At 46.3% G+C, this 144,179-nt stretch overlaps 1 protein-coding gene across 1 annotated transcript; it reads right to left on the reverse strand.

The window, feature by feature from the left end:
* Positions 1–23,014: 23,014 nt before the first annotated feature.
* Positions 23,015–101,644, reverse strand: LOC143974912 (ficolin-2-like). Its single transcript, XM_077476712.1, has 10 exons — positions 101,518–101,644; positions 89,576–89,689; positions 86,765–86,809; positions 85,458–85,511; positions 84,282–84,317; positions 77,967–78,011; positions 76,186–76,313; positions 72,090–72,219; positions 68,454–68,588; positions 23,015–25,923 (listed from the first exon to the last, which is right to left on the reverse strand). Exons 1-10 carry the CDS (start codon positions 101,606–101,608, stop codon positions 25,661–25,663), a joined length of 1,041 nt encoding a protein of 346 aa, XP_077332838.1. The 5' UTR covers positions 101,609–101,644; the 3' UTR covers positions 23,015–25,660.
* Between the last annotated feature and the right edge of the window lie 42,535 nt (positions 101,645–144,179).

Genomic DNA, 144,179 nt, shown 5'->3' on the forward strand with positions numbered 1-144,179 from the left:
TATTGTGCCTCCTGCACAGTATACACCTGAAGTTACCCCCAATTGATAGTGTTGTTCTGTTCCTATACCACAGTTAGCTGCAGCAGTTAGAGTTGGTGTATTGTGCCTCCTGCACAGTATACACCTGAAGCTACCCCCAAATGCTGGTGTTGTTCTGTTTCTATACCACAGTTAGCTGCAGCAGTTAGAGTTGGTGTATTGTGCCTCCTGCACAGTATACACCTGAAGCTCCCCCAATTGCTGGTGTTGTTCTGTTTCTATACCACAGGCAGCTGCAGCAGTTAGAGTTGGTATATTGTGCCTCCTGCACAGTATACACCTGAAGCTACCCCCAATTGCTGGTGTTGTTCTGTTTCTATACCACAGGCATCTGCAGCAGTTACAGTGAGTGTATTGGGCCTCCTGCACCGTATGCACCTGAAGCTACCCCCAATTGCTGGCATTGTTCTGTTCCTATAACACAGGCAGCTGCAGCAGTTACAGTGGGTGTATTGGGACTCCTGCACCGTATACACCTGAAGCTACCCTCAATTGTTGGTGTTGTTCTGTTTCTATACCACAGGCAGCTGCCGCAGTTACAGTGGCTGTATTGGGCCTCCTGCACAGTATACACCTGAAGCTACCCCCAATTGCTGGTGTTCTTCTGTTTCTATACCACAGGCATCTGCAGCAGTTACAGTGGGTGTATTGTGCCTCCTGCACAGTATAAACCTGAAGCTACCCCCAGTTGCTAGTGTTGTTCTGTTCCTATACCACAGGCAGCTGCAACAGTTAGAGTTGGTGTATTGTGTCTCCTGCACAGTATACACCTGAAGCTACCCGAATTGCTGGTGTTGTCCTGTTTCTATACCTCAGGCATCTGCAGCAGTTACAGTGGGTGTATTGTGCCTCCTGCACCGTATACACCTGAAGCTACCCCCAATTGCTGGTGTTGTTCTGTTTCTATACCACAGGCATCTGCAGCAGTTACAGTGGGTGTATTGTGCCTCCTGCACCGTATACCTATGAAGCTACCCCCAATTGCTAGTGTTGTTCTGTTCCTATACCACAGGCAGCTGCAGCAGTAAGAGTTGGTGTATTGTGCCTCCTGCACCGTAAACACCTGAAGCTACCCCCAATTGCTGATGTTGTTCTGTTTCTATACCACAGGCAGCTGCAGCAGTTACAGTTGGTGTATTGTGCCTCCTGCACAGTATACACCTTAAGCTCCCCCAATTGCTGGTGTTGTTCTGTTTCTATACCACAGGCATCTGGAGCAGTTACAGTGGGTGTATTGTGCCTCCTGCACTGTATACACCTGAAGCTACCCCCAATTGCTAGTGTTGTTCTGTTCCTATACCACAGGCAGCTGCAGCAGTTAGAATTGGTGTATTGTGCCTCCTGCACAGTATACACCTGAAGCTACCCCCAATTGCTGGTGTTGTTCTGTTTCTATACCACAGGCAACTGCAGCAGTTACAGTGGATGTATTGGGCCTCCGGCTCTGTATACACCCGAAGCTACCCCCAATTGCTGGTGTTCTGTTTCTAAACCAGAGGCAGCTGCCGCAGTTACAGTGGCTGTATTGTGCCTCCTGCACAGTATTCACCTGAAGCTACCCCCAATTGCTGGTGTTGTTCTGTTTCTATACCACAGGCATCTGCAGCAGTTACAGTGGGTGTGTTGTGCCTCCTGCACAGTATAAACCTGAAGCTACCCCCAATTCCTAGTGTTGTCCTGTTCCTATACCACAGGCAGCTGCAGCAGTTCGAGTTGGTTTATTGTGTCTCCTGCACAGTATACACCTGAAGCTACCCCAATTGCTGGTGTTGTTCTGTTTCTATACCATATATTGATGGGGATGGAAGCGCTGTTACGCGGGGATTCCGGGGGGGCGGGGAGGCGAGAGGACACCCAGAGCGCGTCTACCTCATGGTGCTCCGCCCTCCCTCCAACCTGCTAGTGTTGTTCTGTTCCTATACCACAGGCATCTGCAGCAGTTACAGTGGGTGTATTGTGCCTCCTGCACCATATACACCTGAAGCTACCCCCAATTGCTGGTGTTGCTCTGTTTCTATACCACCGGCATCTGCAGCAGTTACAGTGGGTGTATTGTGCCTCCTGAACCGTATACACCTGAAGCTACCCCCAATTGCTAGTGTTGTTCTGTTTTATATATTCTTTATTTTTCCATTTTAAATAACATATACCAAATACAAATACAGATTATACAGATGATACATTGCCCCCGACTTGGGCATACAATTATATTTGTCAGACATTGAACAAACCCCCCCCCAAAAAAAAAAAAAAAAAAAAAAGGGGAAAACCCCCTCCCCTCCCTCTTCTCTATTCCTCTCCCTCTCTATCCCCCTTACCTTCCAACCTTTCAAGATATTCCTTATTCAAAAATTTTCCCCATTGTTGCCATTTCCTTTGGTATTTTTGCCCTGATTCCTCTAGTTTCTGTATAGACTCCTCTATTACCCTTATGTATTCTACTTTCCGCACCCATTCTGATATTGTCGGAACCTGCACGGATTTCCAGTGGCGTGGGATCAGAGATTTAGCTGTGTTCAACAGGTCTGGAGTTATTGTGCTTCGATATTGTGTGATCCCTTTCTCTGTATCGTGGAACAAATATTCCCATGGGGATTTTCCAATCCTTTCCCCTGTTACTAAAAATATAATTTCTATTATTTTCTCCCAGAAAGGGGCTATTTTGGGACAGTCCCACCATATGTGCTTAAAGGTCCCTGGTGCATTAAATTCCCTCCAGCAAGATACCCGGTTTTCTTCTCCAAACCTCTGTACTCTTTGGGGGGTCAAATACCACCTCGCTAATAATTTGTAAGACATTTCCATCGTTTGAACATCCCTTGGAAGTGAGTTTAATTATTTTTCCCCTATGCTCCTCATTTCTTAATGGGCCAATCTCCCCTTCCCATTTCCCCAAATAAGCTGGAAACTCAGAGTCTGCCTCTTGCCTTAATATTTTGTATATTTTGGAAACCCTTTTCTCTAAACATTGTGAGTCTTTAACCACCTCGCGCCCTCCCTATAGCCGAATGACGGCCGTAGAGCAGGCGCGTTCATTCGCTAGGCCGTCCCTGGATGTCCTATTGTTTACTTCCGCAATGCGCGCCGCCGCGGGCGCGCATCGCGGAAGTTCTGTGTTCGCCATGTCCCCCGGGGACAGGCAAACACAGATCGATGTAAACGGCCAATCACAGCGGCCGTTTACAGCGTGATCGGCGTGTCCAATGGGAGATGATCTGTAAACATATGAGATCATCTCTCAGCGCCGCTCTCCCTCCTCACACAGAGTGTGAGAGGGGAGAGATGAACGGCTGCAGCGGCAGCCATTCTGCTTCGCTTTGAAAAAAAAATAAAAAAAAAAGTAAAAAAAAAGTGCCATCCTCCCCCAGCAGTGCCATCCATCCTCCCCCAGCAGTGCCATCCATCCTCCCCCAGCAGTGCCACCCTGACCCAGTGCCATCCTGCCCCAGTGCCATCCGCCCCAGTGCCATCCACCCCAGTGCCATCCACCCCAGTGCTACCTGCCCCCAGTGCCATCCACCCCAGTGCTACCTGCCCCCAGTGCCATCCACCCCAGTGCTACCTGCCCCCAGTGCCACCTGCCCCCAGTGCCACCTGTTGTCAGTGCCATTTGTCACCAGTGCCATCTGTCATCAGTGCCACATATAAGTGCCATCTGTCATCAGTGCCACGTGTCATCAGTGCCACATAGTGCCATCTGTCATCAGTGCCACGTATTAGTGCCATCTGTCATCAGTGCCACATATCAGTGCCATTTGTCATCAGTGCCACCTGTCAGTGTCACGTGCCATCTGTTGTCAGTGTCACGTGTCATCAATGCCACTTATCAGTGCCATCTGTCATCAGTGTCACGCGTCATCGGTGCCATGTATTAGTGCCATCTGTCATCGGTGGCACGTATTAGTGCCACGTATTAGTGCCATCTGTCATCAGTGCCACGTATTAGTGCCACGTGTCTTCAGTGCCACGTATTAGTGCCACGTGTCATCAGTGCCCCGTATAAGTGCCACGTGTCATCAGTGCCACATATTAGTGCCATCTGTCATCAGTGCCACATATTAGTGCCATCTGTCATCAGTGTAACGTGTCATCAGTGCCACGTATAAGTGTCATCATTGCCACGTATCAGTGCCATCTGTCATCAGTGTCACGTGTCATTGTCCTGGTGCTTCAAAAGTGTAATAAATAGTCAACAAGTTGTGTAATTTATGTTCCTAGAACACATGATGGCGCTACCTGCATGTTGGGCCTCTCTATGTGGCCAGGCTGTGAAAAAGTCCCACACATGTGGTATTGTAATACTCAGGAGGAGTAGCAGAATTTTTTGGGGGGTGTCATTTGTGGTATACACATGCCATGTGAGAGAAATAACCTATTACAATGACAATTTTGTGGAGAAAAAAAAAAGAAAAATCTTAATTTTGCAAAGAATTGTGGGAAAAATATGACAACATCAAAAAGCTCACTATGCCTCTTACTAAATACCTTGGAATGTCTACTTTCCAAAAAGGGGTCATTTGGGGGGTATTTGTACTTTCCTGACTTGTTCGGGTCACAAGAAGCGAGATAGTCCACCAGTACATCAGATGTGATCAATTTTGTGCGATTCGCACCACAGCTTGTAGACTCTCTAACTTTCACAAAGACCAAATAATATCCACTAATTTGGGTTATTTTTACCAAAGATATGTAGCAGTATAAATTGTGGCCAAAATTTATGAAGAAAAATTAATAATTTGCATAATTCTGTCACAGAAACAAAGAAATATGCGTTTTTTTTCAAAATTTTCGGTCTTTTTTCATTTATAGCGCAAAAAATAAAAACCCCAGAGGTGATCAAATACCACCAAAAGAAAGCTCTATTTTTGGGAAAAAAAGGACAAAAAATTTGGGTACAGTTTTGCATGACTGAGTAATTTTCATTCAAAGTGTGAGAGCACTGAAAGCTGAAAATTGGTCTGGGCAGAAGGGTGTTTAAGTGCCCAGTAAGCAAGTGGTTAAATAGTTTCTCTAATGGTCTAAGTTGTGTCTTTCCTCTCAAAGGCTGTGGTAACCCTTGAGTAAAGTGTGCAATTTGAGTGTATCTCCATCTATCTAGTGGCTTCTGCCCCCATTCTTGTGTGATTTCCCTAAAAGTGCTTATCCTATTTCCTTTCATCACTTCGGCTAGTGTTATTTCCTCTCTCTTTGCCCACCTACTGAAGTATAAACGCTCCTCTTTCCCTGGAAGGAAATAATTTGTATCTAAAAGTGACATTAATGGTGAATTATAGTGGCAGTTGTGCCTCTTGTTAATTTTATCCCAAATTTTTAATGTGTGTCTTGTTAAAGTGCAAGTGCTACTCCCTAGGTCCCTATAATAAGGTGGTATCCATACGGTATCATCTTTACTAACTTCGTACTACTTAATGTGGCTTCTAACTATACCCAACTCTTATCTTGCTTATTGTGACTCCAATCAGCTACCCTTGAGATCACTATCGCTTCGTAATATTTTTTAAAGTCTGGCAATGCTACACCTCCTCTATCTTTCTCCTTCACTAGAACGTTGTAAGCTATACGTGGGTTTTTACGTGCCCATATGTACGACACTATCATCGATTTTAACTTTCTGAAGTAGCTTGGGGGAAGGGGAACTGGGATCATTTGAAACGTGTAGCTTATCAATGGTAATATGAATACTTTTGTTGCATTTATGCTCCCCATCCATGTAAGGGCTTTGTATCTCATTTTATTTATATTATCTTTAATTTTATTCAACAAGGGTAGGTAATTAGCAGCATATAGATTGGACGTTTGTGCCGTCAATTTTATACCCAGGTTGGTCAGTTCTCCTTTGCACCACTTAAATGGGAGGTGGGTGGCCAGTGCTGTCTGTTCTTCCTTTAATAAATTCAAGTTTAACATCTCCGACTTGGTCATGTTTATTTTGAAGTTGGACAATTGCCCATACTGCTCTAGCTCTTTGAGGAGGGATGGGATTGTTGTTCTTGGATTGACTATATACAGCAATACATCATCTGCAAATGCAGAAACCTTATATTCCCTCTCGCCCACCCTGATACCCCGGACATCCCGGTTCCTCCGGATTGCTACCAACAGAGGTTCCAAGGCGATCACGAACAGAATCGGCGAGAGGGGGCATCCCTGCCTCGTCCCGTTAAACAATTCCAGGGGGGCGAGACAGGGACCCATTTACTCTAATTACAACTGTCGGGTGTAAGTAAAGAGATTTAAGCCATCTCATCATCCTCTCGCCCAGTCCCATGTATTCTAACGTCTCGTATATGAACTCCCAATCAACTCTATCGAAAGCCTTTTCGGCATCTACCGATAACAGCACTGTAGGGATCTCTCTCCTAATAGCTTCCTGGATCAGAACTATGGACTTCAGGGAATTGTCTCTCCCCTCTCTCCCCTGAATAAACCCTACCTGGTCTGAATGGACCCATTTCGGGAGGAGTATTTTTAATCTGTCCGCTATTATTTTTGCAAATATCTTTATGTCCGTATTTAGTAGAGAGATCGGCCTATAGCTCTCTAGAGCTGCTGGGTCCTTGCCCTCCTTTAAAATCAATGCTATGTGGGCACAAAGGGCTTCATTCCGGAACGTCTCCCCTACTCCCACTGCATTAAAGAATTCGCAGAGTTTCGGTGCTAAATACCTCTGAAATTTTTTATAATACAGGATGGAGTATCCATCGGGGCCTGGACTACCCCCGAGGGCTGTGTTTTTAATTATTCTCTCCACTCCCTCTATTGTTATGGGAGCCTCTAGAGCCTCCCTCTCCTCCTTCTCCCCTCTTGGGAAGTCCAAGCTCCGCAGATACTCCTCTATTACTCCTTTCCTTTTTCCCTTGTCACCCCCTTTCCCCCTATATTATACAGCTCACTGTAATAGGCATGGGAGTTCTCTGCGATTTCTTGGATGGAAAACTGTATCTCCCCCCCTCTATCCCTAATCATTGGAATGTGGGTCCTGTTTTTATATTCTTTAACTCTGTTTGACATCCATTTACCGGACCTATTTCCCCATTGATATCTCTCTTTATTTATTTTATGGAATGCTGACCTCCTTTCTTGTTCTAGGGTTTCTTCCAGTTCTCTTTTTTTCTCTATTAACTCCTGCCTTTCACGCACTCCCTTTGGTCTTGTTTTCTGCTCTAGTACATTAATCTCCCTATATAGTTGGGCTTTTTGTTTTTCCCTCTCCCTCTTTTTCCCAGTTCCAATCCCGATCAGGATACCTTTTATTACTGCCTTGTGTGTTTCCCACAGGGTGGCTCTAGAAATATCTGGTGTATCGTTTAGCTCAAAAAAGCACGACAGCTCCTGTTCAATCTTGCCAATAACTTCCTGATCCTGTATAAGTGAATCATTTAATTTCCATGTTCTCCCTATTCCCCTATCTCCCTGCACCTCGAGCTGTATTACTACTGGGGCATGATCTGACAGGGTGATTGGTTTTATTTCTGCTTTTTTAAGATTTGTCACTAGTTGATGCTCTACCAGGATATAGTCCAGTCTTGCAAAGGAATTATGGGGCGGTGAGAAGTGAGTATAATCCCTCTCTTTTAAATGGCAGATTCTCCATGCATCCAGTAACTGCGCATTGGCCAAAGCTTTCTTTAGAACTCTATGCCTGCGCGCTGACGCCCGGGTACAGCCCCCCGAGTTGTCCAATTTGGGGTTTAGAGTCCAGTTCAAATCCCCTGCTACAATCAGTTTACCTACTCTGAATCCCTCCAGCTTCTCTAATACCTTCTTTAGAAATTTATCCAGGTTTCTGTTGGGAGCATATACGTTCACTATTGTACATTTCATATCAAACAGTTTGCCCTTTATAAATAAGTACCTACCTTCCGGGTCAGCCAAACGCTTCTCTATTTCAAATCTGGTTGATCTATCAAACCCCGTAGCCACCCCTCTTGAATGGGCTGATGGCGTATCCCCATAAAACCAAAGTGGGAATTGGAATGATGCCAATTTTGACATTAATACGTTAGAAATGTGTGTCTCTTGGAGGCATACTACGCTCCCTCCAAGGAATTGGAGTTCTTTATTTATTTTATACCTTTTTTCCTTCGTATTTAATCCCCTCACATTGTACGATAGTACATTAATTACGACCATCAGTTGCTATTACCAAGGATCGGAGCTTCACGTTGGCTGACCCAGAGGGGCACACTTTGTGGGATGGAGAGGAGCGGAGAGAGGGAGAGGAAAAAAAAAAAAGAAAACCCCCCCCCCACCCCAAAAAAATCTTCATAACACAACCCCTCCAACCCTTTCCCGCCCCCACTCCGCAACAATACCCCTAAAAAGGTTGGTCGGAGTCCCCCCTGTCTTTGTTGCTCATATGGGATGGACACATATCTCGTTGGTGTCCTCTTCTCCCCATATTTACCCCAGGGCTCACACCGTTGACTCTCTGAGGACCTCCTCTGTTATACTGGTGTTGCTTGCCATATACCGCTGAATACCCCCTGGGCTGGGTACCAGCGGCATATTTTTACCTGTTTTAGCTTTCCCTCTCATTCTTCCCTTTAGGTCCACCCAATTCTTTTCTACTCCTCACCCCCACGTCTTACCCTCTGTCTCCTCCTACCACCTCCCTCCTAACTTTCCTATCTTTGCGGTAGGGACCCAGAACTTCTCACTTCCTCCCTCCAGCCTCTCTCTCCCCTTCAGTCCACCAGGGGGGCTCGAGGGATATTGGGCCGACAGTGAGGGGGCCGTGGGCAAGGGCACACACCTCAGTCAACCCACTAACACACAGGGCCCTCCTCGGTTCACCGGCCCTCCCTCCCTCCTAGTGCTATCCTCTCTCAGACTCGACGAGGGAAACAGCAGAAGGGGGGGATACAGCAGGGGAGGCAAAAAGCTGGGGGGCATCCGATGCTCTGGTCAGCTTCTGCCAAGTTCTAACTACCCGCGTCTCTTCTTCACACTCCCACACCCCCGGACCCCTTACTTCAGTGTACTGCACAGGCCCTTTAGACAATACATAGATGTGCATAGACAAGATATATATTCAAACTATAAGTTATGACAGTTGTTCTGCAGTGTCTTTATCCGTTTATCTGTCTTCTGTCACGGGATTGTCCTTTGTCTTCCTCCTTCCTTAAGAACAACACTTCTCCGTATGTTACCACAATACCTACTGTGGTCTCTCTATTTCAGTTCTACTGTCCTCCTTCAGGGCACACTCAGGGTGGTAAAAATCTGGCCCCAAATATTGCAGAATAAAGCTGGAAGTGCATCCTTCTCTGGATTCGAGCTTTGGGCTAACCGTATACTTTTACAAAGTAGGTACTAGGTTGGACTCCCTTTCTCTGCTTCCGAGCCTCCACTTGCCCATTGCCGGGCACTCGGGGGTCCTGAGTTTAATAATGTCTCTATTGGTACCCCCTGCCCGGGTCCCTCCAATCCAGAGTCTATGTGATACAACAGGGCCTTGACTTGACAGTAACAGTCCCCCCCCTGACTCACAAGATTCCTTCCGTGGCTCCTCTAGGCAGACCCCCCCGCTCTGGGTTACACAGACAAAATAACAGTTTTAAAGCTTAAAGTTAGAGGGTCGAGGTAACCATCTGAAATATAATGGAGCTAGAGCGCCTTATTAAATTAACCCAGCTGCTTCTCCAAGGTACTGTCCATCACAGTGGGCGGCAAGCCAAAGACATAGACAGCGGTGTTATTGTGGCCTTGATAATACATGCAAGTCCCTTGAAAAAAGGAGAGTTTAGCGCTCTCTTGACGCCATTCTACCGCTGCTTTTAAACTTTTCCTTGTTGTGTGATCTTGCTTAAAAAGTCATTGAGCCTGCTTAAGAAAGGGTCCATTTTGTAGCAGCTATTATAATTACTAGACACCTCTACATGCGACACAGTTCACTGCTCAGATATCTCCCACACTGCTGCAGGTCCTCTAACAGACCAGATCTCCTCCATCCCAACATTAACTCAAGTTTTGTTGATTGAAGCCTCCAAGACCAGGGACTAGCAGCTTCGAGCGCCGGATCCTCTCCCTCTCTCACCAGGGATAGATGTCTGTCTCCTGGCTGTTTGTGGGGGTCCGATATGTTGTTCTACGCTATGCAAGTAGATCAAGCAGACCTGCAGCAAGATAGGACCGGGTTTCCACTCCTCTGTGCGCACGGAAGGCTCAACCCCCCGTCACCTGAGCCTTCGGATCGGCGTCCGGTCACAATGTCAGGGAAGCTCCCCCCCCGAACTAAGCGGTGTGCGATGTGCGGTGAGGGCGGAGAGAGCAATGCGAGTGGTGGCAGGCTCTCCTCCGCAGGGTGCTTCAGCGTGACTTAGCGTGGTTGATCCGATCTCCGCTCGTCATGTTCGGCGTGGCGGGGATGGAAGCGGTGGATTCCGGGGGGCGGGGAGGCGAGAGGACACCCAGAGCGCGTCTAACTCATGGTGCTCCGCCCTCCCTCCAACCTGCTAGTGTTGTTCTGTTCCTATACCACAGGCAGCTGCAGCAGTTAGAGTTGGTGTATTGTGCTTCCTGCAAAGTATACACCTGATGCTCCCCCAATTGCTGGTGTTGTTCTGTTTCTATACCACAGGCATCTGCAGCAGTTACAGTGGGTGTATTGTGCCTCCTGCACCATATACACCTGAAGTTACCCCCAATTGCTGGTGTTGTTCTGTTTCTATACCACAGGCATCTGCAGCAGTTACAGTGGGTGTATTGTGCCTCCTGCACCGTATACACCTGAAGCTACCCCCAATTGCTGGTGTTGTTCTGATTCTATACAGCAGGCAGCTGCCGCAGTTACAGTGGCTGTATTGTGCCTCCTGCACAGTATACACCTGAAGCTACCCCTAATTGCTGGTGTTGTTCTGTTTCTATACCACAGGCATCTGCAGCAGTTACAGTGGGTGTATTGTGCCTCCTGCACAGTATAAACCTGAAGCTACCCCCAATTGCTAGTGTTGTTCTGTTCCTATACCACAGGCAGCTGCAGCAGTTAGCGTTGGTGTATTGTGTCTCATGCACAGTATACACCTGAAGCTACCCCAATTGCTGGTGTTGTTCTGTTTCTATACCACAGGCATCTGCAGCAGTTACAGTGGGTGTATTGGGCCTTCTGCACCGTATACACCTGAAGCTACCCCCAATTGCTGTCATTGTTCTGTTTCTATACCACAGGCATCTGCAGCAGTTACAGTGGGTGTATTGTGCCTTCTGCACAGTATACACCTGAAGCTACCCCCAATTGCTAGTGTTGTTCTGTTCCTGTACCACAGGCAGCTGCAGCAGTTACAGTGGGTGTATTGGGCCTCCTGCACCGTATACACCTGAAGCTACCCGAATTGCTGGTGTTGGATACCGGAAGTGACGTTCGCATACACGAGCGGAATGCTCGTCCGTTTTTAAAGCTGTATTTTATCGTATGTTTGTGAGTACCTCTTTTTATATATCGTTATAATAAATTTTACGAACGTACTTCACCATCCGAGTGTACCTCTATCTTTCCTATGAGACCTCTGGGAGTTATACTGAAGCCAAAGATCTATATGGAAACTATCTGAGAGGAAAAATACCTACCTGAGGGGACCAATATCCACCTGCTAGGAATTGGGATAGAATCCCTGGACCCTTGTTTTTGCTGCTTGATTTGCTGTTTACCTTACAGCAGTAAGGTAAGGGGCCATTTTACCTAGTGTGCCGTGTATACTGGAGACACAGAAATTACAACACGATTGCTGGCACCTATTTTTCTTTTTGAGAAGCACTGAACAAGTCACTGAGCACCTATTTCAGCTTATATATAGACTGTCTTATATACATATTTAATAATTTTTTTTTTTATTTTATTAAGAAGATTACGGAACTAATTATCACTGGCACTTTATTTAATTTCACTAAAGACTGTATTTTACCAATTTTTTGTAATCATGCACTATGAATTGCACGTTTTAACATAAGACATTTGCACTTTATGGAATATTTTTCCCTTTTACTTAGTTACTTATGTTGATATATAAACACATGATTTCTGGAATTTAAGTTTTATAATACACTGGTTCCTCCATAGCACAAGGCACCTTAATTTCTATTTAAGATAGGCTAGTTGATTTATAGCTAGATTTTATTTCTTCCAGTATTAGGCTCTTTATATTTATATCTAGTTCAGGTAGCGCAACACCATCTGTTTGATTTTCATTTTTATTATCTGGGGGTTAGGGTTCATACCCCTGTCGGTAGTTTGCTGCAACCTATCCTTTTAAATAGTTTAGGCCCTTGACGACAGCGCGGGGATACCTTAACCCAAAATACACCTGAAGCTACCCCCAATTGCTGGTGTTGTTCTGTTTCTATACCACAGGCATCTGCAGCAGTTACAGTGGGTGTATTGTGCCTCCTGCACCGTATACCCCTGAAGCTACCCCCAATTGCTAGTGTTGTTCTGTTCCTATACCACAGGCAGCTGCCACAGTTACAGTGGGTGTATTGGGCCTCCTGCACCGTATACACCTTAAGCTTCCCCCAATTGCTGGTGTTGTTCTGTTTCTATACCACAGGCATCTGCAGCAGTTACAGTGGATGTTTTGTGCCACCTGCATATTATACACCTGAAGCTACCCCCAATTGCTAGTGTTGTTCTGTTCCTATACCACAGGCAGCTGCAGCAGTTAGAGTTGGTGTATTGTGCCTCCTGCACAGTATACACCTGAAGCTCCCCCAATTGCAGGTGTTGTTCTGTTTCTATACCACCGGCATCTGCAGCAGTTACAGTGGGTGTATTGTGCCTCCTGCACCGTATACACCTGAAGCTACCCTAAATTGCTAGTGTTGTTCTGTTCCTATACCACAGGCAGCTGCAGCAGTTAGAGTTGGTATATTGTGCCTCCTGCAGAGTATACACCTGAAGCTACCCCCAATTGCTGGCATTGTTCTGTTCCTATACCACAGGCAGCTGCAGCAGTTACAGTGGGTGTATTGGGCCTCCTGCACCGTATACTCCGCTACCCTCAATTGCTGGTGTTGTTCTGTTTCTATACCACAGGCATCTGCAGCAGTTACAGTGGGTGTATTGTGCCTCCTGCACCGTATACACCTGAAGCTACCCCCAATTGCTGTCGTTGTTCTGTTCCTATACCACAGGCAGCTGCAGCAGTTAGAGTTGGTGTATTGTGCCTCCTGCACAGTATACACCTGAAGCTACCCCAATTGCTGGTGTTGTTCTGTTTCTATACCACAGGCATCTGCAGAAGTTACAGTGGGTGTATTGGGCCTCCTGTTCTGTATACACCTGAAGCTACCCCCAATTGCTGGTGTTGTTCTGTTTCTATACCACAGGCAGCTGCCGCAGTTACAGTGGCTGTATTGGGCCTCCTGCACAGTATACACCTGAAGCTACCCCCAATTGCTGGTGTTCTGTTTCTATACCACAGGCATCTGCAGCAGTTACAGTGGGTGTATTGTGCCTCCTACACCGTATACACCTGAAGCTACCCCCAATTGCTAGTGTTGTTCTGTTCCTATACCACAGGCAGCTGCAGCAGTTAGAGTTGGTGTATTGTGCCTCCTGCACAGTATACACCTGAAGCTACCCCAATTGCTGGTGTTGTTCTGTTTCTATACCACAGGCATCTGCAGCAGTTACAGTGGGTGTATTGTGCCTCCTGCACAGTATACACCTGACGCTACCCCCAATTGCTAATGTTGTTTTCTTCCTATACCACAGGCAGCAGCAGCAGTTAGAGTTGGTTTATTGTTTCTCCTGCACAGTATACACCTGAAGCTACCCCAATTGCTGGTGTTGTTCTGTTTCTATACCACAGGCTTCTGCAGCAGTTAGAGTTGGTGTATTGTGCCTCCTGCACCGTAAACACCTGAAGCTACCCCCAATTGCTAGTGTTGTTCTGTTCCTATACCACAGGCAGCTGCCACAGTTACAGTGGGTGTATTGGGCCTCCTGCACCGTATACACCTTAAGCTTCCCCCAATTGCTGGTGTTGTTCTGTTTCTATACCACAGGCATCTGCAGCAGTTACAGTGGATGTTTTGTGCCACCTGCATATTATACACCTGAAGCTACCCCCAATTGCTAGTGTTGTTCTGTTCCTATACCACAGGCAGCTGCAGCAGTTAGAGTTGGTGTATTGTGCCTCCTGCACAGTATACACCTGAAGCTCCCCCAATTGCAGGTGTTGTTCTGTTTCTATACCACCGGCATCTGCAGCAGTTACAGTGGGTGTATTGTGCCTCCTGCACCGTATACACCTGAAGCTACCCCAAATTGCTAGTGTTGTTCTGTTCCTATACCACAGGCAGCTGCAGCAGTTAGAGTTGGTATATTGTGCCTCCTGCAGAGTATACACCTGAAGCTACCCCCAATTGCTGGCATTGTTCTGTTCCTATACCACAGGCAGCTGCAGCAGTTACAGTGGGTGTATTGGGCCTCCTGCACCGTATACTCCGCTACCCTCAATTGCTGGTGTTGTTCTGTTTCTATACCACAGGCATCTGCAGCAGTTACAGTGGGTGTATTGTGCCTCCTGCACCGTATACACCTGAAGCTACCCCCAATTGCTGTCGTTGTTCTGTTCCTATACCACAGGCAGCTGCAGCAGTTAGAGTTGGTGTATTGTGCCTCCTGCACAGTATACACCTGAAGCTACCCCAATTGCTGGTGTTGTTCTGTTTCTATACCACAGGCATCTGCAGAAGTTACAGTGGGTGTATTGGGCCTCCTGTTCTGTATACACCTGAAGCTACCCCCAATTGCTGGTGTTGTTCTGTTTCTATACCACAGGCAGCTGCCGCAGTTACAGTGGCTGTATTGGGCCTCCTGCACAGTATACACCTGAAGCTACCCCCAATTGCTGGTGTTCTGTTTCTATACCACAGGCATCTGCAGCAGTTACAGTGGGTGTATTGTGCCTCCTACACCGTATACACCTGAAGCTACCCCCAATTGCTAGTGTTGTTCTGTTCCTATACCACAGGCAGCTGCAGCAGTTAGAGTTGGTGTATTGTGCCTCCTGCACAGTATACACCTGAAGCTACCCCAATTGCTGGTGTTGTTCTGTTTCTATACCACAGGCATCTGCAGCAGTTACAGTGGGTGTATTGTGCCTCCTGCACAGTATACACCTGACGCTACCCCCAATTGCTAATGTTGTTTTCTTCCTATACCACAGGCAGCAGCAGCAGTTAGAGTTGGTTTATTGTTTCTCCTGCACAGTATACACCTGAAGCTACCCCAATTGCTGGTGTTGTTCTGTTTCTATACCACAGGCTTCTGCAGCAGTTAGAGTTGGTGTATTGTGCCTCCTGCACCGTAAACACCTGAAGCTACCCCAATTGCTGGTGTTGTTCTGTTTCTATACCACAGGCATTTGCAGCAGTTACAGTGGGTGTATTGTGCCTCCTGCACAGTATACACCTGAAGCTACCCCCAATTGCTGGTGTTGTTCTGTTCCTATAACACAGGCAGCTGCAGCAGTTAGAGTTTGTGTATTGTGCCTCCTGCACAGTATACACCTGAAGCTCCCCCAATTGCTGGTGTGGTTCTGTTTCTATACCACAGGCATCTGCAGCAGTTACAGTCGGTGTATTGTGCCACCTACACAGTATACACCGGAAGCTACCCCCAATTGCTGGTGTTGTTCTGTTCCTATAACACAGGCAGCTGCAGCAGTTACAGTGGGTGTATTGGGCCTCCTGCACAGTATACACCTGAAGCTACCCCCAATTGCTGGTGTTCTCATCACCCTGCAGGCCATTAGTATGTCTGGAAGGCCAACAAGGAGAGGCAGAGCCAATAAAAGAGGGCAAGCAGGCTCTGTGTCCAGAGGCAACAGTGCTGGTGCATCGTCATCAGCACGGGGCCATGGGACATGCTTGTCCTTATTTTTGGCAGCTGGACGCATTGAGCCGCAACATGCCGAAGACTTGGTAGAGTGGATGACCAAGCCCCCCTCATCTTCCTCATCCTCTCTCACCCAGGCTCAGGGTACTGGCAAAGCAGCTGCCAACGTGTCCTCTTCCCTCATCTCAATGGCATCAGTCACTCCTTCCCTAGACCCACCATGTCCTCCTGAGGAGTCCCCAGAACTGTTTAATCACAGTGTTGGGTACATGCTCCAGGAGGATGCCCAGCGTTTTGAAGGCTCTGATGATGATACCCAGCTAGAGGAAGGCAGTGGCGTGAGCCCAGAGAGAGGGGATGCTCAAGAAGCACAGCAATCTGGCAGTCATGTTCCACCAGCTGCAGCATGCTGCCAGGTTTGTTCCACTAATGAAGAGGGAAGGGATGATGAGGTCACTGTCTCTGCTAATTTTAAAGGCTAATATGCAAGTTACTGTCCTAAAAAGTGTTTGGGGACCTGGATCCTGCCCCAGGGGACATGGATCAATGCAAAAAAATAAGTTTTAAAAACGGCCGTTTTTTCAGGAGCAGTGATTTTAATAATGATTAAAGTGAAACAATAAAAGTGTAATATTCCTTTAAATGTGGTACCTGGGGGGTGTCTATAGTATGCCTGTGAAGGGGCACATGTTTCCCATGCTTAGAACTGTCCCTGCACAAAGTGTCATTTGTGCAGGAAAAAAAGTATTTTAAAATCACTTGCGGCTATATTGTCGGCTCCCGTAATACAGAGAACACTCAATGAGTGTTCTCTGTATTAGCCGACAATTCATTCATTCATTGATAAAAAAAAAAAGCGTGGAGGTTCAGGCCTGATATGGATATTAAGGGGAACCCCGCATCAAATTTAAAAAAAAATTTGATGTGGAGGTCCCCCTAAAAATCCATACCAGGCCCTTTATCCGAGCACGCAACCTGGCAGGCCGCAGGAAAAGAGGGGGGGACGAGAGAGCGGCCCCCCCTCCCTCCTGAACCGTAAAAGGCCACATGCCCTCAACATTGGGAGGATGCTTTGGGAGTCTGTGACCCCTCAAAGCACCATGTCCCCATGTTGATGGGGACAAGGGCCTCATCCCCACAACCATGAGCGGTGGTTGTGGGGGTCTGCGGGCGGGGGGGACCCCCAGATCCCGGCCTCCCCGTTTGAAATGGTAAGGGGGTACAAAAGTACCCCTACCATTTCACAAAGAAAGTGTAAAAATGGTTAAATAAGACAAACACACTTTTGAAAAATTCCTATATTAAAAATAAAAAAAATAAAAAAAAGATTCCAGCTGTGCTAATCCACTCTTGCTATCCAGCGACGGATCTCCGGGGTCCAGCGATGGATGATCATATCCAGCGATGGGGGATCTCTCAGTCCAGCGCTGTCCATGCATCCGTGTTCTGTCTCCAGTGCGGAGACACTGTGGGGATCCCAGCGCTGAAGTTTCTTATATTAGGAGGGCGGGGCCACCCGTCACCTGACCCCGCCCCCTCTGACGCTGGTGAGGGAAGCCAGGGGTTCCCCAGTGACGTATGGGTGACCCCGCCCCCTCTGATGTAACGCAGGTTTCCGTTACATCAGAGGGGGCGGGGTCACCCATACGTCACTGGGGAACCCCTGGCTTCCCTCACCAGCGTCAAAGGGGGCGGGGTCAGGTGACGGGTGGCCCCGCCCTCCTAATATAAGAAACTTCAGCGCTGGGATCCCCACAGTGTCTCCGCACTGGAGACAGAACACAGATGTATGGACAGCGCTGGACTGAGAGATCCCCCGTCGCTGGATATGATCATCCATCGCTGGATATGATCATCCATCGCTGGATAGCAAGAGTGGATTAGCACCGCTGGAATCTTTTTTTTATTTTTTTTATTTTTAATAAAGGAATTTTTCAAAAGTGCGTTTGTCTTATTTAACAATTTTTACACTTTCTTTGTGAAATGGTAGGGGTACTTTTGTACCCCCTTACCATTTCAAACAGGGGGGGGGCAGGATCTGGGGGTCCCCTTGTTAAAGGGGGCTTCCAGATTCTGATAAGCCCCCGCCCGCAGACCCCCACAACCATTTTTTGAATTGAAAGTTTGATGCGGGGTTCCCCTTAATATCCATACCAGACCTGAAGGGTATGGTATGGATATTTAGGGGGACCCCCACGTCATTTTTTTTTTAAAATTTGACATGGGGTTGCCCTTAATATCCATATCAGACCTGAAGGGCCTGGTAATTGAATTTAGAGTAAACCCCACGCTTTTTTTTTTTTTTTTTATCAATGAATGAATGAATTGTCGGCTAATACAGAGAACACTCATTGAGTGTTCTCTGTATTACGGGAGCCGACAATAGAGCCGCAAGTGATTTTAAGAGACTTTTTTTCCTGCACAAATGACACTTTGTGCAGGGACAGTTCTAAGCACGGGAAACATGCGCCCCTTCACAGGCATATTATAGACACCCCCCAGGTACCAGATTTAAAGGAATATTACACTTTTATTGTTTCACTTTAATCATTATTAAAATCACTGCTCCTGAAAAAACTGCCGTTTTTAAAACTTTTTTTTGCATTGAGACCCAGGTCCCCAAACACTTTTTAGGACAGTAACCTGCATATTACCCTTTAAAAATAGCATAGACTTGTATAGGGTGTTCCGGCTTTTCGAATTTGCAGCGAACAGCCCAAATTGTTCACTGTTCGCTGAACAGGCGAACAGGCAATGTTCGAGTCGAACATGAGTTCAACTCGAACTCGAAGCTCATCCCTAACGGGGGCCAGCTTAAGGGCAGCACATTGACTGAATCACACCGCAGAGCTCTGCCTGTGCAGAGCACTGCCTCTGCGCGTTGTTCCAAAAGTTCTTTTAAGTGGGCCTTTTTTGAGACGAGTGCATCAGATTGTACCGCTGTTATTTGCAACATATGTCTCAAGCGTATCTCGCGTGGTCAAAACATCAGCCGCTTGGGCAATGCATGCTTGACCAGACATATGTTGACCTGCCATGCAGTTCGTTGGCAAGCGTACCTTAAAGACCCACACCAAAGAACAAAGTGAACCTCTCCTTGCTCCTCATGAGCTGGAATCTCCAATTTCACTATACCTTCAGTCCTCTCTGAAACCTGCACTGAGAGGAATGAAGGTGTAGAATTAGGTGTGTCACAGCCAAGTACTTGTGGGCACTCTGCTAGCAGTACACCGACGTCCGATTGTACCAGACAAATTTCCCTGCCCCAGCTGCTGGACTGTCGAAAGAAGTTCACTCCCAGCCATCCACATGCCCATCGGTTGAATGCTAGCTTGGCTAAATTGCCAGCACTTCAACTGCGGCCTTTTCATTTGGTAGACTCGGCCCCCTTCTGTGAGTTTGTGCAATGTGCGGTTCCTCAGTGGCAGGTTCCCAAATGCCACTTTTTCTCACGGAAGGCTATTACGGCTCTCTATCGCCATGTGCAATGTCCATGCCTCGCTGGACAGGGCGGTCAGCAGTAAGGTGCATATTACCGCTGACTCATGGTCCAGCAGACAGGGACGTTACCTATCTTTCATGGCACATTGGGTGACTCTTCTGGCAGCTGGGAAGGATGCAGGACAAAGTGCAGTAGTGTTGGATGTTGTTCCCCCACCACGCCTTCAAAATGCTACTACTGGTTGTGACACACCTCTCTCCTCCACCCCCTCCTCTTCTTCTTCTTCCATGGCCTCTTCCTGTGCTTTGTCCTCAGAATCAGCGGTGCTCCATAAGCGTTCAAGGGGCTACACAAGTACGCAGGCTAAAAGATGCCATGCTGTTCTTTCGCTGGTGTGCTTGGGGGACAGGAGCCACACTGGAGCAGATATTCTGTCAGCTCTGCAGGGGCAGGCTGAGAGGTGGTTGATGCCACGCCAGCTTAAGCCAGGAATGGTGGTTTGCGACAATGACACCAACCTCCTCTCCGCCCTCCAAAAAGGGACAACTGACCCATGTTTCCTGTGTGGCTCACGTCCTTAACTTGGTGGTGCAATGGTTCTTAGGCAGGTACCCGGGCTTACAGAATGTCCTGAGGCAGGCCAGGAAAGTCTGTGTGCATTTCCGCCAATCATATACTGCCAGTGCTTGGCTGGCTGAGCTCCAAAAGGAATTAAACCTGCCCAAGAACCGCCTAATCTGTGACATTCCCACCAGGTGGAACTCAACGTTGGCCATGCTGCAGCAGAGGGCCATCAATGAGTACCTGTGCGGCTACGGCACCAGGACAGGATCAGGGGAGCTCGTTTTATTTTTTCCCATGCCAGTGGGCCATGATCAGGGATGCGTGCACTGTCCTGTCACCATTTGAGGATGCCACGAGGATGGTGAGTAGTGACAGTGCATGCATCAGTGACACTGTACCTCTTGTCCACCTGTTGGAGCACACGCTGCATGGAATAATGGACAGGGCACTTGAGGCAGAACAGAGGCAGTAAAAGGAGAACTTCCTTGCCTCTCAAGGTCCCCTTTATCCAGACAGTGTTCCTGCTGTCCCGCCGATCCCACTGGAAGAGGAGGAGGAGGAGGATTGTGTCAGCATGGAGGTGCAGCCTGGCACCCAGCATCAGCAGCAGTCTTTTAGGGATGATTTACAGTCCCAAGAAACCCGTGGACTTGTACGTGGCTGGGAGGAGGTGGCTGCGGATCATGTCGTCCTTAGTGACCCAGAGGACTCCGGACCAAATGCCTCAGCTAACCTATGTTGCATGGCCTCCCTGATCCTGCAAAGCCTGCGGAAAGATCCTCATATTCTTCGGATCAAGGAGAGGGATCATTACTGGCTGGCAATTCTTCTTGATCCACGGTGCAAGGGTAAGGTTGCGGACCTTATCTTGCCGTCGCAGAGGGAGCAGAGGATGTGACATCTCCTGGAGGCCTTGCAGAAAGGTCTGACCTAGTGCAACACACGTTCTGGTGGCCGCAAGTTGCAAAGCACTGCAAAAGATACGTGGAGTCTTGTACCATCTGTACTCGCAACAAGGGTAATAAGGCCAGGGTTTGGGGCTTGCTCAAGGGGTTGCAGTGTCGTGGCACCAGCACCAGTGCCTAAGGCCAATTTTTCAGTCCCTGTTTAACAGGGGCGTGTAATTACAATTTTTGATGCAATATTTTGCAGGAGGGTTCGTTGCTGCGCTCAACTACAATATTTGTGAGTGGTTGCAGTGTTGTGGCACCAGCACCAGTGCCTAAGGCCCAATTTTTAAGCCACTGTTTAACAGGGGCGTGTAATTACAATTTTTGATGCAATACTTTGCAGCAGGGCTATTTCCTGCGCTCCAACTAGAGTATCTGTGAGAGGTTGCAGTGTCGTGGCACCAGCACCAGTGCCTAAGGCCCAATTTTTCAGCCCCTGTTTAACAGGGACGTTTAATTACAATTTTTGATGCAATACTTTGCAGCAGGGCTCATTCCTGCTCTCCAACTAGAGTTTCTGTGAGGTGTTACAGTGTTGTGGCACCAGTGCCTAAGGCCCAATTTTCAGCCCCTGTTTAATCACAGCAGGGCCCGTTCCAGCGCCCACCGAGAGTAACTGTGAGGACTTACAGTGTTGTGGCACCAGCACCAGCACCACCACAACCACCAAAGACCCAATTTTTCTACCACTGTTCAACAATGGCATGTAATTACAATTCTTGATATAATAGTTCACAGCAGGGCGTTCCTGCGCCCACCAAGAGTCACTTTGCGGGCTTACAGTGTTGTGGCAACACCAACACCTTAGGCCCAAATTTCTGCAGAGCATATAGGGCAGGCCCCTACTTTCAAGCATCCAACTTACAAACATCTCCTACTTGCAAACGGATGGAGACAACAGGAAGTGAGATGAAAAAAGACGGACAGCAAAAAAAATTATACATGGGTGATAACCCTTCGCTATGTTTTCCAAAAAGCTTAAAAATAGATTTTTTGACTGGAGCTACACTTTAAAAATGTACCAGTTCAGAATTCCAAACAGATTATACTTAATGCAACAAACCTACACAGTCCCTGTCTTGTTTGCACCGCCTGTATACTGCTGTTCTGATTATATAGGGCCTGGGGGCCCCACGTCTTTCCTTTTTTTAATTTGGGTACGGGGTTCCTCTTAATATCCGTACAAGACCCAAAGGGACTGGTAATGGGTAGGGGGGGGCTACCCATGCCATTTTTCTCAATGATTTTCATCCATATTGCTGGAACCAGACATTACATTAAAACCGCAAGCAGTTTTAAATTACTTTTTTTCCGTTAGAAATGTCATTTTGTGCAGGGACTGTTTTAAACACGGGAAACACGTGCCACTTCACAGGCATATTATAGACACCCCCAGGCACGATATTTAAAGGAATATTTTACTTTTACCTTTTTCACTTTAAGCGTCATTAAAATCAGTGCTCCCGAAAAAACACCCATTTTAAAAAAAATGTTTTGCATTGATACATGTCCCCTGGGGCAGGAGCCAGGTCCCCAAACCCTTTTTAGGACAATAACTTGCATATTAGCTTTTAAAATGAGCACTTTGATTTTGAACTTTCAAGTCCCATAGACTTTAATGGGGTTCTAAAGTTTGCACAAATTTTCGGTCTGTTCGCAGGTTCGGGAGGTGTTCGGCTCATCCCTAGTAGTGAGCACACTGACATATAATACAATAGATGAAATCAAACAAGCTGGAGGTTACCCTACACATCCTTCAGCTGCTAATGCATAGATCTGAGAACTCTGTTTTTAATAGAAAGGTAGAAATGGGTCCTCTTTGTTGGCGTGCAAGGCTGGTGACTTTTTTATTGTGTGCCTCCTGTTACATGATCCTAACTTTACCATAAGTACTCATTTACACTTGTAGCCAGAGGGTGGTAAAAGTAGGCAGTTGAGCAGTGGTTTTACCAACCCCTGACCATCCAAATTCAGGTAACATGGCGGGGGGTACACAAAGCAAAGCATCATTGCCTTGGCAAAAATGATACCCCATGTTCCATTTAGTGCCATTGCACCGCCGCTAAACATGACCCATTCAAGTGAATAGGACCGCACCAAAATCACTCTGCAACCGCATGTAGTGTAGTGGTGGTTGTGGTGCGGTGCTGCAGCCTTTTAAGGGTTAAAACAGGCACATTTATTTTTATTTTTTATTGAGTTTAGAAAAGGGTAAGATATACAAAACAAAGCCTATTGGGCATACCCAGGCTTGAGAAAACAAAAGACAAAAGGAAATAATAAAACAAACACAGAAAACTTAAATGTTGGTAACCAAGGCCTAAGGCAGGGGTGCTCAACCTGTTAAAAAGGGCCACTTAAGTGATTTGGTAACCGGTAGAGTGCCACAATGAAATTAAATGGTTCAACTTTTCTTTTTATTATGAATAGTATAATAAACATTTTCTTCCTGCAGCTGCTGAATGCCAGCGGGGGAAGAGGAGGAGAAGCCGGATTTCAGTGGGGCAGGTCTTTGTGGATGGGGCTTGTGGTTCAGGCGGCGAAGCTGGATCTGTTCACTGATGCAGCGGGGTCAGTGGGTTATGCGGCGCACTTCAATGTCCGGTGGTCGTTGGGAATCTTATTGATTTTGGTTGTTTGTACGCCCTCATCTTTAAGACTGGAAGGGAAAGGGGTGTAGATCCCATGCTGATAGAGTCCAGTGGCTAATGGGGTATATGTCTTGCCTGGTGTCTGTTTATTTGTTTCTGTGGGTGACCTTACAGGTCTGATGGGAACATAAAATATGGGGGTCTGTGTGTATGGTGTATGGGGTCTTGTTTTGTCTATGTTCCTTTTTGTGTTTTTGTTTTTCAGGCCCGGTGTGGCTCCAGTGTCATTCCTATGTTCATTGGGGGGCTAAGAGGGCTCTAGTTAGGCAGCTGGGTTTTTCCCGGGAGGAAGCCACGGTACGATGGATTGGGATACCGGGTATTTTCTGGTCTTGTGTGCTATTGGAAATTCAGAGGTACACTAGAATGGACAGGCCTCCTGATGTGCTGCTCCTACATATTGCGGGCAATGACCTCAGTATCGAGGCATCCAGGGAACTCATTTGAGATATTAAGTGGGATTTCCTTCGCTTGCGATCAGCCTTTCCAGATACTGTCCAAGTCTGGTCAGGTATCATTGGCAGGGCAGCTTGGTGGGGGGCTCAGTCTGTTGATCGGATCAACAAGGCCAGGATCAAGGTCAACAAGGTGGTTGCAAAATGTGTTGTCTGCAACGGGGGGCTGGTAGTTCGCCACTGCGAGTTGAAAGAAGACAATGGCCTGTATTTGACGAGGCGAGGTACATTTGTCAGCGGTGGGCATAGACATGTGGTTCCTGGTGCTCCAGCGGGCCTTGCAGCTGTGGCGGGCCTCCCACATGTGAGGTGTCACTGGTGGGCATCTGTGACAGGGGTCTCTGGTTCATGAAGGTCAGAATGGTGTAAGGTATACAATATATGGTGTGGAATGGGTTGGGCCTATCTCAGTATGGGTACCTTCCCTATCTGGAAATAATGAGCTGCATTAGGCAAGAAGGTGGCAATGAGCTGATGGGATTGCGGCTAGGGGCCAGGATGCCGAGGTGATGGTAGTACAGCCGATGTGATAGAAAACCTACCTTCATGAACCTGGCATAGCAGTCAGTTTAAAAAGTTGGATTATATATGTTGTTTATATATATATATGTGTATTTGTATGTGTGTGTGTGTGTGTGTGTGTGTGTGTGCATAATTAAATTTATTTTTATAGTAATTTTGTTATGGTTGTAAATAAAGGGGCCTTACGGCCATTTAATCCAGAAGGTGTAGCGTGTTTATTTCTTTAGGTATTTTAAGAGTAAATGTTGTAGGTTGGGGTTAGCAAGTGGGGCAGACGGCACATCAGCCATACCCCAGTCATGCATTCAGGAGTTTCAGTGCACTTTTAGAAAGCATACAAATCTCGCAGGATATGATAGAAGTGTGTTTCCCTGATTTGAGGTCAAAGGCCACATCAGAGGGCCCCAGGGGCCACAGGTTGAGCACCCCTGGCCTAAGGTAACCTCACTCAAATCTGCTGGCAAGCACTAAGCAGATGTCAAAAGAGATAAAACTATTTTAAAAAAACTTTCCCACAGTGTACGGAGTTGAGCAAAATCAAGTACCCCAATTAGAAGCAAAGCAATGCTTATTGTTGGGGCATAAGCCCCCATTCACATCGGGGCGATTTGACTTGCGACCTGACATGTCAAATCACAGCCTATTGCTGGCATTGGCACCGTCTGAATTGGTGCGACACAGACTTCCGATTCCCAAAAGTAGTTCCTGCACTACTTTTGGTGACTTTGGGGGCGATTTCTGTGCACGAAATCTGTGCACGAACCTTCACAGATGTCTTGCAAATCACCCCCAAACTCGCACTGAAATGCAGGTTTGAAATCGAGCGAGTTCAAACCCACCTTCAGTGTGACTGAGGACTTACCGAAGATACAATCGACTTCGTCCAAATATCCCACACCTTGGAGAGTTTTTTTAGGGCATCCCTCTGAATTCATACAGTATGTGAATTTATACAGGCCATTTTCTTTTCATGCCAGTTTGCCATATTACCCCATGGATGTGGCTGTTAGGAAACCAACATTCTAAATTCATCCTACAGGAAGCCTTATTCATCTCTCTACCTACCAGTTTGTTTTTTAACCGAACCCAGGAGATAAACACTTAGTCTTGGTGGGAGCTGTAGCCAGGATGTTGGTTCTATAAGGTGACAACGTTAAATTCTGCTTACTGCTACTACCAAGTACAGATGATTGTGTTTACTTTGTTTGTGGGCGGAACTTGATTTCTGTGGACTTCAGCGAGTAAAAATTGCCCTTGAAAGAGTTCCAGATGAGGCCTTTACCCTTGACCCTGTGTACCCCCTTCAGGTATTCGCCATTCAGATTGGAGAAGTGGCAGGCTTCATACCACCAGCCTCCTTTGAAATACTCAGCACAGCTTTGTTCCAGACGACTGGACTTGTCATTGTTCTGGTCTTTGGTGGAAAAGGCTTGGTTCTTCTGTGTCTCTAGAGAATCCCCTAGGCAGATAAAAACAGCGGCATTAGCTATCTTAAAGGGAACATGAGGGAGAGATATTGTGTGAGGAGTGAAATATTGTGGGGGGAGGGGTAAATAAAACTGGTGCACACAGAATCTAGTGTCTTTTATTTTGGTGTTTGGTGTGGGTTCCCCTTTAAAATCCATACCGGACCAAAGGGTCTGGTATGATCTTGGGGGGGGGGGGGAGCACGCTGTTTGTTTATTATATCGATTGATTTATACACCTCATGCAACATGTGGTCCCAAAGTTTCATGTTGCACGCACCAGTGTGAACTGGGCCTTATTTTCAAAGATTCATTGAAAAAGCTGAAAATAGAAGCTGATTGGTTACTATCCACGGCTGCACAAGATTCTGTGTGCAACAGTTTTGAGCTTCTTTCACATCAGCACCTCCACTAAACGGATTCCGCTTGCTCAGCAGGAGATCTCCCTGCTGAGCAGGTAGATGACAAGTCCATGTAGGCAGCTGTAGTACAGGGCAGCCTAGCTGGCTGCAAGAGGTAGCTGGTTAGCGTGTATATACTCACTTTCCAGCCTATTTGATATGTTTATGTGTACATATGTTCAGAGTTGTCTGGCGTCTATCATTGTCTCCAGCACCATTTTAGAGAAGCCTGCTGTCCTTATAGGACAGCAAATCTGGGGAGAGTTGGTCGGCCATTTTTGGGTGGACACTTTATATAAGAAAGCCTAGCCACGTTTAGTTGAGTTCACGTGTGTGCATAGACAGGGATAGAGAACCCATTTGTCAGGGAGAGTTAGGGGAAGATAGGGAGAGTGTTCTGGCTTGTAAGGGATAGTTCAGGGTTCCTACGGAGTCCTGCATCAGCAATCCTGGTCAGATAAAAGACCCCCAGTTGGGGATAATAAAACCGGCACCCTCGATGTGAGGGCGGGACAAGCGGATCAGATGCCTATATCCATCTGCTGAAGGAATACCGTTGTACCGGGTAATGTGTGTGAATAGCAGCCTCTACAGATACGCATTGTGTGCTTGGGTTTATACTGTGTTAGTCAGTGGAAAGTGCCTATAGTACTGACAAATACAATTACCGCTTACATCAGAAGTGACTGTGCTGTGTATCTGTGCCTCCATGCTTAGAGTGAAACTATGTGCCTATCTGCTGTAAATACTCTTTCTACTGCCGTCTTTCCAGTAATAAATGTTGCCTGTGTAGCGGCCATAACCCTTTGTAGGGCAGCCTTAACTTATTGGGCTTACCAGTTACCTCAGCTTGGCTTGTTCTTCCACGTCTAGGGGTTCCCAGGGTTTATACTCAACAACTTGGACGCTGACACCAATAAAGTCCTTTTGAAAGGTTTTATTTTACAGGGGTAACATCCAACAACACAGTCTCGTATGGGAACAGAGGGCATGAAGAACTCATGCACCCTGAACTGCAGACATAACAAAGTCTCTAGTACCGCCCAGAGAGTAGCCACTCGCAGCTGGGCGCTTCAAGGCTGAACAAATCTCTAGCCAGAGATTATGGCAGTCAGCACTTTGATTCAGAACTTGTAAAATCTCTGACCTTGAACAAGTTGTAACTGAAAGTGAACAGGAACCTTTTTCCTCAGTACCTGGAACGTTCTCTGTCTCCTTGATAGTACTGGAAAAAGCATGGATTCGTCAATGTCCTTCCCAACTCAGTAACCAGGCACTTCTCAGGATGCCAGCTTGTTGGCCCTCCTCGGAAGAGTCCTCCCCCGGTCACTTTCACGAGCTGTGGTGCCCCTCCAAGCCGAGAGCACACCCGGACACCTTGAATCCTCCCTCAGTTACTGCGCCTCGGACCAGCCGGTTCCGAGACTCAGGAACAGACGGATCCCTACCCCAGACCAGGCGGGTCTATTGGGGGTAACCCACAGAAGCATGTTGCAGGATGTCGAACACCCCGTGACCAGGACCCCTCGCGGGGCTACCCCGGTCCAGGAAAAAAGAACAGACCACTCGGGCCTCATGAACTCCTACTGAACACGTGACTTCAACAGCTTAAGTACCCCTCCCCAGACTCATCAGTGGGCCCGGCACACCCACTGATTGGTTCCGAGGAAGCTGATACCCAAAACGTCCAACCAGGCCTGGTTCTGGCTTGTCATGTGCACCTCACTGTACACATGACCAAGCAGAACTTCTAATACAGCCCAGCCAAACTGATGTCAAAGTTAACCTACATAATTAACCCTCAGAACCCCACTACTGTTCTGAGTCAAGAACTAAATTTACACATGAATGACACTTTGTCCAAAATGTCATCCGCTACAAATCCCCCTCCCCCCCCCCCCCCCAGTTATTTAGACGATGTCCCCATCGTCTAGGTAACAACTATGGTAAAAATCCTATCAAGAAAAGGAAAACATATTCAAACATTAACGTTTTCACAATGACACATTCAGTGCCGTACATATACCACCCAGCTGACTGACTAAACCCACCCAGCCTCCGATGAGCTTGACAGTCGATCTTGGTGCATCCTGAAAGAAAACACAATACAAAAGACAACACTGTACACTATACATTTCGCTTTGAAGGGCGAAATTCCATTGTTAATACAACAGAACTTCCTCCTTCATAGACACGTGTAAGGCTGTCTGAAAGACAGCCTGTATTTGTGGGAGGAGTCAGGCAACATAAAAGCCTGCCCCTCCTTGGCCTCCTCTCTCGTGGTCGTTAGGTGCTCAGCGTCATTTGCGAGCGACGCTGACGTCACTTCCGGGAATCGGATTGCTGTGTTTGAGGAGGACACTCGGCGGCTGCTTGTATTTGTGCCTGCGTTTCCTTGGCGGTTCATCCAGGGGTCTCGTGTGCTAAAGGGGCACAGGTAAGGGGGATAAGTTTGCCTTCCCTCCCTTTATTTTTACAGCCTGGGCATATCTTTTGGCGTGCTGTGTAAGCTGGGGCTGTTCTATTACAGTGGCAGGGTGTTGCTCTGGGCATATAGGTGCAGGGTTGCAGCGGTAGGAGGTTTTGTTTTCATTTGTTTCTTTAATGTGTTTCATTATTTTCCATGAGTTTTTTTCAAACATTTAGAGCCTTGACTTTGTCACGTTGCTGTTCCCAGGTGGTAGCAAGCTAACATCTCTGTGTAGCGACGTTGCTGTCAGGAACTCGGTGTGGCTATTTCGTTTGTTTTTTCAGGTTTTCCTCTTTTGTGTTTCCTGGTTATCCCAGGTAGGTTGTTTCGTTTTTATTGTTTCCCTCACTTCGGTTGGCAGGGTGGTGGGATCTCGAACCTGACGTTAAGGTATTCACTTTATCCTGAGTAGTTGCTGTATGCGTTTGTTTGTTTTTTTCCGTAGGGGTGGTTTTTGGCTTCTTTTGCTGCAGGTGTCAGGAGTCTGTTCGCTGGTTCCCAGGCAGTTTCAGGTATGTTTTTTTTTTTCAGTTTTGTCATGTTACGCTGAGTAGGGCTATCCACATTTTCCACTGCAGGTTACCCATCACCCCTATGGGTTTTCAACAGATTGAGATGATCGTTTTTAATTGGCTTGTTCAGTGTCAGGTCTCCTCATCTGTTCATACGCAGCTTTCGTGTCACGTTCTTAGTTATGTTTCTCATGCGATTTATTCTACTCAAGCAGGTTGTGTTACTCACGTGTTTACGTTTCCATGAAATTTACGTTTCCATGCAATTTACGTTTCCATGCAAATTACGTTTCCATGCAGTTTTTTTACGTTTCCATGCAGTTTTATGTTTTCAGGCAGTTTTAAGTTTCCAGGCAGGTTTACGTTTCTATGCAGGTTTTTCATTGTCCATGCTATAGGTGATTGCCAATTTTATGTTTTCTTTGCGTTACATGTCGCATGTGTCTTTCGTCCCTCTCATTGTTCTTCGTTACTCAGGTTTTGCTTGGTCACTTGCGTTGCCGCGTTTATGCACGTTGCCTTGCTTACATCTCCTTTGTCGCTCACGTCTCCCTTATGGCTCGCTTTTCCTTGTAGGTTTCGTTCCTTTGTGGCCTACTTTTCCCTTGTCGCTCGCGTTTCCCTTGCCACTCGCGTATCCCTTGTCACTTACTTTTTTCCGTTTAACTTGTGTTCCTTTTGTGGCTTTTCACTCACGTTGTGCGACCTGCATTCCCTAGGCAGGTTGTGGTTTTCTCATGCAGCCTCGGAGGCCACTATTCACTTTTGTAAGCTCAATTTGTCACGGTTCTCGCTCAGTTCCTTCATGCAGCTCTCTTTTTCTGTCTTGGGTTTCTTTCCAGTCTGTTCACGTGTCATATTTTTAGTTCTCCTGGTGTGGTGTTTTCAGCGGTTCATGGTGTTCTGTGGTGTTGGGTGCCTTTTCATTTGGTTATTTTAGGTACATTTTCACGTTTAGTACATGGCGTCTCCACTGCAGTTACCTGTCTCATTTCAGGTTACACGGATTGAGTTGGTCGTTTTTAATTGGCTTGTACAGTGGCAAGTCTCCTCATCCGTGTTACATGCGTTACAATCTTGGGTTCCTTTTCGTAATTACGTGGTTGTTCTTTTCAGTAGCCTGACACGTTTTCAGGTTTTCTGGGCCTGAGTTTACGTTTTTAATTTGCCTGTTACGCCGCAGGTAGTTCAGTCTGGTAAATTACACAAAAATGGGTTTTATGAGTCCCATTTCTTAGTGGGTTTCTGTTTATTTATCTCACCGTAGGTTTGGGGGGGGCGGGGGGTTGGTTGAAGGTAAGTCATAAGGGCAGTGTGTCAATTATTCTAATTGTTCTGGGTTATGTCAAGTGTTTTTTTATTTTTTGTCCTTTCCCGCTACAGGACATGTCTGAAGCTGCAGATATTGAGGACTTCACGTCTATCCCGCCTTCTTCAGCGAGGAGGTCGGAGCACGATAGCTCACCTTCTCTCAGGACCTGGACTGTCCCGAGGCTGATGGCAGAACTTCAGCGCAAACGGATTGCTTTCCCGGCTTCGGCGCGGAAAGCCCAGTTGTTTAGGTTACTGTTCCCTCGTGCGGCGGACGCAAGTGCGGAGCAAGTTACTTTGCGGACTGTGGTTTCTTCTCTCTCCCAGATCCACACCACTCTCAATTCCTTAGCTACGTCCTGTCAGGAGTTGCGCAGTAGAATGGAGGTGTTGGAGAGCCAGCCTAATGCTGCTTTCTCGAGTTTCTACTGGCCCGGTGGTGGTAGCAGGTTCCGGAACCCCCACGGCTCTTAGGCCAGTGCCTCTAGGCCCAGGTAACAGTGGGTGGGCTCCCCCCATTACTCCAGCTCATTTTATCCCCTGGAACTTAAGGAAAGACATTTTGGAGGGCAAGGATGTCAACCTGGCGTCCTTGTTAATTGCTGCGCATGATGTGGCAGATAATAGGTCTTACGCTTGTGGGGATGTTTCAGTGGTGGTCAAGACCAGGGATCATAGGCTCAATCGCAAGTTGTCCATCCCTGAGTTTGTCCTGGCGTTTAGTCTTTACAGAGATATCATTTGTTCAGTAAGTCCACTCAGGAGGGAGGAGTTGGACCTGTATCTGTAGACGGTGGTCGAGTTAGGCTACAAGTACGGGGAGTCCAATTTTTATGACTATCACCAGTCTTTGTCGGCTAAGGCAGCGGCTTGTTTTGCGCAGTTCCAGGTGTTTACGGTTTGGAGCAATATTGATACAGAATTGTTCTGCAGGCATTTTGCTGGGCTTAGATCCCCGGTGTCTGCGACTTGCCAGTCATCCACACACACGGCATACTGGTGCCCCAATGCGGAGGTTCTGGCTCTGCCTAGTACGTCCAGGCGGTTGGGTGCCTCTTTTCCATCCTCAGGTCATCCGGCATCCGTGGATAAGTTAGGTCGGCCCATCCATTTTTTGGGGAAGTCCCAGATTTGTAACAATTACAATCTCGGGACTTGCAATTATAGTCTATGCCGTCTATTACATATTTGCACCGGGTGTTTCAGGGCTCACTCCAAGTCGGCTTGTTTACTGAGGCAGAACAAAGCCTCTTGACTAAGCCGTATTAATGTACCTTTTTTGCAGGAGTGTTTGGCCACCCATCCATCTCAATCTTTCAGCGATTTTGTGATAAGGGGTTTCTCGGAGGGGTTCCATACAGGTTTTGTCTCTTTGCCGTAAGTTAATTTTGAATGCGCTAATCTTAGGTCTTCTTCCTCCGATACTGAAGCAGTGAATCTGTTGCTTCAATCCGAACTGGATAAAGGTTTCATCATCGGGCCATTCATTATACCACCTTTCCGGGTTTGGAGGGTCAACCCTCTGGGGCTGGTTAGAGGGAAGTTTTATAATAAACTACGTTTGATTTATGACCTGTCTGCCCCTCATTGTTCACACATAGCTAGCCTTAACTCTCTGATTCCCTCAGAAGATTTTTCACTCAAATACGCTTCGGTGGATCAGGCAATTCAGTCCATCATCAGTGTGGGCTTAGGCACCTGGTTGTCCAAAGCTGACATTGCGGACGCTTTCAAACTTCTGCCCATTTTACCTTCACTTTGGCAGCGGCATGGTATCAGGTGGAAGGCAGGATACTATTTCGCCACCAAACTTACTTTTGGGTCCAAAAGTAGCCCTTGGTTATTTGATTTGTTTGCCCAGGCTCTCAGCTGGATTCTCACTCACAGGGAAAATTGTCTCAAGGTGATTCATTATTTGGATGATTTTCTCCTTATTGAAGGTTGTAATCAGGTCCCCACTGATCTTTTGAAGCTCATGGCAGTTTTTTCAGCCCTCAATGTCCCGCTTGCGGTCAGGAAAATGGAAGGTCCGGTTACTAGTCTTACATTCCTGGGTATCCCCCTGGATTCTCGATCTATGCAGGCTAGTCTTCCGGCTGACAAGTTAGTCAGGATCAGAGATCGCATCCATGCCTTCACGGTTTCCCGGGTTTGTTCAAGGTGGAGTTGCAGTCACTGCTGGGTATGTTAAATTTTGCAATGAGGATCATTCCGCAGGGGAGGGCTTTCATTTCCAGGTTATTGTCATTGTTACCTTCAGCCCCTAGCTCAGATTTGCAGGTCTTCCTGGATCCATCCGCTCTATCAGATCTACTTATGTGGGACGAGTTCCTTCAGAATTGGAATGGGGTTGCCATGTTCATCCCTGCAGTATCCAGTTCTTCCCCTCAGGTGTTCACGGATGCTGCGGCCTCCAAAGGCTATGCGGCCATTTTTGGTTCACACTGGCTGGCGGGGTCTTGGTCTGATGAGGTCTTGGCTATTCTTCAGTTCACGGAAACTTCAGCGATGTTTGAGATCTATCCTATAGTGGCAGTGGCTCGGGTGTGGGGGCATTTGTGGGTGGGGCAGACAGTGTTTTTTTCCACTGATAACCAAGCTGCCTCTGAAATCATTAACTACGGCAGATCAAGATTCTTGCTTAATATGGGTTTTGTGCGAAGGCTCGTATGGCTGTCCCTCCATTTCAATTTTCACTTACATTGTAGTTTCATTAGGGGTACAGATAATGTTGCAGCTGATGCTTTGTCCCGCTTTAATTTTCCACTATTTTTTCAGCAGGTTCCAGACGAGGATGCCTGCACCACGCCTTCTCCACAGTTCCAGCAATTAGTGATGGATTCAATTCCCTTTGGGTTGATGCAACGCGATTAATCAACAAATCCTTATCTTCTAATACTAGGAAAGCTTATGTTGCGGCATGGGGTATTTTCCTGGGGTTTCCGGTCGGGGTTTCCTAATCCTGACTGTTATAGCATCCAGTACCTACTAGCGTTTACTGCTTTTTGTTACTCACATCTCAAATTGGCCCACAGCACTATCAGGACGTATCTGGCAGGGATTCAGCATTTCCTGTCTCTGAAAGATCCCAATAGACCTTCGATTTTTTCGGCGCACCCCATTAAAGCTATTCTCAAGGGGATACAGAAGGGTAGCCCTCCTACCATGGTCAGCAGACTACCCATCACGGGCAATGTTTTCCGTGACTTGACTGACATGCTCTCAGGGTCCCCTTTTGGGCTATTGCCCAGCTTGGTGCTTAAGGCAGCAATCTATCTGGCCTTTTATGGGTTTTTGAGGCCGGGGGAATTTACGGTGTCTGGCCTAGGGTCCCGGTTACTTTTGATCAATCAATTAGTTAGACACCCTGGCTATTTCTGGTTACATCTGCATGTTTGCAAGATGCAACAAACAGGAATCGGCACAGATATCAGGTTTTTTGAGACTGGCAAGGCATGGTGCCCGGTGGTGGTCTTAGATCAGCTAGTCATCGCTTTGTCTGACAAACCCAGGGATAGTCCATTGTTGCCTTTTCCCAGTGCTCCCCTTTCTGCTACCCAGTTCATACTTCATTGCCATATCTTGTTGGGTAGTCTGGGTCTGGACCCCAGAGCGTACTCTGGCCATTTGTTCAGAATAGGGGCGGCTTCCGTGGCATCGCGCCAAGGCGTCCCGGCCCATATCATTAAGAAATTGGGTAGATGGAAGTCGTCTTGTTTCACCAGGTATATCCCAGAGCCGTTTTTTGAAATGTCTCAAGCATTTGTTAATTTGGCGGATTAAATGTTATTTTCAGCACATGAATAAAATGTTGATTTGAACTCTCATCCTACTGTTTGTATTTTTGCCCCCTTTTAGGCATACTGACCACGTGACCACGGCACACCTCAGGTCATAGTTCTTTGTTACTGTTTGTTCCTGTTATACTATCCATATTTGACTCTGAGTACAAGTGTAAGGCTGTCTGAAAGACAGCCTGTATGTCAGGTCACCTAGAGCCCAGGTGACAGATGCACACAGTAGGGTTAGGGGTGCACCGCAAGGTTGTGGACCCTACGGCTGACTGCTGCAGACGGGGGACAAATCCCACTGGGGTTAGAGCGTGAGATTCCCTGGGGCACGGAGTCTAAGAGCCAGCAGGTGTTCACCAGAGCCTCGAGTGGTGAGGATGGACTTGGCTGCAACTGGCTCCAGGTCGCGACCCCCAGGGTCCCCCAGCTCACACCCACAGTAGGCAACAGGAGGATAGGGATGATGAGGGACAAAGCCAAGGTCGGGGCCACAAGCAGACAAGAATAGTCAGGTACACGCCAAAAGGTCAGGGTCACAGGCAAACAGGGATAGTCAAACATGCCAAAGTCGGTAACGGAAAACAGTAGCAGAGCACACGGCAGGAAACAGGAAGCTAACACAAAAAGGTTGATCAGCAGGATAGGCTAGCAGTGCACAGGTTAATATAGAGTTGTCTGATAGGAGCTAGGGTGGACCCATGCCAGAGGAAGGATATAAAAGCAGTCAGGTGAAGCTCGGCTGGTCTCTAGAAATGAACACATGCAGACAGGTAAGCAGACGAACTCTATTGCATAACCATGACAGTACCCCCCCTCTTACGAGGCCTTCCCCTTCCCTGCCTGGGACCAGGTTTAGAGGGGAACTTCAAATGAAACTTCCTCAACAGACGAGGTGCAAAGACCTCGGAAGCCGAAATCCACGACCTCTCCTCAGGACCAAAACCTTTCCAGTGCACGAGGTACTGGACAATGCCTCTACAGAGTCGGGAATGCAAAATTTGGCTAACCTCATACTCCTGATCATCCTCAGAGACCGGTGCTACGGTAGAGAGAGGATGAGAGAACTTATTGAGGACTAAAGGCTTTAGAAGGGCAACATGGAAGGAGTTAGAGATTTTTAGGCTTTTGGGAATCTGGAGCTTGAAACAAACCGGATTCAGTTTAGAAATTATGGTGTATGGACCAATGAATCTTGGGGCAAATTTGAGGGAAGGCACCCGGAGTTTGATGTTCCTGGTGGAGAGCCAGACTTTGTCTCCTGGCTGAAGAGAAGGTGGCTTACGCCTGCGACGGTCAGCAAAACTCTTGAATTTGTTGGCAGCTTTCTGGAGGGAATCATGAACGTCAGCCCACATGGAATTGAATGATTCCTGAACAGTAGCCAAAGCTGGAATGTCAGAAGAACAAGTCATAGGAAGAGGAAGCTGAGGATGTCTTCCATAAACAGTGACAAAGGGTGTTTTCTGAGAACTGACGTTAACATGATTATTGTGGGAGAACTCAGCCCACGGTAATAGTGATGCCCAATCATCATGATGGGCAGAGACCAAGGTACGGAGAAAGACCTCCAACTCCTGATTAACTCTCTCAGTCTGGTCATTGGATTGGGGATGATAAGAAGAGGTAAAATCCAAGGTAATGTCGAGGGATTTGCAAAAGGCTCTCCAAAAACGAGAAGTAAATTGCACACCCCTGTCCGAGACGACATGAGAAGGAACATCATGAAGGCAGAAAATCTCTCGTACAAAAATGGGAACCAAGGCAGGGGCAGAAGGGAGACCAGGAAGAGGAACAAAATGAGCCATCTTGGAGAACCGATCGATTACTACCCAAATGGCCGTATTATTCTCCAATAGTGGAAGATCAGTGATAAAATCCATGGCGATATGAGACCAGGGCTCCTTAGGAATGGGCAAGGGCATGAGAAGACCAGCAGGGGCTTGAGTGGAAGATTTAGACTGAGCACAGACGTGACAAGCCTTAACATAGTCTTTAACATCCGAGCAGAGATTAGGCCACCAGTAGTGACGACTGATAAGCAGGAAGGATCGGAGGAACCCAGCATGACCTGCCACCTTGGAATCATGTCCCCAACGAAGGATCTTAGTTCTTAGCTCCGTGGGAACAAAGGTCTTACCAGGAGGAATTTTTGACTCCAGGGTGGTAGAATGGGCAACAATGCAAGAGGTAGGAATGATCGGCTCAGGATCAGGGTTGGACTCCTCGTCCAAAGTGTCAAATGACCTAGAGAGCGCATCAGCTCGACCGTTGCAGGAACCAGGTTTGTACGTAATCGTGAATTTAAAACGAGAAAAGAAGAGACTCCACCTGGCCTGTCTGGGGTTCAGACGATTATCATTCTGTAGGTACTGTAGATTCTTATGATCAGTAAAGATCGTTATGGAGTGAGGGGAACCTTCCAAGAGATGACGCCACTCCTCCAACGCCAATTTAATTGTGAGAAGTTCCCGATCACCAATGGCATAATTTCTCTCTGCCTGAGAATTTTTTTTGGAGAAGAACGCACATGGTTGACGTTTCTTCTCAAAGTCCTGAAGAAGCACAGCTCCCACCCCCATCGAAGAAGCGTCTACTTCAATAAAAAATGGGTCCTCAGGATTTGGTCTCCTCAAGAGGGGTCCAGAGACAAAGGCCTGTTTCAGATCGTGAAACGCAGAGACAGCTTCGGAAGGCCAGTCTTTGGCATTCGCACCCTTCTTGGTCAAATCGATAATAGGCGCAGCAATGGAAGAGTAATTCCTTATGAACTGCCTATAATAATTTGTGAAGCCAAGAAAGCGCTGTGTGGCCTTGAGGCTAGCGGGAAGGGGCCAGTTGGTAATAGCTGAGACCTTTCCGGGATCCATGCGAAGACCCGCACTAGAAACAAAACATTCCAGAAACAGGACCTCGGAACATTCAAAGGAACATTTCTCCATCTTGGCATAGAGATTGTTCTCTCTAAGGTGCTGAAGTACGGTGCGTACATGGTTTCTGTGAGCAGGCAGATTTTCGGAAAACATGAGAATATCATCCAGATAGATGACAACAAACTGGTACAGTAGATTCCTGAATATTTCATTGACAAAGTTCTGGAACACAGCTGGAGCATTACACAAACCAAAAGGCATAACCAAGTACTCGTAATGCCCGTCCCTAGTGTAAAATGCGGTCTTCCATTCGTCACCTTCCCATATTCGAATGAGATTGTATGCACCTCTGAGATCCAACTTAGTGAAAATGGAAGCCCCCTTCAACCTGTCAAATAGCTCAGATATTAGAGGTAAGGGGTAACGGTTTTTAATAGTCACAGCGTTTAAACCTCTATAGTCGATGCAGGGTCTGAGGGTACCATCCTTTTTGGCAACGAAAAAGAACCCTGCTCCTGCAGGCGATGAGGATTTCCAGATGAAACCTCTCTCCAGATTCTTAGCGACATACTCAGACATGGCCTGGGTCTCTGGAATGGACAAAGGGTAGGTACGACCCCTGGGCAGGGTTGCTCCAGGGACAAGGTCAATAGCACAGTCAAAAGATCTGTGAGGAGGAAGCACCTCAGCAGACTTCTTGCAGAACACATCCCGGAAATCGCTGTATGCCGCGGGAAGATCGGACGATACAGATGTGGTAGCAATGGGAAGTTTCCTCTTGGGGGTCACCTTGGGAAGACAAGACGAGAAACACGAAGGACCCCAGGCCAGGATCTGCCCAGATACCCAGTCCACATGTGGCGAGTGGAGCTGTAGCCAAGGAAGGCCCAATACAATGGGGGTAGAGGCCTTGGGTAGGATGAGGAAGGAGATCCACTCCTGGTGGAGTATCCCTACCGACATCCTAAAAGGTAGCGTCTGGAGACGGATAGGGCCCCCTGGGAGCACAGTGCCATCAATTGCCGAGACTACTAGTGGAGTAGTGAGGGGAGATAGGGTAAGCTTCATAGAAGAAGCAGTTCTCCAGTCCATAAAATTGCCGGCAGCCCCGGAGTCCAGATATGCTAGAACCGATTGGGAAGAAGTGCCTACATGGAGGAACACCGGAAGAAGGAGACGAGAAGGTGATGTTTCTGGGTCCAATACTCCACCTTCCAAATGTATTAGACCAGAGCTATTCCCGGACGGAGCGAGCAGAAGTCACGAAAATGACCCTTGACCCCACAATAAAGACACAAGCCCAGAGTTCTGCGTCTAGCACGTTCTTCGGGGGTTAGTCTGGTCCGGCCCAGCTGCATGGGTTCCTCAGCAGACAGAGGATGCTCCACAGGGCGACGGGGAAAAAGCTCAGGCTGACTAGAACCTGGGGGGTGCTGGCGTCTTTTTTCTAAGGACCTCTCCTGGAAACGAATGTCAATCTGATTACATAAGGAAATGACATCGTCCAGACCGGCGGGGATAGCTCTTCCTGCTAATTCGTCCTTCACTCGGTCAGAGAGGCCATGTAAAAAGGTTGCGACCAGGGCCTCATTGTTCCAGCTCAATTCCGCCGTAAGGATACGGAACTGAAGTGCATATTGGCCCACTGAACAAGATTCTTGGCGAAGGCGTAAAAGGGCACTAGCCGCAGAAGAAACCCGAGCTGGCTCCTCGAAGATGTTACGAAAGAGCTTCAAGAAGTTGGCCAGGCTGGAAACCACTGGATCATTTTTCTCCCACAGGGGAGCAGCCCAGGCTAAAGCTTCACCGGAGAGGAGGGAAATTATATAGGCTACCTTTGCCCGATCGGACAGAAAGTTTTGAGGCTGGAGCTCAAAATGAATGGTGCATTGGCTGAGGAAGCCCCTGCAGGCCTTGGAGTCCCCAGAGAAACGGGATGGAGCTGGCAGTAATAATGAATGCGTGGATGTGACTGGTGCAATAGGTGCAGTCGCAGACTGTACTTGAGGCTGCAGGTTCGGGGTTCCCAAGGAAGCCTGTAGCTGCTCAAAGCGGGAAGCCAGATCCTGAAGGAATCGCATCACCTGAGTCTGATTAGATTCCTGGGTCTCGAGTCTCCGCACTATGCCCTGCAATGGATCGACTGCAGGGAGCGGCACGTCAGCCGGGTCCATGGCTGATCAAACTGTCAGGTCACCTAGAGCCCAGGTGACAGATGCACACTGTAGGGTTAGGGGTGCACCGCAAGGTTGTGGACCCTACGGCTGACTGCTGCAGACGGGGGACAAATCCCACTGGGGTTAGAGCGTGAGATTCCCTGGGGCGCGGAGTCTAAGAGCCAGCAGGTGTTCACCAGAGCCTCGAGTGGTGAGACTTGGCTGCAACTGGCTCCAGGTCGCGACCCCCAGGGTCCCCCAGCTCACACCCACAGTAGGCAACAGGAGGATAGGGATGATGAGGGACAAAGCCAAGGTCGGGGGCCGCAAGCAGACAAGAATAGTCGGGTACACGCCAAAAGGTCAGGGTCACAGGCGAACAGGGATAGTCAAACACGCCAAAGTCGGTAACGGAAAACAGTAGCAGAGCACACGGCAGGAAACAGGAAGCTAACACACAAAGGTTGATCAGCAGGATAGGCTAGCAGTGCACAGGTTAATATAGAGTTATCTGATAGGAGCTAGGGTGGAGCCATGCCAGAGGAAGGATATAAAAGCAGTCAGGTGAAGCTCGGCTGGTCTCTAGAAATGAACACATGCAGACAGGTAAGCAGACGAACTCTATTGCATAACCATGACACTGTATTTGTGGGAGGAGTCAGACAACATAAAAGCCTGCCCCTCCTTGGCCTCCTCTCTCGTGGTCGTTAGGTGCTCAGATCCCACCCACCCATTTCCCTTCTTTCTTGCTTTTCATTTTTCATATCATTTTCATCTCTTGTCTTATCTTTGGGTATGCCCCCTTTTAGGCATACTGACCACGTGACAGCGGCACACCTCAGGTCATAGTTCTTTGTTACTGTACAAAGTACAAATGAAATATCTCTCTAACATCTTCTAACTACTTGTAGTAGAAAAAGTCCTTGCCTATTACTGCTCCTTTCCTACCGACTCACGCCACCTAGCGGTCAGAGCCACTGTAACTACAAGTCTCTCAATAAACAGAGCACGGTGGGCTAAAAGCCTGGAGAACTTGACGTGCATCTTCTTGTAGAAAATACCTACCTAACTACCCCAGAGTCCTTGTAACTTGCAGAAACACTGGAAAACTGAAGACACAAAGAAATTCTTCTTTTTTCTGAAAATTTTTTCAAAGACTTGACTCCAGGAACAGTTCACCAATAAAACCTTGGGTCAGGTAGAGTTAGGTCTTTCCCTTGAGCATCAACGGTGGTGATGAAATAAATGGCACTCTCTTTATCCGGTCTGCATATCATAACTTTGTCACAATAATTATGCCGACCATAGCTCCAATGCAACAAACAGTCCTGAAATCCGTTCGGCATTTTCCATGTGAAAGGCATCTTCCGCAGTGACTTTGAGACCTTAGTAATGGTCCCGAACATTTTCCCTATGTCACTTCTTTCACAATGTCCATGACTTCACCCAGAACACATGAGAGGTTAAGTTCATACTCTATTGCCGCCCTCATATAAAAGTCTCAGTTGCCTAAAAACTCCGTCATTCTTGGGCAGTGTCCATGCACCGGCAACAGTTCAGTTTAGCAAAGAAACTTTAACAGTTTAAAACCTTTTACTCACGGCAACTTCGGCTCAAAATACCAGTCGTCTCCCTCATCGGAGCCAGTCTCAACTGGCAAGTCAGGCGAGGAATCTCCTGCAGGCAGGTAGTTCTCTGTAGCAGCACTAGCAGTACCCCGCAGCTTGCATTTAAACACCTTCCCCCAAAATATCCGGCCTTCAGGGTACAAGAGGCAGGCCTGCCTCTGCGGTGGCGGGGTTTGCTGCTTTGCTCCTCTGCCTGACGGCCCATGCTGTAGCGGCAGCCTTCTTCCACAGGCTCACATCTGCAACCTCCGCAAGGGTTTCCAGAGCTTCGGAAGGGGCAGGATCCCTCTTGGCAGTCTGAGCCCCGAAAGACGACACCGGGGCATATCTGACAGACTCCTCCGTGGAAACACCCGTGGCCCAATCATATCGAAAGGCCCGGGGTGGTACAGTAGGCTGCTCAACCCGGAACACATAGTCCCCACACCTCCGACATCTCGAGAACGGCTGGGGGTTGGCGACCAACCCATCACACTTCATGCACAACATCCTGAGGGCCACAACTTCCCCTATGTTGCATAGAACAAACCGACCCCTGCGGCTGCAACCGAATGCCGTCCCAGGCATCTGCACGTTCACCGGACCCCTCACTGTGGGCATCCTGGGTCCAGGCGCTGGCTGTGCGTGCAAAGATCGGTGCATTCACAAACTTTTCTCCATACTCTGAGAAAACAAACTTACTCCTTCCTTCAGCAACACACACTCATGAGGTGCCTCGTGCAGAGAGAAGATCAGCCTGGACTCCTCCCATGCTTACGCACCTCAGTGAAAGTCTTTCCAAAATGTCGCTGATCTTTGTGGCGCAGTTCAAAAACATTCTTCAACCTCTGTTCCAAGGCCCTGCGAGGTAACTGTAAATCCCGGACTGTGAGCCCCCACATGTAGCGGACCTAACCCTTTGTAGGGCAGCCTTAACTTATTGGGCTTACCGGTTACCTCCGCTTGGCTTGTTCTTCCACGTCTAGGGGTTCCCAGGGTTTATACCCAACAACTTGGACGCTGGCACCAATAAAGTCCTTTTGAAAGGTTTTATTTTGCAGGGGTAACATCCAACAACATAGTCTCGTATGGGAACAGAGGGCATGGGTAAGGAACTCAGGCACCTTGAACTCCAGACATAACAAAGTCTCTAGTAGCCAGAGATTATGGCAGTCAGCACTTTGATTCAGAACTTGTAACATCTCTGACCTTGAACAAGTTGTAACTGAAAGTGAACAGGAACCTTTTTCCTCAGTACTTGGAACATTCTCTGTCTCCTTGATAGTACTGGAAAAAGCGTGGATTCGTCAATGCCCTTCCCAACTCAGTAACCAGGCACTTCTCAGGATGCCAGCTTGTTGGCCCTCCTCGGAAGAGTCCTCCCCCGGTCACTTTCACGAGCTGTGGTGCCCCTCCAAGCTGAGAGCACACCCGGACACCTTGAATCCTCCCTCAGTTACTGTGCCTTGGACCAGCCGGTTCCGAAACTCGGGAACAGAGGGATCCCTACACCAAACCAGGCGGGTCTATTGGGGGTAACCAACAGAAGCATGTTGCGGGATGTTGAACACCCCATGACCGGGACCCCTCGGGCCACACAAACTCCTACTGAACACGTGACTTCAACATCTTAAGTACCCCTCCCCAGACTCCTCAGCAGGGCCCGGCACACCCACTGATTGATTCCGAGGAAGCCCAAAACGTCCAACCAGGCCTGGTTCTGGCTTGTCATGTGCACCTCACTGTACACATGACCAAGCAGAGTTTCTAATACAGCCCAGCCAAACTGATGTCAAAGTTAACCTACATAATTAACCCTCAGAACCCCACTACTGTTCTGAGTCAAAAACTAAATTTACACATGAATGACACTTTGTCCAAAATGTCATCCGCTACACCTGGTTTATAAAGTCAGTACGTGTGATTCCCTCTGTGAAAGCGCTACACTCTACCCCCGCTCCATGTCCGGTCCGCTGCGCAGAGTGGACATGAACACAGTCCTGCTCTCCTCTATGTAGCAATCAGATGGAAATGGACCATCTGTCTGTTTCCAACCCGATGCCATCTGATCTGATCTGCCAGAAATGGAAAATAGGAGCCCCATCCATCTGACAGGATCGGATCTGATGGCAGCGGTTGTCAGCAGACAGCAGCATATACCAATGGCGGTATTGACAGGACTAGACTTGGTGATTGGGGTAATGAGGGTGTATTGCAATGAACGATAGTTTTAAGTTGTCATCCAAAGTGTATATACATGGGTTGGTGTCCTCTTATAGTATATAGATTTGTCATACCATGCTGATTGGAAATCCCATAAATATAGTTCTCATACACGCTTCTATTGATTCCCATTTGGTCCAGCCTGCTGAACACTGTCAGATAACACTCAGCATCTGATTGACCTTCACAGGGAGATGGTTCGAATGAGAGATCTGTAACCAACCATCTGCATGTGTATGGACTTCCCAGTAGTGTGCACACGTGGATTTGTTGCAAATGAAAGACGACAGATTGACAAATCTGACTACAGAGTCGCAAACCAGATGTATCTACATGCCATGTCATATCATGCTAATTGGTGATTAGCGTTGCCACCTCATCCCTTTAAACCCAAACACACATAAATTACACTGGTTTTGTGGCTGATTAAGGTAGTAATTAAACTCACTTGGGGCCTTATCTGCATTAAATTAGCCTCACAACCTGTGTAATTCATGTATGTTCAGGTTTAAAGGGATGAGGTGGCAACCCTATTGGTGATCCCCTTGATATATTTCTAATATCCACCACCATAAAATCCCTTGGGGTCCAGCCTGCTAGGTACTATAAAAAAGAGGTCAGATTGGGGCGTGGCCAGCGCACGAGCTGAATGGAAGCTCTGTGAGAGAGCTCCGTGACACGAACGGGCATATTAGCGACAATTCACAGCGAATATCGGTAAAAAAGATACGAACAGACGACGGAAGAGTTCCTGAATCCGAAGGTGATGTCGAAAAAGCGGAAAGACGAACGGAAAATGAAAAAACTATCGACATTTTCCTCTCAGTCAGCGGGAGGGAGAAAAAAAGATGGCGCAGATCCTCTCACAGCTGCTGTACCAGCAACGGCCTCCTCAGGGAGAGTGCACTACACTGACATGCCTGATGCTGCTCTAGAAGAATCACCTCACAAAACACATCTGGAATCTCCTCATGAGGAAGATTGCCTCAGCCCTACATGTCGCAGGCCGGCTAAAACTCGTATCAAACTGGATTTCACAGGCCAGGAGGTAAGCCATAAAATACCTCATATTAGTCAAGATAACACAGTCATAACTCCTATAGCTTCGCCTATAGCCGCATTCCCCACCAATAACCAGCCTATTCTGGACACCCAATTAAAAGAAATGCTATTAACTTTACATACTTCGCTTCATACGGATATTTTACAACTCACAAATCAATTCTCCAAAGCAGTGAACTCCTTAGGTGAAAGAGTACACACTATTGAGAACTCTATGGGAGACATGACCAATACTATTAATGACTTAATAGATGCTCATGAAGAAAATAAAGCTGAAAAAGAGTGGCTTAAATTTAAAATCGCAGATTTAGAAGACGGCTCAAGGAAGAACAATCTCAAAATAAGGGGTATCCCTGAAAATATACAGCAGTCTGATCTTAAAAAATATGCCACTGACTTATTCTCCAACTTGCTGCCAGCTATACCAGCCTTAGAGCTCACAATTGATCGTATCCATTGGATTCCAAAACCGTCATTTCTCCCTCCACAGATACCACGTGATGTACTACTTAGAGTACACTTCTACCATGTTAAAGAACAAATCCTATATAAAGTGCGACATCTAGGGCAACTTCCACAACCATATAATACAATCCAGATTTATGCTGACTTGTCTAAACATACTCTAGATTAGTGATGGACGAACTTCCGACGGGACGTTTCGCGAACGCGAAACGCGAACGGACACAAACGTTCGCGAAAACGACCGTTCGCCGCGGGCTCCATTGACTTCAATGGGAGGCGAATTTCGCAAACCTTTAGGTCGAATTTGCGGCCACGGGGTAATTATTAGGGGGTAGCACGTAGTCCCACCACCTGGACAATAGCATAATACATGTATGAGGTGAATTTGGGATCGATAACTACAAGCATTTTTTTTTTATTTGGGAAATTGTTCTGACAATTCAGGACTATGGAGCTAATGAAGGCAATGGAGGAGAGGGAAGGTCAGGGACCAGGGTAGGCAAACAAGAGGGTGCAGGAGATACAGAGCACTGACAGCAGCACCGTAATACAGAGCACTGACATCAGCACCGTGACATACAGCGCTGACAGCAGCTCCGTGACATACAGCGCTGACAGCAGCTCCGTGACATACAGCGCTGACAGCAGCTCCGTGACATACAGCGCTGACAGCAGCTCCGTGACATACAGCGCTGACAGCAGCTCCGTGACATACAGCGCTGACAGCAGCACCGTGACATACAGCGCTGACAGCAGCTCCGTGACATACAGCGCTGACAGCAGCTCCGTGACATACAGCGCTGACAGCAGCTCCGTGACATACAGCACTGACAGCAGCTCCGTGACATACAGCGCTGACAGCAGCTCCGTGACATACAGCGCTGACAGCAGCACCGTGACATACAGCGCTGACAGCAGCTCCGTGACATACAGCGCTGACAGCAGCTCCGTGACATACAGCGCTGACAGCAGCTCCGTGACATACAGCGCTGACAGCAGCTCCGTGACATACAGCGCTGACAGCAGCTCCGTGACATACAGCGCTGACAGCAGCTCCGTGACATACAGCGCTGACAGCAGCTCCGTGACATACAGCGCTGACAGCAGCTCCGTGACATACAGCGCTGACAGCAGCTCCGTGACATACAGCGCTGACAGCAGCTCCGTGACATACAGCGCTGACAGCAGCTCCGTGACATACAGCGCTGACAGCAGCACCGTAAGCAGCCCCAGGAGGAAGTCAGCACAGCACAGGGATGGTGTGATCCCCTCATAATAAGAACCCCCAGGAGGAAGTCAGCACAGCACAGGGATGGTGGGAGCCCCTCATAATAAGAACACCCAGGAGGAAGTCAGCACAGCACAGGGATGGTGGGAACCCCTCATAATAAGCAGCCCCAGTAGAAATATGACACCGCTCAACCTCTTCAAAGAGGAGGGTAGGGGCATATAGTACGGTGTGCTTTTTTGGGTCAGGGAAGTGAGCCAAATGAATTAAGAAGGTCTGTGTGCTTGATTCCAAAAATTGTTTATAGACATATACATGGTCTACTGATCACATGTGTTGAATTCCTCCGAGATCCATGCCTCATTCATTTTTAGAAATGTGAGGTAGTTAACACTGTGGTGAGCTAGGCGAGTACGCTTATCGGTCACAATCCCCCCTGCTGCGCTGAACGTCCTTTCGGACAGGACACTGGATGAGGGGCAAGCCAACAGTTCGATTGCAAATTGGGCAAGCTCTGGCCAGAGGTCAAGCCTGCCCACCCAGTAGTCTAGGGGTTCATCACTCCTCAGAGCGTCCACATCGGCCGTTAACCCAATGTAGTCGGACACCTGACGGTCTAGGCGTTCCCTGATGCTGGATCCGGATGACACCTGTCGATGGGTCGGCTGAAAGAATGACCTCATATCCGAAGTCACCAACACATCTTCAAACCGGCCTCTTCTTGCAGGCGCTGTTGGATTGGTACCCGCAAATCCTTCTCTGGGAGTGGGAATTGCTCCTCTGCCAGCGCACGCAAAAGCAGAATGCAGCATTTCTCGAAGCAAGGCCTGGAAGTGCTGCATTCTGACAGCCCTCTGCGACGGCGGTAACATTTCCGCCATTTTGTGTTTGTACCGGGGGTCTAAGTACGTTGCCACCCAGTACTGGTCCTTGACCCTCATGCTTTTTATACGGGGGTCCCTATTAAAACACTGGAGCATGAAGGCCCCCATTTGCACTAAAGTGGAAGCGGTGTGGTGGCCTGGCTCCTGCTCATCATCCAGGATAATGTCGTCCTCTTCATTCTCCTCTCCCCATCCTCGCACAACAGGGATCCCAGAAAGGTTTAAAGCATGCTCTTCTTGCTCCTGCTCATCCGCCCCGGCACCATCCTCCTCTGACTCCTCATCAGACTCCTGTTGTTGACTTGTCTCAGATAGAGTAGCCCCCCCTGGGAATTCATCCAGCATTGCGACTTCCTCATCTTCCCGCTCCTGCTCCTCCACAGCCTGATCAATGACACGACGCAATGCACGCTCCAGAAAGAAGGCATAAGGTACCATGTCACTGATGGCGCCATGGCTGCGACTGACCAGTTTGGTGATCTCCTCAAATGGCCGCAGAAGTCTGCATGTGTCGCGCATGAGCAGCCACTGGCGCGGTGAAAAAAAACCCAGCTCCCCAGAACCGTTTCTTTCGCAGAGTTCATACAGGTAGACGTTAACTGCACGTTTCTGCTGGAGCAGCCTATCAAGCATATAGAAGGTTGAGTTCCATCGCGTCGGGCAATCGCAAATAAGACGTCTGACCGGCAGATGGTGTCGCCGCTGAATGTCAGCAAGGCGAGCCATGGCCGTGTAAGATCTTCTGAAATGGGCCGAGATTTTCCTTGCCTGCCGCAAGATGTCCTGGACCCCAGGGTATTTGACAAGGAATCGCTGCACGACCAAGTTTAAGACGTGTGCCATGCACGGCACGTGCGTGATTTTGCCCTGTTTCAATGCGCTAAGCAGATTGGCACCGTTGTCACACACCACTTTACCAACTGTCAAATTGAGCGGTGTTAGCCACTCATCTGCCTGTGAACGCAAAGCTGAAAGGAGTGCCGGGCCAGTGTGGCTCTTTGCTTCCAGGCACAACAGACGCAGCACGGCATGGCAACGTCTCACCTGGCATGTGGAATAGGTTCTGGGGAGCTTGGGCGGTGCAGTGGAAGAGACGCTAGCAGCGGAAAAGGAGGAGGCAGCTGAGGAGGAGAGGGAGGAGGATGGAGTAGGAGGAGGAGAAGAAGAGTCAGGCCTGCATGCAATCCGTGGCGGTAAAACCAAATCTACACGGGTGCCACGGGTTACATGCTTGACGGCCGTCAGAAGGTTCACCCAGTGGGCAGTAAAACTGATATACCTTCCCTGCCCGTGTTTGCTAGACCACGTGTCTGTGGTCAGATGTATCTTGGCACCGACACTGTGTGCCAGAGATACATTCACTTGCCGCTGAACATGGCCATATAGCTCTGGGATGCCCTTCTCTGAGAAATACTTCCTTCCTGGGACCTTCCATTGTGGTGTTCCAATGGCCACAAATTTGCGAAAGGCCTCCGAGTCCACCAGTTTATATGGCAGTAGTTGGCGGGCTATGAGTTCTGACAAGCCAGCCGCCAACCGTTGGGCAAGAGGGTTATCCGGCGTCATCATTTTTTTACGCTCAAACATTAGGCCCACGGAAGCCTGCCTTTTTGCAGAAAAATGTGAGCTTGGCGTGATGGAAGGTGGAGTGGAGGACAATTGTGAGGAGAGAGGAGAAGGAGAAGTAGAAGACGAGGCTGGACGGTGAGAGCCTGCAGTGTGGCTTTGTGTGTTCCGTTGCTCCCACTGGGCTCGGTGATGGCTGCTCATGTGCCTTCTTAAGGCGGTCGTCCCTAGGTGAGTATTGGGCTTACCGCGACTAACGCGTTGACTGCAAAGATTGCAGATGGCAACGCTATTGTCAGCAGCGGACACGTTAAAAAAAGCCCACACTGCGGAGCCATGTGCCGGTGTCCTGGGAGCGCCAGATGTGACCGTACATGGTCGATGACTCGCTCCTGATACATTTGCAGTCTGCTTTGTCCCTGCTGTGCAATGTAAGTCATTGCTGCTTCTCCTCCCTATCTGCTGGTCCATATCTCCCTCTGAACTCCCCTCCTCTTCCTCTCTTGTGGGCACCCACGTGACATCACTAGACACGTCATCATCAACGTCACCTTCCCCACCGCTATAAGTAGAGTAGGCAGCAACACCGGGGACCAACCTCCTCCTTGGGCTGATCTGGGTACTGGCGTCAGACTGCTGAGTAGCGCTTGTTGCTACCTCCTCTTCCTGATCCAATACCAAGAGTGGCTGCGCATCAGAAATGTCCTCTTGATATGGATCGGAAAATAATTCCAGTGACTCAAGCGGAAGGTATGTGGTGGTGGTGGTGGTGGTCGTGTTGTTGGTGGTAGTGTCTTTGGGGGTGCACATAGCAGAGAGTGAAGAAGAGGGTGCAGATCGAGAGGATGAGGAGGGTGCAGAAGAGTAAGGCTGAGCGAGCCACTCAACCAAGTCTGGTGCATCCTTTAAAGTAATTGAACGCACCTTCTGCAACTTCCCACTTTGGCTCAAGCCTGTTGCTCCTGCCCTACCCCTACCACCCCTGCGGAAGGGCCTGCCTCTTCCTCTGCATGTCATTTTTTAAATGACCCTGTGACAAAACTCTTAGTCCCTATACCGCTGAAGGACTGCTGCAGTATAGGTGAGCGGTCAGCAGTGGTGCACGTCAACCCTATCTATTGTGGACCTATAGCGGTCCTTACAGAACAGCAGACTGTACCGCACTCAAGCCTATGTACCGTAGCACCCTATACCAAGTTACCAGTCCTTATAAGAACTTTTGTGGACCAAGCAGGTTGTGTATTAGTGTTTAGCAGACTGTACGTCAGTCCCTATACCGCTGAAGGACTGCTGCAGTATAGGGCAGCGGTCAGCAGTGGTGCACGTCAACCCTATCTATTGTGGACCGATAGCGGTCCTTACAGAACAGCAGACTGTACCGCACTCAAGCCTATGTACCGTAGCACCCTATACCAAGTTACCAGTCCTTATAAGAACTTTTGTGGACCAAGCAGGTTGTGTATTAGTGTTTAGCAGACTGTACGTCAGTCCCTATACCGCTGAAGGACTGCTGCAGTATAGGGCAGCGGTCAGCAGTGGTGCACGTCAACCCTATCTATTGTGGACCGATAGCGGTCCTTACAGAACAGCAGACTGTACCGCACTCAAGCCTATGTACCGTAGCACCCTATACCAAGTTACCAGTCCTTATAAGAACTTTTGTGGAACAAGCAGGTTGTGTGTTAGTGATTAGCAGACTGTACGTCAGTCCCTATACCGCTGAAGGACTGCTGCAGTATAGGTGAGCGGTCAGCAGTGGTGCACGTCAACCCTATCTATTGTGGACCGATAGCGGTCCTTACAGAACAGCAGACTGTACCGCACTCAAGCCTATGTACCGTAGCACCCTATACCAAGTTACCAGTCCTTATAAGAACTTTTGTGGACCAAGCAGGTTGTGTATTAGTGTTTAGCAGACTGTACGTCAGTCCCTATACCGCTGAAGGACTGCTGCAGTATAGGGCAGCGGTCAGCAGTGGTGCACGTCAACCCTATCTATTGTGGACCGATAGCGGTCCTTACAGAACAGCAGACTGTACCGCACTCAAGCCTATGTACCGTAGCACCCTATACCAAGTTACCAGTCCTTATAAGAACTTTTGTGGACCAAGCAGGTTGTGTATTAGTGTTTAGCAGACTGTACGTCAGTCCCTATACCGCTGAAGGACTGCTGCAGTATAGGGCAGCGGTCAGCAGTGGTGCACGTCAACCCTATCTATTGTGGACCGATAGCGGTCCTTACAGAACAGCAGACTGTACCGCACTCAAGCCTATGTACCGTAGCACCCTATACCAAGTTACCAGTCCTTATAAGAACTTTTGTGGAACAAGCAGGTTGTGTGTTAGTGATTAGCAGACTGTACGTCAGTCCCTATACCGCTGAAGGACTGCTGCAGTATAGGTGAGCGGTCAGCAGTGGTGCACGTCAACCCTATCTATTGTGGACCGATAGCGGTCCTTACAGAACAGCAGACTGTACCGCACTCAAGCCTATGTACCGTAGCACCCTATACCAAGTTACCAGTCCTTATAAGAACTTTTGTGGACCAAGCAGGTTGTGTATTAGTGTTTAGCAGACTGTACGTCAGTCCCTATACCGCTGAAGGACTGCTGCAGTATAGGGCAGCGGTCAGCAGTGGTGCACGTCAACCCTATCTATTGTGGACCGATAGCGGTCCTTACAGAACAGCAGACTGTACCGCACTCAAGCCTATGTACCGTAGCACCCTATACCAAGTTACCAGTCCTTATAAGAACTTTTGTGGACCAAGCAGGTTGTGTGTTAGTGTTTAGCAGACTGTACGTCAGTCCCTATACCGCTGAAGGACTGCTGCAGTATAGGGCAGCGGTCAGCAGTGGTGCACGTCAACCCTATCTATTGTGGACCGATAGCGGTCCTTACAGAACAGCAGACTGTACCGCACTCAAGCCTATGTACCGTAGCACCCTATACCAAGTTACCAGTCCTTATAAGAACTTTTGTGGAACAAGCAGGTTGTGTGTTAGTGATTAGCAGACTGTACGTCAGTCCCTATACCGCTGAAGGACTGCTGCAGTATAGGTGAGCGGTCAGCAGTGGTGCACGTCAACCCTATCTATTGTGGACCGATAGCGGTCCTTACAGAACAGCAGACTGTACCGCACTCAAGCCTATGTACCGTAGCACCCTATACCAAGTTACCAGTCCTTATAAGAACTTTTGTGGACCAAGCAGGTTGTGTATTAGTGTTTAGCAGACTGTACGTCAGTCCCTATACCGCTGAAGGACTGCTGCAGTATAGGGCAGCGGTCAGCAGTGGTGCACGTCAACCCTATCTATTGTGGACCGATAGCGGTCCTTACAGAACAGCAGACTGTACCGCACTCAAGCCTATGTACCGTAGCACCCTATACCAAGTTACCAGTCCTTATAAGAACTTTTGTGGACCAAGCAGGTTGTGTATTAGTGTTTAGCAGACTGTACGTCAGTCCCTATACCGCTGAAGGACTGCTGCAGTATAGGGCAGCGGTCAGCAGTGGTGCACGTCAACCCTATCTATTGTGGACCGATAGCGGTCCTTACAGAACAGCAGACTGTACCGCACTCAAGCCTATGTACCGTAGCACCCTATACCAAGTTACCAGTCCTTATAAGAACTTTTGTGGAACAAGCAGGTTGTGTGTTAGTGATTAGCAGACTGTACGTCAGTCCCTATACCGCTGAAGGACTGCTGCAGTATAGGGCAGCGGTCAGCAGTGGTGCACGTCAACCCTATCTATTGTGGACCGATAGCGGTCCTTACAGAACAGCAGACTGTACCGCACTCAAGCCTATGTACCGTAGCACCCTATACCAAGTTACCAGTCCTTATAAGAACTTTTGTGGAACAAGCAGGTTGTGTGTTAGTGATTAGCAGACTGTACGTCAGTCCCTATACCGCTGAAGGACTGCTGCAGTATAGGTGAGCGGTCAGCAGTGGTGCACGTCAACCCTATCTATTGTGGACCGATAGCGGTCCTTACAGAACAGCAGACTGTACCGCACTCAAGCCTATGTACCGTAGCACCCTATACCAAGTTACCAGTCCTTATAAGAACTTTTGTGGACCAAGCAGGTTGTGTATTAGTGTTTAGCAGACTGTACGTCAGTCCCTATACCGCTGAAGGACTGCTGCAGTATAGGGCAGCGGTCAGCAGTGGTGCACGTCAACCCTATCTATTGTGGACCGATAGCGGTCCTTACAGAACAGCAGACTGTACCGCACTCAAGCCTATGTACCGTAGCACCCTATACCAAGTTACCAGTCCTTATAAGAACTTTTGTGGACCAAGCAGGTTGTGTATTAGTGTTTAGCAGACTGTACGTCAGTCCCTATACCGCTGAAGGACTGCTGCAGTATAGGGCAGCGGTCAGCAGTGGTGCACGTCAACCCTATCTATTGTGGACCGATAGCGGTCCTTACAGAACAGCAGACTGTACCGCACTCAAGCCTATGTACCGTAGCACCCTATACCAAGTTACCAGTCCTTATAAGAACTTTTGTGGACCAAGCAGGTTGTGTATTAGTGTTTAGCAGACTGTACGTCAGTCCCTATACCGCTGAAGGACTGCTGCAGTATAGGGCAGCGGTCAGCAGTGGTGCACGTCAACCCTATCTATTGTGGACCGATAGCGGTCCTTACAGAACAGCAGACTGTACCGCACTCAAGCCTATGTACCGTAGCACCCTATACCAAGTTACCAGTCCTTATAAGAACTTTTGTGGAACAAGCAGGTTGTGTGTTAGTGATTAGCAGACTGTACGTCAGTCCCTATACCGCTGAAGGACTGCTGCAGTATAGGTGAGCGGTCAGCAGTGGTGCACGTCAACCCTATCTATTGTGGACCGATAGCGGTCCTTACAGAACAGCAGACTGTACCGCACTCAAGCCTATGTACCGTAGCACCCTATACCAAGTTACCAGTCCTTATAAGAACTTTTGTGGACCAAGCAGGTTGTGTATTAGTGTTTAGCAGACTGTACGTCAGTCCCTATACCGCTGAAGGACTGCTGCAGTATAGGGCAGCGGTCAGCAGTGGTGCACGTCAACCCTATCTATTGTGGACCGATAGCGGTCCTTACAGAACAGCAGACTGTACCGCACTCAAGCCTATGTACCGTAGCACCCTATACCAAGTTACCAGTCCTTATAAGAACTTTTGTGGACCAAGCAGGTTGTGTGTTAGTGTTTAGCAGACTGTACGTCAGTCCCTATACCGCTGAAGGACTGCTGCAGTATAGGGCAGCGGTCAGCAGTGGTGCACGTCAACCCTATCTATTGTGGACCGATAGCGGTCCTTACAGAACAGCAGACTGTACCGCACTCAAGCCTATGTACCGTAGCACCCTATACCAAGTTACCAGTCCTTATAAGAACTTTTGTGGAACAAGCAGGTTGTGTGTTAGTGATTAGCAGACTGTACGTCAGTCCCTATACCGCTGAAGGACTGCTGCAGTATAGGTGAGCGGTCAGCAGTGGTGCACGTCAACCCTATCTATTGTGGACCGATAGCGGTCCTTACAGAACAGCAGACTGTACCGCACTCAAGCCTATGTACCGTAGCACCCTATACCAAGTTACCAGTCCTTATAAGAACTTTTGTGGACCAAGCAGGTTGTGTATTAGTGTTTAGCAGACTGTACGTCAGTCCCTATACCGCTGAAGGACTGCTGCAGTATAGGGCAGCGGTCAGCAGTGGTGCACGTCAACCCTATCTATTGTGGACCGATAGCGGTCCTTACAGAACAGCAGACTGTACCGCACTCAAGCCTATGTACCGTAGCACCCTATACCAAGTTACCAGTCCTTATAAGAACTTTTGTGGACCAAGCAGGTTGTGTATTAGTGTTTAGCAGACTGTACGTCAGTCCCTATACCGCTGAAGGACTGCTGCAGTATAGGGCAGCGGTCAGCAGTGGTGCACGTCAACCCTATCTATTGTGGACCGATAGCGGTCCTTACAGAACAGCAGACTGTACCGCACTCAAGCCTATGTACCGTAGCACCCTATACCAAGTTACCAGTCCTTATAAGAACTTTTGTGGAACAAGCAGGTTGTGTGTTAGTGATTAGCAGACTGTACGTCAGTCCCTATACCGCTGAAGGACTGCTGCAGTATAGGGCAGCGGTCAGCAGTGGTGCACGTCAACCCTATCTATTGTGGACCGATAGCGGTCCTTACAGAACAGCAGACTGTACCGCACTCAAGCCTATGTACCGTAGCACCCTATACCAAGTTACCAGTCCTTATAAGAACTTTTGTGGAACAAGTGAGTTGTGAATGTTTAGCAGACTGCAGCAGAAGGGCAGCAGTCAAGTATAATATCCTTTCTATATTTGGAAGAAAGAATATTATACATGTACAAGCCTATTACTGTACCACTGATACCAGTCCTGAAAAGAACCTTTGTGGAACTAATAATAACAGCAAGTCTTTAAAATTACCCTCACTGCCTGACAACACTGCTTCCTTCCTGTCCCTATACAAATTGGCAAAAAAAGAGAACGATTAGTGGTTACTGGAACAGCTCTTTTGTGGACCTTGATAGTAACAGCTAATGATGATGATGATGATGATGATGATGAAAGACTAATCTGGCTGTCCCTGTAGCATACACCGTCCTTTCCCTTTCTCTAAACTAACAAAAGACACTCAGGCTGCTGCAAGAATCAGCAGCACAGCAAACCTATCAACACCTAACACCTATACCAGTCCTGAAAAGAACTTTTGTGTACCAAATAGCTAGTGGTTTATCTCTCCCTACTCCACACAGGAACCTGTCCCTATCTTAACAGAAGAAAGAATGTAAAATGGCCACCGGATCGGGTGTATTTATAGGTTAGGGGGAATGTACAAGTGTCCATGTGCTGTCATGTCTCAATTGGCTGTCCTGTATCACATGATAAACGTGTCACCAAAGGTTAAAGTTCTTGTATACATTAAACACGTAAGTCCGCCGCGGCGAACGACGGAAAAAGGCGTTCGAACGTGCGGACCGCGAATGTCGGAAATTCGCCGCGAAACGACCGCCGGGCGAACCGTTCGGCCATCACTACTCTAGATATGAGAAGACAACTTTCCACGATTACAAAAGCTCTGCGTAATCATAAAATTGAATACCGTTGGAAACAACCATCTAAACTACTGATACAGAAGAACGACACCTACCATACAATCACTTCTGTGGAACAAGGCATTAAGTTACTTCACGCATGGGGTATTATCCCCGAACCAACTCCACCTATCAGAGCTAAGAAGAATCCGGAGAAACTTACGCCACAATGGCATTAGCTTTCATTGACTAGATCCGGTCAAAATACAATCCTATCTATAGGAAACCGATCTATCAGCTTGCCCGCCGTGCCGTGCGATACTAAATCTTTGGAACAGCTGACCTTTGAACTAATTCCCCATTCTAATGTTGCAGTATACATTGAAATGTTTACCACTGCAAGTTAAGTTTAATGTTTGGTTATATTTTTGTTTGTGCTTTTACTTTTATTTTTTTCTTCACAGTATCCTATACACAACTCATAGCATTCAAAGGGACAGGTATGTTGTGAACCTACAAAATTCGAATCAAAACTTTTCAGTCACTAAATTTTTGGACATTCATAGTCATTTCAGACTACAGATTGTTCACATGGAAGTCGAATTTAAAGCTATTATCAGGCTAGTATGTACTTACTTTTTCCATCTTATTAATATCCTTTTATGAGTATAAAGTTAATATCTTTAAATACTAATGGTCTTAACCATCCAGCAAAAAGAGCATCGATGTGGCAAATGGCTAACACCCAGCGATGTCAAATATTGTGTATACAAGAAACCCATTTCAAAACAGACGCTATTCCCACTTGCACCCATAAGAACTTTCCTCACATATTTACAGCATCAGGCCAACAGAAAAAAAGAGGAGTACTTATTGCCATACATCATTCAGTTAATTTTCAATTACATGAATCTATTGTAGATACCAATGGACGATACCTCATATTAATATGTACCATTGATAATACACTTACTACATTGGTAAATGTGTATGCGCCTAATAAAAGGCAATCCCATTTTCTGAATGGCCTGATGAGAAAAATAGGTAAATGCCGAAAAGGTGCCTTAATAATTTGTGGAGACTTCAACACAATACATGAACAAGAACTAGACACTTCTAATCCCAAAACCAGAACCAACTGTGCACTTAACATTTTTTTGAATAAAAGCGATCTCTATGATGTATGGAGATGCCATCCTCCTGGAGATCGTGAATACACATATCATTCCCTGGTACATAATACCTATACTCGTATCGATTATATTTTTACGGATAAGTGGTTATTGCAGCGGGTGAGGGAGTCTGACATTGCACCCATCACTTGGACTGATCATGCCCCAATTAGTATGACTATTCTACCTAAACACTCTCAAACGACCCATTTTCTATGGAGAACAAATGCATATCTTATCAAAATGCCTACCTATGCTACAGCTATACAAAACCAGATAACTGAATTCTTTAAATATAATGTGGGATCGGTGTCAGACTCCGCCACCCTATGGGGTGCTCATAAAGCATTTAGTAGGGGAATCCTAATGCAACTGAATGCTCAATTCAGGAAAAATAAAACGAAACTCATTGAGAAACTTACTGCTGACGTTAAAACATTAGATTCCCAAAACCAATGTCACCCATCACAACAACTGAAAACTAAACTACAAATATTACGACAGGAACTCAGAACGACTTTATTGGATACATTTGAAAAACATACTAGAAAACTTAAAGCTAAATATTACCATACTAGCAACAAAGCAGGAAAAAACATGGCACTTAGGATCAAAGGCAGATATTCCAAATCAAAGATTCCATATCTATACCACCCTATTACTAGAGAAAAATTGCAAGACCCCCAAGACATAGCGAATGCATTTAGCTGTTATTATAGCTCCCTTTACAATCTTAAAGATGATTCTCAAACTCCCACACCTACCCCAAAGGTAATAAGTGATTTCTTAGATACTATTAGTCTCCCATCATTAACTACTGATCAAATCTCTGATCTTAACGTCCCATTTTCAGTGGAAGAAATTGCTAGAACTATAGACTCCCTGCCCAACAATAAATCTCCGGGCCCAGACGGAATGATAGGAGAATACTATAAATTACTTCGAGATATACTGGCTCCCCACTTATTCTCACTTTTTAACGAAGCGGCATCCAAATCAGAATTTCCGGCTGAGATGCTTCAGGCCTTGATCATAACACTGTCGAAACCAGGCAAAGATCCCAACGCTCCCCAAAATTTCAGACCGATTTCATTATTGAACATTGACATCAAAATATACGCCAAAGCAATAGCGAATCGACTGATGAACTACATACCAGACCTCATTCACAAAGATCAATCTGGCTTTACTAAAGGTCGACAATCTTCAGATGCAACAAGACGTCTGATTGATATTATACACTTCACTGAGAGACATCAAACGCCTTCTCTGCTCCTTTCTTTGGATGCAGAGAAGGCGTTTAATAGGGTCCATTGGGGCTATTTACAGTCAGTGCTTTTAAAATTCGGCTTTTATGGAAATATTTTATCGGCAATTTTTGCACTGTATAAGGGCCCCTCAGCGAGAGTATACACAAATGATATGATGTCTAGGCCCTTTGGCATTTTGAATGGAACACGACAAGGTTGCCCCCTATCTCCTTTAATATTTAATTTAGCCATCGAACCTCTAGCAGAACGTTGTACGATCTGACACAAAACTATCTGGTATAAAAATTGGGCAAATAGATAATAAAATAAGTCTGTTCGCAGATGACATAGTGCTTATAGTGTCTGATCCTATTTCATCTCTCCCGAATCTCCAAAATATACTAACGACATTTGGAGCAGCATCATATTATAAAATCAATGAAACCAAGTCCCATATTTTAGACCTAGGATTAGATAACACAACCAGGCAGTTATTGTCTAATAAATACCCCTACCACTGGAAAGACGAGGGGATTTCTTACTTAGGAATCACTCTCACTAACAAAACAAAACAGTTATTTAAAACAAACTTTTTACCATTTAAGAAACATTTTGAAACAGATCTGACAACACTTAGTAAATTCGAATTTACATGGGCTGGTCGCCTGGCAGCTTTCAAAATGATGACCTTACCAAAATTATTATATCAACTCAGGTCCCTTCCAATATGTATCCCTAAATACGACTTTAAATCCTTACAAAGCAGTTTGGGAAAATATCTATGGAATGGCAAAGGTGGTGCGACCGTACCTGATCTACAGGATTATTATGACACAACTCTTTTGACCCAATTGCAAGAATGGTTCTTGCCTACTCCTAAAACTTTATGGGGACAAATTGAGAAAGACATCACACGACAGCCTAATATGCAATTCTGGTTACTTAGTAGGAAAATTAGGTCCACAATTACAGCTCAATACCCACCAACGGTGAAAGTGACGCTACACTCTTGGCAGAGAATCATCACATACAAATGGGATAAAACTCCAATCACGGTGTTAAACCCTACTCTAACAATCATACCAACATTAATTCCTGGCGTAAAAATACACAACTGGAATTTGGGTTGGGATATCAAACTTGGTTCCTTCTTCCAACAGGGCTCATTAAAGTCTTTTTCTCAGTTAAGTAATGAATTACAGCTTCTGAATTCTGAGCGATCTACATATATTCAAATAGAAAAGTGTCTGCTACACAATCCACAACTCAGAGCTTCAATCCCGGGTTAAAATATGGTCTTTCCTCAATAACCATGCCACCTCACAGAAAGGAGTAGCTACAATATACCCAATTCTAGGGGAAAAAAACATACCCAGCAAACTACCTTCCTTCCTTAAATGGGAACAAGATTTGGGGCAAGACTTTTCAATTAAACAATGGATGGCTTTCCTACGAAGCATATATAGGGCCACTGCATGTGTTACACTATGGGAATTGGCACAAAAAATTGTTCAAAGACAATACCTGACTCCACATATCCTAGCAAAATTCAAGGGGAACTCGTCACCTAATTGCTGGGGAAATTGTACCCAATTGGGGACCCTATTTCATATTATGTGGGACTGCCCAAGCTTACATAACTACTGGCAGGCAATCTCCCATTTACTCACTTCCGTAACAGGTATTGTCCTTCAACTTTCACCAGAACTAGCCATTCTGAATATGAATTTACATACGATTCCCAAACAATATCGTAAAGTAGTAACACATATACTTTTAGCTGCGAGACTATCCATAACTAGAAAAAGGAAAACTGACTCTCTTCCTACTATGACAGATGTTATAGAATTAACTCAACTCCACCACTCCTACGAATTGTTATTTCCTAATGACAAATCCCTATATATTAAGGAACAACAACTATGGAAACCTTGGAGTACATGGTACAAAAATTATACTTCCACAATTTAGATAATGCTGATTCTTTAATCATATAGAACAGTGATGGCGAACCTTGGCACTCCAGATGTTTTGGAACTACATTTCCCATGATGCTCAGCCACTCTGCAGTGTAGTTGAGCATCATGGGAAATGTAGTTCCAAAACATCTGGGGTGCCAAGGTTCGCCATCACTGATATAGAAGAAAGAACTCCTGTGCGTTTTAATATTTTTTGGATGGCTTTAAAAATAATTTCATAACAAAGTGACAAATATATCACATGTCTGTTTATCTGAATTGAGCTGCGGAGTAAGAATAGATCTTTATTTTCCTTCATAAAAGATAACTACTGTGTTTGAATTTCCTTTAGGATGTTGGCCTAGGTACTCCAAGACACAGATAGATCCCTGTGAGGGGTGTCTTGGGGTCCAGAAGTGGCCATTATCCATATCGCTATTTATAAATCTTACAATAATTATATTACGGACTTTATTATACAAGTTCTAAGAGACTAAGGCCGCGTACACACGGGCGGACTGTTCGCCCAACCTTGTTCGGCAAACAGTTTCATCAAACAGTCCGCTCAAAATTTGCATGAGCGGACTTGCCCACACACGAGCGGACTGTTTGACGAACAAGGTTGGGCAAACAGTTCGCTCAACTTTTGAAATGAACGGACTCGCCCACGTAAGGCGGAGGCAAATCCGCCCATTTCGAGCGCGTGTACAGGTAGGCGGGGCCCGCGAAGGAGACGTCGCGGGCTCCGCCGCCTGGAATGGGCTTAAAGGGGAACCCCAACGCCGAAAAAAATCGGCGTGGGGGTTCCCCCCAAGTCCACACCAGACCCTTGTCCGAGCACGCTACCCGGCCGGCCAGGAAAGGGGGGCGAGCGAGCGCGCCCCCCCTCCTGAGCCGTACCAGGCCGCGTGCCCTCAACATGGGGGGTGCCTTGGGGAAGGGGGGGCCGCGCGGCCCCCCCACCCCAAAGCACCTTGTCCCCATGTTGATGAGGACAAGGGCCTCTTCCCGACAACCCTGGCCGTTGGTTGTCGGGGTCTGCGGGCGGGGGGCTTATCGGAATCCGGGAGCCCCCTTAAATAAGGGGGCCCCCGGATACCGGCCCCCCACCCTATGTGAATGAGTATGGGGTACAATGTACCCCTACCCATTCACCTGTGAAATAAAGTACAATAAAAAACACAACACAGAGAAAAAATATTTTATTGCACAGCTCCGGGGGTCTTCGGGGGTCTTCTCGCCGGACTCCTCCGCTATGTGTGTGTAGCTCTTTTGCTAGCGGAGGAGTCCGGCTTTCTTCCTCCCCGCCGCCGGCCTCTTCTCCCGACTTCGGGGGTCTTGTCCCCCTCTTCGGTTCTTCTGCCGGGCCACCGCGCCTGGTCCAGTGGCCCGGTCTTCTGTCGCCGTCTTCCGTTCTTCTGTCGCCGCCTTCGGTTCTTCTGCCGGGCCACCGCGCCTTCTTGTAGCTCTTTTACAGGCGGTGGCCCGGTCTTCTGTCGCCGCCGCCGCCTTCCGTTCTTGTTCTTCTTCTTGTTCTTCTTCTTCTTCTCCTGGAGATGTTGACTCGACGAGCTCTCCGGCCGGAATGCCAGAGCCGCGCTGTGCGGTCACTTATATAGTGACAATGGGGCGGTGTCACATGGTATATGTCACATGGGTTGGTCACATGGTGACCCCGCCCCCTTACGATGTCATAGTCCCCATGTGACATCAACCCATGTGACCAACCCATGTGACATATACCATGTGACACCGCCCCATTGTCACTATATAAGTGGCAGCGGAGCGTGTCCCTGGCATTCCGGCCGGAGAGCTCGTCGAGTCAACATCTCCAGGAGAAGAAGAAGAACAAGAAGAAGAACAAGAACGGAAGGCGGCGGCGGCGACAGAAGACCGGGCCACCGCCTGTAAAAGAGCTACAAGAAGGCGCGGTGGCCCGGCAGAAGAACCGAAGGCGGCGACAGAAGAACGGAAGACGGCGACAGAAGACCGGGCCACCGGACCAGGCGCGGTGGCCCGGCAGAAGAACCGAAGAGGGGGACAAGACCCCCGAAGTCGGGAGAAGAGGCCGGCGGCGGGGAGGAAGAAAGCCGGACTCCTCCGCTAGCAAAAGAGCTACACACACATAGCGGAGGAGTCCGGCGAGAAGACCCCCGAAGACCCCCGGAGCTGTGCAATAAAATATTTTTTCTCTGTGTTGTGTTTTTTATTGTACTTTAGTTCACAGGTGAATGGGTAGGGGTACATTGTACCCCATACTCATTCACATAGGGTGGGGGGCCGGTATCCGGGGGGCCCCCTTCTTAAAGGGGGCTCCCGGATTCCGATAAGCCCCCCGCCCGCAGACCCCGACAACCAACGGCCAGGGTTGTCGGGAAGAGGCCCTTGTCCTCATCAACATGGGGACAAGGTGCTTTGGGGTGGGGGGGCCGCGCGGCCCCCCCTTCCCCAAGGCACCCCCCCATGTTGAGGGCACGCGGCCTGGTACGGCTCAGGAGGGGGGGCGCGCTCGCTCGCCCCCCTTTCCTGGCCGGCCGGGTAGCGTGCTCGGACAAGGGTCTGGTGTGGACTTGGGGGGAACCCCCACGCCGATTTTTTTCGGCGTTGGGGTTCCCCTTTAAGCCCATTCCAGGCGGCGGAGCCCGCGACGTCTCCTTCGCGGGCCCCGCCTACCTGTACACGCGCTCGAAATGGGCGGACTTTCCGAGCGGGAACAGTCCGCTCATTTCGAAAGTACAGCGGACAAGCCCACACACGGGCGGACTGTTCGCTCAAACACAGTTTCAGCGGACAGTTTTTCGGAATTTCCGAAAGACTTTGTCCGTCCAACTGTCCGTTGAAACTGTCCGCTGAAAGCCCACACACGAGCGGACTGTCCGCCCAAACACTGTTCAGCGGACAAGGTTGGGCGAACAGTCCGCCCGTGTGTACACGGCCTTACTCTTGTTCGAGTCCCTTTATGACTATGAATATTAGATACTTGGGAATACTACTTTATTCTTTACTGTGGACTATTTGTTTCTATGCTATATTGTGCTGAGAAAACCCTGTCACTACATTATACTGTGTTATGTTACTTTTATTACTATATATTATTTTTTTTTGTTTTGTAACCCTTGTTGTAACTAACTCTGCTAAAAATCTCAATAAAAACATTTGAAAAGAAAAAAAGAGGTCAGATAAAAAACTAGCAGCTGATTGACCTTCTCGGGGAGATGGTGCTAATAAGAGATCTATAACCAAACATCATATGTATAGATTTCCCAGTAGTGTGTACACGTGGAGTGTTAGAAATGAAAACAACAGTTTGACATATATGACTACAGAGTTGCAATCAAAGTGTATCAGAATACCATGCTTGCGCATGATTCCAAAAACTCATAACTCTCAATTTGCTTTTCCTCCCTCGTGTTTGGTCCAGCCTGTTATGCAGTATCTGCTTGTGCTGTGTGAGCATAAAACAGCTGATTGATTGCAATCGGGGGTGGTGCTCATAAAAGTTTGAGATTGGATGGCTATCTGCATGTGTATGTCACCCTAGTAAATGCACTACATCTAAAAATGAGCCCAGATTGAAATAGAGTTTTGGCTGGTTACCTATAGATTGGTTATCAATTATGTCACTATCATGCATAATAAATTGGCAAGATTTTATTAATTTATCATGTTATTCCTTTGATTCAATGTATATGCTTTTGCATCCATGATCATGTGGTTTTTATATTTTACGCTCTTAGCTGTGCTTCATTTAAAGTCCCAAACTTTCTACTTAGGCAGGTGCTAGAGGTTAGGATTTTTGTAGTGCAGGTAAATTTAGGCAGGGCTAGTTTCTGTGTGGGCTCGGAGTGGCTCAGAGTAGCAGCTGTGACTCTCAGACAACATCATTTCACTATCACCTCCCTCTTTCTTCTAGAGGATTCTAGAGGCAGAGGAGGGGAAGAGAAGTGGAGCTGTCTGGGGTGTCTCAGGGAGCCCTGACCAACCCCCAATTAGGATTGGCAGGGGGCAGGCCTCATTGATATACCCAGGGTCAGCCCAGCTGGGGAGGAGTTGACCGGTGAAAGAACTGAGGATGGAGTACTAGGCTGTCAGGGCCTTCAGGAAGGAACCACCGGTTGCAGGCAGGAGGGCTGGTGAGTGACATGTGCTACCAGAGAGGGCTGAGAGGAAACAGTCAGAGTTGGGTGTAGAGCCAGTAGGGAGGACTGAAATGTTACAGGCAGTAAAGTCAAGCAGCTGGAGCCAGGAGGGCTGGCAGAGCCTGAAGAGGACTGACTGGGAGCAGAAGTCCACTAGAAGGACAGCAAGCACTTTCCATATTTTCTGCTGCACTATAGGGGCCAGCATCAGGCCTAGATACCATGTGCTAGCTGTTCCTGGAACCACAAAATAAGAAGTGAATCCAGGAGGGATGGAGCGAACCACTAAATAGGAAGTGACATCCAGGAGGAATGGAGCGAACTACTAGATAGGAAGTAAATAGTTGTGCTGGAGGAGTTTGGAGAAGTGTACAAAGAGTGTACATAGCTGTCCCTAGCAACTGTGCTACTATTTAATTGGGCATCTCATAATTCCCATCCCCATCCAAGTTGAATTCCACCAATAAAACAACAAAAACAAGGCCAGCGTACTGTTCAGTGTCTGGGAAATGAATGCCAGGCCGGGCAGGGTGACAGGTGGGCCACAACACTCAGCGGCTCCTGCAGGGGCTCCGCTACACATAGTTTATTATTCCCTTACTGAAAAGAAAGACTTAACCACTTGCCGACCGCCTAACGCCGATCTACGTCATCAGAATGGCACGGGCAGGCATAAGCACGTAGATGTACGTGTTTTGCCTCCCGCGGGTCGGGGGCCCGATCGGGCCCCCGCCCGGTGCCTGCGGCGGTCGGTTTTCGTTCGGGAGCGATCCCGGACGAGGGGACGGCCATTCATTCATGGCCACCCCCTCGCGATCGCTCCCGACGAATGGAAATCCCCGGTGACATCACTTCCTCTCCTGTAATGTAAACACAGGAGAGGAAGTGATGTATTCTCTCCTCCGTGTCGGTATTTTTCGTTCCGACACGGAGGAGAGCGGATCAGTGAGTTGCACCAACACATCCCACACACAGTAGAACATGCCAGGCACACTCACACCCCCCCTTTACCCCCCGATCACCCCCCCAATTACCCCTGCCCCCCAGTCACAGTGACACCAATGTCATTTTTTTTTTTTTTTTTTTTTTTTTTGCATTGGTGTCATTTGTGACTGTAATAACTGTTAGGGCAGTTAGGGTTAGCCCCCTTTAGTTCTAATGTACCCCCCTAACCCCCCCAATAAAGGTTTAACCCCATGATCACCCCCCGTCGCCAGTGTCACTAAGGCTGGGTTCACATTGCAGCGGTTTATGAGAACGAATGTGATTCGCACCGCACTGCAGTGCAAATCACATCCGATCTCTGTGCGATTCGAGTTCAGCCATTCGCCGCACCCGCCGCACCCGCCACACCCGCCGCACCCGCCGCAAATTCGCACGGGACCCTTTTTTTGGCCCGCAGCAGAATCGGATCGCATGGGTGTTCACACCATGCGATCCGAGTTTGCAGATCGCACTGCGATATGCGAACTGATCTGGGGGTGTCAGTAACATTTCACTGACACTCCCAGCAGTTCGCATAGGGCAGTGTGAACTGCCGCCGGGAGGCATGCGATGCGGGAACCCGCCGCGGATTCGCGGCGTTTCCGCATCGCTCCAGTGTGAACCCAGCCTAATAAGCGATCATTTTTCTGATCGCCGTATTAGTGTCACAGGTGACGCTAGTTAGGCAGGTAGGTATTTAGGTTCGCCGCAGCTTTTTATAGCGCTAGGGACCCCCATATACTACCGCATAAAGCCCCCTGATTGCCCCCTAGTTAACCCTTTCACCAGTGATCACCATATAACTGTTACAGGTGACGCTGGTTGGTTAGTTATTTTTTTATAGTTTCAGGGCACCCGCCATTTATTACCTAATAAAGGTTTAACCCCCTGATCACCCGGCAGGTGTCATTTGTGACTAATAACTGTTAGGGCAGTTAGGGTTAGCCCCCTTTAGTTCTAAGGTACCCCCCTAACCCCCCCAATAAAGGTTTAACCCCGTGATCACCCCCCGTCGCCAGTGTCACTAAGGCTGGGTTCACATTGCAGCGGTTTATGAGAACGGATGTGATTCGCACCGCACTGCAGTGCAAATCACATCCGATCTCTGTGCGATTCGAGTTCAGCTATACAGATAGTATGGCTGAATTCGTGTCGCACCCGCCGCACCCGCCGCAAACTCGCACGGGACCCTTTTTTTGGTCCGCAGCAGAATCGGATCGCATGGGTGTTCACACCATGCGATCCAAGTTTGCAGATCGCACTGCGATATGCGAACTGATCTGGGGGTGTCATTAACATTTCACTGACACTCCCAGCAGTTCGCATAGGGCAGTGTGAACTGCCGCCGGGAGGCATGCGATGCGGGAACCCGCCGCGCATTCGTGGCGTTCCCGCATCGCTCCAGTGTGAACCCAGCCTAATAAGCGATCGTTTTTCTGATCGCTGTATTAGTGTCACAGGTGACGCTAGTTAGGCAGGTAGGTATTTAGGTTCGCCGCAGCTTTTTATAGCGCCAGGGACCCCCATATACTACCGCATAAAGCCCCCTGATTGCCCCCTAGTTAACCCTTTCACCAGTGATCACCATATAACTGTTACAGGTGACGCTGGTTGGTTAGTTATTTTTTTATAGTTTCAGGGCACCCGCCATTTATTACCTAGTCTCACTAGTGTACCCCTAAATTTAGGGGTGTCTACTTTCTAAAATGGGGTCATTTGGGGGGGGGGGTTTGTGCCATCTTGGCATTTTATGGCCTTCAAAACTGTAACGCCCTTAGAAAGCCTGAAGGCGGTGCTTGGTTTTTGGGGCCCCGTACGCGGCTAGGCTCCCAAAAAGTCCCACATATGTGGTATCCCCGTACTCAGGAGAAGCAGCAGAATTTATTTTGGGGTGTCATTTCACATATGCCCATGGCATGCGTGAGCAATATATCATTTAGTGACAACTTTGTGAAAAAAAAAAAAAGTTTGTAATTTTCCCGCAACTTGTGGCAAAATATAAAATATTCCATGGACTCAACATGCCTCTCAGCAAATAGCTTGGGGTGTCTACTTTCTAAAATGGGGTCATTTGTGGGGGTTTTGTGCCATCTTGGCATTTTATGGCCTTCAAAACTGTAATAGGTAGTGAGAAGTGAACTCAAAAAATTACGCCCTTAGAAAGCCTGAAGGCGGTGCTTGGTTTTCGGGGCCCCGTACGCGGCTAGGCTCCCAAAAAGTCCCACATATGTGGTATCCCCGTACTCAGGAGAAGCAGCAGAATTTATTTTGGGGTGTCATTTCACATATGCCCATGGCATGCATGAGCAATATATCATTTAGTGACAACTTTGTGAAAAAAAAAAAAAAAAAAAAAAAGTTTGTAATTTTCCCGCAACTTGTGGCAAAATATAAAATATTCCATGGACTCAACATGCCTCTCAGCAAATAGCTTGGGGTGTCTACTTTCTAAAATGGGGTCATTTGTGGGGGTTTTGTGCCATCTTGGCATTTTATGGCCTTCAAAACTGTAATAGGTAGTGAGGCGTGAAATCAAAAATTTACGCCCTTAGAAAGCCTGAAGGCGGTGCTTGGTTTTCGGGGCCCTGTACGCGGCTAGGCTCCCAAAAAGTCCCACATATGTGGTATCCCCGTACTCAGGAGAAGCAGCAGAATTTATTTTGGGGTGTCATTTCACATACGCCCATAGCATGTGTGAGCAATATATCATTTAGTGACAACTTTGTGTAAAAAAAAAAATAAAATTTTTTTTTTGTCATTATTCAATCGCTTGAGGCAAAAAAATAAAATATTCAATGGGCTCAACATGCCTCTTATCAATTTCCTTAGGGGGTCTACTTTCCAAAATGGGGTCATTTGGGGGGGTTTTGTACTGCCCTGTCATTTTAGCACCTCAAGAAATGAGATAGGCAGTCGTAAACTAAAAGCTGCGTAAATTCCAGAAAACGTACCTTAGTTTGTAGATGTGACAACTTTTGCGCAAACCAATAAATATACAATTATTGACTTTTTTTTTACCAAAGACATGTGGCTGAATACATTTTGTCCTAAATGTATGACTAAAATTGAGTTTATTGGATTTTTCTAATAACAAAAAGTAGAAAATATCATTTTTTTTCAAAATTTGCGGTCTTTTTACGTTTATATCGCAAAAAATAAAAATCGCAGAGGCAATCAAATACCATCAAAAGAAAGCTCTATTTGTGGGAAGAAAAGGACGCAAATTTTGTTTGGGTACAACATTGCATGACCGCGCAATTACCAGTTAAAGCAGCGCAGTGCCAAAGTGTAAAAAGACCTCTGGTCATTTACCAGCAAAATGGTCCGGTCTGAAAGTGGTTAATAAAACTGTACCATGCTAAGGCTGTTTGTGGATGCCACTCTACAGAGAAAACAGTTACCTGCAGTGCCTGTCACAAATGAATCATAGTGCAGGGTGTACTGAGACGCTTCTCCATCCACTCGGAAGTTGCTGTATGTAGCATAGGTATGATTGCCCTCAAAGTCTTCTAAATCGAATCGCAGTTCATATGTCCCTGTGAAAAGACAGAACGTGACAATAGGAAGGCTAGATCTGGGTACTGAGCGGTCTGAGGTCATCCAGTCATAACAAGCTTATGACTACTTTTTTCAATTGTCCGGTGTAGGTATCAGAAATAGCACCAGCTTTAAGCCCCTGTTCACACCAGAGCCACTTGTCATGCGATTTGACAGGTCAAAACACATGACAAGTTGCACTATTGTTTGACAATGGCAGTGTTTAAAACTGTATGGCACCTACTTTGTGGTGTCACATCTTCTTCCACTGACTCCAAAACATGTCCAGATAAGACAGGAGTCAGGCTGCACATACTCAGTTTGGTGTCTATTGCTAGAGCGTTTTTTTCTTGGGACAGACCATGTGATCAGCACAGGGTCATTCAGCACTGTCCAGAAAGAGTGAACGCCTGAAGAAACGGCATGGGGGAGGGCGAATGTTTAGGAGATATTTACAGTACCTATGGGTAAGCCATATTCTAGGCTTATCTATAGGTACAACTTGCAAAGGGAGGGTTACAACCTCTTTAAAGTGGTTGTAAACCGCTGGGTGTTTTTTTTTCTTCCTTACCTACAAGGCAAAAGCATAATGTGCTAGTATGCATTGCATACTAGCACGTTATGCAAAACTTACCTGAAAACTAAGCTTTCCAGCGATGCAATATCATTGCTGGAAACTGCTTCCATCTTCACTCGTCTTGCTTCCGGGTTCGCAGACTGGCCGGAGCCGCCATGCCATCACTCCCGTGCATTCGCGTGCAGGAGCCGCCAGTCATAGGAGTGGCCATTCCTTCAGAGCGCCTGCGCCAGTTATGTTACTGGCTGCTAGGGATGAGCTTCAATTTCGAGTCGAACTCATGTTCGACTTGAACATTGCCTGTTCGCCTGTTCAGCGAACAGTGAACAATTTGGGTTGTTTGCGGCAAATTCGAAAAGCTGGAACACCCTGTACAAGTCTAAAGTGCTAATTTTAAAGGCTAATATGCAAGTTACTGTCCTAAAAAGTTTTTGGGGACCTGGGTCCTGCCCCAGGGGACATGGATCAATGCAAAAAAAAGTTTTAAAAACTGAAGTTTTTTCAGGAGCAGTGATTTTAATAATGATTAAAGTGAAACAATAAAAGTGGGGGGTGTCTATAGTATGCCTGTGAAGGGGCGCATGTTTCCCATGCTTAGAACTGTCCCTGCACAAAGAGTCATTTCGCAAGGAAAAAAAGTCTTTTAAAATCACTTTCAATTGTCGGCTCCCGTAATACAGAGAACACTTAATGAGTGTTCTCTGTAATACGGAGCACAATTCATTCATTGATAAAAAAAAATAAAAGCGTGGGGGTTCCCCTAAATTCAATTACCAGGCCCTTCCGGTCTGGTATGGATATTAAGGGGAACCCCGTGTCAAATTTAAAAAAAAATTACGTGGGGGTCCCCCTAAATATCCATACCAGACCCTTCAGGTCTGGTATGGATATTAAGGGGAACCCCACATCAAATTTTTTTTTTAAATTGCCGTGGGGGTCCCCCTAAAAATCCATACCAGACCCTTTATCCGTACCAGGCCACATGCCCTCGACATTGGGAGGATGCTTTGGGGGTCTGTGACCCCTCAAAGCACCATGTCCCCATGTTGATGGGGACAAGGGCCTCATCCCCACAACCCTGGCTGGTGGTTGTGGGGGTCTGTGGGCAGGGGGCTTATCGGAATCTGGAAGCCCCCTTTAAGGGGACCCCCAGATCCCCACCCCCCCGTTTGAAATGGTAAGGGGGTACAAAAGTACCCCTACCATTTCACAAAGAAAGTGTAGAAATGGTTAAATAAGACAAACACACTTTTGAAAAATTCCTTTATTAAAAATAAAAAAAATAAAAAAAAGATTCCAGCGGTGCTAATCCACTCTTGCTATCCAGCGACGGATGAACATCTATACGGGGTCCAGCGATGGCTGAGCTGATCCAGCGAGGGGTGATTTTCAGTCCAGCGCTGTCCATACATGCATCCGTCTTCTGTCTCCACTGCTGAGACATTGCGGGGATCCCAGCGCTGACGGTTCTTATATTAGGAGGGCGGGGCCACCCGTCACCTGACCCGCCCCCTCTGATGCTGGTGAGAGAAGCCATGGGGTTCCCCAGTGACGTATGGGTGACCCCACCCCCCTCTGATGTAACGCAGGTTTCTGCAGTTTTTTTTCTATCAATGAATGAATTGTGCTCCATAAAACAGAGAACACTCATTGAGTGTTCTCTTTATTATGGGAGCCGGCAATTCAAAGTGATTTTAAAAGATTTTTTTTCCTTGCGAAATGACACTTTGTGCAGGGACAGTTCTAAGCACGGGAAACATGCGCCCCTTCACAGGCATACTATAGACACCCCCCAGGTACGAAATTTAAAGGAATATTACACTTTTATTGTTTCACTTTAATCATTATTAAAATAACTGCTCCTGAAAAAACTGCAGTTTTTAAAACTTTTTTTTGCATTGATCCATGTCCCCTGGGGCAGAACCCGGGTCCCCAAACACTTTTTAGGACAGTAACTTGCATATTAGCCTTTAAAATTAGCACTTTAGATTTTGAACGTTCAAGTCCCATAGACTTTAATAAAAGGAGGGGGTTAAGTGCTGCAAATGGTCTGGAAATGGCCTGACCCACATCCCACTTAATGGTAGATGCGGAAAGGGTGCCTCAGTGGGACTTTAAAGGGGCAGGACAAATATTTAGTAGGCAATATCTTACTTTAAAACAAATATTTTTATTTTACTACAAGTAAAATCAAAGGGGTAGTTGTTATATGGGCAAAACAGAAGCCCAAATTATAGAAGGAATATGAATGAAAAAAAGCAAAAACAGGATGCAAAACACATAGACTTTAATAGGGTTCTAAAGTTCACACGAAGTTTAGGTCTGTTCACAGGTTCTGGTGCGAACCGAACAGGGGGGTGTTCGGCTCATCCTTACTGGCTGCATGTAGAGTAAATATCTCCTAAACGGTGCATGTTTAGGAGAGGTTTATACTACCTATAGGTAAGTCTTATTATAGGTTTATCTACAGGTAAAATTCAAAGATGGAAGTTTACTTCCTTTTTCAAAGTGGGTTGGAATGGTGGATTTATGTAGATTGAATATAAAGCCAGATGTGTCCTTTTTGCTTGGATAGCTTTCTGTAATATAAATGTACTCCGTAGTGCTGCAGTTTGTAGGTCATCCTGTACTGATAGAAGTATGGGGGCTGGCATTGTGGATCCCATCTAAAAATGCTAGTGTCCTGGCTGTTACTGGCTTCAATTCTGTCATGCTTATATAAAAATTCAGATCAGAAAAAGTAAAGCGATTCCAATCTAAATACTTTTTTGGGTCACTAACTCAAAGTTCTGAAGCCTTTGGATCAGCATGACATCCAGGCAACATGCATTTCCAGAAGAAGAGCAACAATGGCATCCTCCGTGTTTCCTTTAATGTAAGTTTTTTGGGATTAGCTCTGGGAGAAAAAATATGTTCTACTAACCAAATGAGGTTAGCCGATGCAGGTTCACATTTCCCAACCAAAATTCGCCCAGCTGACTTCCAAAACCACGCTCGTAGGTGCTCCAGTCACGGTTGAAATCCACTGACCCATCTAGACGCCTCTGAAACACCTGGAGAAGAAGAGGTTAGCAAGGTGCCTATGCCAAGGCTTTTCTGATGGTTTTGGCAACAACTGAAATTACTAAGTTATTTTTCTGGGTGAAATGATCTCTCTTGACCTTTCAAACTTGTGTGTCATGTCATCACAGAGGCTCTGACAGGTCCCCTTGAAATGTAAAGTATATTGATTTCTGGTCAGTTTACTTTTTTAGTTTACAGCTTTAAAAATCTGAAATTCAGTCATGCACTGCAGCCTATGTAAAAGTTTTTAATGCTCAACTGAAATCCCACACCTCTTTGTTTATAATTCTGTTCCGGTCAGTGGTCCCTAATATTCTTGGCACCAGGGGCCGAGTTCATGGCATCCAATTTCCCCAGGGACGGGGGGTGTTTGGGGGATGGGTCAGGGGGTGGGATATTCACAGAGGCTGTCCTCAGCCTCTTTTCACACCACAACCCCCCTTTACAGCACAGTCCTCCCTTTATTTCAGTGTCCTCAGGTCCCCGTCACATCACAGTCCCCCGTTACATTACAGTGTCCCCTTTACAGTGCAGTCCCCTTTACATCACAGTGCCCCTTTACATTATTGTAACTGCTCTGTAAAGAGGGCACTGTGATATAAAGGGGACACTGTGATGTAAAGGGGGCTGCACTGTGAGGGGGAATGTACTGTAGGGATTACAGTGCCCACGTTACAGTGCAGTCCCCTTTATATTACAATGCCCCCTTTATAGATCAGTCCACTTTATATTACAGTGCCACCTTAACAGAGCAGTTCCCTTTATATTACAGTGCCCCCTTTACAGTGCAGTACCCTTTACATCACAGTGCCCCTTTACATTAATGTAACAGGGGCTGCTCTGTAAGGGGGGGACTGTAATGGAAAGGGGACTGCTCTGTAAAGGGGGCACTGTAATGTAAAGGGGGGCTGTGATATAAAAGGGACTGCACTGTAAAAGGGGGTATTGTGATGTAAAGGGGACTGCTCTGTGAAGGGGAGCTGTGATGAAAAGGGGGCATTGTGATATAAAGGGGACTGCCCTATAATGATTACAGTGCCCCTTTATAGTGCAGTCCCCTTTATATTAGAGTGCCTCCTTTACATTACAGTGCCCCTGCAGTCTGGCCCCCTTTCCCTTCTCTCCATTCTAATCTATGCCTCTCCTGCTTAGAACTCCTACCTTTGACAGGGCAGAGGCTGTGCTCCATCGATGTGTCCTCTCCTGACTCCTCTGCCCGCCAGACGATGTCATCTTATCAGCAGGGCAGGGGGCAGGAAGAGCTCTCCATTCCAATCTGCTGCTCCTCTGGAGGAGGAGCCAGGAGAGGACACTCACGCATGGTCGCACAGCAGCTGATGAGTGGCAATCGCTGTCTGACAGCTCTGTGTGGATTGCGGTCACCGCCCACCCCCACTGTGCGGCCCGGTTTGGGACCCCTGCTGTAACCGGCATTCTATAATGTGTAACTTATTATTTGGTTGGAAATATCTTTAGCCCCAGTTCGCATAAAATGCGGCTTTGAAATCGTGCTACTTCAGCGATTTTATGCACAGATGTCAATGCAAGTTGCACATGAAATCACCAAAAATAGTGCAAGAACCTTTTCCACATTGGTGCAAGTTGGAGGTGCACCCATTTAAATGGTTCCATAGGCATGAATAGAGTGCAACTTGTCAGGCAATTTTGAACTGTGTGAAAGAGGGCTAAAAGATCTTAAAGTGGTTGTAAACCCTTACAAACCACTTTGACCTACAGGTAAGCCTAGATTAAGGCTTACCTGTAGGTCCAAGCAATATCTCCTAAACCTATATGGTTTAGGAGATATTTGCCCGAAAATGGGCACCGCTGTCTACGGCGCATGCGCCGTAGACAGCGGCGCGCAGGCGCACTGAGCGCGGCATTCTCAGCGACGGAGCTGCCGCGCGTGTCGGCTCCCGTGCCCATGCGCGGGAGTGACGTCATCGCGGCTTCGCCGAATGACAGCGGCGGAGCTGCGAGACCCCACCAACAAGATAGATGCGGCGGACTACAGGGGACAGCGGCGACTTCGCTGGCTCCTGTGTCAGGTAAGGCCGCGTACACACGGGCGGACTGTTCGCCCAACTTTGTTCGTCAAACAATCCGACAAACAGTCCGCTCAAAATTTGCATGAACGGACTTGACCACACACGATGAACGAACAGTCCGCTGAAAGCGTGCGCGATGACGTGAACGGCACGTACGACGGGACGAGAAATTCGACGTCCAATACACTGCAATGCAACCTTCGCCGTGTAAATCCTTTCTGAGCATGCGCGAAACTTAGTTTGTCGAACAAGCCTACACACGAGCGGACTGTCCGCTGAAACCAAGTTTCAGCGGACTGTCTTACGGAAATTACGAAAAACTTTGTTCGTCAGACTGTCCGCTGAAACTGTCCACTGAAGCCCACACACGAGCGGACTGTCCGCTGAAACACTGTTCAGCGGACAAAGTTGGGCGAACAGTCCGCCCGTGTGTACGCGGCCTTAGTGACACATAATGGGCTACTATGAGATGCATAGTAGTCCATTATGCTTTGCCTTTGCAGGGAATGAAAGAGGAAGTAAACTCATCAGGGTTTACTTCCTCTTTAAAAGACGTTTATCTTATAGTGGCAGCACTAGGGTGATGGATTCCAAACCACAGCACTACCTGCCTGGAGTTTCCCTGTGCCTCTTTGGGTTTCCTCTGGGCACCCTGGTTTCCTCCCACACGCCAAAGCCATGTTGCTAGGTTAATTGGCTTCTGTCTAAATTGGCCCTAGTATGTGTATGTATGAATGTGAGTTAGGGACAGTAGATTGTAAGCTCCTTGAGAGCAGGGACCGATGTGAAGGCACAATATCCATGAATTGCTGTAATAAATAAAATGCTAAGCAACAACCACAGACCTCAGCACAAGTGTCCTCAGAGGTTCACACAGCCTTGTAATAGAGGGAAATAGCGGGTCAGACACTTGGCACAACTGCTGTGCCAGGAAAAAGTAGAGGTAAGACTGATGAGATGGACATTCTGACTACATTGTCTTTCTGGCTGCATATTTATTTTTGGTTAGACTTTGAGCCACATTCTTCCATTTCTAAGAGAATTGGAGGAGGTGAGTCCCTGCTCTTCAATATAAAGCAGTCTGTGTGATCTGATCTCTCCCTCTATTCTTGTCTATTACAGCCTTTCTCAGCCAGGGTGTTGTGGCACCCTGGAGTGCTATCTGGGTTTGTCAAGGGTACACCCCCTGATGATGACATAACTCATATATAGGTGGGGGCAGCCAGGGCTTATAGTCTCAGAGAGTAGGTGCGGGTAATCCTCCCTTCTGGGCCACCCCATGTCTCTGCCCCCTACCCACCTCCCAGCACCCACACTTGGTTCTATCCTCTACCCATCTCCCAGTAACACCCCATTTAGAGAATACAGAACTAAGTATCATTTTGTGGTGCTTTTTGTGCTGGCTTGTATGTAATTAGTTAATAACAAGAAAAGCAGTAATATAGATCCCCTGCAGCCAGCAGAAAAAGACCCCCCCAGCAACAATAGATCCCCTACAACAACATAATCCCCAGCAACAATAGATCCACCACAGAAACAATAGACCCCCACCAGCAACAACAGACCTCCAAGCAGCTAGCATCAAGAGACCCTCGAGCATACCTCATCATCCCCTTGTCATTTTGTACATTCTGTGCTGGAGGTGGTGGGACTGCATTCTCCTGCATTCCCACTGAAAAAGCCCTGTGGGTGGTCCTGCATGATCTATGGCTGGGAGGCTGTTTGTGCTGGGAGCACGCTCAATTGTGTACTCCAGTCACAGACACTCTGGTCTCAGAGTAATGATCAGGAGGCAGGTGGACCAACTACCGATCTGGGGATCATGCGATTTGTCATCTGTTCCCATTCTGCTTCACTACTGTGAGGAGAAAGGAATACATTGTTAAAAAAAAAAATGTAATGTCTCACAATCCAGCCTCCTCCATCAGTTTCCATATCGCACAAGACAGCCAAAGGTCGCCGCCCATCGGGGTAGATTATATACCATCCAGTTAGGTGAAAGCCAATATCTTGTAGCTGCTTACAGCTTCTGGCACCTAAAAAAAAAATATTATCTAAATATAAATGGCTTCCTGGTCATTCTACCTAAATACTTTTATATTCTCTTAAGTAGAACAATAGACAAAACTTTTTTTTTTTTTTTCATTTTGACACCTGATTATCTGTCTGAACTTTTGTGAACATACTCCCCCACCCCCCTCGTAACCTTCGCTCCTCAAATTCTGGTCTTCTGCGCGTCCCCCGTTTTCACCTACAATCAATGGGAAACAGAGCTATGCCCCAAAACTCTGGAATTCACTTCCAAAAAAACATCAGAAAGTCTTCTTCTCTAAACTTATTCAAATCAAATCTAAAAATGTTTTTCTTTAGACAAGCTTTCAAAAACTTTTTCCTTGTGTTTTACCCTTGTGTTTCTGTTATGCCACATACACACGACCAAACTTTTTGACAGCAAACGAGTCCGTCAGACAATTCGATCATGTGTGGGCTCCATCGGACCTTTGCTTGCCAAAAATCTGTCGGACTTTAGAAATAGAACATGTTTTAAATTTTCCCACCAGAACTCCGCCGGACCGAGAAATCCATTTGTGTGTATGCTAGTCCGACGGACAAAAACCGACGCTAGGGCAGCTATTGGCTATTGGCTATGAACTTTCTTATTCTAGTCTGGTGGTACGTCATCACATTCGAATCCGTCGGACTTTGGTGTGATTGTGTGTGGCCAAGTCCGTTCATTCGGAAAGTCAGTCGGAACTCCGCCAAAAGTCTGTCGGAAAGACCTAGTCCCTCAAAGTCCGGCCGTGTGTACGCGGCATTACTCTTATCTTTGTACATTGTATTGAGAAGCTAACTTTAAAAGGCGCTGTATAAAAGTTTATTATTATTATTATTTATATATATATATATATGGCCAGAGTTCATAATTGCAGTCTTCTGTAAAAAAAAAAAAAAAATTTTTTTATATATTTATATATATATATATATATATAATAATAATAATAATATATTGATAATAATATTAATTCCATAGGCACAGCTACGGTCAGTTCCCCTGAATGCTAGTGCATGGATAGCCATTGATTATTAAAGAGGAAGTAAACCCTTCCAAACAACTTGGACCTATAGGTAAGCCTAGATTAAGGCTTACCTGTAGGTCCAAGCAATATCTCCTAAACCTATATGGTTTAGGAGATATTTGCCCGAAAATGGGCACCGCTGTCTACGGCGCATGCGCCGTAGACAGCGGCGCGCATGCACACTAAATGCGGCAAATCCAAGAATGGATTTGCCAAATTTGTCGACTCCCGTGCGCATGCGCGGGAGTGACGTCATCGCGGCTTCGCCGTATGACAGCGGCGGAGCTGCGAGGCGCGACTCCCGTGCGCATGCGCGGGAGTGACGTCATCGCGGTTGCGCCGCTGTGATTCGTCGGAGCTGCGAGACGCCACAAGCAACATGGATGCGGCGGACTACAGGGGACAGCGGCAACTTCGCTGGCTCCTGTGTCAGGTAAGTGACACATAATGAGCTACTATGCGATGCATAGTAGTCCATTATGCTTTACCTTTGCAGGGAAAAAAAGAGGAAGTAAACCCATCAGGGTTTACTTCCTCTTTAATACATTTTACTTTCTTGCAATCACCACTTCAGCCTTGACACTATAGAAGTCATTATTATTATGTACTTACCATTAAATTCTTTTGGACACGAGACACCTTGGTCACCTTTGTCACCTGTAAACAAAGAAAAAAATTCAGTCTAGAGTACTATATTGCAAAAAAAACAAAAAAAAACAAAAATAGACAAAAACATATTAAAGTGGAAGTCCACTGACAAATACTGTTTTATTTATTCACACCTCATTAATTACGATTTTTTCTTCATTGACACATAATTAACTGTGGGATTTTAATTTATTTTATTGTGTCTTTTTGTTTATGAATTAGCGCAGCACTTTCTGTATGCTGTTGGATGCTCGGGTGAACTTGGTCTTAGTGCTTGGGTACACATGCAGTGCTATTTTAATCACTTGCCTACCGGGCACTTCCTACACCCCCTTCCTGCCCAGGGCCATTTTTTCAGCTTTCAGCGATGTCCCTCTCTGAATGACAATTGTGCGGTCAAGCAACAGTGTACCCGTATGACATATTTTTTTTTTCATTTTTTTAAACCGATAGTTTCTTGTTCGGTGGCATTTAAAGAGGAACTGCAGTCTGCTTTGATAATTTGTAAAAAAAACATCTTTGCCATTCTGAAGCTTCTCACCAACCACTTTGCATATTATTTTATATATACTGGGATTCTGTACTTGTCAAATATGCTGCAGAAATCTCCCTCCGCTGAGTCTGGCTGCAGCCATTTTAACTGTGGGCAGCTGTAGCTGCTGCCTGTTCACTTCCTGGAATTACACAGACACACAGAGGCACACCTCCAGCTCTGCAGCTCTCATTGGCCCTCTTATTACTCACCCCCCTCCCTTCCTGGCAAACTCTCACAGAGAGTAAGAGAGAGAGACCTCTCTCTCTGACAAATACTGCAGCTGCTGAATTTTAATATATGGACACTTACCTGTCCAGGGCGCCCGCGATGTTGGCAGCCGATCTGTTCGTCGGCTCTCAGCTGGCTGCCGCTGCCATCCTCGGTAAGGGAATCAGCAAGTGAAGCTGTGCGGCTTCACTTCCTGGTTCCCTACTGTGCATGTGCGAGTCGCGCTGCGTGTTCTCACTGGTCCCTGCTGTCTTCTGTCTCCCAGAAGACAGCGGCGGAGGACAGAGTAGGTGCCGGAAGTAGCGTAGGTCACCGCGAATGCAGCACTGATCTATGCCAGGAAGTGGGAGCAAATACCTGTATAAGACAGTTATCTGTTCCCTCCTCCCACCTGAAAGGTGCCAAATGTGACACTGGAGGGGGGGGGATCCCAAAAAGTGGAAGTTCCATTTTTGGGTGGAACTCCACTTTAAGGCCTGGAATAACAGAAACTAAAGTGGCTTGGCCAACAGCCTTGTAAGCAAGTGTAGTTAGCTGGCTGGCCACTAGATGGCTGTGTTCCCATTATAGCCTGTGAATCTTTTTTTTTGTACAATTCTTCTTTAAGGGGTGTGGTAAAGGGTGTGTCCTATGCCTGCATACTTTTGCTGATAGGTGTTCCTCATTCCCATCTCAGAAAGTTGGGAGGTATGATATCAGGGGTGAGTTAGCACCCATATAGATGTAAGTGAGGTGGGGAGGAGCACACACTCTCTTGGGGCAAGGAAGCTAAACACCGCACACCTGTGAGGTTGTAGCCAGCACACTTAGGCCCTGGAAATGGCAGAAGGCTGGTGGAATAGACATGTATACAGGAGGAGCTAGCTGTAGACGTTCTGTCCCTTAAGTGCAGGAATCTTTTGTAAAGTTGGAGCGACTTGTGTCAGATCAATTAAGACGCCTCTCATATGGAAACATTGAATTTGATTTGTCATGTAGCTCTCACAAGCTGGATCCCATGTCGCCCCAGTGTGAACCTGCCCACAGGAGCAAATACTGTAGCTGCTGACATTTAACTAGGGGTGGCCTGACCAGTAAGGGGGCACGGGCGCTGTGCCCTCTATCCACGCCACCCACCCCTAATGGATAGATTTATGCATAGCATGAATCTATCCATGGCTGCCGCAGCCACCCCCTATTCATGTGTCTGGCCCCTTTCTGGGTGCTGGGTGCCTGAATTACAGCGGCAGGGTGTTTTTTGAAGCACCTGATTAAAGCCCTAGGCTCTAATAGGCTTTAAAATAGGGTGGACTTGGAGCGTAGAGCATTGTGCTTGGAAAACCACCAAGGTGTGCTAGAAAAGCAAATGAATACTCACTTTTCTAACACTGAATCGCCTCTCTGCCAATCAGGAAGCACATGTCTGATACCCCGTTTCCCGATTGGCTGAAAGGTCAGGCGATCCTTTTGGACACCTAGGAGGAGGAGGAGGAGGATTTGACCTCACAAATGTGCTTCTGAAAGAATGGTCAAACATTTCAATAGACCCACTCCTAAACCTAGCTCTAAAGGGTGGGCCAACTCAATATTGAACCCTATGGGCTAAGAATGGGATGCCATTAAAGTTCATGTGCGTGTAAAGGCAGGTGTCCCAATACTTTTGACAATATAGTGTATTATTTATGGGCTGGAATTTTAGGCCCTCAATATCCTGTACATTGTAGATTCTTCAGTTTTGTTCTTCTGGTAAACATAGTTTGAGAATATACATCTATTTTTTACTTATTGTATCTTACTTTATCATTTGAAAGCTTGATAAATTAATAAAAATATCGTGAAAGAAAATGGTTATGTATGCTTTATATATGTTACCAAAAAATTAAGTGTGTGTGTGTTGGGTTTTAAGCTACAACAACTTCAATCCTATATGTTGCTAAGTTGTGGTCTACCAAAAGGTTACTATATCTTATGTGTTGGGCCTTGGCACCCTAGTAACTCTCTAGTCTCTTGAGAGAGGGCTCAGAAGAAGGAGGTCTTGGAACTATGCTGCTAAATGTAATATACTAGGGACTGCAGGACCAGGGACTGCAGGAGTGCAACTGTTTTTGGGTTCATGACCCAACTGTCAAAGTCATGCTGGTAGATTAATCAGAATCTGTCTCTAAATTGGCCCTAGTATGTGTATATGTGTTTGTAAGCGCGTCGGACCCCTTACGGGGTAAAGGACCGCGCTATATCAAGATGCAACTCAACTCTACAATCATAGATGCGCCATCCTCTAAATTTACCAGATGTGTTCCCTCATTACATACTGGGGTTGTTTTACTAAACTTGGAGAGTGCAAAATCTTGTGCAGCTATGCATTAAAGCCATTCAGCTTCTAACTTCAACTTGTTCAATTAAAGTGGTTGTTAAGCCACTATATTAACTTTATACCACTCCCATTGTTAAGTACCTGTGTCTTAGTGTCTGTACTTTATAAAAAAAATAAAAGATTTCTACCTGATTTCATAGTGCCTCCCGACGCTCACATGACTGGGCTCTCTCCTCTCCCCGTCTGACAGTTCCAGCGGGCAGGGCAAGCACACTCGGTGACGTCAGCCGGGGAGGAGAAAGCCGAGCAGTCACTGTGATATCAGGTAGAGATCGTCTTTTTTAAATATAAAGCACAGGCACTAGTAGATATGTTCTTATCTAACAGAGTGGATGGTATAAAGATCACATAGATTTAGAGCAGCAGGGAGGAGAGCAGAGCAGCACTGGTACCAGCTGACAGGCAGGGAAGGGAGGGGGGAGGACAGAGGGAGACAGAGGAGAGCAGCGGATGACTGAGGCACATAAACTGACCAGTGTCAGGGCTCAACAGCCATGATATACTGTGATCAGTTTACAGGCAAGATCAGACAGGTATTTCATGTGATACAGGGGGCCAAATTATACAGCACAAGCACTGTGCTGTATAACATGCTTTAAAGGAACAGGATCCGATCGACACTTTATATAAGGCTAATTATCCCCCCACTTTTTCGCCGACTGCGGGAGGATCTCCGGCGATGGGCGGACTATCCCTTGTCTTGGTTTGGCAAAATTAATTCCATTAAAATGACGTTTCTTCCCAGACTACTCTATTATTTTAGAACCTTCCCTATTGCAATCCCGAGGAGAGAACTACAGCACCTACAAATGGATGTTCTCCGCTTTATTTGGGGTAATAAGAAACCTCGCATGAATAAATTAACGTTACACACCTCAAAATCGTGCGGTGGGCTTGGCCTCCCTAATTTACAAGCTTATTATCAAGCAGCTCAAATAACACAGCTTTCATACACTACGGCTAAGGGGCCTCTGCCCCTTTGGGTGTCTATTGAAGCTCTCTCGTGCCACCCTTTTGCTATTGGCTCTTTGATGTGGCTGCCGAGTCGCCTTCGCCCTCCCATTCTGTGCCCCACCCTGTCTCACTCCCTAGAGATCTGGGACAGGGTGCGACATCGTAAACCGCTATCATCTCCGCATACCCCATTGGCCCCGGTGTTCTGTAATCCAGAATTCTCCCCTGGCTTGACTCCACAGGTATTTCAATGGTGGCTTAATAAAGGACTCCTAAGGATAGGTGACTATCTAGAGGGGAACCGACCTCACTAGTTGCAGTACTTCACAGAGACAATGCAAATGCCCTCTAGCGAACTGTTTCGGTGTAATCAAATATTCTCCTTTATACGTACTAAACTCAGTTTGCTAGATGGACCGTTTACACTTACGAATTTTTAATTATCTTGTCAATCAAAAGACCTATTACGGGGACGTATATCTACTGTTTATGCCGCTATTACGGATCCAAATACTAAACTCCCCTATATGACTCAATGGGAACGGGACTTGAACACTACTTTTGAACTGTCCGACTGGCAAGACATAGCTTATGCTTTATCTAAAGTATCCATTAACACAACACTGATTGAGGCTAATTATAAAACCCTCCTTCGATGATATTTAGTACCAACCAGGATCGCTAAGATGCACCCATCTGCATCTCCCATGTGCTTTAGACGGTGTGGCCAGGTGGGTACGATGTACCACATTTGGTGGCAATGCCCGACTATTACTAGATTTTGGATTTGTATATTTAACCTCATATACACAGTAACTGGGGTTAATATTCGTAGAGCCCCGGAAATTGCACTTTTCCAAAAACTCCCTGATGGAGTTCCTAAGAAATCCTCAAAACTAATAATATATATAATTTTAGCTGCCAGGATAACCATAGCTAGATATTGGAAGCAGTCGATGGTTCCTCTTGACTCTGTGAAAACTAAGCTTAACTGGATCATGGTTAACGATAGACTCACCTGGACCCTCCGTAATAATACCAAGAAATTCGATATGATATGGGACCCGTGGATCAGATATGTATCTCCCTTGTGATTTGCCACTGGTTGACCCTCCCTTTCCCTCTTCTTCTTTTTTCCTCCTTTCCCTCTTCCTTCTCTTTTATGTCTTTTCTTTTTCTTCTCTATATTTACTGTCCAAAAAGACAATCTTATAAATAAAAAATATCAGGTGCAACTCTATGAGGTTGATACTCAAGGCAGAAGGGCGCAAGGGAACCCCCCCCCGCCTTTTTTTTTCTCCTTCCCCCTCACCCTGTCCTTTTCCCTGCGGTATCACCACCCCTGACAAAACGGGCCTTAATGGCTCCCTGGGTGAGGTGTAAATGGGCCTTGCAGAGTGTGGGGCATATTTCAAGACCTGGCCGATAAAGCACCATACTCTTCTAGGTTGCTAAGTAATGTGCAGTTCATCAATATTTTTGTCACATATAGTTTATGTTCAATTTACAGTTTTGAGAAACTGCACTCCCAATTACACTGTCGGAGGACCTAACTGATGTTTATGTTGAAAATCACATCTTTAAAATTTGATGTTTACTGACTGTACTTTTTGTGATATCATCTTGTTGTCTGACTTCGCATAGTAAATAAAAACATATTGAAAGTAAAGGAACAGGATCCTTTCTTTTTTTTAGGGTAACAAATGTTTTAAGTTTTGACCAAAAAAAGCTGATTGGCTACAATGCACAGCTGCACCAAATTTTGTAATCTCCAGTGTTAGTAAATTAACCCCACTGTCACGTATAGCTCAGTCTACTGGCTCTCCAGTAACCCACATGTTATGTTATGAGCTGATATGTAATTAAAGAGGATCTAAACCCTCCTGTCCTCTATATCCAAGGAAGCTGCCATCTTAGCCTCTGTTTGATGTGCTGTTGCTATGGTTTTTCACTAGTGACTAGTTATCACACCTGTCATTTCATGGTTTGACAGTTCAGTTGTGAGCACAAGCAATTGTGAACGTTATTCACAGCATGCCTTAAACATTTTTGGGAAACAATTAAATCGATGGGTTTAGTTACGTACTAAAGGGGACAAATTTAAGGTGATTTCTGAAAATGGCAAAGGAAATCTTTAGATTTTTTTAATAAACTGTAGGGTTTTCATAAATGTTATAGAGATGTAGAAATCATCTTTTGACATGCACACCTCTGACTCCTGGTATCCCTGGAGGTCCTCTTGGTCCTGTAAAAAAACAAATATATATTTTCATATAAACAACTAATATGGGTAAAGGTAACAAAATAAGTGGTATACACTGGTGTAGCCTTTCTCAACCCTTTCAACACAGAGGAACCCTTGAAATAGTTCTCCGTTCTCAGGGGAACCCCTGCTAAAAATTTGAAATCTACAACTCATGATACAATAGTGTGGTGGTCAGTGGGAAGAATGGTCCTTACACTTGTGGTCATTGGGAAGAATTAGCTCCTTGCAGATACCTAAAAAGATCAATGATGTCATGGGAACTTATCTTAGAGGCAGAAATTGCCCAATGCTGAAGGAACCCCTAGCAAACTTTGGAGGAACCCTAGGGTCCTACGGAACCCTGGTTGAGAATCACTGCACTAGTGCATAACTGTAGGATAGGCAACAGTCCCTGGGACCATAAATATTACATATAATCTCCCCCCTGCCCACACTTACCACCTGTGTGCTCATATAAAATATTGTATAATGTAAGCTGGCCTTAGTTGGTTTTTGAACAAATGTGCATCGACATTTGTACGAAAATTCTCAGTACATTCGATGAATTGACAAGTACCGCTCAAAAGTACTTCAAAAATTCGGTTGCTTTTAACATTCAATTTTGAAATGAATGGACTTCCAAAACAAAAAACATACTATTAGAACTCTGTGCATTAAAAAAAAAGTTATACTGCTCCTTTGACTGTACATTTTACTGAAGTTGAAAATGTTGATTTGACCCCACTATTCTTTAGAAAATCAAACAAACCAAATTAGATTAGTGTATGGCCAGCTTAAAAAAAAAAGATATTTTCTTTATATCTCTTCTTCTTCTCTTATCTGCTGGTAGAGTCCCAAACGGACTATCCTATGCTTTTTCCTTGCATAGCAAAGAAGTAGGTTCACTTAATTGCTCCACACCTCCAACTGCATATACTCACTCATTATTCCACTGTGTGTGTGCTCCAAGTCTCTCTGATTAGAGCTTACACAGAGCTAAGGTTGGTCATTTTGGCCCTGTAGTGTCCCAGAGCTTAGTACCTCTCATTGGTAGATGAGCAAAAGAGTCACATACTCCCCCACAGTGGGCACTATTGTGTTTAAAATTTTCCTTTATATTCTGGGTTTGAATTTTGTTACCTTGTGGCCCAGGTTTCCCTGGTTCTCCCTTTTCTCCAGTATCTCCCTTTTCACCTAAAAAAGAAAGTTAATTAGGAAAAAAATCTGTCTTGTAGTTTCAGTAGGTCCTTGTTCACACAGGCATTCTGAAGCGTACATCCATGCAAAGGGTTGTGTTTGCCTGCATGGGATGCACAGGTGTTCTATGCATACATGTGCTGGCAGTCCCATTCATGTCTATTGGGACGCAGAAGCTGCATGGACAGTCATTGCAGTCCAATAAACATGAATAGGACTGCCTGCACGCAGATGCACAAAACACCTGTGCATCCTGTGCGGACAAACACGGCACTCGCAAAAAATTATATAAAACAAATTTAGAAAAAAATTAATTAAATTCAAGAAAAAACATTACACACTCCCTTTAATTGTAGAAACTATGGAGTTGATCTACTTAAAGCAAATAGGCTGTTCACTATGCAAGGGAAGTTGTACTTTGCAAAGGATGTTTCACCCAGAGCTCAATGAATACGGTGACCTTTCACTTTGCGAAGAATACCCAATCAGGTGCAAAGGAATTTTTTTTTTTTTTTTTAGAACAGCATTTTTGCTTGCACGTGATTGGATAATGGAAGTCAGATGATTTACTCCTAATTTACTGAGCTCTGGGGAAAATTCCCTTGTAAAGTGCAATTTTCCTTGCCAAGTTTACAGTCTATTTGCCTTTAGTAAATCAACTCCTATCTAGCTAGCGTTGAAAGATTGGAACTGTATAAGGTAAATACAGGGGTGGACTGACAACTCATGGGGCCCCCGGGCAATAGGAGATTGTGGAGCCCCCACGCAATGAGACATTATGGGGCCACACAGTATATACAAACACACACACACAGTATACAATCACACAGTATACACAGACATGTTTCTATTGGCTGTACTGGAGGTACTGGAGGTACTGGAGAGGTACTGGAGAGGTGGGGCAGCTATAATCTCGGGATTTTTAGACCAAAAGGATGTCGGTAAGGGACATTTCAGAGACAGATGTAAAATAAATAAAAAAAACAGATTTTTACAGACTTTCCCTGGTTTTACTGAGGCTGGCAACCCTGATGGGGCCCCCTAGTGGCACGGGGCCCTCGGGCAGTGCCCGAGTGGCCCAATGGTCAGTCCGCCCCGGGTAAATATATATTGTATAAACATATAGGTGGATCTTATCATTTGTTAGGCCAAGCTATGCTCCTTCAAGTGGACTGTGCAACATGAAGTTCATGACACAGTCTGAAGAGTCTGCTGTATGTAAGTAAGTAAGCTTTTAAAACTTGTGTTACCTTTCTCTCCATTTTTTCCTGAAGCTCCAGGAGGGCCAGCAGGTCCTTTTGGATTAAAAAAGAAAAAAAAAAAGAAAAAATGAGAATTTAAAGTATACAAGCAAATTAAAATATCCACATCCTTCCCGACAAATCAGATAAAATTACCCTTCTTTTATGGAAATTATACATTAAGCTTTGTCTTAGTTTTGTATAGAGTGGAGATTGATTAGAACCCTTGTCAGATTTGTATTGCTGTTTGTGTCCCTGTTAGGGAGATCCAACCTCTCTATTTGTCCTATTTACAATTATCACTGAAAGTGAAAGTAAAAGAGAATCCAAAATTTTGGGTTGTCCCCGGGACAATAATAGAGGGGAAATCTTTGAATGGGGACATCAGTTCTGGTGACCCTGATGACAACCAGGGATTTCCTTACATTGGAGGGATTTTTTCTCACTTCCTGTTTTGGCTATTGGACATGGAGTGAAGGGAAATTGCCCCAATGGGATACAAATGGCGGATATAAAACTGTTATAACCCTACTTAAAATGAAAAAACTGCACTCTTTAAGAGCCCATGTTCATGTCATGGGAACACGCCTGTTCTGACTAATAAAAACAAGGATACCCACCTATGGAAAAGCGGATTTTCTGCACTTTCAGACATGTCTTTATTTCACAGCAGAAACAGGAGGAGTTATACTTACCTTCACTCCAGCGATGTGATGTGCAGGAGCTCCCTGACATCTTCGACCAGTCTTCTTCTGGGTTATGATCTTCAACCTATTTTATTGGCCGGGCTGAGGAGAGTTAATTTATTACGGCACATTTAAAATTGCACGCTGAGCTGAACATACAGGCAGAGGCGGCTCTAGACTTTGTGACGCCTTAGGCAAAACTTATGCCTTGTACACACAGTCGGACATTCCGACCACAAAATCCATCGGATTTTTTCAAAAGGATTTTGGCCGACACTTGCCTTGCATACACACGTTCACACAAAGTTGTCGGAAAATCCGATTGTTCGGAATGAGGTGACTTACATAACGTATGACGGGACTACGTAGAGGTCAGTAGCCAATAGCTTTCATCTCCAAATTTTTTCTGAGCATGTGTGGCACTTTGTGAATCGGAATTCTCTACACACGATTGGAAAAAGTCTGATTGGATTTTCAAACTTTTTTCGTCGGAAATTCAGACAGAAAAAGTCCGATAGAGCCCACACACGATCGGATTCTCCAACAACATAATCTGATCTGACTTTTTCCGTCTGAATTTCTGACCGTGTGTGTGGGGCATAAGACATGAGGCCCCATTCACTCCCATAATGGGAAAAATAATTCAAGGGATGAAAATTAACTGTATTAGGAGGGTACAGTATAGAGGAGTTGACAGTACAGGGCACAGGAGGGAACAGTACAGTGGGTAGGTAAGTGGGCACAGTACAGGGGACAGGAGGAAACAGTATAGGGGCAGTAAGGAATAATAAAGGTATATTCTCAAGCTGCACAGGGAAGCTTCTCTCACAGATCCTACCTATTCTAACAGGCAGTCACAGAAAGAGAGAAATAAAGGGGAATGGGTAAAGAAAGAAAGAAAGAAAGAAAGAGAGGGGATGGAGAAAGAAGGGAGGAAAGAGGAAGGAGGAAAGAGAGAGGGGTGGAGAAAGAAGGAAGAAAAGAGGAAGAAAGATGGAAGGAAGGAAAGAAAGAAAAGGAAAGATGAAAGGAAGGAAAGAAAGAAAAAGAAAGAAGGAAAGAAGTAAAGAAGAAAAGAAAGAAAGGAAAGATAGAAGGGAAGAAAGAAAGAAAGGAAAGATGGAGGGAAAGAAAGAGAGGGGGGTGGAGAAAGAAGGAAGGAAAGAGAAAGAAAGATGGAAGGAAGGAAAGAAAGAAAAAAAGAAAGGGAAAGATGAAGGAAAGAAAGAAAAGATGGAAGGAAAGAAAGAAAGAAAAGATGGAAAGAAGGAAGGAATGAAGGAAGAAAGGAAGGAAAAAATGAAAAAAAGAAAAGGAAAGATGGAAGGAAAGAAATAAAAAGAAGGAAGGAAACAAAGAAAGAAAAGATGGAAAAAAGGAAGGAATGAAGGAAGGAAGGAAAGAAAGAAAGCAAAGAGGGAAGGAAAGAAAAAGGTGGGGAATGAGAAAGAAAGAAGGGAAGGAAGGAAAGAAAGAAGGAAGGAAAGATAGAAAGCGAGGGAGATGGAGGAAGAAGGGAAAGAAGGGGTGCCTACATCAGTGTACTTACTGGGAGGCAGGAGGGACTGGATGGATGGATGGATCAGACTCCACTTTTCCTTTTGCTGGGCTTAAGCTTGAATGTTGCGGGGCAGACACTGGAGGAGAGGGCAGGAGGAGGAGCAGAAGCCCTCTCTCCTCTCCTGTCGGGCTGTGCGGGCAGCAGGGGGAGGGGGAGATCTGTCAGAGCTGACTCTGCTTAGCGGCTCTCCCCATCTGTGATCCGCTGTACGTGAGCTCTGATCACACGGTAACTTGGTCTCATTCGCAGCCTGCATCTCTCCCTGTAGCAGAGTGAGGGGACTCAGGACTGTGTGATGGCGGAGATCTCTGCTGCTGGAAAAGGCAGGTCTCTAGTTAGGTAGACTAGGCAGCCGTGCGAGGCCTAATTTGCCTAATTAGAGAGCCGCCTCTGCATACAGGTAAGAATACTTTAACGCAGAAAAGTCATAGCATGTTTCCTCTGTATTAAAAAGCCGGCTTATTCACAAACCTTTTTTTTTTTAAGTTCCACTTTCATATTTGCCTGAGCTTCCATACCTGTTTATTACAGTAAAAAAAATTATATTTACACTTTATGTTTTTGCTTAAATACCTCTCTCGCCCCTCACTCCTGGAAATCCTTGGGGACCCTGCTTTCCAGGAGCTCCTGGACATCCTTGTAGAATGGTGAGCTTATTAGAATCTCCAACTTCAAGGATTTTCACCTCTAAAACAAGATTAAGAACATAAAAATGAAAAAGTTGTAATAATCTGATTCCACATACGTTAAGCTTGAAGCACAAAACAAGATTTTTGTCTTTTGTGAATTTACTGGTCAAGTATTCATTTCTGTTGTACAAGCTGACCAGATTCAGTAATTCAAAGCAGTCATATCTACATTTGGGTGTGTTGGTTCAGCAAAGATCCTGCCATGTAAATAACAGTATTGAGCATACCCAGACATCAGAGGCATCCTCATTGCAAATCAAAACCAAAAGTTGGCTGCCTTTGCTGACGATATCCTCTTATTCCTTTCCGAACCTGTCAGGAAAGGTTTCACCTGCTGGCAGCACTGTCAGACATTTGGCTTGCAGTACTGATATCCACCAGCCAGTGTCCCCTGGCAGTGTGGAACTGTCAGGAAAGGTTTCACCTGCTGGTGGCACTGTCTGATCTTTGGGCAGCAGTACTGGTGTCCACCGGCAGTGTGGAGCCGACATTATCTCCTGCATCAACCTAATCTCCTGATCAGGCATCAACTGAGGCTGATTGCAGGAGATGTGTATTAATACCTGGCAAGCACACATGCCTTGGTATTGTCCTTGAGCCTTGACCTGTACCTGTGATCCTCTGTACTTGAATCTGAACCTGCACCTTAAACCTGAACCTATACCTCTTGTTACTTTGTACCCTTGCCTTGCAGGCTGATCCTGTCCACCTTCTCCCTGTCCTGTTCTCTCCTTGCCCCATCTGCTGATCTCCCATTGATGACCCTGGCCTGGTTACTGTTACGATTCTGGTATTCCCCATCTATTGTATATGCCTGTTTGATTGTTGTTATTTGTGGGTCTCTGTCTGGTAGTTGGATTGTTGTGCACTGTGCTGTATTGGAGGTGTTTGTATCTATATTCACTTACTTTAATAAATTACATTACTTCACTTTACATGTGTTTGGTTCCCTCTGTTGCTGTCCACACAGTTCTGGTCACACCTGTTCATGATAGAACCCCTTATCAGGATCCCTAATCTATAAAAGGAGTTATTCCTGCGCCTAATCAGGAAAAAATCTAGTTTTTGTACCGCTGTGCACACTGAAAATGGGGTACTTGAACCCCTATTACAGGATAAAGAAGGCAAGGAGTAGTGTTGCGCAGTACTAAGTTGGGAGATTTAGCCTAAAAGGTAAAAAGATTCTATAAGCAACACAGTTATTAGGAAATAAGTGTACTATCGCCCAGACTGAAAGGGTGGTGTATAAGAGGCCAGAATTGGCAAAATAGTATAAAATAATAGTGCTGGACAATGAATAGGTCCGTGTGAATATCTCTTACATCACAAAGTGAATTAAATAATATACATGAAGCAATCAGCAAAATAGATAGTGATTATTGATGCGATATGTTAAAATTAACAAAATCGCATAGGAAGTACCAGTGCTAAACAGTAAATAAGTCTGTGAAAATATCTACTACACCATTAGATAAAACCAATATACATAAAACAGTCGCTAACTCAATAAATAAATTTTGTGAAAAAATGGTTGATTGTGGCTAACAAAAATCGCATAAAGTGCCAGTGCCAGGAAAGGTTATAAAATGAATACGTGTAGGTGTAAGGGGACACCCATATCTCGAGCACACAGGACCACGTGGGATATAGTCACCATCACCACTACTACCACCGATTATATCGCTACCCCATAGTGCACATAAATCCAAACACCAGCACCATATGCGATTTTCTTGTTATATGCGATTTTGGATATAATCGCCACCAGTTGTCGCACAATCTTGAATGGACACATCTTGATATATGTGATTGTGCAATTTTTATAATTGCTTTTGTTTGTTTATACAGCTTTTAAATCACTGTGCACACCTGTTGTGATCATTTTTAGAGAGATTTTACTCTTTCCCCTTTTTTTGGTTATGTGTTTTGTACTTTTATTTTCCTTTTGCTAATGTTGCACAATTGTATTTGCTTCACTGTACTTACACGATTTATTATACGGTAGAAAGACACCTACACGTATTCATTTTATAACCTTTCCTGGCACTGGCACTTTATGCGATTTTTGTTAGCCACAATCAACCATTTTTTCACAAAATGTATTTATTGAGTTAGCGACTGTTTTATGTATATTGGTTTTATCTAATGGTGTAGTAGATATTTTCACAGACTTATTTACTGTTTAGCACTGGTACTTCCTATGCGATTTTGTTAATTTTAACATATCGCATCAATAATCACTATCTATTTTGCTGATTGCTTCATGTATATTATTTAATTCACTTTGTGATGTAAGAGATATTCACACGGACCTATTCATTGTCCAGCACTATTATTTTATACTATTTTGCCAATTCTGGCCTCTTATACACCACCCTTTCAGTCTGGGCGATAGTACACTTATTTCCTAATAACTGTGTTGCTTATAGAATCTATTGGCCTTTTAGGCTAAATCTCCCAACTTAGTACTGCGCAACACTACTCCTTGCCTTCTTTATCCTGTAATAGGGGTTCAAGTACCCCATTTTCAGTGTGTGCAGCGGTACAAAAACTAGATTTTTTCCTGATTAGGCGCAGGAATAACTCCTTTTACACTTATTCTGATACCTATCTTGACCCATTCTTGCAGCCATCATGGATGTTTTTTCATTTTTAGATAAAAGACAGGTTAATTTGGGAGAGGTTTTTAATGTAACTACACCTACCAACAAAAGCAGCGACCTTGAAAGCCTAATGAGGAAACTAGGGCACAATATGGAGAAGAAGGTTAGTCTATGGTGGGACATCACCACCTTTGAACAATATCTCAAAGATGGGATTGTCCGCAGACACCTGAGATGGGATGTCATACCAAACGACAGACTGACAGATCAGGAATCAATCGATGATTGGTTCAAATTTTTTAATGGAAAAGGTTTAGAACTTCTAATGTTCCTACTTGATAGAAAGAAGAAAAAACAAAAAATGATGAAGTCACGTGACCGTGACGAACACGCGTCGGGACGCTACCGGAAGTGACGCAATCGAGCTCGAGGCTCGTTTATACCCCACACACAAGTTCTATATGTTTGTGAGTATTCTATTCATTGTATTTGAATAAACTTCAATTTTGGTTCAAAATTACTACGCTATGGGGCTCCCTTCCTCCTTATCTGTTTAACCCCTCACATAATACCCAACCGCCAAGGTAACCCACCCCCCCACGCTGAGTACTGCTGAGCGACCATTTGAGGAGACCAGCACGACGCAATAGGCAGGAGACGCCAGGATTTGGGGACACAGGAACAGGACCTCGAGGGATAAGGATTACCAGGAATCCTGAGGATATATATGTTATATGCTGTTACCTTACAGCTGTAAGATAAGGGGACACCCATATCTCGAGCACACAGGACCACGTGGGATATAGTCACCATCACCACTACTACCACCGATTATATCGCTACCCCATAGTGCACATAAATCCAAACACCAGCACCATATGCGATTTTCTTGTTATATGCGATTTTGGATATAATCGCCACCAGTTGTCGCACAATCTTGAATGGACACATCTTGATATATGTGATTGTGCAATTTTTATAATTGCTTTTGTTTGTTTATACAGCTTTTAAATCACTGTGCACACCTGTTGTGATCATTTTTAGAGAGATTTTACTCTTTCCCCTTTTTTTGGTTATGTGTTTTGTACTTTTATTTTCCTTTTGCTAATTTTGCACAATTGTATTTGCTTCACTGTACTTACACGATTTATTATACGGTAGAAAGACACCTACACGTATTCATTTTATAACCTTTCCTGGCACTGGCACTTTATGCGATTTTTGTTAGCCACAATCAACCATTTTTTCACAAAATGTATTTATTGAGTTAGCGACTGTTTTATGTATATTGGTTTTATCTAATGGTGTAGTAGATATTTTCACAGACTTATTTACTGTTTAGCACTGGTACTTCCTATGCGATTTTGTTAATTTTAACATATCGCATCAATAATCACTATCTATTTTGCTGATTGCTTCATGTATATTATTTAATTCACTTTGTGATGTAAGAGATATTCACATGGACCTATTCATTGTCCAGCACTATTATTTTATACTATTTTGCCAATTCTGGCCTCTTATACACCACCCTTTCAGTCTGGGCGATAGTACACTTATTTCCTAATAACTGTGTTGCTTATAGAATCTATTGACCTTTTAGGCTAAATCTCCCAACTTAGTACTGCGCAACACTACTCCTTGCCTTCAGGATCCCTAAACTACTTAAAGACTTTTCCACATTCAAACTTCTGACCAATTTGCAGATCAACTTCTCAAAATCTGACTCCTTGAACGTCTCATTGTCACAGGATATCTTTAATCAATGTCAGTCCAACTTCCCATTTTTAATGGAGTGAAATATGATCACATACCTAGTCATCCAATTACCCTCTAAACTTGCGGACTTATAAGCTAAAAACGTTCTCCCGTTATTGCAAAATGTACATCGCAACCGAAAGTCATGGTCCACTGGCCTGTTCTCCTGGTTTTGGTAGGGCAGCAATCGTGAAAATGGATATCCTACTGATAATACTATACCCACTACAAACTATACAGATAAAACTTCCAAATACATTTTTCACTTCATTCTGGAGGGCCTGTACCGCCTTTTTATGGGGCACTTCTCGTCCCAGATTGAGTTATTCCCAAACTAAAAGGAAGCATAGGCCTCCCAGATATCTTACAATACCACCAAGCGCGTGAACTAGCTAGAATTGACTGGAATGTTAATTTCAAAGCCAAAACATGGGTACAATTGGAACATGCGATGACACCTTCTCCCTTACACCCCTGGATTACCAGCAGGCATACCCCATTATCATGTAAAGTACATAAGTAACATTCAGAGAAGCCTGCTGTAAAAATAAAATAAAATTCTGTCTATCCCAGGCCCCTGTCACACCTATTTGCCAAAATCCGGACTTCCCACCAGGTATGTCCGCCTCTTTTATCCTAGACGTCTGGCCATATTCCGCTATCCACACAGAACAATTTTTTCACAGAGGCCGTCTTCTCACCCTGCAATCATTCTCTTCGCAGATGATAAATAAGTCATTCCCATTCTGGACTTACACCCAAATTCAACACTTTCTTGACAGATCCCAACCGGGAACCAACTGGTCCTGACAGCTTACACCATTCCAATCAATATGTTTAAGACAAGAACCCCAAAGACACCTAATCTCTGACATATATGATATGCTCTTCCTCGATCATGACCCTAATGCTAGTGCAGCAAACTGCAGGAGAGAACAAGAGCTATCCTTAGAGTTCACCAAACCCGAATGGGAAAATATCTCCACATATATTCACAAGGGGACAGTAAATGTCCACACGCAAGAAAACTGATTCAACAATTTTCCAGATGGTATAGGACTCCCCTTAAACTATATAAGATCTCACCTACAACCTCCCCCAGTGCTGGCGTTGTAGTGAAGAGTTGGGATTGCTTTTGCACATTTGGCGGTCCTGCCCTCAAATCCAACCATTCTGGACAGAAGTCCATCCTCTCACCAATCAAATTACCACTTTTGCTTTAGAGTATTCTCCGGCACAATTCCTGCTGCACCACTCCACAATGCCAAGAAAGACATACCTATGCTCCTTAGCCTTGCATCTTGTGAATGTGGCCAGGTTGTGCATCCCAGCCCGATGGCGATCACTGGATCCCCCGACTATTGCTGACTGGTTTCAACGAAGAACAAAAATCGAAGAAATGGAGGAACTTGTCCACCAAGCAAAAGATACCTCCTCTAAATTCTTGAGCATGTGGTCCTGTTGGAAACATTTCATCACGACTTATGAATACAAGAAGCACCTACCATAGCTATCTACCCAAACCTCGGACGGGAAAGAAGACTTTTTTTACCCTTACCTTCAAAGACCACTTACGACGCCAACACACCCATCTCACCCATTACTCCCTTGCTAGTACCTCTCCCCCCCCCCCCCCCCCTTGTTTTTTTATCCTTACATCTTCCCTCCTAAGTGTGCAATCTCAACCCACAAAGGAGCAATGAGTGTCTTACCTTAGGCCAAAAGACCCCCATTTGCGATAAGCCTGATATATATGCTACACTATGGGCCTTTGAACAAGGGAATTCTCCTTATACTTCACTTTATCTTATTATGTTTTGGGTTGCTTGTTATACTCAACCAATTCAATACCTTGTAACAGGATTACTAGATGTATGACACTAGTGCCATTGTGTGTGTTTCATACTACACCTTACAAATACATTAGCAGGATTCTGCTCACTGCTCTTTGTTCTTACAGCACCCACAACCACGTTTATTGCTGTATACTTTCCATTAAAACACAATAAAAATTGATAGAAAAATAAAATAAAAATAACAATATTATTCGGAATACCATGGGTTTATTTGCTAACCAAAAAAAAAAAAAATTCTAAAAAGTACCCATTGTTTTAAATCAAACCTTTGGGGATGGAAACCTGGGAATTGCCATTGTGTCATGGTTATGCAGTAATGTGTGTCTGTCAGCTCACCTTTCCGCCTGTGTTCACCTTTAGAGGCCAGCCACCCTCACCTGACTGTTTATATAATCTACCCTCTAGACATGTGCAAAAGAAAAAAATTAGTTTTGTTTCGTTTCGTTTTAATTTGTTAATTAATTAATTTTGTTTAGTTATATTCATTAAATTAGTTTTCGGATTTCGTTTCGTTTTCTACCGAATTCGAAAAATAGGTCGCATTTGAAAATATTTCTACCGAATTTGAAATGATTTCAACATGATTAGAAAATTATTTCAACCACATTCGAAACTATTTCAACCGGATTAGAAAATATTTTGCGACCCAAATTTAGGACCATGTATCTCGGGTTTACTTGGTGCTAGAACCCCCAAATTTGTGGCACTCGTGGCAGGTCACGTGGCACTCGTGGCAGGTGTCGGGGCAAGTGGACAATACACAACTTGTGGCATTTCACGTGGCAAATGGACAATACACAACTTGTGGCAGGTGAGTGGCAAGTGGATAAATACAATACACAACTTGTGGCAAGTGGACAATGACATACAGCATATGCACTTGCCTTGTGATCGACATCTGTGTCTTCTTCAATCAGGCATGCTGACAACTTCATTGATACCATAAATTTAAATGAAATAAGATGTGTGTGTTTTTTTTGCACTGGTACACTGCAAGTATGAAAAGTTGATGTGACAGATATATATAAGTAACTAACCATCTTCCAAAATTTCTAATTCAAATAGAAAAGATTAGAACAGAATAGAAAAAATAAATAAAATAGAAAGAATATACAACCATCTATATATATATATATATATAAAACCATCTTCAGAAATTCACATTTAGTATATAATGATTTTGACTTAGAATATAAAAGAATATAAAAGAATAGACTGGAAAAACAATAGAACAGAATAAAATATAATATATTCTATTCTGTTCTATTGTTTGATTTTCTATTTTATTATAATCTTTTCTATCCAAATTTAAAATTAATTAATTAAAAAATTTAAATTCATACTATTCGAAATTCAAATTTATTCTATTTGAAATTAGAATTTTAGAAGATGGCTGTATATTCTTTCTATTTTATTCTATTAAATTATATTTTTTTCTAATCTGTTCTATTTGAATTAGAAATTTTAGAAGATGGTTAGTTACTTACTTATATATATCTGTCACATCAACTTCTCATACTTGCAGTGTACCAGTGCAAAAAAACACACAAATCTTATTTCATTTATATTTATCACATCAATGAAGTTGTCGGCATGCCTGATTGAAGAAGTCACGGATGTCGATCGCAAGGCAACTACATATGCTGTATGTCATTGTCCACTTGCCATGTCACCTGCCACAAGTTGTGTATTGTCCACTTGCCACATCACCTGCCACAAGTTGTGTATTGTCCACTTGCCATGACACCTGCCACGAGTGCCACGTGACCGGCCACGAGTGCCATGTGACCTGCCACGAGTGCCACATGACCAAGTTGTGGTTGTCCACTTGCCACTTCACCTGCCACAAGTTGGTTCCTAGCACCAAGTGACCGTGAGATATGGACAATATGTCAAGTACTTTTCTGCAGCAGAGAATTACATTTTACGACCCGAATTTGGGGCCCTGTAACTCGGGGTCACTTAAAGCTAGAAACCCCAAATTTGAAGATGTTGCAGTGCTGGTTCTACTGTGTTTGCATACCAAATTTGGGGTTTCTAGCTATAAGTAGCCCCAGGATATTTGGCCCCAAATTCAGGTCACAAAATGTAATTTTTCAAATTTGATTCGAATTTTGTTTGAATTCGTTAGCACTGTAATTCGGTAATTCAGATGCATCCGAATGTCCGAATAATGAAAATTCGTCCGAATTTACATTTGGAACGAAGCGAAATGCACATGTCGACTACCCTCAGCATAGCTCCACCCCGGCCTCTAATTAGGAACACTATATTAACCTTGGCATTGCTAGCCAACCTTGCCACTCAACCATTGTGTATTCATTGTGTGTTTGGCTTCCTGTTTCCTGCTTGCCGTGTGCTCTTCGTTTGTCTCTGTTACTGACCTTGGCGTGTTCTCGACTATCCCTGTTTGCCTGTGATCCTGAACCTTTGGCGTGTACTCTGTTGTTCCTGTCTGCTAGTCATCCTGACCACTACCTTATCCCTTTACTATCCTTGTTGTTCCAGCCTGCTGCTTCCTTCTCCTGTAGTCTACCGTGAGCGTGAGCTGGGAGACCCTAGGGGCCACGACCTGGAGCCAGACTGCAACGCAGTCCATCCTCAACACTAGAGGCTCTGGTGAACACCTGCTGGCTCTTAGACTCCACGCCCTGGGGAATCTAGGCTCTAGCACCCACTGGGATCTGTGTTATTGATCCAGTAGACCTGCTTCCTGAACCTCCCAGGGTTCAACCCGCAGCATTCAGCCCTAGGGTCCACTACTTTAGCGGTGCACTCCTGACTCCTACAGAGTGCATCTGTCACCTGGTCTCAGGTGACCTGAAACATTGTTTACTTGGCACCAATAATACTGGACTGGGCCATTCTGCTCCCATCTCAGATATTTTTTTACTGTTTTTCTTAATGGACTCAAAATATATATTTTTCAGACTTTAAAGGGTCTTTAAAGGGAATTCTGGTTTAATGATTATCTGATATTTAGCATTATTGCTGACTGCATTGTACAGATAGCCACCAGAGGAAAAATCTAAAAAAATTACAAAATTACAAGCACCCCTCTTATCACTACCCTTACCTGTTATCCCAATCCCTAACCTTACAGCTAACCCTAACACTGTATCTGCTCACCTTTTCCCTAGTATAATCCTAACTCCAGTCAACCAAATCCTCAATGCTAACATTTGAACTTCACACTATGTTCATCCTTGTGTTTAAACCTTGAACCTCACCATAGCCCATAACCATAATTAAAAATCTCCTAAAAATTCAGTGTAATCTTTAAAGCCTACGTCCATGCTTGCTTTCACTTTATATAGTTTGTTTGGCCAAGCTGGCCCAAATGTATTATTTTGTTTGGTAATTGATGCCGATGCAGTCAGCATTGTATAATGGTATGTAGCATCAGCCACATACAGTATACAGTGCTGTGTTCTGGCAGCGGGATGGGGAATTGCTACCTGCTGTCAGAACAAAATTGAGTTGAAAGCCTTGTATTTTTATTAGTGAATACAAGGCTTTCTCTGATTCACCTAAGTGGAAATTGTGATGTCGTCCACCTGTCTCTCCATTTCAGCCAATCTGAGGATGCCTTGTATTCATTGATAAAAAAATAAGGCATTTTGTGACTGGCTGAGCAGTACTCAGCCTTGCCTGACTTGGTTTTGTTTTGCCAGCAGATGGGAAGTCCTTGTACTGCTGTGGGACACAGTTCTGTATACTGTATGTAGCTGCTCATACAGCTCTGATATCAGCCACATCAATTAGGAAAGGAAGCAGTTAATTTGGGCCAGCCTCTTATAAACATTAAAAATGTGGTTCAAACCTTAATATTCCACCTATTCTCTCTTTTCTAGCAACATACTAACCCAACATCTAAACTCCAATCTATATGGAGTCTGAGGACTTTCCTCACCATTTCCCCTCCCTCATAATCCATAGAAATAGACTACAGCTACTGCACTTGGCCATACTGAGGCTTTATGGTTAACACACTGTAGTTCTAAGCAGTGTATGTGCACTTTAATTTTTTTTATTTTTCCCTTTATTGTAAAAGACCTTGTATTCTTTTGTTGTTTTTTTTAAGGGCTTTTTGTTTTTGCTTTATTTTTTGGGTCTATTATCATGTTCAATTGAATCTGTTTCTGTAAGACCATGATATGCCTTGTTTAGATATTGCAATAGGTCTGACACAGATTCTCTCTATCACACTCCATATGTTCAAGGCCTCAAGAGATGTTAATCTATATGCTTTATATGTAATCTATTGCATTGTTTCTCCAATGATGTTAACTTAATGTAACAACATCAACACATGTAGGCCTGCTTTGTTAAAAACCTAAATAAAAATGATCTGATTAAAAAAAAGCCCAAACTAACCACCAACCCCCAAATTGTTATGAACTGGATAAAAACTTGTTTTTTTCGGTTTTTAATTCCCCCATAAATTAGTACAGTGTCTAAAACTCCAGCCAGAAACCTTCCTTGATTATTACTTTCACAATCCTTCTTTCCTTAATTCATGAACAAGTTTAAACAAGATGTCTAAACTCCACGCCCTACTCCTTTGATAATGATGATAATGATGATGATGATAATAATCATCATCAATATTATTATTTTTCTTATGCAATATAGTCTATATTTTAGGATATTGGAGATATGCAAATAATCCCTATATGCCTCCCTGGCCAATTGTCCATTTAATTGGTTTGTAGCACTGAAGCCTTAATAAAGAGCCATCCAAAACCATTGGTTTATAACACAGATACAGGCTAAATATAAAACCATTTATCCAAATGTCAATGCAAAACCTCTGTTTTATAGCACAGAAAAAACCTAAACATAATGTCATGTATCACACTGTTGAACCAGTGCTCCTATATTATAAACTTATAGAGCCATTCAGTACAAATTTCATAGGAAGACATAAAATTAAAATTTGCATGGCTGCACCGACTATCCTAAACACCTTGTTTTTTTAACCTTTTTCCATGTATACCTTTCGTTTGGATTTGTGCCTTAAGCCCCATACACACTATCAGATTTTCTGCAGATTTGTTCCTTCAGATTTACCAAAACCATATTAGGTCAAGCCTTAGGAGTTTCAATGTGTATGCAATCAGGCAGACCCTTGCACTACATGGTTTTGGTAAATCTGACGACAAAAATCAGCAGAAAATCTGTGTGTATGGGGCTTTAGGAAAAACATAGGCATCAACTGTGAATCCATTTTATACACTATACGTAGATCACAATAAATAAAAAATGCTATCATATATATATATATATATATATATATATATATATATATATATATATATATATATATATATATATATATATATATATATAAATATAATATACCAGCAATAAGTTAGAGCTCCTAACATATACCCATTGACAAAAGCAACAACTTTAGGTATTGATGGAAGGAGATTATAGACATAAACAAAATAAAAATACAAATAATATGGAAATACAAAAAAAATTACATTTTTACAACAGTATCAAGAAAAAAATGTATTACTAAAAAATGAAGGAAATATTTTAGTTTATGTTATGAAAACATATTTGGATTCTCCATTGAGTGATAGCTGTGGTCTACTTACCAGGACATCCCACAGTCTCGTTTTGTCCCAAAGTCTGTGCTGCATATAGCCCAATGGTGGCACAGACCACCTGCAGTAACGTTAGCTTCATGGCCACTGTGTGTCCTCTGGTTTCTGACACACATGACTCTTAATGCCTATGTTTATTCCCAACACAGAGTGTCTCAATATTTACCCACCCCAACTTCCAGTAACTTCATAGCTGGAGATCTGGTAAACAGATCACTGTAAAGTATATTTGTTCTATCAAAGGTGAAGGCAATGCTTTCATAATGATTGCCACACAGCTATACAAACATTAAATTCATTTGTTCTTTAAAAGATCCGATTCATCAAAAATAGCCATTATATGTAAATAATTTTCAGTTTTGGATAAGGAAGACAAAAGTTAGGGCAGATTAAATTGCTGTCTCTATACCCAGAGGGAAGATTCACCCTCTATTTGAAAATGATAGCAGTCCGAAAAGTTGATTTGCCACTGAAATCTATAAATAGAGGGTATATCTTCCCAAGAGGCCACCTGTTCCAGTGACAACTGTAATGCCCTGTACACACGGTCGGACTTTCCGACGGAAAATGTGCGAACGGATCATGTTGTCGGAAAATCTGATCGTGTGTGGGCTCCATCTGACTTTTTCCATTGGAATTTCCGACACACAAAGTTTGAGAGCTGGATCTAAAATTTTCGACAACAAAATCCGATCGCATAAATTCTGATCGTGTGTAGACAAGTCCGACACACAAAGTGCAATGCATGCTCAGTATGAGATGGAAGCGCTCGGTCTGGTAAAACTACCATTCCTAATAGATGTAGCACATTCGTCACGCTGCAATGTTAAAAATTGTTTAATGCAGCACATTCTCCTTTTCTTTATAATGCTAGAAGAATGAAGTTGTTTTGCTGCTCATATTCACACAGACTTCTCACAAACTTCTTTCTTTAATCTTTCTCCTTATTTCAGGAATATAATATTTTTATTCAACATATGTCCCGAATCATTTTTTTAGTTTTGTTTTAACCACTTCAGGACCGCCGTATTGCCAATGTACGTCAACACAATGGCACAGGCAGGCACAATCACGTAAATGTACGTGAATGCCTTCTAGCGGGTGGGGGGTCCGATCGGACCCCCTCCGGCTAGATACGGCGGTCCCTTTCGGTGCCGGAGCGATCGGCGATGAGGGGATGGCCGTTGGTTTCCGCCCATCCCCTCTCGATCGCTCCTGGTCAGTGACGAACTTCCTCCCCTGTGAAAATGTAAACACAGGAGGAGGAAGTGATGTCACACTCCTCGTGGCGGTCTTTTTGAACCGGACAGCGAGGAGTGAAGACGTCCAAGTAAGTGCACCAACAGTCCACTGACACATAGGTACACACAGGCACACATTTCACCCCAGTCACCCCCCGATCGGCCCCCCGCCCCCCCCCCCCAGTCACAATGTCACTAATGCAGTGTTCATTTATTTATTGATCACTACATTTAGTGTCAGTTGTGACTGTAAAAAGTGTCAGGGCAGCTAGTGTTAGGCCCCTTTAGGTCCAGGGTAGCCCCCTACCCCCCCTAATAAAGGTTTAACCCCTTGATTGCCCTCCCAGTTAACCCTTTCACCCTCTTTTACCAGTGTCACTAAGCGATCGTTTTTCTGATCGCTGCAATAGTGTCACTGGTCCCGCTAGGAAGCTAGTTTTTTTTTAGGTTCAACGCCAGGTTTTTATACCGTTAGGTACCCCGATATATAACCTAATAAAGGTTTTAACCCTTTGATTGCCCCTAGAGTTAACCCTTTCACCAGCGATCGCTGCATTGTGTCACTGGTGACGCTGGTTAGCCAGTTAGTTATTTAGTTATTTAGGTTCCCCGTCAGGTTTTTATAAAGCTTCAGGTACCCCCATATAAATACCCAATAAAGGTTTTAACCCCTGATTGCCCTTAGTTAACCCTTTCACCAGTGATCACCGTATAAGTGTTACGGGTGACGCTGGTTAGGTAGTTCGCTTTTTATAGCATCAGGGCACCCGCCATTTATTACCTAATAAAGGTTTAACCACCTGATCACCCGGCGGGTGATATAAATTTGGTTTTAGGGTCAGAAAGGGTCTGCGTCGCCCCAGGCAGTGCTAGGTTAGTGCCAGCACCGCTAACACCCACGCGCAAAGCATACACCTCCCTTAGTGGTATAGTATCCGAACAGATCAATATCTGATCTGATCAGATCTATACTAGCGTGCCCAGCAATTTAGGGTTCTAAAAAAACGCATTGTTAGCAGGATCAATCCAGATACCTGCTAGCACCTGCGTTTTGCCCCTCTGCCCAGCCCAGCCCAGCCCACCCAAGTGCAGTATCGATCGATCACTGTCACTTACAAAACACAACACACATAACTGCAGCGTTCGCAGAGTCAGGCCTGATCCCGGCGATCGCTAACAGTTTTTTTTTGTAGCGCTTTATACAGTCGCTGACAGGCTAGGTGCTTTTTTACCTGTGAGTCTCACTACTGTACCCCTAAATTTAGAGCCCAAAATGGCAAAGCGAAGGTACACTAGTGAAGAGGCCTACACGTTTCTGAGCATGACAGATAGTGAAGAGGAAGACACTGATCTGTCAGATTCAGGCTCAGAATACGAACCTGTAGAGGACAGCGCCTCCATGTCAGATAGCTCTGACGACGAAGAAGAGGTCCCTGCTATTGTCAGGCGTACCCGACCCCGATTTTCTGATGTTGTTGAGGTGCAGGAACCGCAAGTCCCTCGTATGGAGTATAGAGCCAGTACTAGCGCCGCTCATCCTTTTGGTGAACTGGCAAGCACCAGCGGCCTAGTACACCCTGGACGTACATCCAGCACTGCAGTATCACGTGGTGACGTGGCGAGTCCCATAAGTGCAGTTCAAGCTGGCGAGGTGGCAAGCACAAGTAGTGTCCCGCTGCCACCAAGAAGAAGACAAAGACAGGCCCGTCGTACCCATAGTGCCCTTCCTGCAGAATTCGCCTATCCCAATTGGGTGCCCACCACTTCTGCAGAACCCGTACTTCCCCCATTCACTGCCCAACCCGGTATTCAGGTGGATACAGATGATTTTACGCCACTCGATTTTTATTCTCTGTATCTCACGGAAGATCTCTATAGATCTATTGTGGACCAAACCAATTTATATGCTGGTCAACGCATCGCCGCTAATCCCCAGTTGCCGTCTCTTGCCAGAGATTGGAAACCAGTTACGGTTTCCGAATTTAAGACGTTTTTGGGCCTTTCCCTCAACATGGGCACACATAAATTTATGCGGATGCGGGCTTATTGGTCCACGCATCCGGCTGACCACATGCCCGTGTTCTCTAACTCCATGTCCAGGAAACGATACGAGCAGATCTTGCGGTTCTTGCACTTCAGTGACAATGAACTTTGTCGTCCACGTGGAGACCCTGAATACGATCGGCTCTACAAAATTCGGCCCCTCATAAACCACTTCAACCAACGTTTTGCAGACTTGTTTACTCCCCAAAAAGTTGTCTGCGTTGATGAGTCCCTGGTTAAGTTTACTGGTCGCTTGTCATTCAAACAGTACATTCCCAACAAGCGTACCAGATACGGGGTCAAGCTCTATAAGTGCTGTGACAGGGCCACAGGCTATGCATGGAGCTTTATGGTTTATGAGGGTAAAGATAGTTACGTAGAGCCGGAGAACTGCCCTGATTACATAGGAAGCGCTGGCAAGATAGTGTGGAAATTGGTGTCACCCTTATTCGGAAAGGGGTACCACTTGTACGTGGACAACTATTACACCAGCGTGCCACTGTTTAGTCATTTATTTGATAATCAGATTGGAGCATGTGGCACCGTGCGACCTAATCGCCGGGGCTTTCCCCAGCGGCTTGTAGATTCCCGTCTTAGGCTGGGGGAGAGAGCCTGCTATCGGTGTAATAATTTGCTCGCTATGAAGTGGAGGCATAATAAGAATGTTTTCGTTCTTACCTCCCTTCATGCAGACACGACGGTCCAAATTTCTACGGCGACTGGTATTGTGGAGAAACCCCTCTGTGTCCACGAATATAACAAAAATATGGGAGGGGTGGACCTCAATGACCAGATGTTGGCGCCGTATCTAACTTCCCGTAAGACCAGACGCTGGTACAAAAAAGTGTCTGCTTACTTATTTCAATTGGCTTTGCTGAATGCTTTTGTGCTATACAAAACTTCAGGCGGAACATTAACCTTTCTTTTCTTCCAAAGAGAGGTTGTCACAGAGCTTCTGTTTCCAGACGGTTCTGTACCTCACCATTCCCAACCAAATGCAGTAAGCCGGCTGCATGAGAGGCATTATTCTTATGTCCTCCCGAGTACCCCTACCCAACGAGCCCCCCAAAAAAGATGTCGTGTCTGTAGCAAGCGCGGATATAGGCGTGACACCCGTTCTTATTGTCCACGCTGTCCTGGCAATCCTGGTCTTTGTCAGGGTGAGTGTTTTGAACGCTACCATGAACTAGTGAAGTATTAGCGTAGGGTACAGCATTTCACAGGCTAGGCACACTTACACAGGGTCTCCCAAGATGCCATCGCATTTTGAGAGACCCGAACCGTTACAGTTACAGTTTACAGTTCAAAAAAAAGTGTATAAAAAAAAAAAAAAAAATAAGTAAAATAAAAAAACCAAAAAAAATATAAAATATAAAAACCAAAAATAGTTGTCGTTTTATTGTTCTCTCTCTCTCTCTCTCTCTCTCTCTCTTCTCTCAAATTTTTTATACTTTACTGTTTACTGTGTTATTGTTAACCATTTTTCATGTTTTCAGGTACGCCATTCAGCTGCAGCGTGGATTTATTTATCTTGACAGCAACAGCGTTTGCTCCCACGATACATAAAGCCGCGACTCCAGTGCTGTAGGAGGTGATTTCACCACCACAGTTAAAAAAGAGCATATATGCCGAAGCATGGGGGCATAAGGGGTGGAGGAGCGATTTTGCTCCTAATGCCGCGTACATACGGTCAAAATTCCGACGGAGGGCTTGCCCGTGGAAAAGTTTGAACGTATGTACGCAGCATAACTTTTTTGCGGGAGGATGCCCCCATGCTTCGGCATATATATATTTTAGGCACAGGTTGTGTTAAAAAATGTTTTATTTTTTACTGTTTTTTTTGGCAATTGCTTTGCAGGTATGGTATGGTAAGGTTTTACTGGGATGTTACTTTGTTTTAACGTTAACCATAATTTGCTTAGCAGGTACGCCATTCAGCTGCAGCGCGGATTTATTTATCTTGACAGCAACAGCGTTTGCTCCCACGATACATAAAGCCGTGACTCCAGTGCTGTAGGCGGTGATTTCACCACCACAGTTAAAAAAGAGCATATATGCCGAAGCATGGGGGCATAAGGGGTGGAGGAGTGATTTTGCTCCTAATGCCGCATACATACGGTCAAAATTCCGACGGAGGGCTTGCCCGTGGAAAAGTTTGAACGTATGTACGCAGCATAACTTTTTTGCGGGAGGATGCCCCCATGCTTCGGCATATATATATTTTAGGCACAGGTTGTGTTAAAAAATGTTTTATTTTTTACAGTTTTTTTTGGCAATTGCTTTGCAGGTATGGTATGGTAAGGTTTTACTGGGATGTTACTTTGTTTTAACGTTAACCATAATTTGCTTAGCAGGTACGCCATTCAGCTGCAGCGCGGATTTATTTATCTTGACAGCAACAGCGTTTGCTCCCACGATACATAAAGCCGTGACTCCAGTGCTGTAGGCGGTGATTTCACCACCACAGTTAAAAAAGAGCATATATGCCGAAGCATGGGGGCATAAGGGGTGGAGGAGCGATTTTGCTCCTAATGCCGCGTACATACGGTCAAAATTCCGACAGGGGGCTTGCCCATGGAAAAGTTTGAACGTATGTACGCGGCATAACTTTTTTGCGGGAGGATGCCCCCATGCTTCGGCATATATAAATGGTGCATGTATGTCCATCATTAGAAGTGGGTGGATGAAGGGAGGTATCTAATGGTGGGCATACCCACCGATCAATCTCTTTTTTTTCGTTCAGACAACATGACTCTCAGTAAATAGCTTGGGGTGTCTACTTTCCAAAATGGGGTAATTTGGGGGGGTTTTGTGCTATTTTGGCATTTTATGGCCTTTGCACCCTTAGAAATCCTGAAGGTGGTGATTGGTTTTCGGGGTGCCGTACGCGACTAGACTCCCAAAAAGTCCCACACATGTGGTATCCCCATACTCGGGAGAAGTAGCTGAATATATTTTGGGGTGCAATTCCACATATAACCATGGCATGTGTGAGCAATATATCATTTAGTGACAACTTTTTGTACATTTTTTTTTTTTTTGTCATTATTCAATCCCTTGGGACAAAAAAAAAAAATATTCAACAGTGTCAAGATGGCCCTCGGCAAATAGCTTGGGGTGTCTACTTTCCAAAATGGGGTCATTTGGGGGGGTTTTGTGCCATCTTGGCATTTTATGGCCGTCAAAACTGTGATAGGTAGTGATAGGTAGTGAGGAGTAAAATAAAAAAATTATGCCCTTAGAAATCCTGAAGGCGGTGCTTGGATTTCGGGGTCCCGTACGCGGCTAGGCTCCCAAAAAGTCCCACACATGTGGTATCCCTGTACTCAGGAGAAGCAGCAGAATGTATTTTGGGGTGTCATTTCACATATGCCCATAGCATGTGTGAGCAATATATCATTTAGTGACAACTTTGTGCAAAAAAAAAAAAGTTTGTAATATTCCCGCAACTTGTGGCAAAATATAAAATATTCCATGGACTCAACATGCCTCTCAGTAAATAGCTTGGGGTGTCTACTTTCCAAAATGGGGTCATTTTGGGGGGTTTTGTGCTATTTTGGCTTTTTATGGCCTTCGAAACTGTGATAGGTAGTGAGGGGTGAAATCAAAAATTTGCACCCTTAGAAATCCTGAAGGTGGTGATTGGTTTTCGGGATGCCGTGCGCGACTAGACTCCCAAAAAGTCCCACACATGTGGTATCCCCGTACTCGGGAGAAGTAGCGGAATATATTTTGGGGTGCAATTCCACATATAACCATGGCATGTGTGAGCAATATATCATTTAGTGACAACTTTTTGTACATTTTTTTTTTTTTTTTTTTTTAGTCATTATTCAATCCCTTAGGACAAAAAAAATAAATATTCAATGGGCTCAACATACCCATCAGCAGTTTCCTTGGGGTGTCTAGTTTCCAAAATGGGGTCATTTGGGGGGGTTTTGTGCCATCTTGGCATTTTATGGCCGTCAAAACTGTGATAGGTAGTGATAGGTAGTGAGGAGTAAAATAAAAAAATTATGCCCTTAGAAATCCTGAAGGCGGTGCTTGGATTTCGGGGTCCCGTACGCGGCTAGGCTCCCAAAAAGTCCCACACATGTGGTATCCCTGTACTCAGGAGAAGCAGCAGAATGTATTTTGGGGTGTCATTTCACATATGCCCATAGCATGTGTGAGCAATATATCATTTAGTGACAACTTTGTGCAAAAAAAAAAAGTTTGTAATATTCCCGCAACTTGTGGCAAAATATAAAATATTCCATGGACTCAACATGCCTCTCAGTAAATAGCTTGGGGTGTCTACTTTCCAAAATGGGGTCATTTTGGGGGGTTTTGTGCTATTTTGGCTTTTTATGGCCTTCGAAACTGTGATAGGTAGTGAGGGGTGAAATCAAAAATTTGCACCCTTAGAAATCCTGAAGGTGGTGATTGGTTTTCGGGATGCCGTGCGCGACTAGACTCCCAAAAAGTCCCACACATGTGGTATCCCCGTACTCGGGAGAAGTAGCGGAATATATTTTGGGGTGCAATTCCACATATAACCATGGCATGTGTGAGCAATATATCATTTAGTGACAACTTTTTTTCCTTTTTTTTTTTTTTTTTTAGTCATTATTCAATCCCTTAGGACAAAAAAAATAAATATTCAATGGGCTCAACATACCCATCAGCAGTTTCCTTGGGGTGTCTAGTTTCCAAAATGGGGTCATTTGGGGGGGTTTTGTGCCATCTTGGCATTTTATGGCCGTCAAAACTGTGATAGGTAGTGATAGGTAGTGAGGAGTAAAATAAAAAAATTATGCCCTTAGAAATCCTGAAGGCGGTGCTTGGATTTCGGGGTCCCGTACGCGGCTAGGCTCCCAAAAAGTCCCACACATGTGGTATCCCTGTACTCAGGAGAAGCAGCAGAATGTATTTTGGGGTGTCATTTCACATATGCCCATAGCATGTGTGAGCAATATATCATTTAGTGACAACTTTGTGCAAAAAAAAAGTTTGTAATATTCCCGCAACTTGTGGCAAAATATAAAATATTCCATGGACTCAACATGCCTCTCAGTAAATAGCTTGGGGTGTCTACTTTCCAAAATGGGGTCATTTTGGGGGGTTTTGTGCTATTTTGGCTTTTTATGGCCTTCGAAACTGTGATAGGTAGTGAGGGGTGAAATCAAAAATTTGCACCCTTAGAAATCCTGAAGGTGGTGATTGGTTTTCGGGATGCCGTGCGCGACTAGACTCCCAAAAAGTCCCACACATGTGGTATCCCCGTACTCGGGAGAAGTAGCGGAATATATTTTGGGTTGCAATTCCACATATAACCATGGCATGTGTGAGCAATATATCATTTAGTGACAACTTTTTGTACATTTTTTTTTTTTTTTGTCATTATTCAATCCCTTAGGACAAAAAAAATAAATATTCAATGGGCTCAACATACCCATCAGCAGTTTCCTTGGGGTGTCTACTTTCCAAAATGGGGTCATTTGGGGGGGGGTTTGTACTGCCCTGCCATTTTAGCACCTCAAGAAATGAGATAGGCAGTCATAAATTAAAAGCTGTGTAAATTCCAGAAAATGTACTCTAGTTTGTAGACGCTATAACTTTTGCGCAAACCAAAAAATATACGCTTATTGACATTTTTTTTACTAAAGACATGTGGCTGAATAAATTTTGCCCTCAATGTATGACTAAAATTTAGTTTATTCGATTTTTCTTATAACAAAAAGAAGAAAATATCATTTTTTTTCAAAATTTACGCTCTTTTTCCATTTATATCGCAAAAAATAAAAATCGCAGAGGCAATCAAATACCATCAAAAGAAAGCTCGATTTGTGGGAAGAAAAGGACGCAAATTTCGTTTGGGTGCAATATTGCATGACCGCGCAATTACCAGTTAAAGCAGCGCAGTGCGAAATTGGAAAAAGACCTCTGGTCCTTAAGGTATTTATTGGTCCGGGGCTGAAGTGGTTAATATATATTTTTTAAATTTTGTGTTTTTTTTTTATCAAGATCTGCTTTTTTTTAATTTGGTGATCTCCATAATTTTTTTTATGTGTTTTGTGTGTCAACATACCACAACAACATTATTATCTTTTTATTTTATTGTTTTATTTTTTAATCTCAAGGAGGTTGTTTGGTGTTGGTGTCCCTTGTTAATTTGACTTTGTATTTTTCAAATGCATTGTATTTCTTTAACAAAAAAACCTTTATTAGGGGTCATAATCAAAGAGGAAGGCAACGCTGGAGAAACTGCTGAAATTGGTGAAGCCTTTGGCTCCCAGGGCACACATCAGTTATTTAAAGGCAAAATTGGTGGCCTTAGGAGTTCATATATAAGGGAGTACAATCTGGTCCAGAAGTCCAAGAGATCAGGAACAGCAGCAGATGACATATCTGTCCCCAGGCTGTGGTCATACAAGAGCCTGCATCTTTTGTCAGACCAGACTGAACCTAGGCCATCACTCTCTGGTCTTCCTTCAATGCTTCCTTCTAGGCTATGGCTGTGGGGTTGGAGGTGTGGCAGAAGGAGGGGAAGGATGGTCCAACTCACACAGGTGGGTTTTGTTGGTGAGTTGTCCCCTAAACCCCTTATTTAGTGTGAGATAAATTAGTTCTTCATACATGACGCATTGCCCCTCCTCCATTTTCTGCATTTTGCATGCAGCCATGGTGGCAAAGGCCTCTTAAAGAGTGGGGGTGGTTTTGAGGGCCGCAGAAGCCTCCCCAATCAGCCTGATCGCTGACTCCTCCACATTCCTCCCCTTCCTGGGCCATTTGGGTGGAAGGCAGAGGGGAGGAACCTGAGATTCTGTGAGGCTTCTAGGCCTGCCCACCTCTTGGCTGCCACTAACCCCTGCCTCCTCCTGGCTGCCACATTCCACAGCCACCTCCTCGCTGCCACATTCCACAGCCTCCTCCTGGCTGAGGTATTCCTGTGTATGAAAAAGGGACATCATTTTAGTTTTTGGTTCATCAATCACACACAATTTTCAGCTCATAACTATTGCAAATTGAATGTTAACAAATAGAAAAGACTATCATTCTGACCCCAGTATTTTTCATTCTTGTCCCAATTATTTTTGGCTACTACTGTCTATTGATATGTAAAACACTTATTAAATCAGCAATTAGTGATCAATAATCACATCTAGTTAACCTCATTAATTTTTACAAAAAAATATGTAGAACAATACTATACCTGTCTCTTGGCTGGGCTCCTCCACTTCTTCCTGACTGGAAGTCTCCAGGTTGGACATCGGAAGCCTCATCTGGGGTGGAAGGAAGCATGGAAGGAAGGGTTGAGAGGGATTACCAGATTTCAGGCTGGTCTAACAAAAAATGCAGTCTGTCATAGTACCACAGCTGGTCACCTGCTCCAGCTCCTGACCTCTGGGAATCCTGGACCTTCTTGCGCTCCTTCAGCTATGTGCTCCTCAGGCCACCAATTTTGGCTTTTAAATAGGGGATGTTTGCCGTGGGGACCACTGGCTTCACCAACTCCAGCAGTTTCTACAGCACTGCCTGCCTCTTTAATTTATTATTGTAATGTGGGTGTTTCACCTGCCACAGACAGGGCAGCTCCCTGTACTTGTCAATGAAGATTGGGAGAAAACTGTGGTCTTTGAACCCATCCATTTTCTCTGCAAGACACAATACAAGACAAACCCTAATGTCAGGCTAAACTCATCTAATCTTGACCCAATATAGGCCTCAATCTATAAGCAGTATAGGCCACTGATGCTCCAAGTTTAAACTGTACCTTCGTTCTAACGATCGTCGCTTCTGATACTCCGTCCTCTGCTCACAGATCGTACATGCAACGCACGCGTGTTACGTTTTAGATACACTGCGCATGCATGAAACTCCGCCCGCCACTGACGTTCTTTCTAGTCTATTCCCCCCCCCACACTCTTTCGGTGCTGTGGGGAGAGAACATGGCGGGGACACAGTAGTTGCGTGCTAATTACAGCAACATGGAGGACAAAAAAAGCCCAGAGCCACAAACGTCCCGATCCTGGAAGAGAAGATTTAAGGCCTCAAAAATGTCCTTTGTAGAGATGTTGGAGATGGTGGACATATTGAAGAGGAACGACTATGATGGGAAGAATGGACCTTACCCAAACCCAAATATGAGAAAGTTCAAGATCATGGCTAAAGTTGTGAAGAGTCTGCAGAAGAATTTTGGGGTATGAAGATCCAAGGATCAATTGAGGAAACACTGGTCAGACCTGAAATTGAGGGAGCACGATCAGTACAGAAAGATCAAGCAAGTTCTTAAAAAAAAAAAAAATAAGTAGTTGTCCTGTGTTCATATTATTATTATTACTTGCATACTGCTCCATGTGATTTTCTTTAGTATTGTACAGTTTAAAATGTCCACTTTCATGTTCATGGGTTCAATCAGTCGTAGGAAACATCTTTCATTCGCCCCCTAAAATATGTTGTTTTGGGCAGTTGCAGCTGTAGTTAAGTAAATTTCTTCAGGCTTATTTCTAGGGAAAGGGTGCACAAAAGGGGGAGAGAGAGGTGTAGAGAAGAGAAGATGGGGGAGACAGAGGGAGGGGGAGAGAGAGGTGGGGAGAGAGAGAGGGATTGAGGGAGGGAGGGAAGGGAGGGGGAGAGAGAGAGGGGGAAGGGGAGAGAGTGAGAGCGAGAGAGGAGGAAGAGAGAGAGTAGGAAGGAGAGATGAGTGAGGAGAGAGAGGGAGGGAGGAGAGAGAGGGAAGAGAGAGAGGGAGGGAGGGAGTGGTGGGAAGGGGTAAGAGAGAGGAGTGTGGTAAGAGAGAGAGAGAGGGAGTGAGGGGGGAGAGAGAGGGGGGAGAGAGAGGAGTGAGAGGGGGGTAAGAGAGAGAGAGGGGGGAGGGGAGTGAGGGAAAGGCAGTGAGAGAGATCTAGAGATCTGTCCCTGAGAGTGCTGGGGGTGGGAGCCAGAGGGTACTGGGGGCCGAAGAGTGCGGGGGGCCAGAGAGCCCCAGAGGGTGGGAGCCGTAGAGTGCTGGGGGCCAGAGAGTACTGGGTGTGGAGGTAGAGAGTGCTGGGTGGTGGGGACTGGAGAGTGCTGGGGGCCAGAGAGTGCTGGGGGTGGGGGCCGGAGAGTGCTGGGGGCCAGATAGTGCTGGGGGTGGGGGCCGGAGAGTGCTGGGGGTGGGGGTGGAGAGTGCTGGGGGCCAGAGAGTGCTGGGGGTGGGGGCTGGAGAGTGCTGGGGGTGGGGGCCAGAGAGTGCTGGGGGGTGGGGACCAGAGAGTGCTGGGGGTTGGGGGCCAGAGAGTTCTGGGGGTGGAGGATGGAGAGTGCTGGGGGCCAGAGAGTGCTGGGGGTGGAGAGTGCTGGGGGGCCAGAGAGTGCTGGGGGTGGATGGTGGAGAGTTCTGAGGGTGGAGAGTGGAGAGTGCTGGGGGTGGCGAGTGCTGGGGGGTGGAGATTGCTGGAGGCCAGAAAGTGCTGCGGGTGGGGGGTGGAGAGTGCTGGGGGTGGGGGGTGTAGAGTGCTGGCGGCCAGAGAGGGCTAAGGGTGGAGGGTGGAGAGTGGTGGGGGGAGCCTGAGAGAGGAGGCAGAAAGAATTGGAGAGCAGCGAAATGGGGCGGAGCCAGGGAGGACAATAATGGGCTGGAGAGCAGGAGGGGCGAAGCCAGGGAGCAAAAGGAGGGGCTGAAGAGCAGGAGGGGTGGAGCAAGGGAGCACAAGGAGGGGCGGAGCCAGGGAGCACAAGGAGGGGCTGGGGAGCAGGAGGGTGGAGCCAGTGAGCACACGGAGGGGATGGAGAGCAGGAGGGGCGGAGCCAGGGAGCGCAGGAGAGGCAGAGCCAGGGAACACAAGGAGGGGCCGGAGAGTGGGGAGACTGCACATAGTGGAATTGATTTTTCCATATTCCTTCATGCAGCCGCTGAATGATCACTTCTCCTCCTCTCTTCCCTGCAGACATTCAGTGGCTGAATGGAGTAATATGGAAAAATCAATTCCACTATGTGCAGTCTCCCCACCACTCCTCCTGTTCAGGCACACAGGGAGGTTGCACGGCACGGGCACTCACCTTCTCCCCGGTCGGCCAGGCAGCATAAGAGTTCCTCCCTCTTCATACTATACTAACTGGGGCCGTTCAGCTGGATAGTTTCAGCGACGTCCTCCCCAATCACCAACTGCAGAACCAAATAGGAGGCAGGTGCAGAGGAGAGGTCGGGTGAGCGGCACAGACTAAAAGAGAAGCTCAACTGCGGGTCCAACATGGACATGCCGCCCACATGCCTTGGAGCCAGGTCTGTCATCCAGCTGCTGCACCACCTAGAGGCCTCTACAGTCCCGCTCCCTGCACTTCCTGCCACTGACGGGTATGAGACCTTGATAACAACAGTGATTGATCACAGGCAAATTAGTCGGTTATGAGGCCCCTGTGACTGTGGGGCCTTAGGCAATCGCCTAAATTGTCTAATTAGAGAGCCGCCTCTGTGTGAACATTAAGGCAGGATTCACAACAGTCCAGTGTGAATTCCATCTCTGTTCTCTGTGCAAAGAGAAAAAGCAGCTGTTCAGTGCTTCCTCTCCATTGTAGCTGTGGATCAGCTGAGCAGGGAGAGGGGGGAGATATAGTGAGGAGGGCAAGAGAATCCACACGGAACGCATCTGCAAATCAGATGCGTTCCCATAGAGGATTATGTGTCTACAATTCGCACCGCACTGCCTAGAAAATGCACACTTTTTTGGGCAATCCGGAGTACAAATGCAACGCACATATGTGAACCAGACTGATTGAAAGTAATAGATTTTAAAATGTTCTGTGAATTGGGTGCTGTGTAAGCAGCATCCAATTTGATTTGCATAGGTGTGAACCCAACCTTAAGCAGGCCAAACATTGATCAAATATTGACTGGTCCAGAAGGGACAGGCTGATATTTGATAAGTGTCTGGCCACCTCTGCTGGACAGAAGTCAATCATTTGATCTACATCTGTTGAGGGGTCATGCTGGAAAAAAATGTTGTTGATCAGCGACTGCAGTCACTGATCAGTGTATTCTGGCAGCGACAGGTCCTGTTGTCAGAATACAATGTCCCGGCAGGAGGGAATACTCCATTTATCTAGTTTTATAACCGCACTTTCACACTGGGGAGGGGTATGGTTATATTAGCGGCACTTTACCGCTGTAATAGTGGTGCTTTTTGACTGCTAGTGGGACACTTTTAACTCCTGCTAGCGGGTGAGGAAAGGGTTAAAAGCGTTCTGCAAAGTGCCGCTGCTGAATCGATTTGCAGGCGCTTCCGCAGCGGGGAGGAGCGGTGGAGGAGAAGTGTATACACTGATCCTCTACTTTCTAACATCCTGCAAGCGTACCGCCCCCGTACCGTGCTTTCACACTGGGCATGCAGGGGAGGCATTTTTTCAGGTGCTTTACAGGTGCTATTTTTAGCCCAAAAGTGCCTGAAAAATGCAGGGGTCTAATGCCCCATATACACAATCGGACTTTCTGACAAATAAACGTGGATCTTTGTTTGAAGGATGTTGACTCCAACTTGTCTTGCATACACACGGTCACACAAATGTTGACCAACAATTACGAACATAGGGACGTACAAGAAGTACGACGAGCCAAGAAAAAGAAAGTTCAATAGCCAGTGCGGCTCCTTTGCTGGATTCTGAGCATGCGTGAACTTTTGTGGGTCAGACTTGTGTACACACAATCGGAAATTCCGACAACAAAGTTTTGTTGGCGTAAAATTTGAGAACCTGCTATCAAATATTTGTTGGTGGAAAGTCAGCCAACAAATGTTCGATGGAGCATACACACGGTCGGACTTTCCGACAACAAGCTCACATGCAAAATTTGTTGTTGGAAAATCTGATCGTGTGTACGGGGCATTACAGTTTATGGCCAGCTTAGGAAAGTGAAAGTATTAATGGCATGCTACAAGTGAAGGGTTCCAACGTTCAGGGGAATTAAACATGAAGCAAAGGTGAACTGTGGCACAACACAGTAGAGTACGACTATTGTCTACACATTGGATTTGGCACACTGCCAAGGGCAAATGGTTTATCACATCAAAATTAAACAGAGATTTTCTAGAGAAACCTTTCACAATTGTAGTATTTATTGATTAAAAATTTGAATGAATTTGAAAACCTTAAAAGACTTGTAAAAGGCAGAAGGTTTTTTATCTTAATGCATTCTACTCGGCTCGGGTGCCCCCATAGCAAGCTGCTTGCTGTGGAGGTACCAAACCGAAGGGAAGGGCCAGGATCACAGAAGAGGGACCCGAGAAGAGGAGGATCCGGGCTGCTCTATGCAAATCCACTGCAACAGAGCAGGTAAGTATAATGTTTGCTATTTTTATTGAGAAAAAAAAGAGACTTTACCATCACTTTAAAGCTGGTCTATACTCGTGCAGTACCACCCCCCCCCCCCCCCCCTCGCCTTTTCACACTGCATAGATTAAAGGGGGGAGAAATAAGTACAAATACTTTATTCCTTTTTCCTGCGGGCTTCCTCCTCTCTATGTGACCAGTCCTCCCGGATTCTACTTCACTTTGCCTGGGTGGTTGCAGTTCTCTAACATCATCCTATACAGTACAATGCAGGACCAGCAATCTTGTATTGCACAAAAGGACCCCAACCTCATTCTGGTGCACCAGACAGCGGAGGGGAGGGCTGAGTCAATGAGGAATAAGGAATGTGTCGTTAGGAACGTGATGACATTCATTGCGTACGACGGGACTACATTGTGGCTAGTAGCCAATAGCTTTGGTCTTGTAATTTGATCTGAGCATGTGTGGCACTTTGTCCGATCGGAATTCTCTAAAACGATCAGAAAAAGTCAGATCGGATTTTGTTGTCGGAAAATTTGAGGTCCTGCTCTCAAATTTTTTCCGTCGGGAACACCGACGGAAAAAGTCACGATTGGATTTTTTTGACAATATAATGCGATCGGACCTTTTCCGTAGGAATTTCCAACCGTGTGTATGGGGGCTTAGTCCTTAGGGTTCAATATTGAGTTGGCCCACCCTTTGCAGCTATAACGGCTTCAACTCTTCTGGGAAGGTTGTCCAAAAGCTTTAAGAGTGTGTCCATGGGAATGTTTGACCATTCTTCCAGAAGCAAATTTGTGAGGTCAGGCACTGATGTGGATGAGAAGGCCTGGTTTGTACTCTCCACTCTAATTCATGCCAAAGGTGTTCTGTTGGGTTAAGGTCAAGACTCTGTGCAGGCCAGTCAAGTTCCTCCATCCCAAACTCGCTCATCCATGTCTTTATGGACCTTGTTTTGTGCACTGGTGCGCAGTCATGTTGGAACAGGAAGGGGTCATCCCTAAACTGTTCACACAAAGTTCAGAGCATGAAATTGTCCAAAATGTCTTGGTATGTTGACGCCTTAAAAGTTTCCTTCACTGGAACTAAGGGGCCAAGCCCAACCCCTGAAAAAACAACCCCTCGCCATAATCCCCCCTACACCAAATGATTTGGAACAGTGCACAAACCAAGGTCCATAAAGACATGTATGAGCAAGTTTGGAGTGGAGGAACTTGACTGGCTTTTGGGGGTGTCACTAACATTACATTGGCCCCCGCAGGGGTTTTTCAGATGTGAGTGTGAACTGCGTGTGAGTCAGATGCAATGCGGGATCCCGCACAGGAATAATGCTGGTTCCCGCATCACACCAGTGTGAACTGAGACTAATGGCGCCTACACGCGATCGGGTTTCTCATCGGAAAAAGATATTGCGTTTTTTCCAACGGGATTCCGCTTAAGTTTGCCTTGCATACACACTGTCACGCAAAAGTTTGCTGAAATTATGACCGTCAAGAACGCGGTGACTTAGAACACTATGACGAGCGGAGAAAATGAAGTTTAATGCTTCTGAGCATGCATCGAATTGTTTCCGAGCATGCGTAGGAATTTTGCACTTCGGAATTGCCACAGATGATCGCATTTTCAGATAGGAACGTTTCCTAACTGAAAAATTGAGAGCATGGAATTCCACCAGCAAAGGACCGATGGAGCATACACACGATTGCATTTTCCGACGAGAAACTCTCATCAATCTTTTGCGGGCCAAAATTCCGATCGTGTGTACGCGGCATGAGACTCTCCCTAGCAGGGACAAAGACAGCATTACAAATTTCACACTTCATCTAAAAAAAAAGTCTTGAATTACCCTTTTGTTTCTGGCTCGTGCACCAACCACATGATAAGTGGTACACACTAAAGCCTAGTACAGATGGGCCGAAAGTCAGACAGGCATCGGCCGGTTCAATACAGTGTTCTTAGATAAACAGCCTTCTGTCGAAGGGAACATGAAGAAAAAATGTCTGCCGATTGGCTCCCAGTCAGCCAATGGCTGAGAGCACTGACTGGAGTGTTCTGGTGGGGGGGCTGTCCCTGTCAGAACAAAATAGCACAGCAGGGAAGATCGCTGTACTAACATCACATGCAGTGCCAAGACAAGGTCACCCAGTGCCCAGGGCAAAGATGCCAAACTGCGCCATCCTTTCCCTTAGGGTTAGGGTCAGGGTGCCCCGTACCCCTGCAATAAACCATTGCGCCAGGGGCGGCCGTCCCTCCTGCCCACCCCTTGTTCCGGCCCTGATCACATGGTTGGTACAGCAGCTCCTCCATAGCTGTCAGGTTTTTTTCATTCAGCCCTGCTGGGTTTAAGAAAAAAAAACTATGATGCCGCGTACACACGATCGGACTATCCAGCGGACTTAGTCCGGCGGACAAACCGCCGGACTTTCCAAACGAGCGGACCTGCCAACACACGACAAGACTTTTGACATGAACAGACTTGCCCACACACGGAGAAAGTTCTGCTCATTTTGAACGTGGCTCCAGGTAGCCGAGACTAGCGCAGGAATGTCGCCGCCTCCGTCGGCGAGATTGACACCTCGCTGGCCCCATCACCTGGTATGGACTTAAAGGGGAAGCCCTACGCAGAAAAATTGTCGTGGGGGGTCCCCCCCAAAGTTCATATCAGACCCTTATCCGAGCACGCTGCCCAGCCGGTCAGGAAAGGGGGTGGGGACGAGCGAGCGCCCTCCCTCCTGAGCCATACCAGGCCACGTGCCCTCAACATGGGGGATGCTTTGGTGAAGGGGAGGCCCTGCAGCCCCCCCGACCCCAAAGCACCTTGCCCCCATGTTGATGAGGACAAGGGCCTCTTCCCGACAACCCTGACTGTTGGTTGTCGGGGTCTGCGGGCTGGGGGCTTTTCAGAATCCGGGAGCCCCTTTTAATAAGGGGGCCTCCAGATACCGGCCCCCCACCCTATGTGAATGAGTATTGGGGTACCATGTACCCCTACCCATTCACCTGGTAAAAAAAAAGTGTAAAGAAATAAACACAACACGTTTTTAAAATAATTTATTGGACAGCTCCGGTGGTCTTCCGTCTTGGGGGGTCTTCTCGCCGGACTCTTCCGCTATCTTCTGCTCTTTTGCTAGCACCTTTACTAGCGGAGGAGCCCGGCTTTCTTCTTCGTCGTCGCCACCGCTGTCCGGGGGTCTTCTTCCGACTTCGGGGGTCTTGTCCCCCTCTTCGGTTCTTCTTGCCAGGCCTCCGCTATCTTCTTATAGCTCTTTTACTAGCGGTGGCCCAGTCTTCTGTCGCCTTCTTCTCTTCTTCTGACTTCGGGGATCTTGTCCCCCTCTTCGGTTCTTCTTGCCGGACCTCCGCTATCTTCTTCCAGCTCTTTTACTATAAAATGTTCGATGGAGCATACACACGGTCGGACTTTCCGATAACAAGCTCACATCCAACATTTGTTGTTGGAAAATCTGATCGTGTGTACGGGGCATTACAGTTTATGGCCAGCTTAGGGAAGTGAAAGTATTAATGGCATGCTACAAGTGAAGGGTTCCAAAGTTCAGGAGAATTAAACAAGAAGCAAAGGTGCACTGTGGCACAACACAGTAGAGTGCAACTATTGTCTACACATTGGATTTGGCACACTTTGCCAAGGGCAAATGGTTTATCAAATCAAAAGTAAACAGAGATTTTCTAGAGAAACCTTTCACAATTGTGGTATTTATTGATTGAAAAATACCAATGAATTTGAAAGCCTTAAAAGACTTGAAAAAGGCAACAGGTTTTGTAGCACTGACCCCCGAAGGAGCTGCTGGTTTTATTGGGCTTACCGTTACCTTCTTGTTTGCTTCTCCGTCTAGGGATTCCTGTGGTAGATGGCCCAAAGAAATGTGGAAACTGACACTGAATCTTCTTTTGGGTTATTTATTTGAAACAACTGGATTTTACAACCCCCGGATAGACCTCCTCTCACTAGGCCTAACAGCCAGTAAGGTGTCCTCTCTGCCACAGACTTGTGATGTATACTTGAGCATAGGATTTTTGACAAAGTCTCTGCCACAGACTTGTGATGTACACTTAAGCATTACTGAGGGACGTAGACAAATTTAAAGAGCTATTATACAGTACCAGTATCTCTCAGCCGATCCAGCGATACCGTATAAGTGTTGATCTAGGTAGCGTCCTTCAACCTAGCCTCCAGGCTCCTTCAGAGAAGCCAGCCTTGTGCACGGCCTTCTCCTGAAGAGTCCTCCCCTGGGGTTTTCCAGTTGCTGGGCCTCTCCCTTCAGATGAGACGGCACCGGACCACCTTTGGATCAATAGGCCCCGAAATCCATTCAGGCCTGTCCCCGCAGTTGCGTTGCTTCGGGCTAGCCAGCCCGAGACTTGGAATGTGTGGTTCCACACACCAGGCCAGGAGGGCCATGGAACTGGGTCAGGAGGACCGCCAGAACCGAACAGACAGAAAATCAGCTCCGGAACCGAAGCACGTGATGTCGGCACCTTAAATACCATCCCCCAGAATGCACAGCAGGAGAACACTCCCACTGGGCTGGTTCAGAGGGAACAGTGGCATTCAATACACCCAGCTAGACTGCGTTTCCAGCCTTGCCAGCGGTGACAGCGACACCTGCGGCCAAGGAGAACCCAGTGCAACCCATCTGGACTGGTACTGAAACCAGAAATTTAGAAAATTTGTGCCAAAACCCAACTGTGGTTTCAGGAAACTAACTTTGAAAAAAACATAGTGCCTGCTCGTCAGGAGCCAGTGATACAGTTTTTTATCTTAATGCATTCTACTCGGCATCGGGTGCCCCCATAAGCAAGCTGCTTGCTGTGGGGGCATTAAACTGGAGGGAAGGTCCAGGATCACAGAAGAGGGAACCGAGAAGAGGAGGATCTGGGCTGCATGTGCAAATCCACTGCAACAGAGCAGGTAAATATAACGTTTGCTATTTTTATAAAAAAAAAAAAAAAAGAAAGAGACTTCACAATCACTTTAAAGCTGGCCTATACTCGTGCAGTAACCCCCGCCTTTTCACACTGCATAGATTAAATGTCCATTTGGCTAAGGGGGGAGAAATAAGTACAAATGCTATCTTTATTCCTTTTTCCTTCGGGCTTCCTCCTCTCTATGCGACCAGTCCTCCCAGATCCACTTCACTTTGCTCAGATGGTTGCAGTTCTCCAACATCATCACATACAGTACAATGCAGGACCAGCAATCTTGTATTGCACAAAAGGACCCCAACCTCATTCTGGTGCACCAGACAGCGGAGTCAATGAGGAATAAGGAATGTGTCCGTACTTACTCCTGTCCCCCCCAGCCAAATGAGCATCAAAATATTGGGACACCTGTCTTTACAAGCACATGAACTTTAATGGCATCCCAGTCTTAGTCCGTAGGGTTCAATATTCAGTTGGCCCACCCTTTGCAGCAATAACGGCTTCAACTCTTCTGGGAAGGCTGTCCAAAAGCTTTAGGAGTGTGTCCATGGGAATGTTTGACCATTCTTCCAGAAGTGAATTTGTGCCTGACCTCACAAATGTGCTTCTGGAAGAATGGTCAAACATTCCCCAAGATACTCTCCTAAACCTTGTGGACAGCCTTCCCAGAAGCATTGAAGCTGTTATAGCTGTAAAGGGTGGGCCAACTCCATATTGAACCCTATGGACTAAGACTGGGATGCAGGGGCGGACTGACAACTCATGGGGTCCCCGGGCCATAGGAGATTATGGGGCCCCCAGGCAATCAGAGATTATGGGGCCACACAGTATACACACACACAGTATACAATCACACAGTATACACATACATGTACACACAGTATACACAGACATTTTTCTATTGGCTAAGAAGGTACTGGAGAGGTGGGGTAGCTATAATCTCAGGATTTTTAGTCCAAAAGGATGTCGGTAAGGGACATTTCAGAGATAGATGTAAAAAAAAAAAAAACACATATTTTTACATACTGTCCCTGATTTTACTGAGGCTGGCAACCCTGATGGGGCTCCCTAGTGGCCCAGGGCCCTCAGGCAGTGCCCAAGTGGCCAAATGTTCAGTCCGCCTCTGCTGGGATGTCATTAAAGTTTGTGTGCCTGTAAAAATAGGTGTCCCAATACTTTTGACAATATAGTGTATGTAGTGTGGAGATTGGAGGGCCACTGCATGCGTACATTTAATAACAGCCCAGAAATGGGCTTTAATTAGAACCAGCATAAGTGCCTGAATTTGCCATTACATTAGCTTCCTGTGATCCACCCACAGCAACTCTCGGGAGACGTAGGGGTACCTGTGTTAGTCACTCAGAAGGCGCCGGACATATGGATTCCAATGGGTTTTTTTAAGCACATGATTAGAGCCAGAGGCTCTAATAGGCTTAAAAAAAAGGTGGGCTTGGGGCGCACTTGTGTGACAATAGCGAATAAATATTCTCTATTGTCTCCCTTATTCTCCTCCTGGCTAATCAGGAAGTCCCTATTGGCCAGGGAGTCTTAAATTCATGCATAGTGCAAGAGGCTTTTTCCCAAACTCATTTGGAACCCTCCCTCTTCCTCAAACCGCAATGTCAACTGATACCAATCCTTTATCTGCTGACTTTGCCAAACCCATACACACTATACCTACCTCTTTTGTTGTCAGATTTATGGATGAATTTGCCAAAGCATGTAGCGTAAGGACCTGCCTCAATATTTTGAAATGGTACTGTTTAAAGTTTTGTTCTCCTATTATCTATTAATTGCAGAATGTAAAAATGTGCTTCAATTTTTGTATTATGACACTTCTTACCTGTCCGATGGGCTGCCAATAGTGTAAGTAAGGAGGGGCTGCCCAAAGTAACACACATTATTTATGCATTCAGCTCTCAATTAAGTGTTTTTGGACAGGTTACCTGTCCAAAACATCCCCCCCTAAAATTTTTACAATGGGCCATCAGAGGGTGTGAGGAATCTGATAAGTGGACCTTATACTTTTGTCTTTAAAGAGGAGGGCCAGTTTAAAAAAAAAAAAATTAAAAGTCAGCAGCTGCAAACACTGTAGCTGCTGACTTAATAAGCACACTTACCTGTCCAGGGCGCCTGTGATGTCGGCCGCCCGAGGCTGACCCGTCCCTCGGCTCTCGGGTCCCGGCGCCGCCATTTTGGCTAAGGGAAACAGGCAGTGGAGCCTTGCGGCTTCACTGCCCGTTTCCTACTGCGCATGCGCGAGTCGCGCAGCGCTTTGTGAATGGGGCGCACTGTGTTCTGGGACACACAGTTTCCAGAACACAGCGCGACCCATTACCCAGAAGACGTCGCATGGAAGAGAGAAGATAGAAGATCTCTGCTGAGGAGGAAGAGGCAGATTAGGATGATATGCCTAGCAACAGGCATTTCTGGTAAGTTAAAAAAAAAAATTTTTTTCATTTTTTTTTTCAGATTTTTTTCTAATTTTAAATGTATTTTTTTTTTCAGGGTGGCCCTCCACTTTAAATACTCATTGCAATAAATGTTATAATTATGTTGGCCAAGGATGTTTGTGTCTAATCTGCTTGCAATGTTATGTGCAAAAGTACAATTTTTTTCTTGAGTCCACAGTTTCCTTCAACCCTATAGGAATGGCAGACTGTGACATCCCACTCTGCCCAGCGGTGGGACTTTCCCAACTGCGGAGGGGCAATCGATGGGAAACACGTCCACATCGTCCCACCCCCCAAATCGGGGTCATACTGTTATAATTATCAGGGGTTTAATACAATAGTGATGTTGGCAGTGGTGTCGGCGACATATGAGTTCCTGTATGTGGACGTGGGGAAGAATGGGCAGGTGTTGGATGGTGGAGTCATCGCCCAGACGGAGTTTTACAGATGGCTCCAGAATGGTGGCTTGGGCTTGCCACCTGCGGAAGACCACGTGGCTGGTCTTCCGTTTGTGTTCGTAGCTGATGAATAGGGATGAGCTTCGTGTTCGAGTCGAAGGTACGTTCGACTCAAACATTGGCTGTTCATCCGTTCGGCGAAGTCCGAACATTTTAGTCCGTTCGCGCTAAATTCGTGTGGCGCTCACGGCCCACAATGCACTGCGATGGCGCAGTGCATTGCTGGCTCATGATTGGCCAAGCATGCACTGTGACCCCGCATGCTTGGCCAATCGCAGCGCCAGCAGCGAGGAGAGCCATGATCATCATCATAGCTCAGGCTGTGTAGTGCACGCCCCACACTATATAAGGCCGCCAGCGCGGCGGCCTTGTGTAGTGTGTTGGCGTCTGAAGCAGTGGGTGTTCTGTGTACCTTCAACACAGTACACACCGATCGTTTTCGGCCGATTTTCGATCTTGCTGTTGTGTAGTGGTTATTGTCTGCGTGCCCTGACCGCAGTATACACCGCTATATTCACCTCACCTATATAGCTAGTGATCTATCTTTTATAATAGAGCTTGCAGTCAGTAGTGTTAGGAGATAGTGCGTGCTGTCTGCGTGCTCTGTACCCAGTACATACCGCTATATCCACCTACATAGCTGTTCTCTATTTGAGCCCACTTGCCATCTGCAGGAGTTATTGGAAGTTGTGTGTGCCTCCAGCACAGCACAGTATACATCTGTATATACCCCTTTATCTCTGGTGTTCTATAATAAAGGCATCTGCAGGAGTTAGTGGGTGTTGTGTGCCTCTAGCACAATATACACTACCCAACTGCTTTTTTACCCAACTCCCTTCAGGCCATTACCATGTCTGGAAGGCCAGCAAGGAGAGGCAGACAGGCGCGAGCCGATAAAAGAAGGCAAGCAGGCTCTGTGTCTAGAGACAACAGTGCTGGTCGTGGACGCGGTGCATTGTCATCAGCACGTGGCCATGGGACACGCTTGTCCTTCTTTTCGGCAGCTGGACATGTTGAACCGCAACATGCCAACGACTTGGTAGAGTGGATGACCAAGCCCTCTTCATCCTCCTCATCCTCTCTCACCCAGTCTCAGGGTACTAGCAAAGCAGCTGCCAACGCATCGTCTTCCCTCCTCTCAATGTCATCATCAGTGACTCCTTCCCTAGACCCACCACGTCCTCCTGAGGAGTCTCCTGAACTCTTTGAGCACAGTGTTGGGTACATGCTCCAGGAGGATGCCCAGTGTTTTGTGGGCTCTGATGATGACACTCAGCTAGAGGAAGGAAGTAGCGTGAGCGCAGAGAGAGGGGATGCTCAAGAAGGACCGCAATCTGGCAGTCATGTTCCACAAGCTGCAGCATACTGCCAGGTTTGCTACAGCGATGAAGAGGGAGGGGATGATGAGGGCACTGACTCCACGTGGGTGCCTGGAAGGAGGGAGGAGGAGGAGGAGGAGGAGGCACATGTCCAACGAGGCAGGATGCCCTCCGGGGGCCAGCTTAGGGGCAGCACACCGACTGAATCACACCGCAGAGCGCTGCCTCTGCGCGTTATTCTAAAAGTTCTTTGGTGTGGGCCTTTTTTGAGACGAGTGCATCAGATCGCACCGCTGCTATTTGCAACATATGTCTCAAGCGTATCTCACGTGGCCAAAACATCAGCCGCTTGGGCACCACATGCTTGACCAGACATATGTTGACCTGCCATGCAGCTCGTTGGCAAGCGTACCTCAAAGACCCACACCAAAGAACAAAGCGGACCTCTCCTTGCTCCTCATCAGCTGGCATCTCCAACCCCACTAGACCTTCAGTCCTCTCTGAAACCTGCTCTGAGAGGAATGAAGGTGTAGAATTAGGTGTGTCACAGCCAAGTGCTTCCGGGAACTCTGCTAGCGGTACACCCACGTCCGATTATAGCAGGCAAATGTCCCTGCCCCAGCTGCTGGACCGGCGGAAGAAGTTCACTCCCAGCCATCCACATGCCCAGCGGTTGAATGCTAGCTTGGCTAAATTGCTAGCACTTCAACTGCTGCCTTTTCAGTTGGTAGACTCGGCCCCCTTCCGTGAGTTTGTACAATGTGCGGTTCCTCAGTGGCAGGTCCCCAAATGCCACTTTTTCTCACGGAAGGCGATTCTACCGGCATGTGGAAGGCAATGTCCTTGCCTCGCTGGACAGGGCGGTCAGCGGTAAGGTGCATATTACCGCTGACTCATGGTCCAGCAGGCATGGACAGGGACGTTACCTGTCTTTCACGGCCCATTGGGTCACTCTTCTGGCAGCTGGGAAGGATGCAGGACAAGGTGTAGTAGTGTTGGAGGTTGTTCCGCCACCACGCCTCCAAAATGCTACTATTGGTTGTGACACACCTCTCTCCTCCACCCCCTCCTCTTCTTCTTCCTCCATGGCCTCTTCCAGTGCTCTGTCCTCAGAACCAGCGGTGCTTCGTAGGCGTTCCAAGGGCTACGCAAGTACGCAGGCAAAACGATGCCATGCCGTGCTTGCGCTGGTTTGTTTGGGGGACAGGAGCCACACTGGGGCGGATGTTTTGTCAGCTCTGCAGGGGCAGGCCGAGAGGTGGTTGATGCCAAGCCAGCTTAAGCCAGGAATGGTGGTTTGTGACAATGGCACCAACCTCCTCTCCGCCCTCCGACAGGGACAACTGACCCATGTGCCCTGTGTAGCTCACGTCCTTAACCTGGTGGTGCAGCGGTTCTTGGGCAGGTACCCCGGCTTACAGGATGTCCTGAAGCAGGCCAGGAAAGTCTGTGTGCATTTCCGCCGATCATTTAATGCCTGTGTTTGGCTGGCTGAGCTCCAAAAGGAGTTGAACCTGCCCAAGAACCGCCTTATATGTGACATGCCCACCAGATGGAACTCAACATTGGCCATGCTGCAGCGGCTGCACACGCAGCAGAGGGCCATCAATGAGTACCTGTGCGACTACGGCACCAGGACAGGGTCAGGGGAGCTTGGTTTTTTCTCACCACGCCAGTGGGGCATGATCAGGGATGCATGCACTGTCCTGTCACCGTTTGAGGAGGCCACAAGGATGGTGAGCAGTGACAGTGCATGCATCAGTGACACTGTACCTCTTGTCCACCTCTTGGAGCATACGCTGCGTGGAATAATGGACAGGGCACTTGAGGCAGAACAGAGGCAGGAAGAGGAGGACTTCCTTGCCTCTCAAGGCCCCCTTTATCCAGACAGTGTTCCTGCTGTGCCACCCATCACACAGGAAGAGGATGAGGAGGAGGAAGAGGAGGAGGAGGATGATTGTGTCAGCATGGAGGTGGAGGCTGGCACTCAGCATCAGCATCAGCAGCAGCAGCAGCAGTCTTGTAGGGATGATTTACAGTCCCAAGAAACACGTGGACTTGTACGTGGCTGGGAGGAGGTAGCTGCGGATCATGTTGTCCTTAGTGACCCAGAGGACTCCGGACCGAATGTCTCAGCTAACCTACGCTGCATGGCCTCCCTGATCCTGCAAAGCCTGCGGAAGGATCCTCGTATTCTTCGGATCAAGGAGAGGGACCATTACTGGCTGGCCACTCTCCTTGATCCACGGTACAAGGGTAAGGTTGCCGACCTTATCTTGCCATCGCAGAGGGAGCAGAGGATGAGACATCTCCGGGAGGCCTTGCAGAAAGGTCTGTGCAACGCGTTCCCAGAGACTGGGAGGTTACAAACTCCTGGTCCTGGACAACGTGTTGCTGAGGCATCGGTCAGAAGGAGCGGTGGAGAAGGTGGCCGTCTGACTGATGCTTTCAGACAATTTTTTAGTCCGCAGCCCCAAGGTATGATCGGTTCCAGCACCCATCGCCAGCGTCTGATTTACATGGTGCAGGAATACCTAGGGGCAAGGTCAGACTTGGACACCTTTCCCACCGAAAATCCTCTGGCTTACTGGGTCTTGAGGATGGATCACTGGCCAGAGCTTGCACAGTATGCAATTGAGCTACTGGCCTGTCCTGCATCCAGCGTTCTTTCGGAACGCACCTTCAGTGCTGCTGGTGGCTTTGTTACCGATCACAGGGTGCGCCTGTCCACCGAATCAGTTGATCGACTGACCTTCATCAAGATGAATCAGTCTTGGATCACCCACAGCTACCAAGCACCTGAAGCTGATGTAACAGAATAATTTTTTTTTGAAATATCACATCCCTTCAAGACTGCCTATGCTGATGCTGAGTGACTGTCCTGTTATGTTGATTGTCTTTCCTCTTCCTCCTCCGCTGATATGTTGGAAGAACATTTCTGGTTCTGGTTGATGCCATCAGCCCAATTTTTCTGCCCCTGTTTAACAGGGGCGTTTAAGTACAATTTTTGATGCAATGCTTTGCAGCAGGGCTAATTCCTGCAATCAAACAAGAGTATATGGGAGAGGTTGCAGTGTGGTGGCACCAGCACCAGTGCCTAAGGCCCAATTTTTCTGCCCCTGTTTAACAGGGGTGTTTAATTACAATTTTTGATGCAATGCTTTGCAGCAGGGCTAATTCCTGCATTAAAACTAGAGTATATGGCAGAGGTTGCAGTGTGGTGGCACCAGCACCAGTGCCTAAGGCCCAATTTTTCTGCCCCTGTTTAACAGGGGCGTTTAAGTACAATTTTTGATGCAATGCTTTGCAGCAGGGCTAAATCCTGCAATAAAACTAGAGTATATGGCAGAGGTTGCAGTGTGGTGGCACCAGCACCAGTGCCTAAGGCCCAATTTTTCTGCCCCTGTTTAACAGGGGCGTTTAATTACAATTTTTGATGCAATGCTTTGCAGCAGGTCTAATTCCTGCAATAAAACTAGAGTATATGGCAGAGGTTGCAGTGTGGTGGCACCAGCACCAGTGCCTAAGGCCCAATTTTTCTGCCCCTGTTTAACAGGGGCGTTTAATTACAATTTTTGATGCAATGCTTTGCAGCAGGGCTAATTCCTGCAATAAAACTAGAGTATATGGCTGTCATGAAAATCTCACGAAGAGATTGTCCTCCAGGTCTTCTGATGTACGATCGTCACGGGTACGCACGATCGTACGAACGCCCTTACGTTCGTACACAGGTGCGCGTGCGCGGGCACGCGCACGGTCGCGTGCGTGCGTCCGTATTGGCGCCAAACGGCCTATTTAAACCAGCCTCTTGCCAACAGTCTTTGCTGTCTGCTCAACAGCGTTATACCTGTGAGACCTGATCTGTGTTGTTTGTTCCTGTTTGACCCGGCCTGCCTGTGACCCATCTGCTATCCGCCTGCACCCGACCTCGGCTTGTTGTGACTATTCTCCTGCCTGTTCCCTTGTACTTCGTTCCTGCCTGGTATCCGATTCGGCTTGCTCTGACCATCCGTCTGCTAGAAAGGTAACCTGCTTATATACTGAACTGTTCACCCGCTATAAGTGCCTGCTCATATTGAACTACCTATCTGCTGCAATAACCTGCTATACTGGACTGTTCATCTGCTATAAGTGCCTGCTCATATTGAACTACCTATCTGCTGCAAATAATCTGCTTACTGAACTGTTCATCTGCTATAAGTGCTTGCTCATATTGAACTACCTGTCTGCTGCAAGTCACCTGCTTATACTGGATTGTATTATCTGCTACAAATGATCTGCTAGTATTACACTATCCATCTGCTTCTAGTACCTGCTTATATTGACTGTTATCTGCTGCAAGCACTTGTGTGTATTACCCTGTTCACCTGCTACTAGTGACCTGCTTCCCTGCACTGTTTATCTCCAAGTTACCTGCTCCATTGAACTGTGTATCTGCTATAAACTACCTGCTGGTCCCTTCACTGTGATCACTTGCTCCACTGATCCTCGCCTACCCATCCTACCCATCTGTTGATCCTGCCAGGCACCTGTACCCCTCCTTACTCCTGTGTTCCCTGTTGTATTGCCAGGAAACCGGTAGTGGGAGTCGTAAAGGAGGCCTCTCTCCGCAATCTGGGCTCGCTACTAGAAGGTACGTGACAGTAGCAGACAGCCAATGTCTGAGCCCGAGCGGGGAGCCTCCGCCATGGAAGAACTTTGTCAACACCTAGCAGGACTGTCTGAGGCAGTTAAGGGCCTTCAACAAGGCTACACTCGGCTGGAGGAACGGGTAATTACTCTTTCCAACCCCTCCGGATCCTTGGTGGCCCCTCAACCATCAGTTTCTTCAGCTGAAGCAGTTCCAACACCTACAATTGTGATGCTACCACCAGAACCTAAAGTTCCCATACCCGAGCGATTTTCTGGGAATCGCAGTGGCTTCAGGGCCTTCCGCAACTCCTGCGAATTATATTTTGCCCTCCAACCACGGACCTTCTCTTTAGAGGCTACCAAGGTGGGTTTTGTGGTGTCTCTACTCTCTGGAGACCCCCAGACCTGGGCCCACCGCCTGTTAGAAAACCAGGACGCAGCGTTGACTAATCTTTCTACTTTTTTTGATGCTATGGCTCAATTGTATGAAGATCCTCAACTTTCAGCAACTGCAGAAACCGCTTTGCGGACCCTCCAGCAGGGACGAAGGGCGGTGGAAGATTATGTGGCCGAGTTCAGGCGATGGGGTGCGGATACGAACTGGAATGATGCTGCCCTTCGCCATCAGTTCCGCTTGGGACTCTCTGATTCTTTGAAGGATGAGCTTGCTAGAGTCGGTGTCCCACAGACATTAAACGCACTAATTGACTTGGCGATACAGATCGATCGTCGTCTGAGAGAGAGGAGAGCTGAGAGGGCCACTGGTTTCTCTCGTCCAACCTGGATGCTTCCAAAGGCCCCAAGCCATTTACATCCAGCACCTGCCACCCGATCCACGTCTGACACACCTGAGCCAATGCAACTTGGAGTCTTGCGGCCATCTCCTACCCCCGAAGAACGTCAACGCCGGCGGAATAATAACTTATGCCTCTATTGCGGGGAATCTGGACATTACGTCAGGAACTGTCCAATAAAACTTCGTAAGTGTCCATCCGTGCCTCCTGATCTCCCAGACTCTCTAATGAAGTTTCCATCTCACCTTATCATTTCTGTCTCCTTTCAGTTCCCAGGAAAGACTTTACAGACATCCGCCATTATTGATTCCGGGGCATGCAGCTGTTTTATGGATTCATCCTTTGCTGCCCAACATCAGATTCCTCTCCTACCTAAGACCCGTGGACTCTCTATTCATTTGGCCGATGGCTCCGCTATTAAATCTGGTCCTGTAACTCGAGAAACTGCACCTCTATCTACTTTTATCTCTGGTTCTCATCGAGAACTTCTCCGGATGGACATTATCACCTCCCCTCTTTTTCCTGTAATCCTTGGGATGCCCTGGCTACAGGCTCACAATCCAACCATAAATTGGACTACAGGAGAAATTACCTTTTCTTCACCGTATTGCCAGAAGTTCTGTGGTTCACCCGGTTCTCTGAGACCAGCAACTTTATTATCTATTGACTCAGAAATCGATTTACGTCAAGCCATTCCCGAAGTCTACCATGAATTTTTGGACGTGTTCAGTAAACAAAAGGCAGAGGTGCTCCTGCCCCACCGGGCTTATGACTGCCCCATTGAGTTACTTCCTGGAGCCAAGATTCCGTTTGGAAGGGTTTTTCCCTTAACAGAAGTAGAGCAGGAGAAACTCAAAGAATACCTCGAAGAAAATTTAAAGAAGGGGTTCATTCGCCCGTCTACGTCCCCAGCAGGTGCAGGTATTTTCTTTGTTGAGAAAAAGGACCACACTCTCCGACCCTGCGTAGACTACCGTGAATTAAACAACATCACTATAAAGAACCGGTACCCTCTCCCTCTTTTTCCAGAGTTATTCCAAAGACTGGGAATTGCCACGGTGTTCACTAAACTCGATCTCCGTGGGGCTTACAACTTGATCCGTATCAAGGCCGGAGATGAGTGGAAGACTGCTTTCCGTACCCGATTCGGACACTTCGAGTATTTGGTGATGCCCTTCGGTTTGTGTAATGCCCCCACCACCTTCCAATATTTTATCAATGATGTGCTCCGGGACTTTCTGGACTTATTTGCTGTCGTTTATTTAGATGATATTTTGATTTTTTCTTCCTCCCTTGAAGCCCATCGCAAGCACGTCAAAAGCGTGTTGGGTCGGCTCCGCCAACATGGACTATATGCAAAAGCAGACAAGTGTTTGTTCGAACAGGAAAGTATACCATTCCTGGGGCTGATCATCTCTAGTAAGGGTATAAAAATGGACCCCCAGAAGATTGCTGCGATTTTGGACTGGCCGACTCCTGTAGACAGGAAAGGAATCCAACGTTTTATTGGATTCGCCAACTTCTACCGCAAATTTATTAAAGGTTTCTCAGCTATTGTTGCACCCATCACACAACTAACTAGACAAGGAACCCGTTTTCATTGGACCTCTGAAGCTCAAAAAGCATTCGAGACTCTCAAGGGACTTTTCACCTCCGCTCCTATTTTAAGACATCCAGATTCCTCCCTGCCATTTGTTTTAGAAGTGGATGCATCCGAAATCGCCGTAGGAGCTATATTATCCCAGAGACAAGGAACTAAGGCCCTGCTTCATCCTGTGGCTTTCTTTTCACGTAAGTTATCTGCAGCCGAGAAAAATTACGATGTCGGAGACCGGGAGCTGTTGGCCATTAAATCCGCATTAGAAGAGTGGCGTTATTTGTTGGAAGGAGCTTCGCATCCAATTCTAATATTTACAGATCACAAAAACCTGGAGTACTTAAGATCTGCAAAAAGACTAAAACCAAGACAAGCCAGGTGGGCACTCTTCTTCTCCCGGTTCTCTTTCCATGTGACGTATCGCCCAGGGTCTAAAAATATAAAACCAGATGCCTTGTCACGGATGTTCCACAAGTCCCAGGAGAATTCTCCTCCGGATACCATTCTCGCTCCTGGGAATTTCCTTCTGCTTCAGGAAAATCTTCTCTCTCGGCTTAGACAAGCCTCCATGGGACAAAGACCCTTCTCAGAACCAGAACTACAAACCAGAGGTGGGTTACTGTGGTATAAAGACAAGATCTACATCCCCGAAACTCTGCGGGTATCTGTTCTAGAGCTGTGTCATGACCACGCACTCTCCGGACATTTTGGTATCACTAGAACCATTGATTTGGTACAGCGTACTTTTTGGTGGCCTCAGTTACGGGAGGATTGCAGGAAATACGTGAACACCTGCACTACGTGCATTAGGAGTAAGAACTGTAAAACCAAGGCCTGGGGCCTCCTTAAACCGTTGTCTGTTCCGGACAGGCCATGGAAAATGCTGTCTCTAGACTTCATTGTTGAATTGCCTCCGGCAGACGATCATACCACTATCTTGGTGGTGGTCGATCGTCTGTCAAAGATGGCACATTTTATTCCCATGAAGGGTACCCCTTCAGCCTCTGAAACTGCACAAGTGTTTATCAAAGAAATAATTAGGCTCCATGGGGTACCAGCCAATATAGTTTCGGATCGAGGAGTACAGTTCACCTCTCGATTCTGGAAGTCCCTCTGCAAGGCCTTGAATATTGAGCTATCGTTCTCATCCGCTTATCATCCTCAGTCCAATGGGCACACAGAGAGGACAAACCAAACTCTCGAACAATATTTACGCTGTTTTTCCTCTTTTGCACAAGATGATTGGATCTCCCTGCTTCCAGTAGCTGAATTCGCGTATAATAATTCTCTCCATTCCGCCATCAAACAGACACCCTTTTCTGCCAATTATGGCTTCCACCCTTCATTTTTACCCAACTCCCTTCCTGAATGTTCAGTACCTGTGGTCCAGGAAAAGATGAACTTTTTTTCAACCAACAACAAACTTCTACAAGAAACAATGACTAAAACTCAAGAGCACAACAAGGCAACCTTTGACAGGAAGAGACGAGGAGAGTTAGTACTGGTACCTGGTGATTTGGTGTGGCTATCCACGGTAAACTTGAAAATGGCGTGTCCTTCAAGGAAACTAGGTCCCAAGTTTTTAGGACCTTTCTCAGTCAAAAGGAAGATTAACTAGGTTGCTTTTGAACTAGAACTTCCAGATTCACTAAAGGTTCATCCGGTATTCCATGTATCCTTATTGAAACCTTTCACTCCCAATCCATTTCCTAACCGAAAAACCACTCCTCCTGAAACCAGAACCAGTTCTTAATCAAATGGAAAGGATATGGTCCTGAAGAGAACTCCTGGGAGCCTGAGGACAACATTCATGCGAAAAATTTGATTCGATCCTTTAAAAGGGCCCATCCGGAAAAGTTTGCCCAAAAGGGCATCCGGAGGCTGCCCCTTGGGAGGGGGCAATGTCATGAAAATCTCACGAAGAGATTGTCCTCCAGGTCTTCTGATGTACGATCGTCGCGGGTACGCACGATCGTACGAACGCCCTTACGTTCGTACACAGGTGCGCGTGCGCGGGCACGTGCGCGGTCGCGTGCGTGCGTCCGTATTGGCGCCAAACGGCCTATTTAAACCAGCCTCTTGCCAACAGTCTTTGCTGTCTGCTCAACAGCGTTATACCTGTGAGACCTGATCTGTGTTGTTTGTTCCTGTTTGACCCGGCCTGCCTGTGACCCATCTGCTATCCGCCTGCACCCGACCTCGGCTTGTTGTGACTATTCTCCTGCCTGTTCCCTTGTAATTCGTTCCTGCCTGGTATCCGATTCGGCTTGCTCTGACCATCCGTCTGCTAGAAGGGTAACCTGCTTATATACTGAACTGTTCACCCGCTATAAGTGCCTGCTCATATTGAACTACCTATCTGCTGCAATAACCTGCTATACTGGACTGTTCATCTGCTATAAGTGCCTGCTCATATTGAACTACCTATCTGCTGCAAATAATCTGCTTACTGAACTGTTCATCTGCTATAAGTGCTTGCTCATATTGAACTACCTGTCTGCTGCAAGTCACCTGCTTATACTGGATTGTATTATCTGCTACAAATGATCTGCTAGTATTACACTATCCATCTGCTTCTAGTACCTGCTTATATTGACTGTTATCTGCTGCAAGCACTTGTGTGTATTACCCTGTTCACCTGCTACTAGTGACCTGCTTCCCTGCACTGTTTATCTCCAAGTTACCTGCTCCATTGAACTGTGTATCTGCTATAAACTACCTGCTGGTCCCTTCACTGTGATCACCTGCTCCACTGATCCTCGCCTACCCATCCTACCCATCTGTTGATCCTGCCAGGCACCTGTACCCCTCCTTACTCCTGTGTTCCCTGTTGTATTGCCAGGAAACCGGTAGTGGGAGTCGTAAAGGAGGCCTCTCTCCGCAATCCGGGCTCGCTACTAGAAGGTACGTGACAATGGCAGAGGTTGCAGTGTGGTGGCACCAGCACCAGTGCCTAAGGCCCAATTTTTCTGCCCCTGTTTAACAGGGGCGTTTAAGTACAATTTTTGATGCAATGCTTTGCAGCAGGGCTAATTCCTGCAATAAAACTAGAGTATATGGCAGAGGTTGCAGTGTGGTGGCACCAGTACCAGTGCCTAACGCCCAATTTTTCTGCCCCTGTTTAACAGGGGCGTTTAAGTACAATTTTTGATGCAATGCTTTGCAGCAGGGCTAATTCCTGCAATAAAACTAGAGTATATGGAAGAGGTTGCAGTGTGGTGGCACCAGCAGCAGTGCCTAAGGCCAATTTTTTCTGCCCCTGTTTAACAGGGACATGTAATTACAATTCTTGATATAATATTTCACAGGAGGGCCCCTTCCTGTGCCCACCCAGAGTAACGGTGAGGACTTATAGTGTTGTGGCACCAGCACCACAACCACCAAAGGTCAATTTTTCTACCACTGTTCAACAATGGCATGTAATTACAATTCTTGATATAATTGTTCACAGCAGGGCGCTCCAGCGCCCACCAAGAGTTACTTTGAGGGCTTACAATGTTGTGGCAAAACCAACACCTTGTTCCGCCATTTCTGCAGAGCATATAGGGCAGGCCCCTACTTTAAAACATCCAATTTACAAACATCTCCTACTTGCAAACGGAAGGAGACAACAGCAAGTGAGATGAAAAAAGATGGACGACTAAACAAATTTTACAGGGGTGATAACCCTTCCCTATGTTTTCCAAAAAGCTTAAAAATAGTTTTTTTGACTGGAGCTACACTTTAAAAATGTACCAGTTGAAAATTACAAACAGATTCAACTTAACACAACAAACCTACACAGTCCCTGTCTTGTTTGCACCGCCTGTATACTGCTGTTCTGAGTATATAGGGCCTGGGGGCCACACGCATTTCCTTTTTTTTTATATGGGTACAGGGTTCCCCTTAATATGCGTACAAGACCCAAATAGGCTGGTAATGGGCAGGGAGGGCTACCCATGCCATTTTTCTCAATGATTTTCAACCATATTGCAGGAACCAGATATAACATTAAAACCGCAAGCAGTTTTAAATGGTGTTATTTCCGTTTAATGTCATTTTGTGCAGGGACTGTTCTAAACACGGGAAACACGTGGCACTTCACAGGCATACTACAGACACCCCCCAGGCACCATATTTAAAGGAATATTTCACTTTTTTTTTTCACTTTAATCGTCATTAAAATCAGTGCTCCTGCCAAAACGGCCATTTTTAAAAACATTTTAGGCATTGACCCATGTCCCCTGGGGCAGGAGCCAGGTCCCCGAACCCTTTTTAGGACAGTATCTTGTATATTAGCCGTTAAAATTAGCACTTTTCATTTCGAACGTTCGAGTCCCATAGACTTCAATGGGGTTCTAACGTTCGTACGAATTTGGGGTCCGTTCGAAAGTTCTGGTGCGAACCGAACCGGGGGGTGTTCGGCTCATCCCTACTGATGAAGCGTTTGGTCTGGGAGACCATCTGATGCGGCCGTTTCCCATGAGGACCCTTACCCCTGACCAGACGGTTTTTATCTACCGGTTGGCCAGAGCCAGAAGAGTGGAGGCGAATGATTTCAGCATAATGGCCACCTTGTTCCGCCTATTTCTAACACCCATACACATGGCGGAATATAAACTCAACCATATAGTGCTTGCCTGCTGCATTTTGCACAATTTCCTACGTAAAAATGCTACGAACTATGTGGCCTCAGTTGGGCCTAAGGCCTGATTTCCAGATCAACCAACCCTGATGGCTGGCAGTCCTGGCTTGCCCCCCCCCCCCCCCCAAAGCGCCCACAAAGTCAGACAAAAATATCTGGAGTACTTTGTGGGTAGGGGTCATTGATAGTGCAGCAAATGTATAAAACTTTTTTTAAATACATTTTTATTTTAAAATGAACTAATATTTCATTTGATTCACTGCCTGTGTTTCTTTTAGCTGTCTCCTAGGTTCTCCAATGGGCTTTTCTTTTTGGACACTTTCTTCAATAGTGCAAATGTAATTTATTTGATACATGAGCTGACAATCTCTTCTTCAGCTAACTATTATGTTGTGGGCCTGCTACACACACATTGTTTTTATGTTAATGTATGTAATGCATTAATAATAAAAATAATCATCCTTTTCAGCACCATGAATTAATTTCTTAGTTTGGAGTCCCTAAAATAGCGTGATTGGGACCAATTTTAGAGCACTGTGATGAGAGCATTAAAGGTAAATCCACTTTGCACTACAAGTACATTGCAAGTGCACTAAAAGTGCACTTGTAGTGCAAAGTGGATTTGCCTTTAATAAATAACCCCCATTGTCACTATAAACACAAACTTAGTCCAAAATCTGGTATTGAGCATTGAAAGAAGAAGCGTTAGAAAAGGGATTTTGAACAAACCAACATCTTTGGTGTATAAACATAAAATGGGTCAAAAATTACCAAAATCGCACCCCTGGTCCTTTTAACCCGAAATGGGTCCAAAATTACCAACATCGCACCCCGGCCCTTTTAACCCGGAATGGGTCAAAAATGACCAAAATTGCACCCCCGGCCCTTTTAGGACGACATGGGTCAAAAATGACTAAAAACGCACCACCAACCGTTTTAACTCGAAAATGGTCCAAAATGACCGAAATCACACCCCAGCCTTTTTAGCCTGAAATGGGTCCAAAATGACCAAAATTGCACCCGGCCCTTTTAGCACGACATGGGTCAAAAATGATTAAAAACGCCCCCCCCCCCCCACCAGCCCTTTTAGCCCGAAATGGGTCAAAAAATGACTAAAAATGCACCCCCAGCCCTTTTAGCTCGAAATTGGTCCAAAATTACCAAAATCGCACCCCCGGCCCATTTAGCCTGAAATGGGTCAAAAATTACCAAAATAGCACCCCCTTCTCTTTTAACCCAAAATAGCTAAAAAATTACCAAAATTGCACCGCTGACCTTGTTAGCCAGAAATGGGTCAAAAATGATCAAAATCACACCCCCAGCCCTTTAAGCCCAAAATTGGTCAAAAATTACCAATATCGCAGCCTCGGCTGAAATCGGTCAAAATGAACCAAAACTGCATCTCCGGCCCTTTTAGCCCGAAATTCGTCAAAAATGACCAATATCGTACCTATGGCCCTTTTAGCCCGAAATTGGCCCAAACTACCAAAATCACACCACGGCCCTTTTAGCCTGAAATTGTACCCCGCCCATTTAATCCAAAATGGGTCCAAAATTACTAAAATCTCATTGCCGGCCCTTTTAGGCCAAAATGGATCAGAAATGACCAAAATCGCACCCCGTCACTTTTAGCCCGAAATCGGTCCAAAATGACCAAAATCACCCCCCCGGCTCTTTTAATCCAAAATGGGTCCAAAATGATCAAAATTGCACCCCTGGTCCTTTTTTTTTACTTCCAACTTTTATTGTTATCAAAAGATTATATATAACAAAACAATGCCAATCAGGCATACCCTGGCATAGTACAAACATAAAGCATGGTATACAACAGCCTATTGCTAGGCAACCAGGTGAATGTTACAAAGGACAGCAAAGAGCAACAAAGAACAGCTTCGTATGAAAAATTGGGAATACACTCCTATCATGACTAGTGATGGACGAACTTCCGATGGGACGTTTCGCGAACGTGAAACGCGAACGCGGCCGAAAGTTCGCGAACCGCAAAGTTGGCGGCGGGCCCCATTGACTTCAATGGCAGGCGAACTTTACAAACCTACAGGTCATATTTGCAGCCACAAAATAATTACTAGCTGTGCACACATAGTCCCACCACATGGCCACTGACATAACACATGTATGAAGTGAATCTGGGATCGACAACTACAAGCATTCTTTTTTTATATGTGAAATTCTGACAATTCAGGACTCAGGAGCGCATGAAGGCAATGGAGGAGAGGGAAGATCAGGGTAGGCTAAGAAGAGGGTGCAGGAGATGATCACCAGCACCGTGATATAGAGCACTGACACCAGCACCGTGATAGAGTGATCTGACACCAGCACCGTAATAGAGAGCACTGACATCAGCACCGTGATAGAGAGCACTGACATCAGCACCGTGACATAAAGCACTGACACCAGCACCGTGATATAGAGCACTGACACCTGCACCGTGATAGAGTGCACTGACACCAGCACCGTGATAGAGAGAACTGACATCAGCACCGTGATAGAGTGCACTGACACCAGCACCGTGATAGAGTGCACTGACACCTACACCATGATAGAGTGCACTGACACCAGCACCGTGATAGAGAGAACTGACATCACCCCAGTGATAGAGAGCACTGACATCAGCACCGTGACATAAAGCACTGACACCAGCACCGTGATAGAGAGCACTGACACCAGCACCGAGATAGAGAGCACTAACAGCAGCACTGATACCAGCAACTTGCTGCTGGGCCCCAAAAATATGACACCGCTCAACCTCTTCAAACAGGAGGGTACGGGCATATAGTATGGTGTGCTTTTTTTGTATAAGGAAGTGAGCCAAATGTAGAAAGAAGGTCTGTGTGCTCGATTAAAAAAATTGCTTATAGAGATATACATGGTCTACTGGTCACATGTGTTGAATTCCTCCGAGATCCATGCCTCATTCATTTTTATAAATGTGAGGTAGTTAACACTGTCGTGAGCTAGGCGAGTACGCTTATCTGTCACGATCCCCCCTGCTGCGCTGAACGTCCTTGCGGACAGGACACTGGATGAGGGGCAAGCCAACAGTTCAATTGCAAATTGGGCAAGCTCTGGCCAGAGGTCAAGCCTGCCCACCCAGTAGTCCAGGGGTTCATCACTCCTCAGAGCGTCCACATCGGCCGTTAACCCGATGTAGTCGGACACCTGTCGGTCTAGGCATTCCCTGATGCTGGATCCGGATGACACCTGTCGATGGGTCGGCTGAAAGAATGACCTCATATCAGAAGTCATCAACACATCTTCAAACCGGCCTCTTCTTGCAGGCGTTGTTGGATTGGTACCCGCAACTCCTTCTCTGGGAGTGGGAATTGCTCCTCTGCCAGCGCACGCAAAAGCAGAATGCAGCATTTCTCGAAGCAAGGCCTAGAAGTGCTCCATTCTGACAGCCCTCTGTGACGGCGGTAACATTTCCGCCATTTTGTGTTTGTACCGGAGGTCTAAGTACGTTGCCACCCAGTACTGGTCCTTGACCCTTATGCTTTTTATACGGGGGTCCCTGTTAAAACACTGGAGCATGAAGGCCCCCATTTGCACTAAACCAGAAGCGGTGTGGTGGCCTGGCTCCTGCTCATCATCCAGGATAATGTGACTCTGACTCCTCTTCAGACTCCTGTTGTTGACTTGTCTCAGATAGAGTAGCCCCCCCTGGGAATTCATCCAGCATTGCGACTTCCTCATCTTCCCGCTCCTGCTCCTCCACAGCTTGATCAATGACACAATGCACGCTCCATAAAGAAGGCATAAGGTACCGTGTCACTGATGGCGCCATGGCTGCGACTGACCAGTTTGGTGATCTCCTCAAATGGCCGCAGAAGTCTGCATGTGTCGCGCATGAGCAGCCACTGGCGCGGTGAAGAAAACCCCAGCTCCCCAGAACCTGTTCTGCCACAGAGTTCATAGAGGTAGATGTTAACTGCACGTTTCTGCTGGAGCAGCCTATCAAGCATATAGAAGGTTGAGTTCCATCGCGTCGGGCAATTGCAAATAAGACGTCTGACCGGCAGATTGTGTCGCCGCTGAATGTCAGCAAGGCGAGCCATGGCCGTGTAAGATCTTCTGAAATGGGCCGAGATTTTCCTTGCCTGCCGCAAGATGTCCTGTACCCCAGGGTATTTGACAACGAATCGCTGCATGACCAAGTTTAAGCAGATTGGCACCGTTGTCACACACCACTTTACCAACTGTCAAACTGAGCGGTGTTAGCCACTGGTCTGCCTGTGAACGCAAAGCTGAAAGGGGTGCCAGGCCAGTGTGGCTCTTGGCTTCCAGGCACAACAAACGCAGCACAGCATGGCAACGCCTCACCTGGCATGTCGAATAGGTTCTGGGGAGCTTGGGGGGCGCAGCGGAAGAGACGCTAGCAGCGGAAAAGGAGGAGTCAGCCGAGGAGGAGAGGGAGGAGGATGGAGTAGGAGGAGGAGGAGAAGAAGAGCCAGGCCTACATGCAATCCGTGGCGGTAAAACCAAATCTACATGGGTGCCACGGGTTACATGCTTGACGGGCGTCAGAAGGTTCACCCAGTGGGCAATAAAAGTGATATACCTTCCCTGCCCGTGTTTGCTAGACTATGTGTCTGTGGTCAGATGTATCTTGGCACCAACACTGTGTGCCAGAGATACATTCACTTGCCGCTGAACATGGCCATATAGCTCTGGGATGCCCTTCTGTGAGAAATACTTCCTTCCTGGGACCTTCCATTGTGGTGTTCCAATGGCCACAAATTTTCAAAAGGCCTCTGAGTCCGCCAGTTTATATGGCAGTAGTTGGCGGGCTATCAGTTCTGACAAGCCAGCCGTCAACCGTTGGGCAAGAGGGTTATCGGGCATCATCATTTTTTTACACTCAAACATTTGGCCCACGGAAGCCTGCCTTTTTGCAGAAAAACGTGAGCTTGGCGTGATGGAAGGTGGAGTGGAGGACAATTGTGAGGAGAGAGGATAAGAAGTAGAAGACGAGGCTGGACGGTGAGAGCCTGGAGTGTGGCTTTGTGTGTTCCGTTGCTCCCACTGGGCTCGGTGATGGCAGCTCATGTGCCTTCTTAAGGCGGTCGTCCCTAGGTGAGTGTTGGGCTTACCGCGACTTATGCGTTGACTGCAAAGATTGCAGATGGCAACACTATTGTCAGCAGCGGACACGTTAAAAAAAGCCCAAACTGCGGAGCCATGTGCCAGCGTCCTGGGAGCGCCAGATGTGACCGTACATGGTCGATGCCTCGCTCCTGATACATTAGCAGTCTGCTTTGTCCCTCCTGTGCAATGTAAGTTATTCCTGCTTCTCCTCCCTATCTGCTAGTCCATATCTCCCTCTGAACTCCCCTCCTCTTCCTCTCTTGTGGGCACCCATATGACATCACTAGACACGTCATCATCGACGTCACCTTCCCCACCGCTATAATTAGAGATCTCGGAGTAGGCAGCAACACCAGGGACCAACCTCCTCCTTGGGCTGATCTGGGTACTGTCGTCAGACTGCTGAGTGGCGGTTGTTGCTACCTCCTCTTCCTGATCATATGCCAAGAGTGGCTGCGCATCAGAAATGTCTTGATATGGATCGGAAAATAATTCCTGTGACTCAAGTGGAAGGTATGTGGTGGTGGTGGTGTTGGTGGTAGTGTCTTTGGGGGTGCACATAGCAGAGAGTGAAGAAGAGGGTGCAGATCAAGAGGATGAGGAGGGTGCAGAAGAGCAAGGCTGAGTGAGCAACTAAACCAAGTCTGGTGCTTCCTTTGACGTAATCTCACGCACCTTCTGCAATTTCCCACTTTGGCTCAAGCCTGTTGCTCCTGCCCTACCCCTACCACCCCTGCGGAAGGGCCTGCCTCTTCCTCTGCCTGTCATTTTTTAAATGACCCTGTGACAAAAGTCTCTAGAGAAGTGCAGTATCTATGTGGAAGAAGGTATATAACACCCCGCTTCAATCTGTTGTTTTTGGGGGCCACTGGTCTATCACACCAGTTACAATACTTTTTTATTTGACTGCGTTTGTCACTCTTTCTGCAGAACCGCTCAGAAGTCACAATGCTGCACAGTGGAAACACACTATACTATGCTTTCTATATGTGCAAGTATTTTATACGTGTATTACACAACTATATACTGCACACCAAATAGTACATCTATACCAGTCCTTAAGGACCTTTGTGGAACTAGTAGCTAGGGATTAGCAGACTGTACCTCACTCAACCCTATATACTGTACTACTACTTTATACCATACCAGTCCTTAAA

Source organism: Lithobates pipiens, unplaced genomic scaffold (assembly GCF_037356315.1).
Source record: "Lithobates pipiens isolate NorthernLeopardFrog02 unplaced genomic scaffold, aLitPip1_a1.2 Scaffold_1, whole genome shotgun sequence".
Taxonomy (NCBI): domain Eukaryota; kingdom Metazoa; phylum Chordata; class Amphibia; order Anura; family Ranidae; genus Lithobates; species Lithobates pipiens.

What these genes read in the sequence shown, in the direction of transcription:
- LOC143974912 (XM_077476712.1), bottom strand. Translation starts at nt 101,608, where the DNA reads ATGAAGCTAACGTTACTGCAGGTGGTCTGTGCCACCATTGGGCTATAT. An exon ending in CGAGACTGTGGGATGTCCTG is followed by an intron (nt 89,690 to 101,517) that starts GTAAGTAGACCA and finishes ATCTTGTTTTAG; the next exon opens with AGGTGAAAATCCTTGAAGTT. An exon ending in GCATCGGCTAACCTCATTTG is followed by an intron (nt 68,589 to 72,089) that starts GTTAGTAGAACA and finishes GTCTTTTCACAG; the next exon opens with GGACATATGAACTGCGATTC.